We start from the raw sequence: 144,179 nt of genomic DNA, 5'->3' as shown, positions 1-144,179 counted from the left end.
TATACTTATTTATATTTATATATGAAGATGATTGAGGCAGACGGGAGTGGGGGCTGTGGATAAAAGAAATTGAATGAATGAATGAAAATGAATGGATGAATGAATGAGTGACTGAACAATAAATGAATCTAAAGAAGCCTCTTGTTTGAGCTAATTATAATATGTCTGGACCTGGAGAGAGAGGAGAAAGAACAGGAGAGAGAGAGAGACTGACACAGAGAGAGAGAATAAAACAATGTGTTAATTACAGCAAATGGTTTTCATTATGCTGAATATGTTAATAAGAGCAACTGTAATTGCCCTCAGAAGTTTTAAAATGTAAATTCATCACACTGTGTGCATTACTGAATGAATGAGGTAGGAGCCAAAGTAGAGATTTCAGCAACATTCCTGTTATTACTCACAAATGCACTTATGTTTTGCTAGGGAACTGAGAAAAGAGTTAATTTTGTCCGTTTACCATTTGCTCATTTTATTTTCCAGTTGTCTTAGTTGTCCACCACATGTTTATTTTTAAGCATTGATTCTCTTAGAATGAAAATTTCTGAAGAGTTGTTAGCTATTTAATTCACTTGATGTATATCTTCATGTATTCATTCATCAAAATTATGTCTATATCTATTTCTGTCTCCTACTATGTGCCCAAAGCTATGCTGATCTCTTTAATGAATGTAAAATACTTCTGATGATGATGAAGTATTGAAGTACTCCCCAAAACTGATTTTATTTTTTTCTTTAACCATCAAAGCTTATCATGGTTAGTACTAAATTTAGTCCTAACATCTAGAACAATCAAATCTATGGTAGGATATGCAGATTGTTTTAATTTTATAATTCCAGCCAGTCATTCCAGAAAGTGATATCAAAGAAAGATTAAACTGAAGCCCTGAATAGCAGAAAGTGATACTAGAAAGGTCCTATGTGCAAGAAATTTGATCCCTATTAAATTATTCTTCAAGATGTTTGTCAACATTTTGCTTCCCTTTGCGTTCATCTGTGTATACGTTTCTCACCAAAATGACTGGCAGAAGAAAAATATTTTAAAAGTAATGCTTAGTCCAAAAAACCCAATATTCTTTTCCTTTGTTGTTGTTGACTGACTAAATCTGGTTCTAATACCAAGTGGAATTTCAAAACATGACCTGGGTCAAGACAGAAAGCAAAAGTCAACATATTGCCCAAGGTATTAAAACTATCAGAAGGAAGTTCTAATATTTCCTGAAACACACACAATGCAAAATGAATCAAGATATGATGTCATGCTTTATTGAAATATTTATTTTCATAACAATTCGCACAGTTCTTCAAGGTCAAAATGACACTGGTCTTACTAGAAAATATGGGATTTGCGTTGCATAAATCATTCTCTACTGTTTAGAAAACAAACCATGAATTTTCATGAATTTGGGACACAACTCTAGGAACAAGATGGTATCAAACTTCAAAGATAAGTGACAGTATTTCTTTTCTAAAGGCTTTATTGGAAAAAGTTTAACTTTTGTGGTTATATCGGAAAAAAAAAAATGCAAAGACCAGTACAGCCTATCCTTTTTTCTTTTAGAAGTTGTGGAGGCCTTTTTTTCAGCAGTGTGATTCCCTGACATCCCCCTACTCTGTCATTCTACTAAATTTCCTCTCACATCTTCTATACAGCCCCCTCCCACATACACAGGACAGAAGTGGAACAAGTGGAGAAGAAAATGATGAGAGTAATGCCGAGGGAAGACAGCAGTGTGTTTAACATCACAAGATCAGAGGGAGCCCGGAAGCAGAACCTAGAAAAATTCTTTCACAGCATGCAATATAGAACAAAAATCCCCAGAAAACTCAAATACTACTATTATCATGTTTCAAAACAAGAAAGCTAAGAAAGGTGACAAAAGGACCCAAGAAAGGATAGCACATACTTTCAGCCACCTGTGTGTCAGGTGGAAAGTTTTCATCAGAACGCTTTAATTCTTCCCTTTGATGTATGAGCCCAATCAAGACAATAATATGTCCTTGAACCAAAATGAATCCTCTATGATACACTATCACTCTCCATGATAAACAAAGCTTTAAAAGACATAAACTAGCTCCGTAGCTGGCCTTCACTCACTCCAAGAAAGCTTTTGATTAAAATAAAAATGTATGTAGGAACAAAGTTGAATAAAGGCATACCAAAAGTTTTATTCCATTTGGGAGAAATAAACACAAAAATGAGACCTCTTCAATACCTCTGCAGAAGTAGGCAAATTGATCAAACCAAACAGTAAGATAAAAGGAGAAATAACAACTTCCCTTCAACTGCCTCAAGATTTTTATTTTTAGGAGAATTATCATCAAGGGTTGAACTACCCCTAAGTAGTTCTTTTCTGTACTGTTGTCTAACGTGTTCAACAACAAATATGACCATCAGCTCATGGGCTTGGTTAAGGAAGCTGAAAAGTGAACTCAAGTTAAAGGAAGCTGTGACTTCTGACCTAATGGCAATCTATTTTGAGGAAGTCTTCTCAAAAGAAGAGATGAATAATGATGCAAACAAGTAAAAGAGACCAAAAGCAAGTGAGAAATGGAAGAACAGTGGGAAACAAAGGGAAGAAATGGAGGCTGTATTTCAGCATTAAGAGAAGAAATTCAAATGGTAGATATTTCTTCTGGCTCATAGCTATAGGAAGCTACAATAGAAATGGATACCTTACTGCCCAGTAAAAATGGAAATATGGAAGAACTAGTTATTGGATAACACAACAAGAAGCAAGTATAATTATTGTAAATTTAATCACCTAAGAGAATATTCTGTTGGGTGTTGAGTGTAGCTTAAGACTTTCTAAAGACAACTCTCACAAAGGCAATTTCATGGGCATGATCACTAGAAGCTCAACTGTTTTTCAGACTTTGGAGCAGGTAAAAGAAATTCAAAATAGAGGATACTATTAGCAAACTCACCATTTAATTTCTCAAAGAATACTAGAGTACTTGAAGATGTCAGAGAATAGTGCCAAGCCATTCATTTCAAGTCCTCTGAAAGCACATTTTTAAAAACATGAACCATTTGGGGAAGAGAGAGGTTGGCTTTGGTTAAGTTTGGTTAAATTTAGTTAGTGTGTTTCAGGAGAAATAAAAAACTTAAAACTGTACGTTAACCAACATTTTTAAGCTACTACACAGAAGTTCTGCTGATGGGTTTGATGGTTTGTGGAACAAAAATGTTATAATCTCACTCCACTACAGAGAAGACATAAAATAGAATGTTTTATTTTTTTCATTTTAACTTTTAAATTTTTAATTGTTAAAAATTAAGGAAATATTAAAATGTTAAACATGTAAATAAGAAGATAAAATTTTAAGAATTCAAAATATTCTTTCTTGTAGTGAAATGAAAGTGAATGTAATGAACACAACAAACTACTCAAATTCTTCTACAATTCATATTACTGGACCAATCTTTCAAATCATATGCAACCAGATAGTAACAATTCTTGACTTGTCTTAGTAATAGGGGGCTGATAAGACAAGAAAAAATAATATCAATATTCATTACCCAAACCTATTTAAACCAATGTTTTCCATGTTTATTTTATCAAGTATATTTATTTTTTTTATATCAGAACTGCAAATAATCAATGACATTTATAAATTTTCTAACAACTGGGACTGTTTTTGAAAGTTATATATATTTCACTGTTGACAAAGTGCTAAGTGCTTGAAGGAAGCATCAAAAACATCTATAATTATTAGTGTCCATAAGGAAATCATGTACCAATGAATTTAGGCAATCTTACTGTTTTATTCAAATAATTTTAATGATTCAGGATAAGTGATGTTCGGTTTTGCATAAAGAATACCAGATAAATGAATCATCAGATTAAAAATGATTTTTAAACTATCTGGCTTCTAAACATTGTTAGCATTTTTTTTTCCGGCATTAAAAACTAGAGATTTGGGAAATACAGATTACAAAAAGAAGAAGAAAAATCATTAAAAGTATCCTAATCTCACCAATTAGAGACAACCACTCTTAAGTATATTCTCCTGACAGAGGAAAAGTGTGAGCAAGATGGGAGTAGGGAGCAAGAGAGAGAATATTTTATGAAATTGAGGATTGACTATTAAAAATGAAAAAAAGCAATGTACTCCTATATAAAGATAGTGATACCTTGCCTGTAAATATTTGTTGTAATATTCTTCCCACTTAACACATTTTGCCTAATAATTGTATATGTGTTTTTGAGTCATAGTCATTTCATTGTTTTGTGCACTCACATCAGTTGCTCTTTTTCTTAATGATTTCTCCATAGCTTTTAAGTCTAAGTCACTAAAGATTTACGTAAAAGGTATGACCTGTTCAGAGCTGTCTTTTGGAGCAAAAATTCTCTAACATTTACGTCCAAAGAATGTGTATTTCTGTTGATTATATCTGTCAATAGTTTCTAAGTTAGAAATTAAAATCAAGAAATTTAAAAAATCTGTATTTATTAATTCATCCAAAAATAGCAATAGTAAGCCTTCATACATTAACACATATAGCATGTTTTTGTGAAGTATTTTTCAAGAGAAAATTATTCAGGAAGAAAAATTTCATTGATTTACACGTTAGTAAATCTCTTTCATGCCTGACTTAATAGAAGAAAGCAAGAGTCTGATACCTGCTTTTGTATTCAGTCTGTTGCAATATGGTCTTTGGTTGAAATATAGGAAGAAAATCCAACCTCACATGAATATGTCAATGGAAAAAAGAAAGAGTATCTTATACTCTTTTATCTCTTTTATCCTCTTGTATTTTATCTTATAATAGCCTTTTCATATAATCATGGGTATTCTTTTTTTATGCCTCACGAAAAAAAAAAAAAGAAAATGACAAGTAGTAGTAATTTCTTAAAGATTAGTTGCAAAGAGAAATCTAAAGCCATATCAATAAACTTTTTGTACTGTCGCATTAAAATCCATTGACCTGTCTTACACTTTGAATGGTCTTTGACCCATACATGATTTTTAAACATCGTTCATTGGTCTTTGGAAAACTTAGCTCCCTGAGTTTATAAGATCTTCCGAATGTTGACACATTTCATTATAAAATATTTTAAAAGTCACATTCATTGCTATCTTGGCTGATTTAATTTTAAATCCTTTTAAAAAAAGATTTTGCCTATTGGATACAAGTTTTCAAAACTCTAATTTTCACTTGAAAGCTCAAACGTTGTTATTGGCAACAAATACCACCAGTTGTGTCTCTTGACGTGACAGATTTAGTTCATCAATTTTTAAGACACTGTCTGCCAGATACTCAAGTCTGGATAACAATAGTTTGTCTACTAGTAATTCTTTTATGTAAAAAATGGTGTACCATGAAAAAGTGGCTTGTTCATCTCACAATTCAATCATACAAATGTTTTTCCTCAAGACAATCATTTTACTGCAGCAGGCAGAAGTGTTCTTCTAATTTTGTCAAGCAGTATATTTTAAAAGTCTTGTGCCTAAGGGCTGAGATTTAATACTGCTAATAATTATTACTGCTTCTTCAAAGATATTCTCGAGTGAAAAGTCACCTTCTTTTAATTTATGTGGAGGTTCATTCCAGTTGAGCACACTGCAGGCAGCATCACTCTCTCTCCTTGTTTACAGCATCAGCCTCCCAACTGTCTCCTTGCATCTACTCTATTCTCAAAATAGTAATCAAAATTATCCTTTTAAAACATAAATCATGCTTCCAAAGCATGACATATAGAAAGGAAAAAATAGTAACTGTAAGTGGAGAAATGTGGCAAATACTACCATAACCAAATGATGAAGGTCAGTATCATCAATGAGGTCATGCAGATATCATAAACCCTTTGATATGACATGACAGGATGAGCACTTCACCTCTGGGAATTCTTTCCAAAAATGGGTGACTTCATTCTAATCATGAGCTAAACATCAGACAAACCCAGAATGGGGGATATTATACAGAATAATCTGGTCACTACTCCTCAAGACTGTCAAGGTCATTAAAAATAAGGATGGAGAGACTATAATGGACCAGAAAAGACCATGGGGACCTGCCAACCTAAAGCCATTCAAAGCATGGCCTGGATCATGGAACAGACAGAGGACATTAATGGAGGAACTGATGAAATCCAAATAAGTCTGGAATGTGGATAATAGTAATGCACAAATGTTGGTTATTTACCTTGACAAAGAAACCATGTAAGACGTTAACAATGGGGAAACTAGTGAGATGTACATGTATGGGAACTCCCACTGCTATCTCTGCAAATCTTGAGTAAATTTAAAATTATTTCAAAGTGAAAAGTTTATTGGGAGAGAATATTTTTAAAAAGGCGCATCATTTTACACCTCTGCTCAAAATTCTCCATTTGCTACTCATCTCACTCAAAGCTGAAGTATTTAACAATCCGTATATAATCTGGCTACCCATGAACTTTCTATTATCTTTTCCTTATAGTCTTTCCCTGGCTCACTTTGCTTCAGCCATGCAGAGCTCTCTGCCATTGTTCCTAACACATTAAGCATGTGTTTCCCTCAGGGCCTTTGCACTGTTTTTTTCTCTGCCAAGAACTTACTTCTTCCAGATAGCAGCATTATTTATTCCCTGACTTCTTCAGGCCTGTGCACAAATTTCACCCTATTAAAGAGATCTTCTTTGACCATTTTATATCAAATAGTAGCCACCTGTCCCACTCTGGCAAGGCTTATTCCATTTACTCTGCTTTATTTTTCTCCATCTGCTATAACATCAGATGGAGAAAATTTATACTTGTACATTTGTTTAATTCTTCTCCCTGGAAGTTAATCTTTTTGAAAGTAGGGACTTTGTTCACTGCTGTTCCTTAGCATTTAGAACAGAACCTAGCACACCACTCTCAGTAAATATTTTTTGAATAATAAGTCAACAGTGAAGTGTTCATGGGTTCACTTCAAAACAAGAAATGCAAGTAATATATATTTGTTTCTGCCAACCACTACTTCTTGAGAAAACTTGCAATTTATTTTGATATTATATCTCTGATTAATTTTGTTTGTTAAAATCTTTGATGATATTAACAGGGGTTTTTTTTTAGTAATGTTTTTTCTTAGCAAAATAAAATAGTTGAAAATCTTATGTTTGTTCTCACAACCATTTCTGGAAATTTTACTGATCTAAGAAATCCAAAAGTCTGATTTTAAACTTCTATATACTACAAAGTTCTAGAGAAATTCAGATAAAACATGTACCAAATATCGGTATGGGATTGCATTTCAATAAGCACCATCATTAATTTAAATATTACATGTGTGAAATAGCAACACAAGTTTTATGTCTTATAATTCTGGTCACTTCCCTCAAGAACTAGGTAAAAAACACCTCTAAATAAATCTTATCTTCTCAAAGGGCATTGTTTTCATCTATTTGTAGAACAGGGAAATTGGCTGGGGATAGATTTTAGGTTTTTTGCTAAGATAAAGATTTAGTTAAAGGATGTAATTTTTTAGGTTTATCTAATTATTTACCATATGAATATGTAGCTCTGCTATTTTTAAATATATACATTCCTTATTTTAATTCACATTGTCACTAGGTAAGTGACAATCTAAGTAAAAAGTACACAATATTAGAGAAAAAAGTCCTTCAAAATCTGATTGCATTGTCCTTCATTAATTGTGCCTAACAATTTATTGAAAGTTTGAAAGTTTTTTTAAAAAATTATGCTTCGCACCATTTATAAATAACAATAGGAAATTAAAGGCTATGTTATTCTATCTTGAGTTACCATATTTCTTAAAAGACAAATTATTTTTTTACATATTTTTCAGATTTCTAAATGGTAAAACGCTTTCACTGGATTCAGAGCTTTATTCAAAGGTAACTTCTTATTTTTTAATTGTTTTATTTGGGATCCACAGATGGTTATGGTTGGCCTGAAAAAATGTTCATTTTTAAATATTTATAGAACTGATACATGTAAAAATTAAGCATGCTGATTCCCCATCTCTCCTGCCTCCATGGTCCCCACCTCCCAGAAAACTCGGTCTAGATTCTGGGTAATTGGTAGACTTGGTAGACCTGATAATAGTATTTTATATATGGCAAGTATGTACGTATTTTAAGGTCATCAGGTTATTAGGGCATGGAAGAAAGTTCTGAGGTTGGAAGTACATTGAATAGTTGCTCTTCTAATAGAAAAATTCTATTGATTTAAACCCAGCTCAATAATAATCCTAAACTTTAGGTGTCAGTTTATAACCTTGTAAAAGGCTTATATGCATTTCCACAATTCTGTATAAATTACTTTTTTTTTTAAACTGGAAGTTTGTACCTTTTGATCACCTTTGCCCATTTTGCCCACTCTCCACCCCCTGCCTCAGGCTACCACCAATCTGTTCTGTATCTATGAATTCAAGTTTGCTTTTTTTTGTTTGTTTGTTTCGTTTTGTCAGATTCCACAAATTGGTGAGATCATACAGTATGTCTTTCTCTTTCTGGCTTATTTCACTTAGCGTAATGCCCTCAAGTTCCACCCATGTTGTTTTATGGCTAAATAATATTCCGTTTCTGTGTGTGTGTGAGATATATATTTGAAAAAAATATACATATAAATATATATGTGATATATATATATAGAGAGAGAGAGAGAGAGAGCACATTTTCTTTATCCACTTTTTCATTGATGAACACAGGTTTTTTCCATGTCTTACCTATTGTAAACAATGCTACAATGAACATGAAGGTGCGGATATCTTTTTAAGTTAGTATTTTTGTTTCCTTCAGATAAATACTAAGAATTGGAATTGCTGGATCATATACTAGTTCTATTATTAATTTTGGGGGGGAACCTCCATACTGTTTTCCATAGTGACTGAAGCAATTTACATTCACACCAAGAGTGTACAGCGTTCCCTTTTCTCCACATCCTCTCCAGCACTTGTTATTTATCTTTTTGATTATAGCCATTCTAACAGGTGTGAGGTCATATGTTATTGAAGTTTTGATTTCCCTAATGATTAGTGATATTGAGCATCTTTTCATGTACCCATTGGCCATCTGCTTGTCTTCTTCAGGAAAATGTTTATTCAGATCCTCTGCCCATGTTTTAATCAATTTCTTGGGGCTTCTTTGCATTTTGAGGTTTTTTTTTCTTTGGTTGGTTGGTTTTTTGCTTTTCAGTTGTATAAATTAGATTTTATTATGTTATAGTTGCTTCCAGTCAAGCGGTCAAGGTAGCAATGTAAGTTCATCCTTTGAGGTCCCCCATGCTCAAAATACATAGCAATGTGGAAAACAAAATATAATTTTTAGAAAAAGAAACTATATATATATATACACACATACACACACATATAGCTTCCTTTGTGTATCTGAGCTCATAGCAAGCTGAATGGCTCTGTGGAATAGACTACTGGAACAGGTACACATAGTATAAGTAAAGCTGAGGCTGTGGGCGTGCTGGGCTCTACACCCAGATCAGGTCAAGACAGCAGGAGGTTCCCTTACTGTGATGTAATGAATATTACATCAGCCTCAGTTCTTAAAACGAAGGTTTGGGATATTGTTTCCTATCCTTGCCCCCTGCTCCCACTGTGCTTTGAGAGGACAATGAAAATAGCTGCTTTGGATCACTAAGGACTGTGATTTAAAGGATGACACATACTTTGAGAGACTGGAGGGAGGGAACTCAGATTTGAAGCCAGGTCTGAACCCAAACCAGATATTGGCTCAATTAATCAATTTGAAATATCCCCAGTTGGGAGCAGCTAGTCATCAGCCTAAGACCTGATTCTGACAAGGTGGCCCTAGGGGACCAGATAGAGCAACTCAAAAATTCTTAGACAGTAGAGAGGAAGACCTGGAATTTAGAGAGAGAAAAAAATTAAAGTGCATTCAAGAAGAAGATTCAGAATGAACATTCAAAACACATGAGAAACTGCCACTAAGAAAGACAACAAACAAAATAAAAATTTAGAAAATGAATTCACATCAAATAAATATAATTGAACAACTTGACAATAACTTAAAAAGTTTGGTTCATTCAATAAGTAACCCCGGGAAAATATTCAAGAAAAAAAAACTTGTTCTACCTTTCCTGTTAATGACCATTAATAGGAAAATATCGACTGTCTATGAAATTATTTAAACTTGTTTGTTGGGAGACAGTCTTCCACAGCACCGCTCACATTTCAGCATGTCCTGCAAGAATGTTTGTGTAATGAATAGCCTTGGAAGATAGAGATCGCGTCTCCCTCTGGAGCTCAGGCCATGTTTGTTTACTCTCCAGTATAATAAACATAATATCTTCCTCCAGGGAAAAAGTATAGCTGGTTTGCTCACAGCTGATTAATAAAGATTTGGGTTCGCTAAGCTTGGGTCACTCAATCTTCTGCATATGCAGGCATTGCCTGTTCTTTTTTGTGTTACCCTGTGGAAGTTGGAGTTCAGGAAATTCGTATAAATGCTGGTACTCTGGATGTTGCTCTCGCTGTTAGTAAAAAAGTCCTTTGTTTCTAACAAAGGTGTCTGTTGTCTACCAGCATCCATGAAATTGTGGCAAGCTAGGTTTAACTTGCAAATAGACTGAAGTCTCAGACCCTTCACAGCTGCGGACATCGTTAAAAAGTTGAACTAAGTCTCTATAGAATGATGTGGAAAGATCTCTGAGACGTACTGTGAAGGACAAAACAGAACAAGAATGTATATACGAATACACACATACCACGTAGAGTATAAGCCCATATTTAAGCACAACATACACAAATAGAATGTAAATATTTAAAGAGAATTCTGGAAGAATATACAGCAAATAATTTTAAAAAGCTTACTTATCTACTGGAAGAGAAGTATGATAGGCCTTTGAGTTAAAGGTGGGTGGGGCAATGAATAGGGTGCTACGGAGAAAAGTTCAAGCAGTTGGCTTCTGAGCCATTCAGTCTCCTTCGGAGTGCGGAGCACCCCTGGGTGAAAGAAAATGAGGAAAAGTGAATTGATCTAATCTCCTTATCAGCTGGACTTACATGTAAATAGACTAATAATATTTGCTGGAAGAAAGTGACCTTATTCACAGAATTCTCTCAGCAAGCTGCCCCTGACTAAAGGATTACTATAGTAAATAAATCCAGGATCTATGTATGGATTTATAAGGCGTGACTCTTGGAGAACGTCCCATAAATTATAGAATTCTCTTGGGTGTAAAATGGAGATGTTTCATAACTTATATGTTCCTGATTGTGTCAGGTAACACTGTAAAACCTTTTCTGGAGGCCTTATGTTATTTGGGGCCGGAGATAGGATGTCTGTTGCAGGAGGAATGACTGGGAAAGCTATGTGGAAGTTCCAGACCTCTCTGTTTCATCTGTGCTTCTTTTCGAGGACATCCTTAAAATTATTTATAAAGCTTGATACTGGGTGAGAGATCAGATTTGTATGAGTCTGCTTTAATAATCCAATACTTTACTCCTCAACCCACTATTCTCCTGACCTTCTCTACCCAAGGTATTTTGATTGTTCTTAACAAAAATCATCAAAAATTCAATGAACTCTTTTCAAAGTCCTCTTATATATTTGCCTAATGAAAATTATCATTTGCTTCTTTTTCAGTGACTGTTTCTTGAATTCTATTACATAGTTTCTTCCTGGCACTTTTCTACTTTTCTAGTAACTCATCATTTAATGAGCATTTACGTTATCCTAGGTACTTTGCATATATTTATAATACTCATAACACCCCTGTGATCTAAATGTTATCTCTATTTTACAAAGGAGCTCATGAGAATCAAAGAATGCACTCATCTGCTCAAATTCAAATAGAGCGTAGATTAAACCCAAGCCTTTATGATCCCAAAGGCTGGGCACTAACACTTCTTTCCCCATCTTCTCCTCTCTAACCCTTAAATGTTATTTTCCAAAACTTCTTTTCTTGTACTTCCACTCTTGCTCCAAATTTGTGTTTCTTAAACTTTTCTGGGTCAAGGAATACTTTGAGAGTTTGATGAAAGCTTTGGGCTTATTTCTCAGAAAAGTTTATCTAAAAATAAATACAAATATATTTCATACTTTTTATAGGTTTCCTTGTGAAATCTGACCATGTCAAGAGCTGCTGGTCTGTGTGTCTACTCTAGTGATCTCATTAAGTTGAGGAGCTTCAACTAGCACCTATTTGTGGTTTTTTTTTGGTTTTTTGTGGGGTTTTTTGCGGTACGCGGGCCTCTCACCGCTGTGGCCTCTCCTGTTGCGGAGCACAGGCTCCGGACGCGCAGGCTCAGCGGCCATGGCTCACGGGCCCAGCCGCTCCGCGACATGTGGGATCTTCGCGGACTGGGGCACGAACCCGTGTCCCCTGCATCGGCAGGCAGACCCTCAACTACTGCGCCACCAGGGAAGCCCCGATTTGTGGTTATCTTTTATAGCAAATACATCTGGTGCCCTGACTCACATTTGCTAAGTGACATCTCTGTTTTTAGCTATGAATGGAGCTGATAGTTACGCGGGGCTCTACCTATCTCATGCTGACCAAATCTGGCATCAAGTAACCCCTTCCTGGCTTTCTGCACTAGAGTTTCTAGTTCAGACCTGTGAGAGTTAGGCGGGCCAGAGCAAGCACAGCTTGGAAGTGTGGGTGTCAATACCCTCGGGGAATGTCGGCCAATGGAATAGAATGTTATAGATTAATGCCCTGGCCTCTTGTCCTCAGATATAAGTTTCTGGGAAACATTCTGTGCCGTTCTTAGCTGGTACTAGCAGAATTGAGGCCCACTGCCCACAGTGACGACCTCAGTAACACCTTTAAATTGGTTTTTCCTCTTCGCCTGTGTCTCTCTCCCTGATCCCTCAATGCTGCTCTCTGGATCACCTCCCAAATAAAGTAAATACAAGTTCTTGCTTCGGACTGCTTTCAGAGCAATGCTATCCAAATTAAAATAACTCTCAAATTTACTTTTCTCGTCCTGACTTCTTTTTAGAGCTCCCGTTCCCCGTGTCAGGCTGCCTGGTTATTCCATGCGTATGCGACCCTTATTCTTAGCACATTGCATTCACCAAACTTCCTTTATATTGGTTACTGACACGATCATAAGGCGGTTCAAGATAAAACCTTGGTGTCATCCTTGACTCTTTCCTCATTCTCATATCCTGTTACTAAGTCCCATATATTCAATCATCAGTTTATCTCCTGAATGTCTCATCCCCCATCCTTTAACCCCTCTACCATAGACCTAGGAGCGTTAAGTATTGGACCATCGTTGACCTCTCTGTAACAATAGACCAGCATATCTGGTCTCACTTTCTTCCTTCTCTCTCCCTCATTTCCAGTACCTTCCCATCTATTTGCCTAAATGACCTCTCTAAAACACAAATCTGAAACTGCCTTTTCCTGCTTAAAATTATGGCAAGTAGAATAAGATCTGAATTATTTGGCATAGCATAAAAAACAATTTAACCACAGCTTATATTCTCAGTCTCATCTTCCACCCTGTCCCTCTCACGTAAGTTGTTTTTTAGCCACTTAAACATTCTCTGGTCTTACTAGGACATGCATGCTCTTCGTAGCTTCCTTTATTTGTAGATGCTGTCCCTTCTGCTTGAACTGTCCTCCCTCCTCTCCTTGTCTGCCTGGGAAATATGAAATCATCTTTCAAGAACTGGCTCAAATGATATTTCCAACCTAATTCTCATTCCTCCCAAGCCTTGGTCTTCTGCAGTCCCCAACAGTTTTCACATTTCTCTAAATCTCACAATGCATTTTCATAATTTCTTCACGTCTTTGTTTCCCTCAGTCTACCGTGTGCTCTGGAAATGCAGGAGCCAACTCTGATTTAGCTTGTCTTCCCAGTGCATAGTAGAAAGTGGCCAGTTAAAAGTGTGTGCCGAGGGACTTCCCAGGTGGCGCAGTGCTTAAGAATCCGCCTGCCAATGCAGGGGACACGGCTTAAAGCCCTGGTGGGGGAAGATCCCACATGCTGCGGAGCAACTAAGCCCGCGTGCCACAACTACTGAGCCTGCGCTCTAGAACCCGCGAGGCACAACTACTGAAACCTGTGTGCCTAGAGCCCATTCTCCGCAACAAGAGAAACCACTGCAATGAGAAGCTCGTGCACCGCAACGAAGACCCAACGCAGCTGTAAATTAATTAACTAATTAATTTAAAAAAGGGTGTGCTGAACTTAGCCGAATGGTAATAAGAATGTTGAGAGAGAATTAGACATTGAAGAGAAGCACAGGGGTAAGAGGATGATGGACTTAGGAGAGGATATTATAAACAGGCAATTTGGAGGAAGCAGTGAAGAATGATGAATGAAAATGGAACTTGAATATACAAGGAAAGTCAGAAGAAGAAAAACATCTGCAGATAGAATGCAAAGAGAGGAGAGATACAGATGATACAGACAGCTGTTCAGGGCTGTTGCTGTAGTTAAAAAAAATATCCTACAGGTTATTAGCACTAAATTTCCTAAGTACTATTATTGTTTATACAAACTGTGGTACTCTCAGGGTTAATTTAATTTCAGATTTCAATTTACTCTTTAAAAATTTTCTCTGTGAAGACAACATGTACAAAATAATGTTAAATGATTTAAGTGATCATTTCTATTTTGAAAATATTTTACATTCTGGAATTTCCCTTTTGAGAATCTCAATGGTCCAGACTTCTATATCAGAATGTTGAGCATCACTCTGAGTATCTCATATTTTTCCTGATGTAAAAGCCAGAGGTGGAGCCCAATGGGTAGTGGTATCGGGCTGCCAAAAAGACTCTGAAATTTTCACAAATGAAAAACTCGACATGCTTTCATCATACAAGTAAGTTCAGCAGAACTTGATTTGATTTATAGTGTTAATTCCCCTTGCTAGACTATATCGAGCAAGTAGAAAATATTTGAAACTTTTTTGGATTTTAATATAGAAGATATGTTGGAGAGTTACCAGACCTATTAGACTGTCCGAGATTTCTGAATTCATATGAAAAAGGATTTCTCATAGTTCTAATAAAAAGAACTTCCCCTATGAGTGCAGTGTTCTTTGTTGCTGTCTTGCAGTGACATGATATTCTTTGTGCCACGATACGACGTTCCGTGAATCCTTTTTTTTTTTTTTGATACACTGTCAATGGTCTCTGTTACTATTTTCTTAATACAGTATGATTGTATTTTTCTGTTCTCTTCCTATCCACGTCTTCTGTTTAGCTGGGCTATTTTGCCATGAGTTTTTCCTTTTAGAAGGAGACAACTAGGATTCTAATGCCTGTAATATAGTCAGATTTTGCTAGAAAAGAGTCAGCAACCCTTCTTCAAAACAGTTATTCTGGTTATTCTTCCAGGATATATAGGTGATTACATCAAACAAGGAGATACACACAGACACACACACACACACACAGACACACACACGCACATATTTTTATCAACACAACATAAAAAGCTTACTTCTGGGATTACTTTATACTTAAATCATATTTTTATACTTAGCTTATGTGACTGTGATAGAAATTTGTATTTGTAGCTGAATTGGAAGCAATCAGGAGATACAGAAGGCAAACTGAAAAATGATATAAACTGTTTCTAGACTAACTGAATACTATTGATATGTTGCACATATAAACTTAGATATTGTATGATTTTTATTTTTCCTTGATGAAGTTCAATATAGGTTATTAATATTTGCTCTGTCAGTTTTTTTTAATACATATATACCAGTTTCTCCCATTACCTTGTAGGAGTTTCTAGACCATAAACTATCCCTGCGAATTGATCCCACACTCCCTCAAATAAGACACTTCATAAGCCCGGTCCTTTAAAAATACAACATTTCATATATTTCTCAGACTACATGTCAAATCAGTATCATGCAAACATAATACTTTTACTACTTTCTTAGAGCATGGTGTTGAGAGGAAAAAATTTAATATATCTGTGCTCCATCTACATTAATGCAGTGGTGCAATATTGAAACTGCTCTTATCTGCCACATTTCTCAAATGAAAGCAGCAGCTAAATTTTATGGTAGTTAAACCGTGAACCTTGCACACAATCTTGCCTGTGTGGATGTGGCCCTTTGGTATTATTAAGGCAGTAGTCTTTATTTTGTATCTTAGTTGTTAAAATTTGCTGTGGATATAAGAAACCTATCATGTGGTCATGTCTACACTGTAAAATCTTTCCAAAGTATGCAGCAAATTTTTGATAGAATTCATAGGCCTTTCAAGAAATTAGAGCAAAATTTTGCCTGACGTTTCCGAAGCTGGCTATAGAGGAGACTGCGGTCTACCTAGGTTCCCAAAGACCATAGACATAGACTTATCAATAGTTCTTGAGTGGATTGGGAATCATCTACCAATTGTTTGCATCTCCTGCTGTCTACCTTATAATCTTATATCTCACACACAAGGAAAGTGTAAATTCCACCATTTGAACCAACAATGCCTACAATTAAGTGTTTTGAGATAAATATGGTCTCTATTAGAGTTTAGTTAAATCTTCCGGAGAAATTTACCATTAAGCTGAAAAGGGGGCTGCAGATAAACCACTTCCCATGCAAATGTGTTTAAATGGCTTAGAAAGGGATTATGTTTTAAATATTCTTATACCTTTATGTAAATTGAGTATGCTAGCATCCTTGCTGTGATGCTGATAAACTCCTCTATCATCCACAGTCAACAATATCTTTTCTTTAGCTGTCCTGATTAAATGAGAGACATTCACTATTCGCAAATCCCCCCTGGAGTAACGTGAGCTCATGTGTGCCTAGCCACAATACCAGTAATGACATGATTCTGAGGGGATTTGAAACTCTACCTCAACAAATTTATTTCTGTTTTTCAACCTATATTCAAAGCAATACTTTGGCATTGTAATGCGATTCTTGACAGGGCTAAGGTAAATTCATCATGCTAAACTGAAATGTTTCTGGCAGATGTCTACTCTGTAACAATCAACTTGTGTGTGCTGTAATATATGACAACCACAGTGCTACTTCTAGTTGTAAAACTTACAAGTATAATTCTTTATTAATGCAAACGTGGCATGTAATTATGCAGTGTATTAGCCCACCATATTTTTCATTTAGAAAAACTTTTTGAAGACGATCTGCCATCTTCCAAATGACGGGAAATTTTGAGTGAATATAGAAAGAATACAACTTTTTTGTCACAAATATATGCAGGCATTTGATACTTTTCAAAATCAGATACTTGTTGAAAATTAAGAAAGCATAAAAGTAACATGTTTTCTCTCATTAAATATGAATTTTACTCCCCATGGAAATAGTCATAGGCAGATACTCTTCTTTAAAGAAGAAATGATTAAAATGCCAATAGTATGCACTGAAATATTTTAAAAATAGATATGTTTTGAGCTAGCCTCTGACTAATTACTAGTACCACCTATATACTTCAGTACAGTTTATCATATTTAAGGTCAAAGAACCTAAACAACAAAACGTTTTGTTTAAAGGAAAATGTAATCTAAATAAATGGCAACCATTTGACTTCATAATATATGAAAAGCCTTAGCATACGACTCCTTTTATTCTATGATGTGATCTCTGAAAACAAAAACACCCAAGGAGTCAAAATAAACATTTTAAGAATCTAGCCAATTTAAGCTTTGGTTTGGATTTCCATTGCCTTGTCTTCCATACTTTCAACAATTAATAAATATTTTCATGAACAGATAAAAGCCCTCAGTTCATATTTTATGATCTAGTTGACAGATGCAAGTCAAACTTCCACCTGGGCAGCTGTATTGTGATTCCCTTCAAGTACCAGCCTCCACCACCAGGGACAAGTGACTTCCTTTTGCCCTGGTGACTCTCCTTCTCCCTTATGATCCTCAGGACACACCTATATTTTAAAGACCTCCTTGAAAATCCATTAGTATTTGCAACGTGAATTTAAGTATTTACATTTTAATGTAATTATTTTGTAAAAAAACAGAATTTAATTCTATGATCCTTTTGCAAATTTTTTGCGAAGAATAAAATAGTTAAAGCAGGTTTGGGTCACTTTATTAGGTAGAACTAAGGAAACAATGTATTAGGTAACGTATGACCTCAGACATGATGGGAACTGGACTTACTCACTAAGCCGATTAAAGAATGATTCATTTAACCAGTCAGTAATCAGTAACTGGTTAGGGATCTTTCGATTTAGTTAAAAATGACCCATCCATTGTGTGCGTAGCCCAGTGAAAATTTCCCCTCTCTTTCAGTTATTATGCTCGTAATTTTCATCCAGTGTGTTGTAGTAATACAAATCCAATTCTGCACATTGTTATTCATGATATACATATATGCTCATTTATTTACTCATTTGTTCACATATTAATTCAGTAAATATATAAATGGACACCTCTTATATGCCAGACACTCTGGAGATCCTTTGTCCATGTCCCTTTGCTTCTGTTTTTCTCTCACTTCTCCCTGTTAACCCCTGGCTTACATCCATTAGCATACATCCCTAGCGTACTAGGGAAGTGGAAAATTTTACTCTAACATTTTTCTCACTGGTTCACCCACCTGAACACTATGTATACTACCATTCCCATCATATAAACCCTAAATGGAATTCTGACAAAGTTTCCTAATATTGGTGAAACCGTTTACAAGTACTTTCAGATCCATTAACTCACTAGTGAAGACATGACACTGGTGGCCTGAAACATGTATATACTTTAAAATTTCTATGAATTTGACTTTGATTTAACATTCATACAGTTTTGTATGCAAACACAGGGCACATTTAACTCGTTATTTCACCTGGAATAGTCTTTCAATTCTCTTTCAGAAATGTGTTTAATTCTGTCCCTCCCCATGGCGCCCCCACCCCCCAATCCGTTTCTACAGTCAATGCCTTAGGTCAGGCCCTCACCATCTTTTGTGCAAATGAACCCACAATCTTTTAGCTCCCGACCCACGTTCATCCTCAGTCCCCTCTAATCCATCATTCCTCTGCTGCCCCAATAAAATTATATCAAAATATAAATTTGATCTTGCCATTTCCTTGATTTAAATCCTCAGAAGGCTTCACTTTGCCTACAGGTCAGAGTTCAGAAGACTTCAGCAAAGCAGTTAAAGTGCTGCCTTGTTGGACTCAGTTCTACCTCTTCCCATAATCACCAACTCTATCCTTTCCAACATTACTGCAACTTCAGAATGCACCAATAACTATTTACTTTCTCCAAATCCCAGTTCAAATATTACCTCTTCTAGGAAAACTTCCTGGCTCTCCTGGGGAGCATTAGTCAGCCTCCATTTCTCCCTTCTCTTAGCAATTATACTGTCTCTATTAAAACTCTTTAATTCTATCAAATTAATCTGCATTCTCTCTCTAAACTGAGAATTCGTAAATGGACATCTTGCTATCCCTATTCCCAGCACAGGGTCTGGAACAAACAGGTTATCAGTAAAGTCTCCTTGACTAACTGGGTGAATATTGAGGCATCAGTTAAAATGTTGTCAGTTTACCAACTTGGGGGTTGAACTGGAGGACCAAGGTTGATACTGGACCTACTTTAGCTTAGAACTGTTTGACTCTGAAGGCATACAGATGTCATATTCAATTGTTTTATTACCACTGGTTACATTCACGTAGAGTCCCCAGATAGGACATTTCTGGAGGGATTCATTTCCATGCTAAGGTTTCTATGGTGGGTCTGCTTATGTCAATAATGTTGAATCATTTTAGGTTGTAGGGAAACATTATCTCTAGGGATCCTAGAGCTTTATAAACTCAATAAACTTTGGACCATTCATGGTGATGATACCCTCTTTCTTTCCATCTCCCACCGTCAGCTTGTTATAGTCTCAAATATTAGCATGGAGAGGTGTGATCATTGAACCTGAAGTTGTCAAGTACATTTCTGGAGTGTCTAGTGTAGTTCTTGCGATATTAAATTAGACTGTCCATGTTAGAGACAGACATCTAAGAGACCACCAGGATTTACGTTACTTTGATAAATCTTAGAAACACATGATAACAGTATTGGATTCAGACAACATGTGCATTTGCACACACACAAACTCACTTTTACTCAGTCAGAGTACTGGCAGGAAACAGATGGCTCACTCAGAGGGCTTAATTGAAGAGCATTTAATAAAAGGGACTGTTTACAGAGGAACAATCAGTTGAAAGGTAACAAAACAGGGATTTTTGAAGTTCCAGGGACCAGCAGAGGTGGGAAATATTACTTCCCCATGCCGGAGGGGGCAAGATCATGGAGTTGAAGCTATGGGACAGGGGTCACTGCACAAGATCACCTTATATGGAGGAATGGAGTTGTTAAAAATCACTGCCTGGCAGGAAGGGGGCCTAGGAGCACAGTGGGAATTAGTACCTTGACCTCTATCTCCTCCCACCTTCTGATTTCCCATTAGTGCTTGCCATCAGCCAGAGCCAATTAGAAATCAGAAAGCAAGGGATCCTGGCACAATGCAGGCATAGACAGAGAACAGAGAACAGATCTGCAGGGACCTATGGAGAATGACCAGCAAATAGTCTTATGAAGAACATCTATCTCTTGGGGCTTCCCTGGTGGCGCAGTGGTTGAGAGTCCGCCTGCCGATGCAGGGGACACGGGTTCGTGCCCCGGTCCGGGAAGATCCCACATGCCGCAGAGCGGCTGGGCCCGTGAGCCATGGCCGCTGAGCCTGCGCGTCCGGAGCCTGTGCTCCGCAATGGGAGAGGCCACAACAGTGAGAGGCCCGCGTACCGCCAAAAAAAAAAAAAAAAAAGAATATCTAACTCCTGACTCCTCATCCATCTAGGAAAAAACAAAAAGACTCATTGATAAGTAGGAACAAGACAGTGAAATACTGTGAGTTGATTGACTTTGGGGTCAATGTGTATAATAAGAAATAAGTAGCACATATAAGTATCTTCAGATAAGTAGCTATGATTTTCAGTCTCCCTTGGAGCCCATGCCAGGACATCCACTGAAGGTAGGAAAGATGGGAAACAAGGAACAAGGCAGATAAGAATTCAGATCCCAACTTCCTCACTCCAGTTTCAATCAGAGGCGTTGCTGCTGAATCTCTTTATTATATTAAGTTGTATATAAGATTGCTTAAAAAAAAAATACCTCTCTAATGGAAAGACCTGGGAATAGAAATCAGGTTTCCTACATTCTATCAGGAACTGTGTGGCTTTAGGAAGTGAACTTAAGCAGTCTGTCACAGTGTTTTCATCTGTAAAATGGAGGTAAAAATGTATATCTTGGATAAATCATGGCATTGTGAAGATCAAATGAGAAAATGTCTATGGTTTCCTTTTGAAAAGTTAAACAAGCTCTACTAACGTCAGGCCCTATCACTTTTGGATACTATCTTATAAAGCTGGTCCCTGAGTATAAGCTTGCCAATCATCACATCCTCTCTTTTGGGCTATCTTTCCTCTACACATGGAGCACTTCACTCAACTCCAACTGAAACATCACATACAAAGAAAAGATAAGCAGTAAGAAAATCCAAATGTATTGGCAATACCACTGCATGTTAAAAAGAAAGAACTAGACTCAGGTTGAACTCCGCTTTCGTGGTGCATAACTCCCCTTTCCATGGGTCCTATTAACTTCAAAGGGAGCTCTGTGCATGTAAATGATTATATTTATTGGATGCGCCAACTCATTCCTATCCTCCGGGCACAATTAGAAATATCATAGAAAAATGAATGTAGAGACTTGGATCCATGTTTGATATTTTATGGGAAATTTCCCATAGCTACAGATGTTAAAAATCCTGCCCAATGGTCCAGTTACAAATTTGTAGTATTTCTTCTTCTGTCATCCCTAGAATTATTTTTTTCTCTGATTTTAGAATATTCTTTTTTACATTAAAGGAAAAATATTCTCTTTAGGTCCAGATAAGCTAGTGATAAAATCTGGGCTTGTTGTACAACTTGGTATTGTAATACAAATTTAGACTGCAAACCCCTCTCTCTTCCAAGGAACTATTAGCACTTCCCTGAGAGTATATCATTAATACTTACAGCAAACCTGTTCCCACTTCAAGTTCACTCTGGGAACTGCTGGTTGAGACAGTGTCTAGGAACTAAATTCCTGGGTGTCCAGTTTAATATTACATTTCACTAAACCATACTGTAATTTCAGTGTTTGTTGTAAGTTCAGGCCATTATCAATATTCTTGTTATCTAGTTGTAAACTCGGGTTTTTTTCCAGTTGAAATTGCCACAGTTAGTGGAAACAGATGGTAGGTATGTGGAGAACTGTACTTTTCATAATGATTTATTGTTTGTTCTTTTTAAGTTTTTAAATGTCTCGTGGTTCTTGGTAGAACTGTCTCTAGAACTAATTCTTACAAACAACTTAATATCTTCACCTGGTCTTATCAGTGAATATAAGGGCCTTGCAAGTGTTACAGGCATGGCTTCTCAGCCATGCTATGTATATTATACACCCAAGAGGGCAGGTCAACTCTTTAACTGTACATTTTTTTGGTAAGTGACAAAAAAGGAGAAAAATGGAAGAAGCCCCTCAAAGTGAGTATTTAGAACTATGATGAAAGAGAAAACAGATACTATTCAATGATGAAAACCTTCACTGGAAATGTACCCACATGTGATGGGTAGTGTGAAAAATACAAAGATTTTTTTAAACACTATTTTGTTAGCAATATGATTTACAAAAGATCATTCTAACTAGCCTTATAGAGAAACAAATAAAACCACATGCGCAAAGTAATTCGGATCCACTTTGAATTATTTGTAAGAAATAAGTAAGCAAAGGCAGTTTAATTTTAGTAAATATTTATAGGGCAAAACAATCCCAAGTATATATAACAATCAAATTTCTAGTGAAAATGTGTGTAAGTAGGTTTATTTTGAAAGGAGAAGTCCTACTCCCAGTGTCATAACCAATTAAATTCTCCAGGTAATGACCCCATTTGCATAGTGAGCGGAACCCACAAGTGGGAATTTTAATGGGCACACCACCTGAGTACAGTAATTGAGAGTGACACAACTTGAACTAGTTTTGTGCTTACCCCACTGAAAATTCTACTCATATTATTTTTAATGTCAAGCTACAAGTCAAATTTCAAGATGATGGATTTGTTCTTTTTTAAGCACTGAGTTTGAATAAAAGAAATGCTTTAATTCTGTTATGCATTGCATATCTTTGCTTTAACTAATCTGTAGTTCTGATTCTCACCATTGCTTCATTTTCTTCAGTGATTTGAATTTAATTTTATTCATTAATTTGTGAATAATTAGATAAAAAAATACCATGTCCTCAGCAGCCGAATTGCTTTAGGATTGCCATTTAATGTACTTTTACCAGAATATGTATTATCGTTAAGCTGGCATAATAGTTTACTAAAACGTAATTGTGTAAATATGCCCAATTATTCTTTCTGATGATCTAACAAAATCTAATATAATATGTATTCATGGGCATTTCCCTCCTCCTTCACCTCAACACCAATAAAACGCAGTTCCTGCAGAGCTGATCACAGGTGCCTTGTCATCTGAAGGTGTTACTTTTAAAAGATATTCTCCTTATCTCTCAGGCACTATTCATGTCCTTGAAAGAACTGTGCATTCTGATTGAGGGATCATATGACGTCCACAGTAAATTATATAATAAAGGTGATCTCGAGACTCTGAGAGTCAGACACATATGATGAACTGTGCTATCTAGGTTTTGAAATGACATTTTAAAACTTCTTTTGTTTCACTCTAAGATTGCTTGAGATCCTAACTATTTGTAGGTGTTTGACACCACTCCGCCACATCTGTAATTGGCATAGCATCCAGCAGACAGGCTCTGTACATCTTTACACTGCAACCTACCAAGTTAAGAAATGTATTGGTTCAATATAAAACAGCAGGCTGTTTTTAGACATAGTTACTAGTGCACAAGCTTTAATATGGCTTGGCTTCATCCTATAATGAGATCTTTTGGTTCCCTGCTCAACGGGCCTTTATTCCTTTGCAAAAGGCTATGAACTATGTCAAGTGGATCAGCTGCTTTTGTACACCCTCTTTCTTGGCTTTGGAATGTAATTCCTTTGCTTCTACCCCTTTATGCATCAGACAGAACTTAAGAACCTTTTCAGTTTTTCAAGCTAAACTTAGAATTTGTTTGAATTTGCTTTTCACTATTTTCCTGATAATTACATTCTCCACTGAACCTCAAAGACCTGCCTGAAAATGAACACTTAATTGCAGAGCTATACTTTGTCTTTAACACATATAGCTATACTCGATGTTGGTAATATGTCCAGGCATGGGTATCTAAAGTGATTTCTTCATGGTCCCCTCACAAATAAATTCAAGAGTCTCTTTTAGCAAGGGCTGAGGCGAGGCATCAAGGGCATACATAATGGACAAACAACAGAACTGGAACTAGTGGCCGCGGTTCAGTCGGAAGGGAGGGAACTACTCAGGTTGACATTTGGCAGCTTGGGGCTATAGTTGTTACCCTAGTGGGAGACGTCACACTGTTGTCCCAGTCTGATAAAGAATGAGGTGCTGCAGATTTCTGCTTGCCTAGATAGAGATCCTGCTTTCCAGGTGAGGCTCAGATGTGGCTTTGCTTAGAATCCTTTCCACGTACAGATTGCCGGTTGACTTTATTAAAATTTGATCATTCGGATGATACTGATTCATAGTCCTTTAAAGTACAGGGAGCAGCCATTGTTCACTGGGAATTTTGCAGTGTGAAAACACATGGTGGATTTGGTCACCAATGACAGTTTTTGCAAAAACCACCCTCTACGTTAGGGCTGCATCATAACGGTATTCCCTCTCCACAACCCCTTCCATTTTAACCAGAATCTCTAAAAGTAATCTGAAATGAGCAAGTATATATCAGTAGCCTCACTGTTGGAACTAACAGTTTTCTCACGGGAAGCGCCAAACTTCTTCCCTAGGATGAAACATCCTGAGGGTTTTTTGACTCCCTTGAGGGGCTTAGAGAAAATAGTCACTATAAATTTATTGGTTATAGGGGACATGGAGATGAAGGGTTAAAAAGACTGCCTTGTAGTACCTAATCCTCGATTATAAAATATAAATAGTGTAGAATAAACCCTATCCCTGTATTAACTGCTGTTTAAAACAAAAATGGTATGATTTCCTATATTAGTATTAAAATAAGAGAAAAATGGATATTATAGTATCTGATTAAATTTTATCTTGCTTGTCAGATTAGATGTAATAAACCTACAGGCCTACAAATCACAAGTAATTGGAAAGGGCATAAAGGTCTTGAATAATTTGAAAAATAATCTTATTAATAAATAAACTTATTCATTAGGTGGTTGGGTAAATCTAGGCATTTAAACTGGAATTCAAGAAGGCAAGCCACAGAGACTCTGGACTCAAGTCTTATTTATGTTAGGCAGTGAGTTTGACGTTTATAACATTAGAATCTAGGGCACTGATAGAGTTTGTATGGATAAAGAATGAAAAGTTATTACATAAGGTTGCCCTGGTTACTCCTTGAACTGTTCAGAGAAGCACTGACTGCTTCAGGTGAGGAAAATGGATATAGTCGATATACTATACAAACACAAAAATAAAATTACTATATTCCTAAGTAAAAAGGCTTCTCCTAAATAAAGTGATTTTGGGGGTTAAATACTAACAGTAAAACATTTCCTGTTACTTAAAAATTGTGACACTAAAGATCCTAGTTGAAAGTACTTCTGCTGATTTACTCTTGGGTGAAATTCATTAAATTTAATACCCAATTGCACAGCTATTTTGTGTTTAATTTCAGTACACATATTTAAAATAACCTACCACAGTTTTTATAAGTTGGGAGATAATTCCAAAGCAAATGAGTAAAAGCAATTTACTAAAAAAATGTACAAAACATGCATTTTGCTCTATTGTGAATTTTTAAAAGAAAACTATGTTTTGAAATCATTTGTCAACTATGATTTGCAGTATAAACCGATCTGAATCTTTCATAGTTCATTTATGGACATGAGTCATGTGATTTACATAATAAGACTAGGAAATCTTTAGAGAGGGATGTAAGGAGAAAAGAAAAGCTTAAGGTTTTAAATTATAGTTGAATTCGTTTAAATATCAATATATCAATTAGATTGAAAATAGGCTAAAGAACAAGAGAGAAGTCATTTTTTAAATTTCATAATAATATATTTGGGATAATACAGATCCAGTTGAAAAATATTTAAGATTAAATTTCCACATTTAAAAAGAGACCAAATCTATAACTGTAAACTAGAGCACTTAGTCATGATGACCATATAATTCAACAAAACATTTTACATACAGAAATTCTAAAATACACATTGAAACTATTTTCACATTTGCCTACTTTTGTTTTTTTCATTTATTTTTTAAAAATCATACATGGTACTTTATGGAGTGACTGCAGGATAGACAATAGAGCAAAAGTACTGTGAATATAAATATGAGAATAAAATTCTGCTATCAACTAATGCTCTCTGTTACAGAGAAACATTATTTTAAAAGTGCTAATATCATCATCGCAAATAGTAGCAGAATACACTTAAACATTAGTCAAACCATTTGGCTGAAAATTTCTGCAGGACAAAAAGTATAATATTTTAATGATTTCAGGTCATTAGGAGGTTTTATATGTCAGTATAAAGTTGATACTCTCACATCCTAATATATATGCATAAGTTAACTCTGGGTATATGTAAATACTCAGACTCTGGTTACTATGAAATAGTAGAAAGATGTTCTTATATTTCATTTGTTACATCAAAGATGCTCTTTAGACAAGGAACAGAAAGACAGCTGTTTACTAGAACTCTATTTAAAACGGACAATTTAACTGTGTGTGTGTGTGTGTGTGTGTGTGTGTATGCGTGTGTGCGTGTGTAAACAGTACTGAAAGGGGGATTCAAGAGTCTGCTAACTTTTTTTTCTTTTTTAAGCCTTTTAAGTAATGATACAAGTAGAAACTAAGTTTCATCTCAAAGGAAAAACCGTGGGTCTCATACCCATGCTTTATGTTTAAAATCTTTCTTAAAAGACTAAATTTACTAAAAGGCTTCCTAAAAGTATGCATTTGTTTTTACTATCAATTTGATATTCAACTGGAAGAATCAAAAATAACTATTCATCCAAAGGTATACTTTCAAAATTTCTACAAGGAATTACATTAAATCAAACCAAACTACAATTTGGGGACATCAAACTTAGTAGGAGAGCAGGTAGTATGAAAATTTATCCTCCCTTTCATCTGCATCACACAAAGTCTCTATGTATTAGTAACTTTGTAACTTACTAAGTCGCTAACACTTAGTAAGTCTTGTAACTGACTAATTTCTTTATACTTAAGGATATTTATAACCTGCCATAATGGTTTCATTTAATATAAAGTTGCAGTACTGAAATTCGGTCATAGTAGTGGATGTCAGGATTCCTACTGAATTGGAAGGAATGGTTTGCATTTAAGATTAACTGTGTTTATAAATATTGGGGGGTTGTTGGTTTGTTTCTTAACAACCCCCCCAGCAAAAGACCTAAAGCTCTCAAAAAGAAAAGCTTTTGAATAAATCAAAATGAGAATGCTGAGATTTTAATATTAAAAATCTCCTAATTTAAGTGTAACTTTTCAGAAGTATTCCACATTCTTTAAAAAACATAGCTTTTTAAATAAAGCATTGTTTTTATCAAAACTTTATCATAACATCTAAATTATGTAAAAAATGCATATTATTAGTTAATTTTATAGTTTAAAAAAAGAAAATACATACTTAAGGCGTTTTTCTTCTAACTGCTCAAGGGCACACACAGCTCAGGCTAGTCAACTAAAACTTGGTCCTAAATATAATTCATTCAAGCAGCAGATGAATCACTCATCCTAAGAGGCCTCCTTCAAATGCCACATTCTCCTTGAAGCCTTCTGAATATTCCAGTAGACATTAGCTTTCCTTTCTGTGTATTCCTATAGCCTTTTGAGTTTCTCTCTCTCATAATCCTCACTTCAATATGCCCTGTGGGCTGGTTTATTCTTTACTGGTCTCTTTCCTCTTCTAAACTTTCCTATGCTCCTCTGGATTGGAGCTGAACGACATCCATCTCTGTGTTGCAGCAGGAGATTACACACAGTAGGCACTCAGCGTTTGCTGAGCGAGTGGCGAACACAGCATGGAGATGAACACTGGGTCCCCGACAACTGTGTGGGTTTGTTTCCCAAAGTTTAAAGAATACTTACTTTTAACCATTAATAAACATCACAAGTAAATTGTCTGATTTAAATAACCACTGAGAAATAATACATTTGGAGCAAGGGGCTCCTAAGAATGGTTAAAAGAAATAGAAATAAGTAAATAAAGGAGGAGACATTTTGTCTTTTTCTTTCTCCCTCCCTCTCTCCCTTCCTTCCTCCCTCCCTCTCTCCCTTCCTTCCTCCCTCCCTCTCTCCCTTCCTTCCTCCCTCCCTCCCTCCCTTCCTTTCTTTCTGTTTTGTCAAAATGTCCCTCAGTCGTTGTAACCTATTAAGTCTAAAAGTAGTTAAAATTTCACATATTAAACCATGTAGATTTGGTTAGAGGAAGAAAAAGGCTCTCAGAGATTTCCTAAAATAATGAGTTAACAGTGCAAATACTGGATTGTTTGATGAGAATCTTACCACGTGCTTTTCTTTCCCCCTTAAAAGAAAAATTTTAAAACACTCTCCAGTTTTAATGCAAACAGAAGATAAATATTTACGAAGGAAAACAAATTCCACAGCATTCCATACAGATTTCCAAACAGTCTGATGATTCACAACAGGCATCCATGATGCCACAATCCATGTCACAGGGGCAGTTACAGTCATCTCCCATTTCATCTCCGCAGCAACAGCAGCAGGCTTCAGAGGTGCAGATGCCACACGAAGCTTGTCCCAGGACAATATTGCAGAGGGTCAGGAATTCACAGAACAGGCAGGCCAGGATACAGTGGACACAGCAATCTTCATTTTCAGTTGGGAGGAGGCCACATAGTCAGAAAAAGGAGGAACACAAAATATATAAATCATCAATATACTGAATAATAAGAATGGATGAAAATAATTAAGTAATCCAGAACCTAATGACATGCAGTCCTAGTAGTCTTTTGTGGGCTGGAAGCATAAAAAGAAACAAGTTAAATTCTAGATGAGCAATCTTTAGAAGTAGATACTGGATCCGGGGAAAAAAAAAAAAAAAAGATTGTACTTGTGTACATGTGTGTGTGCATGTGGGTTAGAGTATTACTCACACACTGTGCACTGGTCCTGCACTTTTCTATGCCTCTCATCCGTCTTCGCTATCTACTGCTCTCTGCTAAATGACTCCATGACATTATAGTCCTTCAGAAAATAGAAATTGCTTTTCCACTTCCTGTGTGGCAAAGTACTTTACATTTCTATTATTTCCCGAGACATCTCTAGTGATGCCTCTCTAAACAATAAATTTCATGAACTGATATAAAAAAGTGAGAAATCAAATGGATTACAATCTAATAAATTTAGTACACCATGTTCTAAACTTTCCTGTAGAATTTTGGGGCAAGTAAGTAAAAGGAACAACTGAAGAAAATTTCTATTTCTGGAGGACTTTAACACATGCAATAAAAATAATTTAAGACCAATGTTACAAGACATTTGTCTATTTTCAGAAATATTTGTGAATTTTTAGCAGGATTATTTCTGGGTTTGTATTTGTGTTCCTTTCCTTCTTTTTCTTTTCTTTTTTAAATTTCATACAATGCAAGCTTTAATGAGGGGATTCTGCTTCCAACAACAACAACGGTACAGAACAATCCCCACCCGCATCCCACTGTCACATGACTTGTGTATTTCTGTATTTGGCTTTACGACTGAGTGCCTTTGATGGAGTTTCATCAAATTGTGTATTCCATCATAAACTCCCCAACTCCTTGAACACTGCCATTTCTCTGTAGTCTCTAACTTTGTAGAGAGTCTGTAACTTTGTAAAAGGGGGAAATGTGGGAAATGCATACTCTACATGCCAGATGGCAAAAAGGGGAGAGCGTCAGAAAAAACTCAAAAAGGAAAACTCCAGAGTTGGCTGCAGAAATAAAGTCTAGGAGTTCTCTGGTAGCCTAGTGGTTAGGATTCCCGGCTTTCACTGCCGTGGTCCGGGTTCAATCCCTGGTCAGGGAACTGAGATCCCGTAAGACATGCAGTGTGGAAAAAAAAAAAAAAGCTAAAAAACACACCAGTGTTCCCTCCCAATCTTCTCAGTGCCAAGCCCACTCTCACGTAAAATTGTCTATGGAGCAACTGGAAAAAGATCACAGAACTGTAAGACTGTGAGCTTCTCTCCATCTTCCCCTAATGTGTTTAGTAGTACAGTAGTCCTCCTTTATTACTGGGGGATACATTCCAAGACCCCCAGTGGATGCATGAAATCACGGATAATACTGAGCTCTATATATACTATTTATTTCCCATGTATACACACCAATGATGAAGTTTAACTTATAAATTAGGCAAAGAGATTAACAATAATAACTGCTAGTAAAAGAGAACAATTATAACAATATTCTGTAATAAAATTTATGTGAATGTAGTCTCTCTTGAAATATCTTGTACAAATTTAATGCTTTTTCTATCTTAACTACAAACTTATTAGGTACTGTGGCCATAAGTTTTTACAGTTTGAGGTACGACAGCAAAATTATCACAAATTTCTTTCTCCTTCTTCACAATTTCATGGATAGAAGAGTCATTCTTACCATAGACTTTAGCAACCTCAGCATTAATTTTTTTTCTTTCCTTACTGAGAACTTTCACCTTTTCACTTAAAGAATTACTTTACAGCATCTCTTTGGCATATCTGAGTTGCCAGCATCACTACTCTTGTGCTTTGGAGCCATTATTATGTAAAATAAAAATTACTTGAACGCAAGCACTGCAATATTGCCACAGTCGGTCTGATGACCAAGAGGGCTGCTAAGTGATGGTCAGGTGAAACATGCTGGACAAAGGGATAATTCATGTTTCGCGTGGGATGGAGTGGGAAGGCATGAGATTTCATCATGCTACTCAGGGCAACATGCAATTTAAAACTTATGAATTGTTTATTTCTAAAGTATTCCATTTAATACTTTGGTGTTGCAATTGACTGTGGGAAAATGAAACCATGGAAAGCAAAACCACAGATAAGTGGGGATTACTATATCCAATCATATTAGGAGAACAGTAAAATCAACTTCATGGATCCAAGTCCACAGGCTTGGAAAGTTCTTTGTTTCTAGAGAGTCTATAGTTTCCCTCTTTCTACAGTCTTTCTATAAATTTTTATCCTAATATCTTATATGTATCTGTTCAGTAGAGTTTTTCCAGGATTATGTTCTCGTGATTTGTAAAATATCTGAAATGTTATGAAGAGCTAGCTTTATTATTATTACTCCTATTAAGAAACTAGTGTTTAACTGGAAAGCAACCCAGTTCTATTCAATATGCCTTCAAACAAACATCCATATTCACTAATTCTAAGGACACTTCTAACCTTAACTTTGTATTCTACTGTGGAATGCTTATAGTTCAAGACTAAGAGGAGGAATCCACAAAAACTCACTTGATACTGAAAAACATTAAGTATAGTTATTGAGCATTAGATTCTTTATGTATTAATCATAAAATATACATTGAACTGTATGTAGTGAATCTATCAGTCTTAAAGGGGAAAGAATGGCCTTCCCACCCAGCCTTAGAAATAGAGGGTAATGATACCTTTGAAGCCTCCTTTGGTCCCTTCCTAAATCATCTTCCTCTTCCCTTGCTTTTCATTGTACTTTATACAACAGTGAATGTGTAAATATCCCTACATCATCTATCAGAAAGGAAACGATCCCATATAAATTCCCATAAGTAGCATTTCTCCTCAATATTATGTGTTTCAGACTTACCCTTCTTGATTCATGTAGCTAAAGTTCACTTGTTTTCTAGATGTACAGTATTCCATTGATTTAACACACTGTAATTTATTTATTCATCCTACTTAGGAGTATTTTGGTCATTTCCAGTGTTTTGCTATTCCAAACATTAATGTTTGAAACAGTTTTGTGCGGGTCTCCTAGAGTACACATGCCAAATAACTAGCAGTAGAATTGTTGGGCCACAGGATACGCATACGTTTAATCAAGTTAGGTAATACCACATTTGCTTGCAAAGTGATTGCTCCAAAAATGTATTCCCACCAACCAAGTATGAGAATGCTCATTGTTCCACATCTTCACCAATCTATGAAACTGGCATATTTTCATATATGCCAATTCACTGAGTGTGAAATGGCATCTCATGGTGGTTTTATTTTGCATTTACTTGTTTACTAATAAGTTTGAACATCTTATCATGTTTTTGGCCATTCATGTTTCACCTTTGAAACAGATGTTCATGTATTCCCCTCACTTTTCTATTGAACTGCCTTTTTCTCTTATTGATTTGTAGAAGTTCTTGATATAGTCAAGACATCAGTCTTTTGTCAAGTATGATTGTCCTCTCTCAGTATGTGGCTTTTTGTAGTTAAAAGAGATAAGATACAGGTGAGTTATCGTTTAGACCTTGAGAGTTTGAACTGATGAAGAGAAATTCAAATCTTGTTTTTAGCTGAAGATATGGGATAATAAGGCTGAGGAAGTAAAGTGGCAGATAGCCAAGTTTGGCAAATGAGTCAGTGAAAAGGAGAGGAGGCATTAACAAGATTCAGTAGCAGAATGAAATAAAGAGTTTTAGCGTTTGATTCAAAACAAGGGAGTCCAGCCATTCCGATATACAGAAAGGGAGGGGAAAACAATAAGTAATCAGGAGGGAGGGACTGAATGTAACATGTGAAATCAGCTGCCCTCAGGATGACAAGGAATGGGAGTGACATTCCCAACTAAACAACTCATTGGTGCTCATAGAACATATTAATTTGAGAATCAAAGTCCCTTCCAGATCTTAGACAATAATGATGGTTGTTATACAAAAATCAGAAGCCCTAAGCCAAGAATAGAATCTCTCCAAACTCCTACTTTTAGCCAACAAGATCTACAAAGTAACTGAAGTCTGTTAAACTTTGCATTTTTAGTAAACAAGGAACATGAAAAAATAAATTCTTAGCGCAAATAGATCGAACACTCGTTTTCTAGACTGTCTTCAACAACATAGTGTAATTTCTCTTTTTTTGAATTTTATTTTATTTATTTTTTATACAGCAAGTTCTTATTATCTATTTTATACATATTAGTGTATATATGTCAATCCCAATCTCCCAATTCATCCCACTCTCCACCCCACCCCCATCCCCCAGCGTTCCCCCCTTGGTGTCGATAGGTTTGTTCTCTACATCTGTGTCTCTATCTCTGCCTTGCAAACCAGTTCATCTGTACCATTTTTCTAGATTCCACATGTATGCGTTAATATACGATATTGTTTTTCTCTTTCTCACTTACTTCACTCCGTATGACAGTCTCTAGGTCCATCCACGTCTCTACAAATGACCCAACTTCATTCCTTTTTATGGCTGAGTGATATTCCATTGAATATATGTACCACATCTTCTTTATCCACTCGCCTGTCAATGGGCATTTAGGTTGCTTCCATGACCTGGCTATTGTAAATAGTGCTGCAATGAACATTGGGGTACATGTGTCTTTTGGAATTATGGTTTTCTCTGGGTATATGCCCTGTAGTGGGATTGCTGGGTCATATAGTGTAATTTGTACAATAGATACAAGCAGTGGTTTTACATAGAATCAGAAGCCTGGCATTAATGAAGAAAAAAGCATTTATTAATTAAGAATGTGTAATCTTAGGAGAAGAGATATTTTCATCACTCTTTCAATTTTTTTAACTATTTAAGAAACTCGGCAATTCTGTTAAATTCTGGTTTAAGCTCTTTACAAATACTAATTCATTTGATTCAAATAACATCCCTAAGAAGCAGTAATGGTATTATCCCCATTTTACCACAGACAGATTACAGAAAACTTAGGAAATCTTCTCAAAGTCACAGAGTCAGGAAGTAGTAGGCAGGGTCAGAACCCACACAACCTGCCTGTGTAATCCATGGTCTAATCCAGCATGCTATGCTGCCAATACAGGGATGGGTCACGTCTAACAGTTCATCTTCCTGGCGGGAAAAAGATCAGTTATAAATCCAACTGATTTCTGCTGATATGTCTTGCTGATCTGTTTTCAGCCTCGATTCACATTTCCTTTCTAAAGATGATTCTGAATTTTAGTTTTAATGAAGACTTGATAGTAAGTATTATCCTTCAACATGTTAAGAGCAAAGCTGATGAGTTGGAGAACTCATAAACTTCCAGTTACATTGTTGAAACAGACATAAGACGTAGGCAGCCAAGAGAGAGACGATGTGTCAATCAAAAGAAATCTAAATTTAAAACTTAAAAATTAAGGTTCATATTTATATGAGCAGAAGCATTGTAGAGATTATATAGGAACTCTACTGGTAAAATATACGGTTATGACAGAGTTCTCAAAAGAATAAGCCCTTTATGTAAATACTAAAACTTACAAAAATAGTCATCCTCTTAAAACATAGGTCCTACATAATTTACTAGACAAGCACTTTGGGCTGCCCTGAAAAATCAAATCTATGAATAGGGCACGTAAAGAAGCCACAAACCAAAATTCATTTTAGATATTAAAGTGATATTAAGCAAGGTGCATTTACAGAAACATCTACCAGAAACACATTCATTTTCTGTAGGTTATAAGTAGAGAAATACTTAAGACATGACAACAAAAAAAGAAACCAAAAAATGAATCCCTAAATCCTATCAAATCAATTTAATAATCTGGTTTGTATTCCTTTCCAAAAGCATTTTTCTTTTCAGTTGTGTTCTAGAAAGTAGTTTGATTGTGATTGGGGTAACGAAAAGGTTAAAATAAACCAAGAAGAAACAGCTGTTACAGTTTCTGTCACTGCCACCCCTCCCACTCCCAGGGGGATGGAGAATCATAAAAGGCATTATGTTGTTGGTTTTATTTGAAGCAAAGAGAGGATCATAAGAATTAACAAACTAAGAAGACCTAAATGGAGAAACAAACTTTAAAAGAGACGAGTCCTCTGCATCCATGTAGTTCACTGTCAGAAATAATTGTTTTTCCTGCTGTTCTTGTGGTTTTTCGTTTTCATGGTTTTATTCGGTCATATTTGCAGTTTTTTGCCAAAAGTGTTTAACCTTTGAGAAGCCAACTAGGTTCTGGGAAGAATGCCTGTTCCAAACTAGGCCCAAAAGAATTGCACAATTCAGTGTATTACTGAGAGGAGAACTCAGCACAAGACTGACAGCTACTGTAAATTTAGGAAAACAGAGAAACACACCAGCAGCCAAGGAACTAAAAAGAAAGCATAAAAGGAAATCTTTAGCACAACATTTGACTCTTAAAAAAACTGTTATGAATTACTTGCAGACACAAACCCAAACAAAATCTCTGAGTCCTCTGAAAGGTCATCAATGTTAAATCCATGCAGCTGGCATATCTGGCAAGTGTCTAGCTTCCCAACACCCTGAAGGTAACAACTGAAACTTACTTAAACAGCATCTTTGATGACTGGTGAAACTATCTGTGACTGATCTGAGGGCCTTTGTTCTCTTGAAATGAGATGGAAGACTTCTTTTTATAAGAATACACGAATTTAATAATAAAATCCCAAATTGTTTTACCCAATCATAGGTGGCTCAAAATACTAGGCAAATGTGAGGAGAGCAGTTATAGTGAAAGGAACCCTAAGAACCATCAGAAAACTCTTTGCACAGGAAACTCAGCTGTATTCTAAATGTCTATTTTTTTTAGTTTCCTTCTTTTAAGATGTGGTATGACAGGTGCTTTGAGTCTCTTGAAACAAAGACACTGTACAGCAGAGTACAGGGAAGGGCAAAGAACAGTGAATTCTGAGAATAACCCACAACCCATTTTTAAGCGAAGGTAGATTTGTATGTGTCTTATCTTGACTGATCTCTAATAACATTTCCTATGACTGAAAATGCTTGAAAATACTTTCTTAATCAGGTCCCCATCATGTAGACTATATACTAAGAAACAGGGGTTCATTATTTTTTTCAACAGGTCAACAGTATGCCAAAGAGCAAATGCAGGTTAAAGCATGAACAGTCAGTTATGTGTAATTAGTAATTTGGGAGATTGTATTGCGATCAAACCTGACTCTAGCTTTATAATCAAAGCCACAGAGAACCCACAGGTGTCCCCATGTCTTTAGCTGCTAAGGCTCACATCCGCCCTGGGAGGGCACAGGGGGACTCACCACGCAGAGCAAGAGGCATTCCACTTCCCAGATATTGCTTTGCTGCAACTGTTTCTCAATACAAAATCAAAAAGCAGGCTGAAAGTGGGTTTTGGTCATCCTGAATTGCAGCCAGGATGGCTAAGTCAGTATCTGGCCTCTGTGAAAAGCCAGCTGTGAGGGACGAGACACAGACATCTCCAGGGAGTTCTGCTCCTCAAGTCACGGGGGCAGGAAATATTTACTAAGACGGCACGATAGCTTAGCTCCAAGTAGCTGCATGTCTCCAAGCCAGAGGACGCACAGCATTCTGGCCTACAGCCCTAGAATGACCTGCTGCTTGCATAAATTGGCCTGAAGTATGCCTCCCACACAGAGCCCTCTGGCACACTGCTGTCCCCTCGAGGCCATGCATCTTAGCCAAAACACAGTCAACATTTTCCTAGTAGGGAAGAAAGTGAGATAGGTCAGGAGGTAAAAGAAAGAGAGGAGCTACATTTTCCACTGCAGCACGAAGAGGACCCCACACTTACAGAAACTGAACAATGACCTTTACTATTACCTTTCCTCTCAATAAACTCAAAAGAACTATAGAAAAAAACAGTACCATTCTCCCACACCCCACAAAAGGACTCCTCAATCATATACCTAACACGTGTCCAAATCCTAGAATCCATCCTCCTCCTGTGGGAAGTGCATTCGTATTTTAAATTACAGTAAGTGGATAGCACAGATTTTTTTTTTTGATTCTCTTATTTGTTTGCCCTGCTGCCTCCTCTGTTGCTGATTCATTAAATATTCCAAACTCTCAAGAGAGATTTGATCCAGTAATTGTTGGTCATGACTTAACTATAGCACTGATTCAAGTATTCCTTTCTAAAGAGTCACACTTTATAAAGTCTAGGAAGATAACATATATATCAGGTCACCTTTTGTTTCCCAGGAGCTTAACACAGAAATCTGCCAGGGAGTAAACACTCAGTTAGTAGAGGTGTTTATTTAAAACACTTAAAATGCAAAGTTAGTATGTGGACAGAGAGGCAGGGAAAGAAGAGTGAAAAAAGAGCAATGGTGCAAGTATTATGCATATGAGTTTACTGAATCTCTACAGCACTTTAAGATCACACATTTGATAGCTGGTAATCACAGTACTGTCCTCATAGGGTTAAGGTAAGTATTAAAAGAGACAACGTATATAAAGTACTCAGTAAAGAATTCATGTACATACTTATTAATATTACTGTGATAGCAACAAAGATAATGGCAAAATATTTATTCTAGAGAGGGTACAACTCTCTACCTTTCGATGTTTCATTCGCTCTGATTACCACAACAGAATAGGGCCATTCAATTTTAACCTAAGGAGGTTTATAAAAGGCTGTTCATAGTTCAAATACTTAAAAAGAGAGAATCAAGAAGGTAGTTCTAAGAGACAGAATCTGCAGAAGAGTGGAGCAGAAATCTGCCCAGAAAGATTTAGTCAATCTTATGTTTGGCTATGACAGGAGATTTAAAAATAATAATCATTTTCCATATTTAAACTATTATCCATTTATTTTCTCAGGAAGCTAGAAAGCAAAAACAGAGGAAAACCATACTTGAACCTACTCAATGGTAATTTTATTAAGTTGGCCAGTTGAAATATCTCTAATCCAAAAAGTTTAATTAATAGGAAGGTTGAATATAACTTTTGGATAACAAAATCTACTTTAGATCTTAAAAGCATTTTCCTAGAAAGAGTCACTGTATAAACAGTCTGCTAAAGTTGGTCACAATATCATCTATGGTTAGGACAAAAAATAAGTAAATCCTCTAGGTTTAAGGAAAATATATATTTGTATAAAATGATGTAAGAAATCTCTCCCAAAAGCCTAACTTAATATTTTCCTGTTTTCACTTTTGTAACTGTGTTTATTTAACAATTCACCTTTCAATTTCATTTCTGATTCGTGCTTGTTTAAATATTGTGCGAGGTATATTATGAGAAAAATCAGCCTTTTTTTTTTTTTTTTTAAAGCCATGTAGTACTGCAGTTGGGTGATCATGTAAAAGGTGATGATGGTAAAATAATACCTTTGCCATACGGGATGCTATTTATTCATTTTTATTGAGGTATAGTTGACATACAACATTGGTTTCAGGTGTACAATGTAATGATTCCATATATGTATATAATGCAAAATGATCAAAATATGTCTCAGTAACATCCGTCACTGCACATAGTTACAACTTTTTTTTCTTGTGATGAAAACTTTAAAGATCTAATGTCTATCAGAAAAATTTCAAATATGTAATGCAGTATTACTAACTATAGTCAATCCATATGACTTATTTATTTTATAACTGGAAATTTGTAGCTTTTGACCCCCTGCAACCATTTTGCCCACCCCCACCCCTAGCCTCCAGCCACCAGCAACCTGGTCCTTGTGTCTATAGCTCCTAGCTGCTGTTGTTTGTAAGAGGCCACATATAAGATCATAATGATATTTGTCTTTGATTTATTTCACTCAGCATAATGCTCTGAAGGTCCATCCATGTTGTCGCAAATGGCAAGGTTTCCTTCTTTTTAATGGCTGAATAATATTCCATGGCATAAATTTCCACATTTTCTTTAATCATTCATTGATTCATGGACACTTAGATTGTTTCCACATCTTGGCTATTGTAAATAATGCTGCAATGAACACTGGGTTGCATATGCCTTTTCGACTTAGTGTTTTTATTTCCTTCAGATAATACCCAGAAGTGGAATTGCTGGATCACATGGTAGTTCTTTTTTTTTTTTTAATATTACTTATCTTTTTTTTTTTTTTAATTTATTTTTGGCTGCCTTGGGTCTTCATTGCTGTGCACGGGCTTTCTCTAGTTGCGATGAGCGGGTGCTACTCTTTGTTGCCATGCGTGGGCTTCTCAGGGCTTCCCATTGCGGTGGCTTCTCTTGTTGTGGAGCATGGGCTCTAGGTGCATGGGCTTCAATAGTTGTGGCACGTGGGCTCAGTAGCTGTGGCACACGGGCTTAGATGCTCCACGGCATGTGGGATCTTCCCAGACCAGGGCTCGAACCCGTGTCCCCTGCATTGGCAGGTGGATTCTTAACCACTGTGCCACCAGGGAAGCCCACACATGGTGGTTCTATTTTAATTTTTTAAGAAACCTCCATAGTGTTTTCCATAGTGACTACCAATTTACATTCCCATCAACAGTGCACAAGTTTTCCCTTTTCTCCACGATCTCACCAACACTTCTTATTTCTTTTTTTCTTTTTTTTGGCTGTGTTGGGTCTTCATTGCTGCACGTGGGCTTTTCTCTAGTTGCAGAGAGCGGGGGCTACTCTTCACTGCGGTGCACGGGCTTCTCATTGCGGTGGCTTCTCTTGCTGCGGAGCGCAGGCTCTACGCGCATGGGCTTCAGTAGTTGTGGCTTGCAGGCTTAGTTGCTCTGTGGCATGTGGGATCCTCCTGGACCAGGGATCAAACCCATGTCCCCTGCATTGGCAGGTGGACTTCCAACCACTGAGCCACCAGGGAAGTCCCAACACTTCTTATTTCTTGTCTTTTTGACAACAGCCATTCTAACAGGTGCGAGGTGATATCTCATTGTGGTTTTTTTAATCATATTGTTTGTTTCTTTGCTATTGAGCTATATGAATTCTTTATATATTTTGGATATTAATCCCAATTTGCATATACTTTCTCCCATTTAGTAGGCTGCCTTTTCATTTTGTCGATGGTTTCCTTTGCTTCGAATAAGCTTTTTAGTCTGAAGTAGTCTCACTTGTTTATTTTTGCTTTAAAGGCAATGCCTTCGATTTTTGGATCAAATCTAAAAAATCATCACCAAGACCTATATCAAGGATCTTACTACCTATGTTTTCTGCTAGGAGTTTTATAGTTTCAGGTCTTACATTCAAGTCTTCAATCTATATTAATTTTTGTGTATGGTGTAAGATAGTGGTCCAGTCTCATTCTTTTGAATGAGAAAACTATCCAGTTTTCCCAGCATCATTTATAAAGTGTCTGTCCTTTCCCCATTGTATATTCTTGGCTCCTTTGCATAAATTAATCGACCAATATCCGTGGGCTCATTTCTGAGCCCTCTATTCTGTTCCATTGGTCAATGTGTCTGTTTGTTATGCCAATACCATACTGCTTTGATTACTACAGTTTTGATATAGTCAAAATCAGAGCACATAATTTCTGAAGTTTTGTTCCTTTCTCAAGATTGCTTCGACTATTCTAGGTCTTTTGTAGTTCCATACAAATTTTAGGATTGTTTGTTCTATTTCTGTGAAAAATGCCATTGGAATTTTGATAGGGATTGCATTGAATCTGTATATTGCTTTCGAGGGTATGGACGTTTTAATAATATTAATTCTTCCAATCCATGAGCACAAGTATCTTCCCATTTATTTATTTTCTTCAATTTCTTTCAACAATGTCTTATAGTGTTCAGTGTAGAGGTCTTTCATCTCCTTGGTTAAATTTATTCCTGGGTATTTTATTCATTTTCATGCAGTTATAAATGGGATTATTTTCTTAAGTTTGATAGTTTATTATTAGTGTATAGAAATGGAACAGATTTTTTTATACTAATATTGGATACGGCAACTTTACTGACTTCATTGATTAGATCTAACAGTTATTGGAAGTGTCTTTACACGGTTTTCTACAAGATCATGTCATCTGCAAACAGAGACAGTTTTACTTCTTCTTTTTAAATTGGATGTCTACTTCTTTTTCTTGCCTAAATGCTCTGTCTAGGGCTTCCAGTACTATGCTGAATAAAAGTGGTGAGAATAGGCATCCTTGTTTTGTTCCTGATCCTAGAAGAAAATCTTTCAGCTTTTACTGTTGAGTATGTTAGCTGTGCGCATGTCATATATGGCCTTTATTGTGCTGAGGTATGCTCCCTCTCTGCCCACTTTGAGGGTTTTTATCACAAATGGATGTTGCATTTTGTAAAATGCTTTTTCTACATCTGTTGAGATGATCATGATTTTTATCCTCCATTTTGTTAATGTGGTGTATCACACTGACTGATTTGTGGGTGTGGAACCATACTTGCATCCCTGGAATAAACCCCAGTTGATCATGGTGTAAGATACTTTTAATGTATTGTTGAATTCAGTTAGCTGATATTTTGTTAAGGATTTTTGCATCTCTGTTCATCAAGGATATTGTCCAGTAATTTCTTTTCTTGTGGTGTCTTTGTTTATTTTTGGTATCAGAGTAATGCTGGCCTCACAAAAATTTGGAAGTTTTCCGTCCTCTTCTAGTTTTCGGAAGAGTTTGAGAAGGATTGGTATTAATTCTTCTTTAAAGGTTTGGCAGAATTCACCAATAAAGCTATCTGGTCCTGACTTTTGTTTATTAGAAGGTTTTGGGTTTTTCCGGGGTTTTTTTTTGTTTTGTTTTTTATTACTGATTCAATCTCCTTCTTAAAAATGGGTCTTTTTGGATTTTTATTTCTTCCTGATTCAATCTTAGTAGGTTGCATATTTCTAGAAATGTATCCATTTCTTTTAAGTTGTCCAATTTGTTGGTGTATAATTGCTCATAGTAGTAGTCCCTTATGTTCCCTTGTATTTCTATGGTATCAGTTATAATGTCCCCTCTTTCATTTCTGATTTTATTTGAGTCACCTCTCTTTTTCTTGGTGAGTCTAGCTAAAGGTTTAGCTAAAGGTCTATCAATTTTGTTTATCTATTTCACTTATTTCCACTCTGATTTTTGTTATTTCCTTCCTTCTACTAACTTAGGGCTTTGTTTGTTTTTCTTTTTCTAGTTCCTTGAGGTATAAGTTAGGCTGTTAGAGATTTTTCTTGTTTCTTGAGGTAGGCATTTATTACTGTAAATTTTCCACATAGAACTGCTTTTGCTTTGTCCCATAAGTTTTGATATGTTGTATTTCCATTTCATTTGTCTCAAGGTATTTTATTTCTCTTTTGACTTCTTCTTTGACCCACTGGTATTTGATAGCATGTTGTCTAATCACTACACATTTGTGAATATTCCAGTTTTATATATACATATAGTTGATTTACAATGTTGTGTTAATTTCTTGTGTACAGCAAAGTGACTCAGTTATGCAAATGACATTTTTTCATGCTTTTCATTATGGTTTGTCACAGGATATTGAATATAGTTCCCTGTGCTCTACAGCAGGACCTTGTTGTGTATCTAACCTATAGGTAATAGTTTGCCTCTGCTAACCCCAAACTCCCATTCCTTCCCTCTCCTAACCCCCCCACCCCCACCCCTTGGCAACCATCAGTCTGTTCTCTATGTCTGTGAGTCTGTTTTTGTTTCATAGGTATATGTGGAATCAAAAGTATGACACAAATCAACATAAGTTATATCATATAGTATCTGTCTTCCTCTTTCTGACTTACTTCACTTAGTATGATAATCTCTAGGTCCATCCATGTTGCTGCAAATGGCATTATTTCATTCCTTTTTTATGGCTGAGTAGTATTCCATTGTATATATGTACCACATCTTCTTTATTCATTCATCTGTTGATAGACATTTAGGTTGTTTCCATGTCTTGGCTATTGTAAATAGTGCTGCTGTGAACATAGGGGTGCATGTATCTTTTCAAACTATAGTTTTGTCTGGGTATATGCCCAGCAGTGAGATTGCTGGATCATATGGCAACTCTATTTTTAGTTTTTTGAGGAACCTCTATACTGTTTTCCATAGTGGCTGCACCAATTTACACTCCCACCAACAGTATAGGAGGGTTCCCTTTTCTCCACACCCTCTCCAGCATTTGTTATTTGTAGACATTTTAATGATGGCCATTCTGACTGGTGTGAGGTGGTACCTCATTGTAGTTTTGATTTGCATTTCTCTAATAATTAGTGATGCTGAGCATCTTTTCATGCATCTATTGGCCGTCTGTATGTCTTCTTTGGAGAAATGTCTATTTAGGTCTTCTGCCCATTTTTTGGTTTAGGTTTTTTTTTTTTTGTTATTGTTGAGTTGCATGAGCTGTTTGTATATTTTCGAAATTAAGCCCTTGTTGCTTGCATTGTTTGCAAATATTTTCTCCCATTCTGTAGGCTGTCTTTCTGTTTTGTTTATGGTATCCTTTGATGTGCAAAAGCTTGTAAGTTTGTTTAGGTCTCATTTGTTTATTTCTGTTTTTATTTCTATTGCCTTGAGAGACTGACCTAAGAAAACACTGGTATGATTTACATCAAAGAATGTTTTGCCTATGATCTCTTCCAGGAGTTTTATGGTGTCATGTTTTATGTTTAAGTCTTTAAGCCATTTTGAGTTTATTTATGTGCATGATGTGAGGGTGTGTTCTAACTTCATTGATTTACATGCAGCTGTCCAACTTTCCCAGCACCACTTGCTGAAGAGTCTGTCTTTTTCCCATTTTATATTCTTGCCTCCTCTGTCGAAGATTAATTGACCATAGGTGTATGGGTTTATTTCTGGGCTCTCTATTCCATTCAATTGATCTGTATGTCTGTTTTTGTGCCAATGTCACACTGTTTTGATTATTGTAGCTTTGTAGTATTGTCTGAAGTCTGGGTGGGTTATGCCTCCTCCTTTGTTCTTTTTCCTCAGGATTGCTTTGGCAATTCTGGGTCTTTTATGGTTCCATATACATTTTAGGATTATTTGTTCTAGTTCTGTGAAAAATGTCATGAGTAATTTGATAGGGATCCCATTAAGTCTGTAGATTACTCTGGGTAGTAGTGCCAATTTAACAATATTAATTCTGTGAGTCTGTTTCTGTTTTATAAAGAAGTACATTTGTATCCATTTTTTTAGATTCCATATCTAAGTGATATCATATGATATTTGTCTTTCTCTGTCTGATTTACTTCACTTAGTATGATAATCTCTAGGTCTAATCCATGTTGCTGCAAATGTCATTAAGTCATTCTTTTTTATGGCTGATTGCAGGATCATACGGTAGATCTATTTTTAGTTTTTTAAGGAGCCTCCATACTGTTCTTGGATGGATGTTTTGAATATATCTGTTAAGTTCATCATGTTGTTTAAGCTATCCATTGATGAAAGTGGAATATCAAAGTCCCCTACCATCTATTGTACAGCTATTTCTCCCTTTAGATCTGCTAATATTTGCTTTATATATTTAGGTGCTCCAATGTTGGGTGCATAAATATATATAAATGTCATATCCTCTTGTTGGGTTGACTACTTATTGTAGTTAAAGTTATTTTTACTACTTTTGTCTTTTAACCTCGTAATTGCTTTATAAGTGATTAATCTACCACATTTACAATGTTAGATTATTCTGAATTTTACTATATATTGACCGTTACCACTGTGATTTATACTTTCATGTTTTCCTGTTACTAATCAGTGCCCTTTCTCTTCAGCTTAAAGAAGTCCCTTTAATGTTTCTTATAAGGCCAGTCTAATGAGGATGAACTTGTTTTGCTTTAGCTTTTTTGGAAAACTCTTTATCTCACCTTCAATTCTGAAGGACAACTTTGCTGGGTAAAGTAGTCCTGGTTGGAAGTTTTCTTTCTGCATTTTGAATACATTGTGCCACTCCCTTCTGGCCTGCAAAGTTTCTGCTGAAAAATCTGCTTATTGTCTTATGGGTGTTCCCTTATGAGTAACAGTTGTTCTTCTCTTGCTACTTTTAAGATTCTCTCTCTGTCTTTAAATTTTGACATTTTCATGATAATGTGTCTTGTGGGTCTCTTTGGGTTCTCTTATTTGGAAATTTTGGGGCTTCCTGAATCTGGATATCTGTTTTGTTCTCCAGGTAAGGGGAGTTTTCAGCCATTATTTCTCAAAATAATTTTCCACGCTTTTCCCTCTCTCTTCTCCTCCCGGGACCCCTATAATATCTTCACCCTTTTTTTTTTTTTTCATTCTGCTGCTCTGATTAAAGAGTTCCACTGCCTGTTTTTGAGTTCACTGACCCTTCTACTTCATCTAGTCTGCTGTTGAATCCCTCTAGTGTATTTTTCAGTTCAGTTTTGTGTTCTTCAGCTCTGTGAGTTCTATTTGGTACTGTCTCATATTTCCATCTCTTTGTTGAAGTTCTCACTATGTTCATCCATTCTTCTCCTGAGTTTGGTGAGCATCTTTATGACCATTATTTTGAACTGTTATCAGGTAATCATTCATCTCTTCTTCATTAAGAGCTTTTTTTGAGAGTTTTTTCTTTCTCGTTTTGCCACTTGAAACATATTTCCGTTTCTTCAATTTCTTTGACACCCTGTGTTGACTTCTATGTATTAGAGAAAACAGCCACCTCTCCCAGTCTTGAAGGAGTAGCCTCACATAGGAGATAAACCTTACTGTTCAATCCTGCCCTAGCCTTTTGTTGTCTCTCAAACCTTTGTGATTGTTGAAGCTGCCTATTTTATTTTTAGCAGCTCCCAGTATTTGAGGGTGTGCCAAGACCTAACAGTGTCCCTAAGAGGAGAATTTCAGTCAGCACCTAGGTCCAGGATGATTAGAAGCTAGACCTTAGTTAGCAGCTTTTAAATATATTACACTTCTGTGGGACCACGAGCATAAGTTCACTGGCCACCAATCTAGAGGTGTCCCCTGGGTAGCAGTCACAAAATCAGGGCAGACGAGTCTACAAGTTCCTTTCCAGGAGATACTGGTGATCTGCAGCAAGGAAGAGAGGCAGCGCAAAGATGGCATCCATTGACCTCCATCCCCAAGTGTAGCTCTGCAGCCCCCTAGATAAGTGCCAGATCAGAAGCCTGCCCCTCCGGCCAAAGCTCAGTTCAAGCAAACAGGCATCTTTCACAAAAACACTGGGGATGTGTTTTAGTCTTCTGTCTGTGAAGTGCCCTGGGAGTGATAGCTAGCCAAGAACTGTCTCTCCATTGGTTACGTACCGTGGCATCTAGGAACGCAAGACCTGCCGGCCTCCTGAGCTAGGCGATCAGGGAGCGTTCCCTGGCCCCTGGGTGGCAACCATAAAAACTGGCCACCAGATGTGTATAAAAGCTCCCCTGGTGGATACATGGGTGCTCCAGAGCAGAGCGGAGGAAGAGCACACAGACAGCGCCTGCCCTCAGGTTTACATTGCAGGCCCTTAGAGGTGTGTTTAATTGGAAGCCTGCCCCTCAGGCCATAGCTATGAAGATAAGCTAATAGGCTTCTTTCACAGAAAGAGTTTCTTAAGACTATTGCCTCTTGATGTGTGTGGGTAGGTGGGGGGGGTGTGTGTGTGTGTGGCCATTTAAGAACTCTTTGTCCTTTGGTGATGGTCTTCTGGGACCCTTGAGCATAAGCCCCAGTGGCCACCAGAGCTAGGTGATCTAGAGATATCCCTGGGCAGCAGCCATAAGAATCAGGGTGCTAGAGGAGGGTACAGGTTCCTTTCTGGGAGATACCCAGTGAACTGGAGGGAGGCGGGGTGGGGGCACAGAGATGCAGCCTGCCCACCTCTGTCCCCAGAAAGAACTTCAGTAGGCCCTTAGATGTGTGTTAAATTAGATGCCTGCGCCTCAGGTTGATACTTTAAGTTAAGCAAATAAGTCTCTTTCACATAATGTTTGGTACCTCTCGATTGGTTGTCTTTGCACTGGTCCCAGGTGACAGGTGAGTCACAGCAAACAAGCCCTTTAAGACTTGTTTCTCAGTCACTGTAGCCTTGTTGGTCTCACGGAAACGAGTCCCACTGGTAATTAAATCTAGATGTTTTGGGAGCTCATCTCTCCGTTGCAGGTCTTAAAAGTTGGTGTCTCTGATGTGAGGTTTAAACCCCTCACCCTCAGGGAGAAACTCCAGGTTTTGAGTTCTCTCCTGATTGTGCGTCACTGCACCAGGGGTGGGGTTTACGGTGAGATCGTGTCTCAGCCTCTCTTATCTTCTTTGATGTGGGTTTTTTTTCTCATTTGCCTGATGTGTAGGAGTTGCTCAGCTAGTTTTTAGGGTTCTTTTTAAAGAGGAACTTGTCCACTATGTAGATTTGGTGTGTCTTTGGGAGGAGGTGAGTTCAGGATCTTCCTATATCACCTTCTCCCTGTGTAGAATGTTCTTAGGCTAATATCAGTGACTATTACAGAGCACCCAGGGTTGGCCATGTGACACGAAGTTTTTGTGGCAGTGTGGGAGTAAACAAACACACTAAGAGGAAGCTGACAGTACACACAAGGCTGGGGTCAGGCACAACAACGCTCCAGGCACTTGAGCGTTCCTTAGCAAGAGTCCAAAGGGCTGAGCGGCCCCAGCAGTGACTGTTCCTGCAGGCCCCCATGGAGGCAGGGCAGCACCCCCAGCAGGACGCACAGGCCTCACGCAGGCAGGAGGAGCCTCACTTGAGAAGGCCCAGGATGTGCTCCCTGGCCCTGACAGAAAAGCCGGGCCCCAACCAAAGAGGCACAGCAGTCAACAGACACTGCAGGAAAGATGAAGGGAAACAAGCCGAGTAAAACGTTAGGGCGAAATGAGATACCAAAGCACATTTCAAAGCTGTGCACAGGAGGTAAATCCTGTTATTTATGGGATTAATTTGTGAATCAATGATGCCATTGTTCCTCTTTCCACATCGCTCTCTCTCCACCCCTGTTATCTGTTAATACCATCTGATTTTTTTTTTAAGGCACCATTACAAGTCTTAGATGAACAGGACATTGAAATTATAAGATATAAATACCTCCACCTTAATTTAGCGTACAAAAAACTCCAGAGCCAAGAAAAATGTATGATCTTGTTGTTTGCAATACTCTAGAATCGACAACAGCATATAAACCTGGTCTTCTCATACAAAAAAAAATTGTGTAGCCTTGTTAGTTATAATACTGTAAATTGTGTAAAAGAAGATAAAAACCCTCTTACTTAGCTGCTTCCCAATCCTCTGCACTTCATCAGGGCCACCGCCCCCCCCCAACCCCCGGCTGAGGTTTCCCTGAGTCACAGCTCATTACCTACTATGACAATTCAGGCAGCAAATGGCAGAACTACCAAGAGAAATGCTGTAAGTGGTGGCGGTTGCTGTTTGTACGTCTGGTTTTGTGCCCCCAAGAACGTTATTTCCCTGTTGCTGGAAGCCTCATCGAAACCAAAGATGTTTCCATTTATGATCACCCTGCCATCTTCATGAGTGGCACAGACAGCCAAGTATTATCCTATGTATTAGGATCTGGAAAATTAAACCCTGTTTTCTAGTCTTGACTCTGTCACTAGTAGGCTCAGTGACCTTGAGCAAGTCATTTCACTCAGTGTCCATATGCATAGAATGTGGGGGAAAATGATCTCCAAGTTCTTTTCAAGCACTCCGTTTCTATGATGATACAACCTACTATTATCTATAAACAAACAGTAGATTTTAAAGCTCAGGGTCTTTTCTTGGCCCTGAAGAGAGCCATTGCTTGATTAACACAAAGGTCAAAGCACAGTGGAAAGTTAATTAATGCTGAACAGGAGTTGACTCCAAGCCAGCTAAGTCCCAGGAGCAGATGGTCAGATAGCATGTGTTTGTTTGTTAGGTGAAGAGAAAGCAAAGATGGATACAGGTAGTGGAGAGGCTATGCAAAGGCACACAGACAAGAATATGATAGTTTTAGAGATAAGAGTGGCTCGGTATTGTTGGAGCAGGAAACCCAGGTAGAAAGCCTTAAATTTTCTATTTCAGAAATGAGGAGGTAGGGACAGCATCAGTGGTAATAATATGGTATCAGTGTGGGTCAGGCAGGATGACTCTGAGGAATATTAAAGAAGGTGGGATTAGTAAGAGTTGATAAGACCCTGGAGAAGCAGTGATGGGAAGAGAAGAGTCAAGTGTGACTTCCTGGAGCTATTGACCAAGAAAGAAATAGAGGAAGAAAAATAGTCTTGTTAAAAATATTTTGAATGTAAGACAGGTTAAGCCTGAGAAGACTCAAATAGAGATGTCCAAGAGGTGGCTGGAGACACTAGTTTGGAGATTGCGCGATAGAGCTGGGCTAGGGAGTAAGGCGTGCCTGAAACTCTTAAGAGTGAGTAAAATCAAGTAGCCCAGGGAGAATGTCCCGAATGAAAAGAGAAGAGCTGCAAGGGAACAACAGCATTTAAGGAAAGGACTGAGCACTTAACAAGGGAGCAGAAACTCCAGGAAAGGGATGTGCGTTGGAAGCAAGAGAGAAAAATATTTCCGGTGTCAGCTCTGTTTAGCCAGAGAACTTTCAAGGATGGAAATGAATAGCAGTGAGATAAGGAGTGACGACTGAATAGAGAAGTAGGGACTACAAATGCAGATAGCTTTTCAGGAAATCTGTGAAGGGAAAGAAAAACCTGAGGAAGCACTACAAAGGGACGCAGAATTGAGAAAGAGACATACACAAACACTTGGATAAGCTCACAACATATATGCTGTGAGACAGGGAAGACTTGCGTAATTGCAAGAGTTAAAACAATATGGGAAGGGGTACTCAGAGGACTAAGTGGATGGCAGGACCTGCAGTAACAGGATGTGCTGCAGCAGAAGGGAGCCATCTGTTCCTTTGAGATGGGAGGTAAAAACAGGTTCAGATTATTTAGGTAAGTTTGCGGGAGAGGCTCGAGGTGGAGAGACACTGAGGAAATGCTGGATGGCCTCCTCTCCCCAGGCAGAGTGAGGGCAAGTTTCAGAGAGCTTTGTTGAAAGAGTAGCAACAAAATGAAGCAGTCATTGTGGAAAACGGGAGAGGGCAGGTCTGCACAGTTTGCAGCCGTATCCTGGTACCTGAGGGTCTGTGAGAATCCAGTTGAGACCCAATACCACACGTGGGTAGTGACAGTGCTTTTTATGGATATCAAGCCTTCTTCACTATTGTTCAGCTCCTTGGTATAGAGAGAAGGTGAAAAGACAGTGTAGATTTGGGGTTCTGAAAGACAAGTATGTCAGAATGACAGGGTCTCAAGCAAGTTACGAGACTCGTCAAGAGATCCAAATATATATATATATACATATATTCCAAATACATATAAAAAGAATATATTAGAATATATTTAAATGTATATTGTTTGCATATATATTAAATGCCATCATATAGATACTATTATGTGTATGTATATATATATATATATATATATATATAATAAAATGGTCAACTGGGGTTCAAGAGCCAGTATGTTCATATTTATTTCTGACTAAAACTATAGTTTTTTTAAAAAGTAACAACAGTAATCAAAGGCACTAGGTTAAAGAATAAAATTGCACTGCTGTGCAGAATTTAGTGCACAAGCCTGGGCACATGGCAGACCCTTAGTAAATACCTGTTGACTTGAAGAAATTCGTTTGTAGGGCCTGAGGCAAAGATTCCTTTTGGGTTTACTTTCACTTCTCCTACCACTCTACAGAACACATTTTCTAGGAGATAGCTACCACAGACGTTAAAAAGTTCTTTCTAAAGTAAAGTAACTACTCTTCTGTCATTCCAAAATACAATTTCTGCATCCCTCACTGAGCATAATTATTAGGAAAAAAAATAAACTTCAACTTCTAGTGTCAACTTTAAATTATGTTATGTTATGGGATGTTATTCCCCAAGAGGGCCGGTTCCTCCAGTTTGATTTCCCAAGAGAAGTCAGAGTAGAAATTTAGGCAGGTTTAATACATGGTTGGAAAAGTAGGATATTAATCCATTTTGCTCTTTTCTTTCAATTATCTTCACATTTCCCCCAAACTCCTGGATTTCTCAGTCTTTAGGAGACAACTACTATTTATTTGTATGAATATTCTTCCCTTCAAAATAGGAAATGATTAATTTCCCTGAGCAAACTTTTATAATTTTTCGATTTTTTTTTCTTCTAATTGCTTCCTATATCCACTTGAGAGAGGTCTACCACCTTCCATTTTCCCTTCTGTCAAGTGTACAAGAAGTAGGGAAGCCCGTACAACTTACAAAGGCCCTGTGCTGGGAAGGGGCCTGAGGCCACACTCTGCTGTATATCAATTAAAATCCCTTCGGAAGATTGATTAGTCTGAAACATTTTTCACCAGGTTGTTGACTTTGATTCTTTCCTCTGTTTTCTCCCATACTTATTTATGGAGAGTTACATTAAGATTATTCAAATGGTGGCAGGCAAAACCATGAAGTTAATTTTCTCCATGCCTCTGTGTCCTGGTATTGCTGATAATGCCTTGGTAAAAGAATATCATTAAAATGTAAAAATAAGTACAACAGTAACTTAGGGATTTACTATTTAATATAATTTTTAAGGTAGAAATTTGAATACGTCCTCAATTTAATATGAGCAAAAATTAAAAAGCTATTTACGAAAATGTGTCCTCTGCATTATGAAAACTGCACACAGACATGTAAGTAAGTTTACAAGACAAGTATGTTACAAAAGAAATTTATACTACGAAGAATGTTATACTACAAAGAATGCTTAGGATGCAAAGGGAGCTAGAGCAGGGATCCTTGTTTATTTCCAAGTGCCATGACACGAACTAATATTTTTAAATGTGTAAAATGAAATATAAAAGATTTCAATGGAAACCAATTATGCTGGAATAGTTATCATAGTATTAAAAGTTGAGATAAATATGTGCTTTTTTTAACACATTAAAAACAAGATCTAGAGATGATCTCATAACTACTATAATTTTAAAGTAGTGACTAACATAAATAATATTTCATGATTTCTGAAATAACTGTAATGTAATGTAAAAATATCAGTCCCAGGTACTACTAACGCTACTTAAGTTTATTGCTTTCATTTATAATTAAGGAAAATTTAGCATTTCCTTCAAAGTTTAGAGGTTACTGACATTAAGTGGACTTTTTTTTTCCCCCATCAAAGTCATGGGCTCCCCTCAAAGCTAAGAACTCCTGAACTGGAGGATTGTAAGTGGATCTTTCAAATAGCTTCCTTGTGTATTCAACTGAACCCTTCTATATAAAACATTTTTCATCTTACAGGAGTTTTTCAGAAATATGGCAACTTTATACCACGAGCTCCCCTCTATCCTATTTCATACTATACTAGTTGAGAGTTATATAAATTAACTATAAAAGGTCCTCAAAACTGTCATAGTTTAACACTATATGTAAGTATTAAAATTAATGAGAAAGAAAACTTCTAAGAGAAGCTAGTGTTTTTGTGTTACCTCAATTAGTTTTAGGACTCAGGCAGGGTCATTTAAGAATGCGGTTTTTTTAAAAAAAACAAAGTAACTAACTATGTATTCTGAAAGAAAAGAAATCAACTCAAATATCATGAGAATCTAATTCAACCTAGAAAAGAATCACCGTTAAAGTCTTGGGTCTTAGAGAATTTGGGAGTTGCTTCTTTTAAGCTATATACCGATACAAACATACAAACTAAGAATAGTTTCAGATAGTTTTGTCTGAAAAGAGTATTAAAACATTTTTATTGAAAATGTCATGAATCACTGCCATTTGAGTTCCTCTAAATTGCGTAAATTGTTGAGTGAAATCAGGCAAAAGTTCTAACTGAAATGAGTCAGGAGGGAGGAAAGACAGAAAGTAAGAAAAAGAAATGAGGAGGCAGGGTGTTGAAAGACTGACAGACAGGTGGACAAAGATACAGAAGGTATGCTTTAGAATAACAACCAAAATAAGATAACCAAAATTCTGGGCTCGCAGGCCAGATCTTTAAAGATGGAAGCTTCTCTGATGAGTGTACAAAGCAGACGTATTTCTAGACGTGTTCCTGTTCCTTAAGAATCTTCTTTTTCAAAAATTCTTTGTTCAAAGTTGTTTATTTCCCTCCAATATTACAGTTCTCTATTCATAAACATTTTAGTGTCTATTTAGCCAATAAAACACTAGATCCTTTAAGTGTATAGAGAGAGCGGTGGCAGGCACACCAAGGAAGGAATTGGGAAAAAAAAATCTAATAATAAAACACTGGGGAAAAAGAAGGAAATTTACAACAGCACCAAAGATAACAATAAAAAAATATAGTATTACTGAAACAGTTTTAGTTAAAGACAAAGGTATGTGAATAATCTATTTAGGTTTAAAATTCTGAATTTTCTCTTTCCTCCAGATTGTCAACGGGCAGACCACATGGCATTTAGGCGTGAACTGAGGTACAAATGATACATCAGTATTTTCTTCAGTTCATCAGCTGAGGTAAATATTTTTATTCTTCTATCCTTAAAAATGAAACTAATTTTTAAAAAGTGAAAAACACTTTAGCTAAAGTAAAAATTTAGGCTAAGGTGAAACACAAAATGTAACGAAAATGTTTTGATTTGTCATGAGCATCTAAGATAAAGTTTTGCCCTAGGTGGTCACCTCTAATATTTGACGACAAATTATATTAAGTGAACAATGCTCTCTGATACTATTTTTCTTCATAAACTACAAGAGACTAATGAGTCACCAGTCAGTTTTCGTCAGAAGATTCAAAACATCCTGCATCTCTTCCCAAAAACTTCTTCCTTTGGGAATTGTAGTATTATGCAGTGTCTAGTGCTATTATTATAACTAGGAAATAATATTTTGAAATCCTTCTAAAATGAATGGAAACTTCTAGCATACTTTACATCATTACAAATGATAATTATAATTACAAGTGATAAAATAGTTTCTTAGATAGATAGAAGGTTTGCAAAACTGTAAATCCACAATGTCAACTCCTACTGGTCATTTGAAAGATCACCGGTTAAATAAATACAAAGTGCCTCATATGTGTAAGCCTCCTACAGAAGGCACTGGAAAAGATAATGGCAAAATGCAGGGGACACGGGTTCGAGCCCCGGTCCGGGGGGGGGGGGGGTCCCGCGGGCCGTGGCCGCTGCGCCTGCGTGTCCAGGGCCTGTGCTCTGCGGCGGGAGAGGCCACAGCGGTGAGAGGCCCGCGTACCGCACGTACACACAAAAAAATGTGGCCACTTTTTGCTAATGATCTAAAATCTGAGAGGGGTGATAAGAAATAGATACAGAAATCAATAACTACAAAATAGGCACCTTCTAATGGATCTCTTCTGCTTCACCTACTCAAGGACATCCTTGTCCTGCAGAATCTACCAACTTCTTCTCCTCTACTAGCTCATTACCAATAACACTCGACCAATACATCCCATTTCTAAAAATATTCCCCTTTAGCTCACAGCCCTTTTACTATTCTCCTCTAGGAAAACTCCTTGAACAGAGTAGCCTAGACTTGCAATCTTTAATTTTTCTCTTTTCATTCTCTCTAGAACCCACTTCAATCAGACTTTTGTCCCCCTCACAACACCAAAAGTATGATGGTTCCCAATGACCTTCACAGGACAATGTCAATGGTCACTTCTTATTCATCTTACTGGTCTTCTCAGTTGCCATTTGACACATGATCACTCCCTCCATCTTGAAATACATTCTTCATTTGGTTTCCAAGTGGCCCCCTCTTTACTGGTTTCTTCTCCATTGCTGACTATTTATCCCATTTTTTTCAGTTCCTCTTCATTTTCTGATGCCTACACATTGGACTGGTCCATAGCTCAGTTCTTGGAATACTAATCAACTTCCTGGGCAGTAGTTCGCAACCCTACATGTATATTAGAATCACGTGGGGAGCTTCTAAAGGATGCTGATGCCTTGGCCCCACTCCACTCCAAATGAATTAGATCCTCTGGGGTCTATACCCAGAGTCATATTGCACATCCTACTCCCTTTGCCCAGAAATTCTTACTCCAGGTACCCAGGTGCTAGAATTGAGAACCAAAATCCTAGGGGATCCCATCCACTGAACATTCTGTACCCTGATGACTCACAAAACATCTCAGGATGCAGAGCTTTCCTCTCACCTCCAAACTCCTCTATCCAACCACTTATTTCACATCACCACTTAGAACGACCATGGGCATCTCAAGTCAAGTCCAACATGTTCAAACCGAACCCTGTTCTTCCCATCTCTGTTAATGGTAAATCCATACTTTCAACCGCTCAGGCCAAATAACCTGGAGTCATCCTTAATCCCTGTCTTTCTCTCACAGTGAAATATCATCCTTCAAGAAATCTTACTCTGCCTTCAAAATACATCCGTATACAACAATATCTCACCACTTCCACCACTGCCACCCTGATCCAACCCCATCATCTCCCATCTGAATTACTGCAAGAGTCACATGGCAGGCCCCCCCTTCTTTGGCCACTGGGTACCTGGAGTCTACTCTCAGCACAGAAGGCAGGTGATACTTAAAAATGGTAAGTCAGGTCAGGTCAGTCATCTGCTCAAACCTGTCACTGGCTTCCCACCTCGCTCAAATCAAAATCCTTACAGTGGCTCATTAGGTCCCCCACACTCTGCTCCTCACTTTACCGTTTAGTTCTTAGAGATACTTGATTTTAGAGTAAGACAGCCGAAGGTATCCAGGGTCTTTTGTTACCTTCAGGAATAACACAAGCTCTAACAGGATTTTGATAGTACCTTAAGGATTTTGTTACTACCTTAGAAACCTGAGGGAAAGAATCATAACTGTTGCTGGATTTTCAAAGAAGCCCACGAACCAAATATAATCAGAATCTCTAAGAGACTATCACAATTAAATTAATTGGAATTTTGATTGTCTTAACCTTTTAAAGCCTTTGCTGGTGATAGTAATTCAGCGAAGAGTAGACCACATTAAAACACAAATATACTTTTTCAAAACATTTTAAAATTAAGCTACTGGATTCTGCAGTAGTTTCCTTACTCATGTTTCCTACACTTTTCTTCTAACTCTTTAACTGCGTGTTTACGTTCTATTTCCTGTCTTATACTATACTGTGTGTCAAAGCTATGGTTAAATTCAATCGAGGGCCTTAGCAATCTAAAGTATAAGAAGCTATCAACTTCCATCAACTTATGGTCCCAAACACAAGTCAGGAATTTGGAACTCAGAATCATAAATGTCTGCCCTGTCAGTGTCTTCCATTCAAATGCAAGTAACGCTCCTGGAATGAGGTACGAGTGGGGACTTGATAGGCTTTTTAATCATTTCTTCATACCAACGTATTCCATAGAAGTTACTCAAAAAGCTTCTAAGATTAATCAATCAACCGTAGAACCCATAAAGAGTGGAGTTACCTAGGTTAACAATTCAGTAAATGCTTCTCTGATTACTCAGTTCTCATGCTTTGATAATGGATGTGCACTTACATAATTCAGTATACTGAACTCTAGATCTAAACGCTAAAGAAATGACATGCTGGCTTGTCAATAAGGGTATCATTATTGCCTTCTTAAATCTTCAACCTTTCCCCCTCTCCAGGATCTTTTCCATCCAAACCTTTCCCATCTTAGAACAAAACAACCCTCCGTGGACTCTGGCCTTTCTAGAGCTATTGTCGTCAGTGTGTTTCAACCACAACCCCCATCATTCTGGCTTCTCCATAAAAATGGCTCTTAATTAGGTCACCAAATGACATCCACATTGTTAAATCCAACAGAATTATTTCAGTTCTCATCCCACTGAGTCTGTCAGCAATAACTGGGGCAATATTGGGTGCAGGCCTCTTCCTCGAGTTAAAACATTTCTTCTCTGGCCTCCATGACACCACCCTCTCCAGTTTGTTTCTTCTCTCACCTTTCTTACTGATTCCTCTGGGCCAGATCATCTTCCTCTTCTCTTCTTTCTGACCTCTCCCCTAGGCTATCTTATCAGTGCCACGGCCTCACTCTGACGTCACCGCTGGAGAAAAGTTTGAACTTTCCATGGGACTGTCTCCCAAGTGCTCAAGCTGGATCCACGCTCCCATCCCACCAAGCTGGCTACCTGCCAGTGATCCCTGAGTCACTCAGTTCTCAGCCATGCAACCTTTGCTCTTAAATCTCTATTTGAGAACTCTCATCCAGATGCATCGTTTCAAATATCCCCTCTATGAGAACAAATATAAACTTAGTATGCTTGCCCCTAACTCCTTCGCTGAAGCTCCAGTGGTATACTTCCAAATGTTCTTGGATTGCATAGCATTATTTGAAATTGAACAGGTCTAAAACTCAACTCATGGTCAGCCTCAAACTATATTCAGCTATTCTTCATGATTTCCTAATTTCTATTCGTTTTCCCAACTAGTTGAACGAGACGATGAATGGCAGTCCTGCTTAGAACGCATATCTGACTGCTGCTTCAGTTCTATTCAGCTTTAGTCCTGGGCCAGAACCCTTAAACTCAATCCTGAAACCCTAAAGAAAACCTTCATTGCCCACACCTGGTACACCTCTTGGGGTTGAAAACAAACTGTAATCTGAGTAATCTGGGACAAGCCTGGCTGCTGCACCTACCTGTTACTGTTTCACCTAATAAAACATCACCTAAACTTACCATCACCAGATAAAGAAAAAATTAAAACCTGGATATATTAATAGGGTCATTAGATTTATGCAATTCTTCTTTCCACTTAGCCTATTATTCTGAAGCTGGGTTTCTAAACAGTCTCTTCACTCAGCTACCCCACACCCCAGTGCTTCCTGGCCAATCTATCTGTATCTCCATTGTTTTGTTTCCTCCCCACCCATCTCCTGAGTGAATGCTAAGCTAATTTAAATTGTTAGAGCAGTGGGCTAAGCGTGCCTACAAAACCAAAACACCATAGGTGGAGTCCACATCCAGTGGCTAGCTGTGTCTATCTCTTCTTTAACATGGCCCACAAAGCTGTCAGTTATTAGAAAAGAAGCACTCCAAGATTTGAGGCGTTTCTATGTTTCAAATGTCAAATATATATATATATATATATATATATATATATATATATATATATATCAGAACCTTGTAAAATCTTTGCTTTTCATCAAATGCATGGATATGAGAATAATTTACTGTAGATCATAAATTACAAAGTTAACCTATTTTCCTAAACTCAAAAGGAAGTGTACTTAAATACTTACTTTTGGTCCTAAAGTAACACTTAGCACTTATAAATACTTTGATAGATAATTGTTTTAAGGACAGCTGAGTCAATCCTTCAAGTAAATAAGAAGCAATGATTATATGTGCAGAGTAACATAGTCAAGTTTGGTCATGCCTGCTCTCCACACACACATTCAAACACCCTTCTCTTTGTGTTACTGTTGTTCCAGTTAGCTTGCTGGCTGAGCAATGAAATTTATTAAAATCCTGTTTTCCACTGGACTGGCAAATATTGCATCAGCAAGCAGAATTCTAAACCTTTCTCCCACACAATTATTCTGACATGGAATGGAAGGCACTGTGCCTGAGAAAACAGAACAAAACAAAACACAACATCATCCAAGCAAGTTAAGTATTTTGAGGGATGCAGCAATATATCTTGCCAAAGTTGCAGGAAACTTGTTTCTGAAATCTCAGATTATAATACTATGGTCACATCATGAAGTCCTATTATTATCATTCCACTAAAATACTAGTACTTCTACAAGAGAATTTTTTATGGGGGAAAAAGTGAATAAGGTTTTATAATACTATTAAAACTAAGAATGAACCATTCAATTCCAAGTTTACCTTTCTAATTTTTTTTTTATGGTTTTAGGATTTGGGCACGTATAGTTGACTGAAAAACCATACGGAATAATGAGAAAACCTGATGGGGCTGGAAGACAGGAGTTCTGAGTTCCAAGTCTGCCCTGCCTCAGCTGAGTTTCTTTTTTACCTTTCTTTTAGCTCAAATATCTGCTCTCCCTTTTATCTCCCCTAAGGCTTTCAGCAGTTCCTGAGGTTTCAACCATAATGTCTGTGAAATGTTAAAGAATAAGTATCTATGTTCTCCAATTTATGTTCCTTACCTGGAAAATGTTATGTTTCAACATTTATGATAAGTCAGGCACTAGGCTGTGTGCTCGAAGCTAAAAGATGACTAGAACAGAATCTTTGCCTTCAATGAGATTACATTTTAGTGCCGAAGACAGAGAGTAAAAGAAACAAACTCCAGTATCATTTTGTATTTGGAGGATACTATGGGGACCCAAAAGAAGAGCAATTAGCCCAAAACTGGGGCATCAGGAGATGATGCTCGAGTTCTGAAAAAAATGTGTAGAGGTCAAGAAGGCAAAGTAAGTTATAAGAACATTCCAGGATGAGGGAAGATGAGCAGCAAAGGCATTCAGCTGTGTCATTAACCATGTGTGCAGGGAACTTCAAGCATGCAGAGAAGGCACAATTTCAAGTGCAAGGAGTTAAGTCAGGGTTTGCAGATGATGAGGAGAGAAGGGGAAATGGTGAGGTCAAGGAAGGAGGGGGAGGGATCTATCTGAATCACCTAGTGGGCTTTTCAAACTGTCCTGCTCAGTTGTGCTATATCTCCTTTGAAGGCTGTGTGCCCCACCCAGACTGCCTCCCGGTCATGGCTGTACTCCTTCTACTGGTGACATGATGCCTGTCCCTATGGTAGTTGCGAAATACGGCTACACTATGAATGCAAGGGGAAATGCACTGAAAAGAAGAGGAACAGAGGAACAGGAGTCTAAAAACAAGACCGAGGAAAGGTAAGAAGCCAAGAGACTAGTTTAAAGAAAGGGAAGCAGAGAGAGCGAGTAAAATGGGAGGACTGGGCTTAAGTCCCTCTCTATAGGTCCAAAGCTTTCCTAAAGAACTTGTTAGCATCCCCAGCTCAACAAGTCTAAAACCAATTCATCGTTTTATCTATGGTAATAGTTCATTACTAAAATACAAAAAGATTATAAAGGCAATCAGAGTACAGATGCTTAACACATCGCAGTATTCTGGGTTTACATAATTGCAACCATAGAATTTCTGCATCATGGAGAAAAAAGAAATACGTTTCGTGATATAAAATGATGTCCTTCAGAGAAGTTGTAAGTATCTGGCTACATAGTTTTGGAAGAACAGGGCATCCCAGGCTGCCTGTGGACTGGGCCTCTCCAGTCTCATCTTTGCTACTTTGACTCCTCAGCAAAATACTATTTGTGGTTCTCTGAACAAAATACATTATTTCACAAGCCCCCTTCAGCCTTGAATGCCTCTTTCAACTCCCTAACCTTGTCTTATCCTTCAGGTCTCCATCCAGGCATTGCCCTGTCCAGAGAGCTGACATTCCTGACCCTTCCTTCCCTGTGTGCTCCTTCATGATGATGATGATAACAGCAGAGCCTGGCCCGGATGAAGTATATGCTAACTCAACGGAATGCAACATCAACTCAACTCCTCTTCACAACCGTCCTATGATACAGGTAACTAATTCTATCCCCATTTTACAGATAAGACACCGAGGCACAAAGAGATTAAGTAACCTACCCGAGGATACAACATGGGCCACTGGTAAAGCCAATATCTGAACCCAAGAAGACTGGTTCTAGAGTCTGTGCTCTAATCACCAGGCTATGCTGCCTCTAGGATTTAAAACGAGACTGTTCTTAGATATTGCCATGTATGCAATGCTCCTGACACTTTTCTGCAGCATTTATGTTCAATGAGCTGCTGGGATGGGATATGCAATTTCTCTGTAAGTACTAAATCTATATTTTAATATGAAGTATGTTAACTATCAAATATTCCTAAAAAGTATAAAAATCTCTTTCCAAAAATATCTTCGTTGAAACTTAATTTTTACAAAAACATACAGCTATAACTGGCACACCTAAGATGTGTTAGGATTTACTATTCCCATAAGAAAAATCATCTTAGCGTCTAATGAAAACCCTTGGTAATTTGAATATTATAAGATACTAAATTATACTATAATTATTTCAAAGGTCAAGAATCTTAAGCATTTAGTCTTAAAACTTTCTACCTGGGTGATGCAATCAGGAAATTGAAGTATGTATGAAAATATTTAATTATATAAAACAAGTAGAAATCTACTAATTTAATAATCTTTAAATAAAATGTACAATATTTTCCCACATGGGTTTTTTCCCCTCTATTTCATAAAAGGAACTTTTTTAAAGAACATTTTTTTTAATGAATATGAGTACATATTTTAACTTTCCAGTGCTAGTTTCAAGGAAGTAGTTTGGAATAAAACATAGTACTGAACACCACTGTAAATTTTTAAAAACTGGACTCAGACCCAATCCAGTCTCTTCAGAAATTTATGATCTAGTAGGGAAGGAAAATGGACACAGAACACAGGTATGAGAACTGTTTTTAAAATTTTAGAAGAATTTAAAGAAGGCAAATGTTTACTAATCAATCAGAAGATCCCTGCCTGACCCACAGCTGCAATGATATCAATGTCCCATGTGATGTTAGAATGGCCACTAAATTACCTTTTCCTCAGAGAACTTTAAGGCAAAATGCCATAGTGGTTTCGAGCATAGACTATAGAGCCAGAAGGATCTGGGGTTGAGTCTCATTTCTATCAATTTCTATCATGTACTAATTTGACTTTGGCGGGTTCACTTAACCTTTCTGTGCCTCAGTTCTCTCATTTATAATTAAACAATTATATACAGTTCATAGAGTTATAGTGCTATTAGGAGGATTAAATGAGTTCATGTGAGTGAAGTAGGTGGAACAGTACCTGGTATACAGAATGAAGCTACATAACTAACTATGAATCAACATAGCTTAAAAAGAGAACCTGATGAAACACATGTCTATTTGTACTGAGGCCTTAAATAACCCACAGTTCAAGACATATGAAAAGATGCCACCAGCCCACTGACCCAGTTATGTGGCTGGGTCCATCCTTACCTCTGTATAAGCAATGGACCCACATCATAGCAGTGTTTTCCAAACTTGGTCAGCAAAGCAGCCCTTAGTGCCCTTAATGAAAGACTGTGAAAGAGTTAGTTATACATTTAATTCCACCATCTGAACCAGAACAATGTCCCTCTGGTTGTCAATATTGTAAATCATAACCGCAAGCACCATTTATCCAGAAAAAAACACACATTGCCAATCTGGGCAAGGTTAACTGTTTTCAGCGAATATTGTTTTGCTAGCATTTGCTCACTTTGCTATAAGAACAGGCATAGACGACGAAGATTTAAGAAAAATGTGAAACAAAAGGAAAAACATAAAATGAGAAAAGTCTAGTAATTAAATCCCCTGTTGATTTTTAAAAAATAATTTCTATCCATTTTTAATAGTATCACAAATCAAGCCTGTTCAAGACCTACTGTTCTGACATACAGGCCTCCTGAAATCCAGATATTATCTCTGTTTATCGAAACTATTTACAATAGCCAAGACATGGAAGCAACCTGTGTGTCCATCGACAGATGTATGCATAAAGAAGATGTAGAATATATACACAATGGAATATTACTCAGCCATAAAAAGGAATGAAATAATGCCACTTGCAGCAACATAGTATGATAATCTCTAGGTTCACCTAAGTGAAATAAGCCAAAGACAAATATCGTATGTATAGATGACAAATATACGATATTGCTTATATGTGGAATCTGAAAAAATGATACAAATGAACACACTTATGGTTACCACAGGGGAAAGTGTGGGGGGGAATAAATTAGGAGTTTGCAGTTAAAATATAAACAAACACTACTACATATTAGATAAACACAAAGGACCTACTGTATAGCGCAGAGAACTGTACTCAAGATCTTGTAATAACCTATAATGGAAGAGAATGTAAAAATATATATATATATGTGTGTATATGTACATATATGTGTGTGTATATATATATATATATATATACACACACACACACATATATATATATATAAAAATCTCTTTGCTGTGCACCTGAAACTAACACAACATTGTAAATCAACTATATTTCAATAAAAAGAAATAATTAAAAAAGAATTTCTCCCGTTGCCCTGTTCTATCAGCAGTTATTAGATTTCTACTTGCCCAGAATTCACATATTCTATACAGCAAGAGACCTGTTCTGAGAGTCAAGCAGCTTTGCTATAAAGAAAGCACCACAGAATCCTGGAATCGAACCTAACCTTTTAGATATCTAATCCAAGGCATTTTCTAGAAAAAAGCAGCCCCAGACCCAAGTGCCCCAGCTAGTTGGTGGCAGAGCTGAGGTCCTTTTCCTTTTAATTTGCCATCTACCAGTTCTGTGCTTTTTGTTTGTTTAAACTTTCCTTCAAAACTGAAAGTCAGAAGAAACAATAAAATTTGAAGGCACAACCTTAAATAGCAGCAAAAAGCAGGAAGATGTCTATGTAGTAGGACAATGGAATTTTCATCTAAGTTCAAGTAATCAATCACAATAAAAGGAACCTACCATCAGGCTAAATTGAATAGCGTAAGAGTGAAGTAAATGGGTAGGACATTGTACAGTATGTTTAGACAACTCCACTGGCATTTCCTACTCCTCATACCCCCGATCCAATCTGGAACAGATTTTGTAATAAGAGAAGGATTACAAGGGACTTCCCTTATCCACACCTTTGTAGTGTGGGGAAGAGGAGGATAGTAGAGAAAAAGCAAGGAAGAGGAGAGAGGAAGGGAGAGTAGAATTATATTTCATTTATATTACTTCATTTATATAACTACTGGTTTTCCTCTTCCTTCATATGTTACTTACAAAGCTGCATTCTTCCATTAGAAATCAATTCAGACATGGTATTAAAAATAAGTGAATAATAACAAATTTTATAAAAATTCCATAAGCTATTTCAAGTTGGATATGCAAATGTTACCATTATTTAAAATCAGTAAATATCAAATGGCAAATTAGAGGTTAGGGGCACAATAAGAAAAGTCAAATGTATAAAACAAGAAGATTTCAATTGCATTCAATTATTTCACCCAATCACCTAGAAGCAAAGATTCTCTCTCAAAAATTGCATTGCCTTCCCAACTCCTTGGAGAGCCAGTTTAGTTAACAGCCTACCTATGCTTCAGAGATGACCATGCAGCTTACATGTCAAACTCATTTTAAAGTGTCAATCATGTCCCTTTCAATCTAATTAGTTTGGAAAGTAGTGTCACTGACCTGGAACTATGCAGACCATTTATTATCATATCATTTGATCAACCTAACACTTTACCTCAGTTGAGTTTGAGACACCTGTAGCCAAAAATGTAATATCCTTTCTCCCACTCATTACTGGTAACTCTCAATACAATTTCCTATTTACAACTCAATTTCTCTCTCTATGAATAAGCACGGCCAACTTCACAGAAGCATCCCCAGAATTTCCCTTCTTTAAGATTTCATGATAATTAAAATAGAAAGGTAAGGGGAATAAGAAAAATAGTTTCTATTTTATCTATATGAATGTATATATATATACACACACAAACACAATACCTGAACCAGAAAAAATACATATATATATTTAAAAAAAAAAAGATTCGAGTTTTTGATATCCACGAACTGCTGAAAGGAGGGAAGAGGTAGAGCAGAGGAACATGCATATATGCTGGGAGAAATCTGGGACCTTAAACTTGAGGGAAAGCTAGCTATTCTTTTTTTTGACACAACACCACCGCCATTTTTATAAAAGGAATCTGTAGGTTATAAACCCAACATCACCAGATGGGTTTGTGTTATAATAAACAAAAGCTTTTCCAGCTTCATAGTATTTAATTAACAAGGTAATCACTAATTCCTGAGAGGTCAGAGAACGTAGCCTAGTGCCTCTAGGGAAGGAGCTAGAGGCCAGACCACAGTGAGCTTGGAACGAGGCAGGGCTGGGGGAGGGGAGCTGTCCAGGGCAGCACTGGTAGCTGGAAGATACCGGTCCATCAAGCAACAGAGATTACCTAGCCCACTCCCTGGCAAAAGCATGAAAATGACCAAATCTTTGCTTTAGTTTTGCATATTTAAAAACTGATTTGCAAGACAAAAATACAAGCGGGTATCTCTGAACCACAGCATAACATATTGAATCAGGGATGAAAAAAATACATACATTCATAGGCCACCAAAACGTTGTATTTGTATTTTTAAAGGTGGTATTAAAAAAAGAAGTATAGCAGTCATATTTAAAGTAATGACTGTTCACTCTAGAAGACAATCTAAAGGCAGGATGTCAGCGGCCAACGCTTCCGTTCCCGGCCTGTGCTTTCCTTTGGGGAAGCTGCATTTTACCAAAATTCCTGTTTGGAGGATAAGCAAGATTCTGCATTTACGTTTGCTTGATCAAATAATTATTCGTGAATATGATTTTACATCTGGTCAAATAAAATATGCATATATTTCACACGTACCTTCAGGTGAAGAGCCTGTCTTTTGAGAAAAGACAGCATTTACTTTACTCTTCTTACTGATGTCACTGCTTACAGACAAGCTGGATTGAATTTTTCTATGCACTTTTTGAGAAACGGGTGCTGAAAGTCTTCGATTCTCTGCAGATACATGTTTGGCCCCGTGGTGGATTCCATTTCCATTGCTCAGACTTGGGTGGCCATTCTTTATCTTGCTTATTTCCTCCTCACTTTCCTGTGCTGCAGTTTGAAGCTGAGGCAAGCGCTGAGGTTGGGCTAAGTGAAAAAAACAGGCAAAGTTTATCCAGTTAAAAAAATGACTATTTGAAAATAATCAAAATAGACTCAGTAACAGACTTTCTTGGATTTTACCCATGATCCTAAAAGTGAAGAGGAAAAAAAATAAAATAAAAGGAAAACATGAATAAACATGAACATAGAGAAAGCATAATTACTAAAAGGGAAAATGGGAAGGGGGTCATCCAGGGTGACTTTCCACAAAGGACATAAAAAGAGGAGAAAAAAAGGTATTTTTTTTCTTTAAAAAATTTAAGTTGCAAATCTGAAAAACGTTAATTCAAAACTCATTCAACAGCTAATGTGGATTGTTTTCTAAGTCCCAGGTCCTTTTTTAGGTGCCATAGACTAACAGTATTATAGCAATATCCCTGAAAATGATAAACTGCTCAATTACCTTTTGAGATAAGAGGCAAGGAACAATGAGGTCAGGTATCAAAGCTGGATAAGAGAGAACTAGATAGTTGTTTTTCTTTTTAATTCCACTTTAAATTCTGAAGAAGAAAACCTTTTCCATATTCTTTGATTTTAAAATAAACCATTTATGGAAAGATAGGAATAGAAAAGAACTTCCTTAATCTGGCAAAAACGCATCTAGCAAAATTAAATTCAACACTGGAGAAGTGCTCCTGTTTCGTCAGGACCAAGAAGACAATGCCCACCTTCACCCTCTTACGCAACATTACACTGGCAAAAACAATAAACACCGAAAAGAAAAAAAAACAGGGGTGAGTCCTGGAAAGGAAGAAACAAAATTTCTGAGATGGGTACATAATTGAATATTCCAGGGGAAATCTAAGAGACTGTACATTCTGAAAAACTAAGAATTTAGCAAGACTTACACACGATGAACCATATTCAAACCAACCAAATTCTACAAGCCAACAGTAAGCAACTAGTAAATATGCAAGAAAAATTGAACTCTTCATAGCAACAAAAGAAGAAAAACAAGCCAACAAACAAAAAACCCTATAAGTATCTAGGAATTAAGCTAGAAAAAAGGCTGCAGAGATTTCGTGGCAAAAATTACAAAATATTACTGAAAGACATAAAAGAAAACCCTAATAAATGGAGAGAGTATAAATGTTAATTCTGATAATATGTTAATTCTCCCCAATTTATTTAATGTAATTCCCATAAAATTTCCAAAAGGCTTATTTGTGGAACTTGAGCTGATCCCAAAATTTATAAGTAAGAGTACAAGAATCACTAAGGAAATTTTAAGGAAGAAAAAGACAAATGTGGGACTTGACTTACCAGATATAAAGTCTTATTTTAAAACTACAGTAACTGAGACAGTATGGTGGTGGTCCAGGCATAGACATAAACCAATGGAACAGCAGAGAAAGTCCCCAAAATGTGTATGTGTGCCCATGCAAATGCACGTGTATCTCATACAAAGAAATTTCAGATGGATTAAATGTCTATATATGAAGAGCTTAAAAGAAAATTATAAAAGAACATTTTATTAGCACGACACTAAAAAGGGCGAACTACTTTGATTCTTTGGACAACAAATCACAAAACAAGCGGGTGACTAGTGATCATCTGTCTGCCCAGCATTTCTGAATACGCCCATAGCTTTTGATAACGTGCTCTATCTCTTCCCTACATTCCTCTTGAGCTAGAGGGCACATACGTGACTTACATTCTACCAAGGAGAAGTATGCAGAAGTGCAGAAGGTGCAGAAGTACCAATGCAAGATGGCAGCCACGGCTGGGTCGTGGAGCCTCTCGCACAGACAGCGAAGAAGGCATTTGTTGGTCTTGGCAGTGGGTGCGGTGGCTGGTGTCCACTTCCCAGCAGACCAGTGGGCCTAGGGTGCAGCATTAGTGGGGTTTTCATTAGGGAAGCCCCGTTGAATGGATGGGCATGATCCTTGGCTGTGTAACTCTTGGGAGAATCTATTGCTACTAATACATTTATTTTCTATAAATTAGCTAAAATGGATTCTGGTTTTTGCAGCTAAGAGCCCTGATCTCAACCCAAAGTGTTATCTGTTTACATTGGTTAGGTAATGAGGTTCCTAAAATCAACATTTACCTTGCTTGTGTAGCTCCTAAGCAGAGTGACCAATCATAGCATTTCATCAAAACAACAGCAACAACAAAAAACGTTCGGTGTCAAATTTTACTATTATATAATTTCCTGGAATTTTAAAATCTGAAGCTGCTGTTTTAGTCTTTTCTGTTTGTGATTATGAATAGTTAGGAAATGTAAATTAAATCTGAATACTAAGAGGTCTTTGACTTAGAAAAAGTATTGCATGCAAAACTGTAACAGTTATACATGGCACTGATAAGTCTAAAATGGACTAATTATCTGTCATCTGGGGACTACCTAAGACTTGGTATATATTTTTGACAAACAAGACAGCTTGCATTTGAGTGACTCTTTAGCACAAATTGTTTACTTCCATTCTTGTTCACATATCCTATGTCTCTTAAGGAAAAACATCTTAACATACCAGAATATTTTACTCATGAATGTGCATATTGTAAGAAAAAAAGTTTGGTGTTTTTCTGCTTAATGAAAGCATCCTTTCATACCAAGGCTATTAACAATGATACCCAATTTACAAAACTAATATATGAACTCCTCTTAGAGTTATTCAGTTTTTTAGTGATAAAGGAGAATAGTTTTCTAAACATTTTATTATTTGGGAATAACACAAAGTAACAGCTATAAAATTTATCAAAATGTTCTGTTTTTCTCCTAACTTCTGCTGAAAAGAAAAAAGAAGGTTACTTCTCTGTTTACTAGCTATATGTGCCCCTCTCAAAACTGAAATCAACAATCAAGGCTTGTGCAGAAGATCTATTTCTTATGGGTGTGCAATCACTTAATCCAGAGATTAATTTGCTGCTCCTGTAGCTTCTTGTATCAACTAGAATGACATCCTAATGACTGCTATTGAACATAAAGCTAGTTATGCATATGTATTTAACGGGATGCCAAAGAAGACAGTTAAACCTAATTTGGTGTTCTTTTCAGAGCTCCTTCCAATAATCGCACCAAATAAATGGAATGTTTTGGGCCACTTCTTCTCTGCAAAGAATAATTCAAGCAATCTGAGAGCTGGGTTAAGTTGAAATGTTACTGACCGATGCTGGGGAGACTTATCAATCAAAAAGGCGCTGTCATATTCCATAATCCAAGATCAATTTAAAATTATTATGTAATAAACATTCTCCATAAGTAAAAATAAAGGTGGCAAAAGACATCAGATCTTGCCACCAAATTCTAAAACCGACAGGTCTGACCTTTTCCTACTATCAAAATTGACTTTTTGCAAATTACTGGGTATGGCCAGAGTGATATTCAAACATATCCTTAATGATTTATCTACATTTCAATCTTCAAAATGATATCTATTTCTGTTGGCAGATAAATGATAGTACATTCATTTTTGTTTCACTGCCACCTAATTATTTTTAGTGTAGTTTGTATTATGGGTCAAGTAACCAAGTATTATCTCTTCGTTCCAGTTTCTTAACATTATGATTTTGTCAGATACATGCAATATATAAGTCAAATCAAAACTGGATAAACCCTAGATATATGAATTATCTTAAGACATTTAACTTCATTGATCATTTTTCATAGATGTGAATTAAATCTTACAGTAAAAGTACAACTAAAACCAAATCAGGAATGTGATTTTATTCTTGAATAAAGAACAGAAACATCTGACTGATTAAACCATAACTACTTGGTTTTAAACAGATTTCTTTTCCTTATTGTGTAAAAGTTGTGTATGGCTTAAAAAAAAAGCAAACTAATATGGAAACGACACAATGCTTCTTAAAACACAAGTGATGCCTAGGGACCCTCACTCTCCCTTTAATGATCCACTGCTCTCATTCAGCTGTCTTTCTTTTTTCAAATCTTTACATATGTGACAGCTCTCAAAAGTAGACCATAGACCATCTGGCATTTTCAGAGGTGTAACTTGTGCAAATTCAGCTCTATTGGGAGTGCACTGCTATCTTCTGCCTGCGTTATAAAGGGACAATAGAATGTAGAACTTATGAGTTGTTTTGAATTATTCATTTTTTTGCCTGTATATTCAAGAAATTTTACAAACTCTGCATTTTGTACTACATAATCACATGCGTTAAAGGTACAAAGAAACTTTTTGACACCTCTTTTCTACAGAAGCCTGGCATTTTGTTTGATATGTGAACATTCAGCATCTGTTATATCATTCTAAACAGGATGGGTGCTTCTACAAAAGACCCCATTTTAAACTTACTCTATATGAGCAAAAAAATGTATTCTTGATATTCAGTAACAAATGCAATACACATCAAAATTTCAAATACCAGTTATATGAACATTCAGCATCTCCAAACCTGGATAGCATTGGTCACCCGCTTACCATATGTGTAAAGAATTTTTTTTTTTAATCATTGTTCACACAATGCACCATGATTGTAATTTTAATATCCATGATGAATAGTTACAAATGTCTTAAGAAATACTGTGCTTTCTAGGTTCAAATGTTTTCAATCAGGAAGGAAACCAATAGAATTAGATCTAGTGATTTTCAATAATAATAAATATGGGAGTAATGAGTCAATAGCATGAACTTCTTTTGATAAATTTTTTTTTTAAAAAAACTGGGTGATATTGGAGCTAGTAATAACTATACTTGAAACTGCAGCTGCTGGAGTAGCAATATAAAGCAACATTCTGCTATAGCGTATAATCTATTAGCATGTGCAAATCGTCTTCAGTCGCTGGTCTCTTTACACAAGTCAGATTTAATAAAATTACAAAAGAATTCTCATGCCGTTTAGTCAGTTTAAATGGTTGTTGTACACATACAAAAAAATCTAAATTAAATGCTTAGGATTTAAAACCGAATTTACTCTTCCTAGGGTTAGTCACAAAGCTTTTATTCGGTACCAAGTACTATGCTACTCCACGGTCACTATGAGACAGACAGACACACACACACACACACACACACACACACGCAGACTTTATTTATACATATCTATAACAAAATAGTGTTTTATTATATATACATAAAATATGCATCTACACACAATAATAGCTTTAAAAGTTTCTTACTTCAATATGCACTAATATGACAAAACTATACTACTTTATTGTTATAATCTAAATTTAGGCTAAAATCAACTAAAACAAATGTGCTGTTAGACAACCAGGTATCAGCTTGATGCAAGCCTTTCCCAGTGTGCAGACCCTGGGTGGACCCAGCATCCTAACACACACTCTGGAAGCTCCTGGCATTTTCTATTTCTGTGTCCTTAGTTCCCCTCCAAGGGCCTTCTGATTTTCCATCTTCATTTTATTTAATGTGTATACTAACATACTGAGATATATTTTGGAACTGTAATTTTTTTGGAACCTTGATCATTTGAGAATCCCAGTTAAATTCTGATTACATGACTGAGGCCTCACAGGATGGAGGGGATTGTCTTATGATGCTATCACAATGGTTAGCATTTTTAACAGTAATTCCTTTTTAAGTATTGCAAAATAAATCACCAGATGTCAGGGCTTAGATGTACTTCTTCCCAAAACAACACAGTACAACTTTTAGAAGTTTGGAGAATTGAGCACTTTCCTCCATTTCATAAAGAACATTTAGGAAGTACTTAAACATCTTTAAGTAGAGCCTGGAAGAGGGTGATTGCTAGCTGTTCACCAGATCCATCCTCCCCATTGTCTCGGGCGTGGGGATAACCCATTTCCCAGCCTCCCTTGCAGTTCAGTTCAGCCACGTGTCCATGTTCGCTCTGAAGGACTGGGAGAAGAAATTATTCTTGCCACTTCTAGGCCAGGGCCTTAAGACTTGGGTGTGTCCTCCTTATACTATTTTTCTTGCACTTGGGCAACGCAGCTTTGACCACAGCTGAGGGAAATATCTTAAGGGATATTGGAGAAACCGAACAGAAGGAATCTGCATGGCAGCAGGGAACAGAGCCTCTCAGCGACCTGGAATACTCATCTCATACTGTTACATAAGAAATAAACCTTGAGGCGAGCACTGTGCTCCGGGCGCCACAATCCTGAGGACACGGCCTCTCCGACACCTCCGGCCCAGGGGAATCGGCAGCATCCGCAGCGGGAGCGGCCATAGCCACCTCACTCGGGTCCTTCCCATCCGCCTATACTGAGAGCCTGTCCCGGCCACGGGGACACCTCTTTTGTCCTCCCTCCGAGGCTCACGGGACCGACAGACAGCCGTGGCAACCAAGGGCCGGACTGCGGGCAGCAGCAAGCTGGCTTGCTCTATGCCAACCTGCTTCTCCACCTGTCTCAACAAAACCTGTTCCTACACCTGTAATTTGAAAACGAGACCTTCAAGATGGCAGAGGAGTAAGATGTGGAGATCACTTTCCTCCCCACAAATACATCAGAAATACATCTACATGTGGAACAACTCCTACAGAACACCTACTGAACGCTGGCAGAAGACCTCAGACTTCCCAAAATATATAGATTCTTTTCCTTTTTCTCTTTTCGTAGTGTGTATGTATATGTATGCTTCTTTGTGTGATTTTGTCTAGCTTTGCTTTTACCATTTGTCTTGTCTTGGGTTCTGTCTGTCCATTTTGTTTGTTTCTTTGTTCTCTTTTTTGTATAGTTTTTAGCGCTTGTTATCATTGGTGGATTTGTTTTTTGGTTTGGTTGCTGTCTTCTTTCCTTGTTCCCTTTTAATATTTTTATTACTTTTTAATAATTTTTTAATTTTAATAACTTTATTTTATTTTTATTTCTTCCTTTTTTTCTCTCTTTTCTTCTGGGGTGTGTGGCTGGCAGGGTCTTGGTGCTCCGGCCAGGTGTCAGGCCTGTGCCTCTGAGGTGGGAGAGCCGAGTTCAGAACATTGGCCCACTAGAGACCTCCCGGCTCCAGGTAATATCAAATGGTGAAAGCTCTCCCAGAGATCTCCACCTCAATGCTAAGACCCAGCTACACTCAACGATGAGCAAGCTACAGTGCTGGACATCCTATGCCAAACAACTAGCAAGACAGGAACACAACCCCAACCATTAGCAGAGAGGCTGCCTAAAATCATAATAAGTCAACAGACACACCAAAACATACCTCCGGACGTGGTCCTGCCCACGAGAAAGACATGATCCAGCCTCATCCACCAGAACACAGGCACCAGACCCCTCCACCAGGAAGCCAACACAACCCACTGAACCAACCTTAGCCACTGCGGGCAGACACCAAAAACAACAGGAACTACGAACCTGCCGCCTGCGAAAAGGAGACCCCAAACAAAGTAAGTTAAGCAAAATGAGAAGACAGAGAAACACACAGCAGATGAAGGAGCAAGGTAAAAACCCACCAGACCAAACAAATGAAGAGGAAATAGGCAGTCTACCTGAAAAAGAATTCAGAGTAATGACAGTAAAGATGATCCAAAATCTTGGAAGAAGAATGGAGAAAATACAAGAAATGTTTAACAAGGATCTAGAAGAACTAAAGAGCAAACAAACAATGATGAAAAACATAATAAGTGAAATTAAAAATTCTCTACAAGGAATCAATAGCAGAATAACTGAGGCAGAAAAATGGATAAGTGGCCCAGAAGATAAAAGAGTGGAAGTAACTACAGCAGAGCAGAATAAAGAAAAGAGAATGAAAAGAATTGAGGACAGTCTCAGAGACCTCTGGGACAACACTGAACACACCAACATTCCAATTATAGGGGAACCAGAAGAAGAAGAGAAAAAGAAAGGGACTGAGAAAATATTTGAAGAGATTATAGTTGAAAACTTCCCTAATATGGGAAAGGAAATAGTTAATCAAGTCCAGGAAGCACAGAGAGTCCCATACAGGATAAATCCAAGGAGAAACATGCCAAGAAACATATTAATCAAACTATCAAAAATTAAATACAAAGAAAACATATTAAAAGCAGCAAGGGAAACACAACAAATAACACACAAGGGAATCCCCATAAGGTTAACAGCTGATCTTTCAGCAGAAACTCTGCAAGCCAGAAGGGACTGGCAGGACATATTTAAAGTGATGAAAGGGAAAAACCTACAACCAAGATTACTCTACCCAACAAGGATCTCACTCAGATTCGATGGAGAAATTAAAACCTTTACAGACAAGCAAAAGCTAAGAGAATTCAGTACCACCAAACCAGCTTTACAACAAATGTTAAAGGAACTTCTCTAGGCAGGAAACACAGGAGAAGGAAAAGACCTACAATAACAAACCCAAAACAATTAAGAAAATGGTAATAGGAACATGCATATCGATAACTACCTTAAATGTAACTGGATTAAATGCTCCAACCAAAAGACACAGACTGGCTGAATGGATACAAAAACAAGAGCCATATATATGCTGTCTACAAGAGACCCACTTCAGACCTAGGGACACATACAGACTGAAAGTGAGGGGATAGAAAAAGATATTCCATGCAAATGGAAATCAAAAAAAAGCTGGAGTAGGAATTCTCATATCAGACAAAACAGACTTTAAAATAAAGACTATTACAAGAGATAAAGAAGGACACTACATAATGATCAACGGATCAATCCAAGAAGAAGATATAACAATTGTAAATATTTATGCACCCAACACAAACATAGGTGCACCTCAATACATAAGGCAAATGCTAACAGCCAAAAAAGGGGAAACTGACAGTAACAAAATCATAGTAGGGAACTTTAACACCCCACTTTCACCAATGGAGAGACCATCCAAAATGAAAATAAGTAAGGAAACACAAGCTTTAAATGATACATTAAACCACATGGACTTGATACTTATAGGACATTCCATCCAAAACCAACAGAATACACTTTCTTATCAAGTGCTCATGGAACATTCTCCAGGATAGATCATATCTTGGATCACAAATCAAGCCTTGGTAAATTTAAGAAAATTGAAATCATAGAAAATATCTTTTCCAACCACAATGCTATGAGACTAGATATCAATTACAGGAAAAAAATCTGTAAAACACTACAAACACATGGAGGCTAAACAATACACTACTAAAGAGATCACTAAAGAAGTCAAAGAGGAAATCAAAAAACGCCTAGAAACAAATGACAATGAAAACACAATGACCCAAAAACTACGGGATGCAGCAAAAGCAGTTCAAAGAGGGAAGTTTATAGCAATACAAGCCTACCTCAAGAAACAAAAAACATCTCAAATAAACAACCTAACCTTACACCTAAAGCAATTAGAGAAAGAAGAACAAAAAAATCCAAAGTTAGCAAAAGGAATGAAATCATAAAGATCAGATCAGAAACAAACAAAAAGGAAATGAAGGAAAAGATAGCAATGATCAATAAAAGTAAAAGCTGGTTCTTTGAGAAGGTAAACAAAATTGATAAACCATTAGCCACACTAATCAAGAAAAAAAGGGAAAAGACTCAAATCAACAGAATTAGAAATGAAAAAGGAGAAGTAACAACTGACACTGCAGAAATACAAAGGATCATGAGAGATGACTACAAGCAACTATATGCCAATACAGTGGACAACCTGGAAGAAATGAACAAATTCTTAGGAAAGCACAACCTTCCAAGACTGAACCAGGAAGAAATAGAAAATATGAACAGATCAATCACAAGCACTGAAATTGAAACTGTGATTAAAAATCTTCCAACAAACAAAAGCCTAGGATCAGACAGATTCACAGTCGAATTCTATCAAACATTTAGAGAAGAGCTAACACCTATCCTTCTCAGTCTCTTCCAAAATACAGTAGTGGGAGGACCCCTCCCATTCCAAGAGGCCACCATCACCCTGATACCAAAACCAGACAAAGATGTCACAAAGAAAGAAAACTATAGGCCAATATCACTGATGAACATAGATGCAGAAATCCTCAACAAAATACTAGCAAACAGATTCCAACAGCACATTAAAAGAATCATACACCATGATCAAGTGGGGTTTATCCCAGGAATGCAAGGATTCTTCAATATACGCAAATCAATCAATGTGATACAGCATATTACAAACTGAAGGAGAAAAACCATATGATCATCTCAATAGATGCAGAAAAAGCTTTTGATGAAAGTCAACACCTATATATGAAAAAAACCCTCCAGAAAGTAGGCATGGAGGGAACTTACCTCAACATAATAAAGGCCATATATGACAAACCCACAGCCAACATCGTTCTCAATGGGGAAAAACTGAAACCATTTCTTCTAAGATCAGGAACAAGACAAGGTTGCCCACTCTCACCACTATTATTCAACACAGTTTTGGAAGTTTTAGCCACAGCAATCAGAGAAGAAAAAGAAATAAAAGGAATCCAAATCGGAAAAGAAGAAGTAAAGCTGTCACTGTTTGCAGATGACATGATACTATACATAGAGAATCCTAAAGATGCTACCAGAAAACTACTAGAGCTAATCAATGAATTTGGTAAAGTAGCAGGATACAAAATTAATGCACAGAAATCTCTTGCATTCCTATACACTAATGATGAAAAATCTGAAAGAGAAATTAAGGAAACACTCCCATTTACCATTGCAACAAAAAGAGTAAAATACCTAGGAATAAACCTACCTAAGGAGACAAAAGACCTGTATACAGATAACTATAAGACACTGATGAAAGAAATTAAAGAGGATACAAACAGATGGAGAGATATACCATGTTCTTGGATTGGAAGAATCAGCATTGTGAAAATGACTATACTACCCAAAGGAATCTACAGATTCAATGCAATCCCTATCAAACTACCACTGGCATTTTTCACAGAACTAGAACAAAAAATTGCACAATTTGTATGGAAAACACAAAAGACCCCAAAAAGCCAAAGCAATCTTGAGAAAGAAAAACAGAGCTGGAAGAAACAGGCTCTTGGACTTCACACTATACTACAAAGCTACAGTAATCAATACAGCATGGTACAGGCACAAAAACAGATATATGACCCAGCAATCCCACTACTGGGCATATACCCTGAGAAAACCATAATTCAAAAAGAGTCATGTACCAGAGTGTTCACTGCAGCTCTATTTACAATAGCCAGGACATGGAAGCAACCTAAGTGTTCATCATTGGATGAATGGATAAAGAAGATGTGGCACATACATACAATGGAATATTACTCAGCCATAAAAAGGAACGAAATCAAGTTATTTGTAGTGAGGTGGATGGACCTAGAGTCTGTCATACAGAGTGAAGTAAGTCAGAAAGAGAAAAACACATACCGTATGCTAACACATATATATGGAATCTAAGAAAAAAAAATGTCATGAAGAACCTAGGGGTAAGACAGAAATAAAGACACAGACCTAATAGAGAATGGACTTGAGGATATGGGGAAGGGGAAGGGTAAGCTGTGACAAAGTGAGAGAGTGGCATGGACATATATACACTACCAAACATAAAATAGATAGCTAGTGGGAAGCAGCCACATAGCACAAGGAGAACAGCTTGGTGCTTTTTGACCACCTAGAGGGGTCGGATAGGGAGGGAGACGCAAGAGGGAAATGATATCGGAACATATGTATATGTATAACTGATTCACTTTGTTATAAAGCAGAAACTAACACACCATTGTAAAGCAATTATACTCCAATAAAGATGTTAAAAAAAAAGAAAAAAAAAGAAATATAGATCAATGGAACAGAATAGAAAGCCCAGAGATAAACCCACACACATATGGTCACCTTATTTTTGATAAAGTAGGCAAGAATATACAGTGGAGAAAAGACAACCTCTTCAGTAAGTGGTGTTGGGAAAACTGGACAGCTACTTGTAAAAGAATGAAATTAGAACACTCCCTAACCATACACACAAAAAAACTCAAAACGGATTAAAGACCTACATGTAAGGCCAGACACTATAAAACTCTTAGAGGAAAACATAGGCAGAACACTCTATGACATAAATCACAGCAAGATCCTTTTGGGCCCACCTCCTAGAGAAATGGAAATCACAGCAAGATCCTTTTGACCCACCTCCTAGAGAAATGGAAATAAAAACAAAAATAAACAAATGGGACCTAATGAAACTTAAAAGCTTTTGCACAGCAAAGGAAAACATAAACAAGACGAAAAGACGGCCCTCAGAATGGGAGAAAATATTTGCAAACGAAGCAACTGACAAAGAATTAATCTCCAAAATTTACAAGCAGCTCATGCAGGTCAATATAAAAAAAAAACAAACAGCCCCATCCAAAAATGGGCAGAAGGCCTAAATAGACATTTCTCCAAAGAAGATATACAGACTGCCAACAAACACATGAAAGAATGCTCAACATCACTAATCACTAAACTACAGTGAGGTATCACCTGACACCAGTCAAATGGCCATCATCAAAAAAATCCAAAAACAATAAATGCTGGAGAGGGGTGGAGAAAAGGGAACCCTCTTGCACTGTTGGTGGGAATGTAAATTGATACAGCCACTATGGAGAACAGTATGGAGGTTCCTTAAAAAACTAAAAATAGAACTACCATATGACCCCGAAATCCCACTACTGGGCATATACCCTGAGAAAACCATAATTCAAAAAGAGTCATGTACCACAATGTTCATTGCAGCTCTATTTACAATAGCCAGGACGTATAAGCAACCTAAGTGTCCATCGACTACTAGAGAATGGACTTGAGGACACGGGGGAGGGGAAGGGTAAGCTGGGACAAAGTGAAAGAGTGGCATGGGCATATGTACACTACCAAATGTAAAATAGCTAGCTAGTGGGAAGCAGCCGCATAGCACAGGGAGATCAGCTGGTGCTTTGTGACCACCTAGAGGGGTGGGATAGGGAGGGCGGGAGGGAGATGCAAGAGAGAGGGCATATGAAGATATATGTATATGTATAGCTGATTCCCTTTGTTATAAAGCAGAAACTGACACACCACTGTAAAGCAATTATACTCCAATAAAGATGTTAAAAAAATAAACTTTGAGTTAGCCATGGAATTAATGCTGGGACTCATTTTAAAACATTCATAGCTTCTATCAAAGCCTATGAACAACTATGTATAGTATATCAACATATGATATATGTAAATTGTCCCTAGCCCAAATGAGCCAAAAGACACCACTCTTCCCTAGCAAGCAAGCAAGAAAACAATATATTAGTAGCAGTGGAAAGACCACTGCCAAATCCACAGCCTCTGGTGGACCTTAGAAAGCAGCAGCTCAGCTTTATAACACAGGATCCGAATCTCACTGAGGGATAGTCATGCATCACGCAGTTCTGTAGGAAAAGTACCCCAGCCTTCAGCTGCCATTCGAGGACAGTGATACCACTCTGTCAAATTTCTTCCTTTACGGTGGCTGGAAGGAGAGCCAGCAGGGTGACCATCCACCACAGTTTACTCAGGACTGAGGGAGGTGCTGAGAGGTAGAACAGTGGTTTTAAAACCAGGACAGTCCCAGGCAAGCTAGGACCAGTCGGTCTCCTTTATATCAGGAGCAATCGGTACACAAGTGTCTTCTTCAACAAGATACTGCCAACAACAGATGGTGGGACGCGCGCAGGCTTTGACAAACAAGACCCACTAGGGTTTGAATTCTGGAGTGAGTATTTCCTGGTTCTGTGAGCTTGAGAAAGGTATTACATCTCCCTGGGCAGTAGGACCTTCACTGGCAAAATGATAGATCTTCATGGGCCTGGGGAGGTTTATCTTCCCAGTTCCACCCCATTGATTTCTCCCTCTTCACTTTCCCCTACTTAATCCCCTCCCCCGCCATTTCTTTCTGATTTATTACTTGCCTTTTATTTTTTATTCTGTTACCAGGTGCTCTATTTCCCCCCTATAAATCAACCCCAAACCTTCTTGTAAATAAACAGGCTTCAAATAAATATACAAACAGAAGAATAAATTCAACAATAAAGATCATTAAAGAAAGCGAGCTACACTTTCTTTTAATATTTGCATGTATTACTGAAAAGTCCCCAGACAGTACATCGATGAATAACACAAATTTTATTATATCCCATCCAAGTGGAGCTTTTCTCTCATGCTTGTTTTTATCCTCGAATGGATGACAAATTTGGCCTTACTTTACACCAGCTATTGAATATCAGTTTCTAGTTAACGTATCTGGATAATAGAAGCTCACCACCCATATATTCGAAAATAGAATATTTTCAGTTTAAGTTAGCAGCTTTCATTATGGATTGCTGTCTACAAGCTTCATTTATATATTAAAAGAGCATATCATCCTCCCATCTAATCCCATAGTGAAGATGAGACCTCTGGTTGCTGTGGTCTCCTTCGTTCACTGACTCAATAGGTATTTCCCTCATTTGATTCAACTGATAAAGTGACCTCTGCACAATTATTTATCATTGTATAATAAATATCTAAATAAATGTATATGTGCTTATATTTTGCAGAAAATCAATAGCTTAAATGGTGTTTTTTGTATGACTGAAAATACATTAATAAAAAATAGCACAAAGACACAATCTTCCGAAAACCTATTTTACATACTGCAATATTTTTTAATATGGTAACTTTAAAAGGGATGTAATGCCTTCATGTTCTTTTGAAGAATGACTCCTGAGTTTTCTAATAGGTAATAATGGGCATATATATAGGTAATAATGGGCATATTCATATTCAGGACATATATATATATATATATCTCACATATACTATTTTTAGGTATAAAAAGGCATTTCCTTTGTTGTCATTGTTGTTTTTAAGATCGATAGTGGGCAAGCAGAAGTTTGAAAAGTCCTACTGTTCCTGTGTTATGTTTCAACAAATAGAAGTTTTCCTCCGAATTCTCAAAACAATAGCAAGTCAGGAAGTATTAAGTAGCTACACCTCACTTCAATTTTCAGACCATTAGTTAAACATTTCTTTGACCTTGCTAGTGTTTCACCATGAGGTTTATAGAAAAAGATTTTTTAAACTATTATTATTTGTTTTTAGAAGTAATCACTTTAAAAGCACCTGATCTATCACAATGGGATAGAACATATTCAAGTATTACCTTTTTAAATAACGCATCAGAAATGCTTAACCAAGTCACCATTTACAAACATTAAGCGACGTATACTATAGTAAAATGAGGGTAGTTGGCAACTAAAAAAGCAAATACTGAAAATCCCAAACACTTGAAACTTCAGAATTCACCCAGACTCTTTACACACTGATTACAGCTTTCAAGGACCACAAAGCATGTAAGAAGACATCCCGTTAAGAAGCATGCAGCACTCTTAGGTTTTAACTTAATATACACATTGACACGCTTGGATAGGTGCAGACTGCTCTCTGACGTAGGTCCTCGACCCAGCCTGCCTCTGGGTGCCTTCAGCCCTTCTCTATATGATAAGGCTCTCTGGTAAGGCAAGGTACAAGTCAAAAACCTTGAAACGAAGGTCTGTGATATAATATAAAAACCTGCATCAGGAGTAGGTTATTAAAATGGGAAACTAAGTAAAGCCAAAACTAAGTTTGGGGAAAATGAGGATCACTCCATTCTAGCTGGAAAATAAGCTGTCAGTATGAAACAGTAGCAAAGTAGCTAGTTAAAATAAGCAGTCATCAGTCCTTGGGACACAGATTGCATGCACAGGAAGGCTGGAGCTTTACGGGACTTTGCAGAAATCTGCCCGTATATTGGTATACTGGATTTCTCATGGCTTTCAGTAGCTGCTACAATAAAACAACAAACTCGATTCTAACTGGCCAACATAAAAGCTGACTAGAAAATGCGGACAGTTTTATTAAAGAAAGATTTTTTTACCTGCAAGCAACACGGGCAAAGACAGCATCACACAAATAATTTGCTACTCTGTAAACCGAAAAAGGTACTGCCCTCTGTAGAGATAAATTTCAAAAAGGCTTCCTTGCCTGAGCGCAAACCTTAGTGAGTAGAGCAAGGGCTAGATTTTGGCCCCCACTTGCCTTTGTGCAACTCACAGATATAAACCCGTAAGAAATAGCCCTGGTAGCCAGTAATGTCGGACCACTAAAGTTCATATATGTTACCTGAATTTCAGCAGCCAAATTATTTGTTACAGTCTGAATGCAGTGTGCTGACTGGGTAAACGTGAAGTGCTGGAAAATGGAATAAGGGGATATTAAGGAGGCGCAAGAGCTGCGGAAGCCTGAAACTCCAGGCTCTCTCAAGTGCCTTTCCTACTAAGTAGTTCATGCAACTCATTCACAAGGGATACAGCCTGGGGAAGGAGCCTGGGGAAGCATACAGCCTGGGTCAAGCTTCACCACCCACGTAAGTAGAGCTAGTGACAGGAAGCCATTAGATCAAGACTAAAGGAGACAGAGGGATCCCTGAACTCTGAAACTAAGGTGGCAAGGCAAGGGACCAGAGTCAGAGATCATTATTTGACACACAACTTTTGTGCCAGAAAATGAAGTATGCCACCCCTACCTCCAAAAAAAGGATATTGATAAGCACCTAACAAATATGTTAAAGAATTTATATTGCTAGAAAAAAAAAAAAATCCCTAGCCTAGCAAATAAAGACCTGTAACTTGTTCTACCCTAAGGCAATCCCTGAATCTAAGTCCTTGTTACCAACAAGAAAAAAACTGCTAAGGCCCCTGCTAGGGAATTCTCCCCAAAGCCCTTCTCAGAGATGGCCATGAAGGTGACCCAACAAGGGAAAACTTCTTAGCAGATAATCCTCGGGTAATCCTCGGGAATCCATCCACTGGCCACAAAACCCAAGGTTAGGGAAGAAACTGAATAGAGATGCTTAGATGACAGTCCCCGACCACAGCATCTTCTGGACTATCCTGAATCAGGGAAATACGGATATTCCTTAGACCAGGGCTGTAACTGAGTTTACATGGCAGCTATCCTATACTTCCTTCACCCTTATACAATCAGATACGTTTTAAGCCATAATTTCCAAGATCATGAGTCACTACGTCCAAATTTGATTGAGACCAGATTTCTGGGTCATTCCAGAGGAATAAAGGTCACCCAGAGATCTGTGGAACAGCCATATGACAATAGCTCTAGATATATCATCGGGATGTAACTTTGATTTGTCTCTCATTAGGCAGAGGCAGAGTACATAATGTTTGTTCAAAAGATAACTGGATTTCATTAGGTAGGAGTATTTTGAAATGATATGTAGGGAAAAAAACTATATCTGTGTAGACACACACAGAAATGTGTGCCAGTCAAACGGGGACTGGACCATAGTAGACACCTATTCTTGGTCCACCCAATGCCCCCTTTCTTCTGGTGGCTGTACAGATATTAATGAGAGTGGGACCTCCATTTGCTGACAAGAACCCTAATATTTTCTGTTACATAGGTTCTGTACACAGAGCTTGACAACTCTAGGCATTTGCTGACTTGCCCTTGATTATACAGCAAGTGCCTTAAGGGCAAGATTCCGTCTTCTCAGAGTTCCATCAACCTTATCAGGCACATACCTGCTGACAAAACGCCTTGTACGATGTTCAGCACCCAGTGGACACCCAGTGAAAATTAACTGATGATGATAAATTATACTAGCTTTTAAGCTGTCACTTGATCCCAGTATATAACAACCTTCCTGAATAAATCAAGCAACAGTTTGGTATTCAATATCATTATAAACTTCATCCTTCCCCTTCACGAGTCTAGGGAATTGCTGTAAAAGCATAATATAAGGATGGTGAAGCTACAGCAAGGATTCAAGAAACTCTGTTATAACAAGGGAATTAAAGATTCAGTTAGAGATATCAAACTATGTGTAGGGAAATGCATCAAAAATACTAGTTAAGTGACCTTTTTGAAAACAGCCTAGGAAAAGTCAGTACCAAATTATAGAGCGAAAAGTTTTTCCCCCTCCCTATAATAAAAGTAAATCCAACTTAATGTACAAGTAAAACTGGTATCTCCTTCAGATTACAGGAGTGGCAATGCAAATGAAGTTCCAGTTAGGAGATATGAAATTAGGGAGAGGAAACTATGAATTGCTAACTGAACGTTTAAAAAGTCCATTTATTTCCAATAGCTTATACAAGTGAATCAGAAAAAAAAGTAAATTCTGTTACTATGAATTCCTCAGAGCTTTAATAGAGCACATAACCGTTAAAGTTCATTGGTATTTGTTATTAGTATGGCTTTTCACTCTTCAACAAATTCTTTTAAGATATGGCCCAAGACAAGGAAACCTTTGTACTTAACTTTTTTTTTTTTTTTTTTTTTTTTTGTGGTACGCGGGCCTCTCACTGTTGTGGCCTCTCCCGTTGCGGAGCACAGGCTCCGGACGCGCAGGCTCAGCGGCCATGGCTCACGGGCCCAGCCGCTCCGTGGCATGTGGGATCTTCCCGGAACCGGGGCACGAACCCGTGTTCCCTGCGTCGGCAGGCAGACTCTCAACCACTGCACCACCAGGGAAGCCCTGTACTTAACTTTTAATAGCAGTTCTCATTATAGATGATGCTGTCTCTGACATAATTTGAAAATAGGTCTCCAAGCAAAGTTTTCAGAATTGACAGGAAGACTGGGATGGTCCTAACTGTCATGTCCAACCCTAATAGGAGATCCTGTGAGTTTCCTCCATAAGGAAGTAATAAATAAGCTGCTTATCCCAGAAACTAACTAACAACAATATTCAGAATAATGGTGCAATACAGTTTTCTAAACCTGTAGAGGTAGATTCACATATATGAATTTAAAATTCTTTCTTATATGTGAACAATATATTATAAACTTAAACATATTGGAAAGGTTTCAATATGCAAGTGAATAAGTGAAAATAACACTATTTTCTCATTATCTTGTCTCCTCCTGAGATAAAAGCTCTCCCCGCACCTCCTTACAGGGCTGCTTTAAATCTTTGGAGACTGATTGGAGGAATGTGAATTTTAGATTCTTGTCCTCACCAATGTATCAAGACAATTTTAGCCTCTGTGAGAATAAAATGTTTCCCAAACATAAGCACCAGGAAATGACTAAACACAGAGGAAGAAACTCATTAACCACATTTAAAGATGAATATGATTGAGACCATTTATACAAACATTTCTTCCTCTGATTTTGCCATTACAACATACAAAATCCATCAAGGTACCTTTGGCTGCATACTATTGATAAATTAAATAGGTTATTATAAAATATTTGTTGAGTATATACTCTAGTCCCAGCCTTTGTTCTAGGCATAAGGGATTTACAATGAACAAAATGTACAAAGACCTTGCCCTCACAGAGCTTTTGGATACCCATTATCTTGCATAAAAAGAAATCCAAACACGGTAGCTCTAGTATTATTAATTTCACAGGTTCTTTCGATATATTTTCACCACCATCCTTGGCATGTCAACTTTCCCATCTGACTGTTCCCTTCATAGTTACAAGACTCCCTGACACTGGTCCAGGCACCATATCCAGAGATGATGACAGTCCTTGAAAAAAAGAGGGAGCTCCTTCCAGCTGTCCCTTTTAAGAATATAAAAATACCATTCCCAGAAACCCTCCAGGAGACATCCCTCAAGGTTCATTTGTTAGCACTGCATAACATGCTGACCCCAAATCTCCTTCCTCTCTACCCCTAGAGCAAAATTTGTTTAAAGGTCTGCCCTCTCGACCAGACTGCAGGCTCCTCTGTAGCAAGAAACATGTCATTCATGCACTTGTATAGTCACTCAATGAGCATTTATTAAGTGCTGAAGTGCCCATCACTTCAGAATATCTGCTCCAGCACTTTGAACAGTGGTCACTTAGAAAAAATGAAGGAATGACACAAGAAAAAAATAATGCTCATTTTACAGCTCCCAATTTCAGCCATTTAAATAAAATCTTAATAAGTACATACTGTATACCTAGAAAAGTAAACAAGGGAAACATAAGCACAATTGCCTTCTCCCATACCTCCCTGATATAATGACTTCTTCTACTTAGTGATTTTTAGAACCTGTAGCAACTACCTTCATCCTCCAAAGCTCCACAACTATTCCACACATTTAAACGGCCAATTATTATTTGTAATTCAAAAGGATTGGAAAAATGAGAATGTCAAGTTTATTCATCACCACTGACCTCATATTATTTACTCAAAAGAACAATGCTCTGTTTTCCAATAGTAGACAAAAACACACAAATAATAACTGGAGCCAGTAGAAAAAAACTAAGATTGTTATCTTAGCACTTGAAGATAAAAGAGTGGGTGGAAGTGCTCATTATCTATGAAATTATGTCTTCTTTATGTGTTATGCCTGCTTTTGCCAAGTATTTATTGAACATCTACTATGTATCAGACAGAGTACCGAGACTAAATAGAGGTGAAAAAAGGACTTTAAACATTAAAAAAAATAAATAGAATATGCAATTTAAAATGATGGTAAGTACTACAAAGGAAAAGTACTGCTACCAGAGAGAATAACAAGGGAAACTATTTTGGTCTGGATAGCTAGGAATGGCATTTCTACAGAGATCTGAAGGGGAAGGGGCCTTGCAAAGAGGAGTAACAGGGTTTCAGGCCAGGTTAACAACTCATGACAAGCCCTGAAGCAGAAGAGGGCTCAGCACATTTGCTAAACTGATGGGAAGCCAGTTTGGCTGGAGAATATTCCACAGTCCTTTGGACCACATATTTATTGCCTAATTCAACTTATAAACAAATATAGTAGAAAAATGATAGACTGTGCTTCCATAAACAATTCCTGACAATATTTTTCAGATATTATGCTTCTTTACTATATAAGCCGTTATTATAATAAATTATTCACTTATAAGACCACTCTCGGTATAACTGACCAGAAATTGGCTTAAATACTTACTGTGAATAAAGACAGTCTCAATAAAAGGGTTCTTAGGAAGTTACATAAAGGGGCCATCAACTGTATATAAATGTAAAATACAATCACAATTTGGAATATTAGGAAACATTTATAGAAATCTTATCCTTTAATTACCTTCCAAGAAAGAAACACATACATCCATTTCCCTGAAATGCACAAATCTGTTTATATTGAAATTGGGTGAAAATTGTTCTGAGGCTAAAGAGAATTGCATGAATTATTTGATGTTCTTTAATAGTAAAATGAATGGTTGTGAGGGAATCTTGCTACTATTCTTATGAATCTGCACAGATTTTAGAAATAACACTATCACTCTGATTTGTCCTAATCTTCATATTTTATTCCAATTTCCTAAATCAGATTCCATTACTCAGTTAAAACACAATTCTCTAGCAGTAAGTCTCAACCTTTTTCCAACTCCACAGGGTTTATTTGAGCAACACACATGCTTTAGTAACATCTTGGTGAGGTTCCAAAAAACATACTCTCCCTCCAGGGATTCTCCTTGTCTCTTGCCTCGTGCACTCCACTGGAGAAAGAATCAGAATTCTAATACCAGAACCACAGGTGGGTAGAATGCTGACCAAAGCAATTTTTATCATGAAGATAAACTCTTAAGGGAGAACAAAATGGGCAACTGGACAGTGAATTGAATAAATGTATCTACCTGGGGACTTTAAAATTCCTATTAATTTCTAGTAATTATTTTCTATTAATATGGCCTTTCAAATCCCACACTGTGGTTTACAAATTGCAAGGGGTAACTAGATATTCTCATTGATAATCAAAGACCATTTTCAAAAATTATAGCCTTGCTCCTGCCACTAACTACCTGATTATCTTTGGACAAACTGTTTATTTCTTTCTGCTTACTGAAAAAATAGAGGTTGAATGCACTGATCTCTAAGGCACCTTCCTTAATTTTAATATTACAAGAGTATAGCTCCATGATTCACTGTCAACATGTAGAAAAACAATGTATATATGACATGATATCTAGAAAACAATCCAAAAAGAATCAGTTTAAGTACCCACCTCATTAGGACCTTGTCATTTAAAATCTAAGCCACCTGGATAATATCTATTAACACAGTTGTTAAAATTTTCTTCTTTCTCTAGAGAAAGAAGTATGAGGCGGGGAGAAGGTGTGACACCTTAAATAGAGGGACCTTCATTGGGAGCCAGACTAACCTGAAGGAGTCGTAGTAGCGATTGAGCACTTTTCTGTCCACCTACAGCCAACAATGACTAACTGAACTAGCTTCATTAGCCCCTCTGCTCTCAGCCAGTTGTTGGGAGCTCAGGAATGCTACTAGGGACTATGGTAGCCGACAGGAGGTAAGATGAAATCTCTTCCATTTGTTTTTTTCCAAAACTGGAAAACTAATGAGCAAGAAAAATATAAAAGTAAGTACTTTTCTCTGGTTTGTGATATTTGGTTCATGACCATCAATGATTAAGGGGAAAGGAGGTTGGGACTGCGTCTGTGTCTTGTCATGCAGGGAGTTAACTGTCACCAAGCACCCTGTGGTCAGTATGTCACTTGCTCCCATGCTCTGCCATTCCAGGTGTCCGAGGTCTGGAGCCTCCCTGGTTTAAATTCTCTAGAGCATCTCTCTTTTGTGTCTTGTGAGGGTTGGAGTGGGAGTAGCACAGCTGCTCAGATTCAGTGGGTGGAAGGGACCTGATGGTCTAAGCCTTGTGTATGCAAACTTTCCACCTTCCCTCTTCTTCTCAGTCCAAATTTCACCCCAGATTCCAAGATCCCAGGTGTCTCCAAATCTTGAACTTTTAGGGGGTATTAAGTACCGTATTGCATTATACTGACACTTCAGTTCTGGCTTTCAGTGCTACAAACTCAGTTATTATTTTTCCATCTACTTTCCATCATTCAGAAAGCTCTTAACATTTCTGATCCACTGTTGTGTCCTTGTCTGTTCTCTATTTAAATGTGTCTTTTTTAATATTATTAATTTACTATCATTTAAGGGAGATTTCTAAAGAGAAAGGAATATGTATGTTCAATCTGCCATGTTGAACAAAACATGTTTTATTTTTTTTTTTAAACAAACTGAGAAAACAAGAAAATTTGGTAAAATGTTGACACTTGTTAAGTCTGAGCATGGTTGGTATATTGGTATTTGCATATTCCTTTTTTTCCCATTTTTAAAGTAGTTAATTTAGTGTTAAGAAAAGTCAGAATTCCATTTATTAAGCACATAAATCCACACAGAAGTAAATTCCTATTGATTAGTAACTTAGGTAGAAGCATCATTTTATACTGAGAACACTAATACAGTGGGATATTACCAGAAATCAAGGACAAAAAGAGTATTCTTTTTGTAGAAGAATATTCTGTTGTATATTTTTATCTGACTGAGAGACTTCATTTATTTTAAAATTAATTTTCAGCTTTAAATATAAGAGGGGCCTATTCAGTGCACATTTTCTGATGATCTGTTTTGGGTGGTTGTTTTTAAGATCATATGAAAGAGGCCATGCTATGTGTACTTGACTCTTCCCCCAACGCTGGATAACCAGTGAGAGCATTCAGAGAATCACACCCCATTTTCTTCCCTGGTTCTCTGCTTAGTATCTCTGGATCAGCCTAAAAATGCAATTATGGAAGAGATTCCATTCTTTTCAAGGCATAACTCATAGTGGTCCTGCACTTCGACCTTTAAACCAGGTACTAGTTATTCTCATCATTATATATAACTAATATCCATCTATAAACTTAGATTTAAAATATTTCCATTTAGATTTCCATGTTTGACCCTTCACCAACCTCAGGAGGTAGTGAGGGAAGGTACTCCTCCCATCTATATTCTAAAGATGCAGAAGTTGAAGCTGGATGACAAGTGACTTACCCAATGCCCCACAGCTAATGGGTTTTAGGCAGGATTAGAATCCAAATCATAGGACTCCACCCCTTACCTTCTCTACATACACACAGCCTTTCTCTAAGCACCAGTGTTACATGCTGCTGCTTTACTATGTCTGACCAGAAGGCTCACTCCTGTCAAAATGGAGCTGGGAGACAAGTCAGTCAAGCTTTTGGCCATTATTCCATTTTCCTCCAAATGCTTTGTCTATTTAGAATTTGGGAGTCAAGTTAATTGGCTTGCCACATGTATACCTTCCCCTACTTTAAAAAAGCACTATGCTATGTCTGTATCCATCGCCAGTGACACCTCCAGTTCTTCCAGAGTCTTCATACATAATCATGAACAGTATGTGAGATTTCAGCAGTTAGTTTGCAAGGCATACTAGAGTGGACTGCATCAGGCCCAACTGACTGGAAACTCTCTAAGTTGAGGCAGCCCTTATGAAGACTTATAAAAATTAAGTTCTCTGAATTATGACATTTTCCAAAGGACTAAGTTTTAATACTGTATGCCAAAAAAAAAATCATAAGGATACAATGAGGGTGAAGATGTACATAGTAATAAGCCTCTTTTCCAAATAGACCATCAACAAATATTTTCATATTTGTATTAATATGCAAAGAAGTGAAAACAACACTGTACCTGCAATTAAAAGGGAAAAAAAGAAAACCACCCTGAAATGATGTAATGTCATCCACAGCCTCCAAGAAATGCTATTCTAGGACTATAAACTACCTGTTTTTCAACTCATAATTTAGTGGTTCATACACTAAAATGGACACTAAAATCTGTCATTATTACTGACCAAGCTATAATCGCAGCTATTCAGCCTCCTAGAATGGTAGATCCTGACTCTGTAAGCTGAGTTATCCTATTTTGTTTTTTAGATCCAAGAAGTAGTGGTTGGGCTTTTGTTTGTTTGTTTTTAGTAAAAAAAAAAAAAAAAAAAGAAAAAGAAAAAAAAGAAAGAAAATGAATACTCCCACACATTTGTGCTTCTAACACATTTAAGTATGCACTCTGTGAACGGTTTCGTTTAAATATTTTTGCTTTAACACTGTAGATGTCATCAGAAAAACAAGCCAAATGGAAGAGTTCTTCCCAGTGAGTGTTGTAACAAACCCCTGATTTTCTGTAGGCTTAATGGAGACGAGGAGCTGATCATGAATCCAGTGTTTATCAAACTAAGCAAACCTGAAAAAGGCAATGAGGAGCGAGCGATGAATCCTTGGCTAAGTAATGGGCTCCATTTCTCAGGAAGACTCTTCAACATGTTTCAAATAAGGATGATAACCTGTGCTAATTTCCCAGAGTGCAAATTTCACAGAGTTGTGCAAAAAATGAGACGGTATAGTCTTTTGTTTATGTCTCAAAAAATTAAGAGTCGATGGAAAATTGCTTGCATAGGGTCTTATACTACACATACTATATATATATATCATAGCCTGATTAATTTCCATGATAAAACGGAAACCTTTGAAAGAAGTCCCTCAAGGTTAGAATGATTAGATTTTCTACTGTGCAAGTTTGGAATATTTATTCCTGGTAGCAAAATAGTTCCTTCCATAGAGGTAGTTTCTTCATTTTTACTTAATAAAGTCAATTTATTCCAAACTCTATTCCTCCTTTCCTCCCTCAGAATATACTTATTGCACAAATCTAAGTCTTCTTACTCTGTTAAGTGCTGATTTTTCTGGAGTAGGTCCATTATTCAGTGTTTTGTAAAGGAGTAACTCATAATAACTATATAATCAAGCCCTTTTGAATATTTACATATTGTGATACTGATTATTCTTATACAAGCAAGTGATTAGTATTTGGTTTATTGGCTACAAACAATGGTGCCAGAAGTTGTATAGAATTAATGCTTTCCAAGCAGGCCTATACATTTTTGCTATTATTCTTCTTTTCGGTATCCAGTTCTAAGTAACAAACTATGAACTTCTACATAGTAAGAATGGTTTAAAACCGCCCCTAATAAATCTTCTCAGTCTTAGGCTATACTTCCATACCACTGAAAGAAATAGTTGATATTGCACAAAGTTTTGAAATGCACTGTTCTCCAAAGTATATGCTTTATCAGCAATTTATTGTAACATCCACATCTTCCTCTCAAAGGGAATTGAAACTAATTATGTTTTGTCCCAAGTGCCTAGATACCACTGATACCATATGAATTCATATATTATTCAAAAAGCTGATTTTTTTTTTTTTTTTTTTACTTATTAATATGACGCTTAGGTAAACTGTATCTCTATTATAAGAGACTTTGCTTTACTCTAAGAACAAACTCTAGCTTTAATAGTTAGGGAGATATTCTTTCCAATATATCTATAAGACACTTAGATACAGTGTTTGGAAGGCTGCTTATTCCAGAAATTTTTAACTGAAAGAGACAGCTTACTCTGGTTTGGAACATAGTGTCTAAAGCAGATGAAAGAAGCAAGCATTTGTAATTCTTCAGAAAAAGAACAGGCAAAAGCGTTTTCATACTTGAAACATTTGACTTACGTAACAAACTTCGATTTTGACTTCATAAATGTCAAGATCCTAAGATACACCGTAATTCCTTATAGTCACATCAAATTTTAGATTTTCAAGTCTTTTCATTGAACAAGGCTAGGGGTACAAATTATAATCGTTCTTTACCAGTGTAATAAAACTTAAAGTGCTACATAGCAAAATTAAAAGAAACGCACATTCTGAACAATGTAAACATCTCTTGAGAAAACAACTTCCCCAAAGGGCTAAGACAGGTAGCCAGCACCTGGGCTCTCCCCAGTAGGCAGCCCTATCCATCAGTTCCTCTGGGTCTTATGGTCACAGCTATTGAGGAACCACTTTAAAAAAAAAAAAAGTCTTTAAATGTTCAAATAAAAAACTAGTTTTCAGCTTATCATACAAGCTTATTTGTTGTAGGGCAACATATTTGATTAAAAACTTTATGAGTTCTAAGTCTGAGCTGTACCTCAGAACTAACTGGGGAGCTTTTAATAATTAAGATTGCCTAGACTTTTTTTCTGACCTAAGACAAAGGCAGGATGCAGTCATATCACTCATAGTGGTAGAACGGCAATAAATCCCAACTAGGAAATGGATTAGAACTTTCAGCTTGGAATATGCTTATAATTTGGGAAAACTGTCATCTCCGCCTGTGATTTTAATGCATTCTCTAGGGGACCACAAACAGCACAAAGTCCTTACCCTTTCCTCTGCTCCACCCCCCACGTGAGAATCACCGCTAGGTAATCGGGATATTAGCTGTGCAGCCCTAGGCACACTGCTTGACTTTTCTGAGCTCAGTCGCATCTATGGATAATAATATTTATCCCACCTGCCTGATAAAGTTGCTGGTAGGCCAAGTTAGATCATCAATATGAAAAATTTCATTAGCTATAAAAAGCTCTAAGTAATAACATTGTTAATATAACTAATAAAAAGCATTCTTTGATATGCATGAACTGTAGACGGGAAATTAGCTCCTTAAGAGAAGCAAAGAAAGTCAGTCCACATTTTAAGACGAATTACTACAGCTTAACCAATTCAAAGCCGTCAGACTCCTACAGAGAAGCTAAGTGCAGTCAAAAGGTACTGATTTTCATTTATTCAACAATTAACATGTACGTATTGGGAACAAACTCTCACGCATGGCCCTGGGCTAGACACTGTGAGGGATGCAAAACTGAATGAGATGCCGATACTGCCTTTAAGGAGCCTTCAGCTCGTGACAGGGAAGAGGGCCATCCACACGTGCACTACAACTTTGAAATTAATGAGTCCTTTAGGAGAGATGAAGATAAATACTCTGCAAGTCCAAATGAGGGAGAAATCACAGATGTCTGGCTGGAGATGTGGAAAGACAGGTAACACAAGTGAAGCTTGGGAGAAGGAAAATACAGGTAGAGGGAAGAGCAAGGAACATATTTTAACTAAGGGAAAAGTTCATGAAAGGAAGTAGTGGAGGACAAAGTAAAATTTATTTTATTCCCACAGTCATTCATCCAATATAGTTTACTGAAAGTTTCTTGTGGTCCTAGAGTAATGCTGATTGCTAGGACTGCAAAGGAAAGCCAGCAGATATCAGACATGTAATAGCAAAAATCAATTACAAACTGTGACAAGGGCTAGGAAGGAAAAGGTGCTATGAGAAATAGGGAAACCCATTTTAGATTGAGAGGTCTGGGAAAGCCTCCCTTTGGAAGCGACAATTAAGCCTGGGGTGAGATCTGGAATGCAAAAGCCCAGAGACAGAAAGGGACTCAGGGCATCCGAGGGACTGAAAGGGAGCCAGTTATAGCTACAGAGGCAGAAAGAGGGGCAAGAGTAGCAGGAGGAGAAAGAATTTCAAGAAGGAAACGTCCTATCAAATTTTACAGAAAAAGTGAGGACTGAGAAGAGGCCACTGGACTGAGAAAAGTGACCTATAAGAAGCCTATTTTAGTTGTATTTAACCCTTCCATAACATAGATCAAGAAAGGATAAGGTATCAGCTATACAGACCAGAACAGGCTTTGAATACCAGGAGGTGGTGTTTAAATAGGACATAACATGTCTCCGTGATGAAGGAATTAGAACATAATCTGAGTCCCTATTAAAAAATGTCATAAAATAAAAAGGCAAGAATGGACCACAAGTGGAAATCAACCAGAAACTGTACCTCTAGTACTAGCAGAGATGCCTTAATTGAGATTAGAGACCACGTATTTATACCAGAGCTGCTCCGTCTGCTACACAACATTTTTGGTCTATGATCCACAGCCCTTGGGATGTGAAGTGAAAAGCCTGATGGTATGGTCGGCTACCTTAGTTTCAGTGTAAGCTTGGCAGATACAGCATAAGGTTGTAAAATTTAGGGGATAATGAAGGATCATTTGCAGGTCCCAGATGGCCATGAAAAAATGGTAGGTGAAGTGAAGGAGGAGATGAGATACTATGGGGGAAAAGAACATAGTTAGCAGATTAGGCATAATTATTATTAAGGTAAAGTGCAGGAAGATATGAGAAAGTTAATTTCTGATTTCAAAATCTTAGAATAGAGCAGATCTCATTGATAGCAAGGTCCAAGGTGTGTCCATATTTGTAAGGTGGCTAAAGTGAAAGAGACATAAATTCTTTAGAGTTAAAGGAGGCAAGAATTGATGTGATTTCAAAGAAATTAAAAGAAGCTCTATGTCAGTCAAACACTGGGAAGCCTTGACTTAGAGGACACACAAGATACTAGTTAAGCATAAAATTGATTATGCTAGAAGGTGGAGCTGACGGCATGAATAAGGAGTCACAGCTATATTACACCCAACACCGGTTCACACAACGACTGACTATGGTTCTGCCATTTCATTGGCAATGTTAACAGGAAATTAATGTACTACCCACACCCCTTCACATCAACTTTCCAGGTACCAGATTGGCAACTGGGATCAAATTTAAAGTAGAAATGATGAGAAGATTTTGTAGCCTGAAATTAATTGTTCGCCCTGCCTTGAATTAGTCCAAACAGATTTGGACTTCATGGCAAAAGTATTATTCAACCCTCTATAAAAACAGACTTATATGTATATTTATATATACATTATATGTATAATCTTTGAAATTTAATTAATTAAAAAGGAATATTTTGTTTAAAAAATTAAAAGGCAAGTCATGCGTATCTAAATAAAAAATACCGAATGGCTTTTGTTCTGTTTCCTGCAAAAAAAAGCCAGACCTAAAGTCGACCCTCTTAAATTGGCTAAAGTGAAAAATATTGAAGTCCTAAATATGTAAGAATATGGGTTTAATTTTACATTCCCAGTAGTAAATTTTCATATTCTTAGCTATTTGGTAAGACTTTAAAAAGTGTACTGGATATGGGAGAAGTGCAATGAGAAAAGCCTAACTCAGAGGACTAGTAAGACAATGTTAATTACACACGATCACACTGTTTACTAGGCGTGTTGTTGTCACCGCTGAAACCTACGTTATCACTCACCTTTGTGATTAGGACAGCACCTTGGTAATGTTGAAGGAATATGGAGAAGATAACCAGCAAAGACAGGTCTCTACATAGAAGACAGGTGAGTATCTTTTTCATAAAGACAAGTAATGTATGGGCAGCATCCAAAGATGAGACGTACGGTCTTATTACGATCACACCAGCATGAATCAATATTTGTGACAATTCGAGACTGTGGGAATCTTAAATCTCCCAATCCAAGTTCTCAAGAACCATGGAAAATGTATTTAATTAAATATAATATGCCAAAGCAGAACAAATTTCTCCACCCACTCTCTTCTCTGGTTCACTTAATGCAATTTCACCCTCTAAACCAGCATCTGAGGGTTTTAAAAGAGATTTCCCTGACTTTTGTGTCTCTTGCTACAGAACCCAGGGACTTGGGAAGAATCCAGCTTCCGGTGGAGAACGATGGAGCTCGGATTTACCACCAAGTCCTGAAGGACTCCTTGAAAGCAGCACGGGACAAGTCACAGTATTGACTCCCAGCTGTGCTAAGCTGAAGGGCAATGGGACTCCTGAAAGGAGTGGAGAGGGAATTCCACCAATGCGCCTCAATCCGATGCAGCCCCTCCCTCTCAGTACTGAGCCTAGGTAAAGCTGGAAGCAGATCTCGCCCCTTCTGTGGCTGGATAAGAGCTGGGAGCCACTGTCTCCCTTTGAGAGCTTGCCGCCTGGCAGCTGTTTCACGTAGCTAACGTCACAAGTCACTCATGCTTGTGACTAACAGCATAGCAACTGATTTGACAAGCCCAGAAAAACTCCTTCATTCTTGAATTTCAGGAACATACTAAAAAAAAATTATAAAATGTGTACAAGGTATACCTTTTTTGCTTACCAGAACTAAATCCCTGCTCTCTCAAGGCTCCAGCCAGGCCCAGCTTCATAGGCATGTGACCCGTGCAAGACCACTTGAGCCCCAAGTTTAAAAGGAGCAGTGAACTTGGTTTAACGCTCTGCTGTTGCCACGGTGAAATTCATACGTTTTCAACAAGGGGCCCCGCATTCTCATCTTACACTGCTCTCCACCTCCAAAATGATATAGCTGGTCCTGTCTTCTGCAGAACCTGAAGGAAGTGGAATCTCCTGGCTTACCTGTGACCTGAGCATTTCCTACAGGTAACTGGGCTCTAATGCAGCTTTGGGAAGCTAGGCCCTCACCCTGATCAATTTTCACTATATGGGAGAATTTTCTTTTTCAAATATTATTGCTTTTAATACAACAAAACAATTCACCTCATGGGGGAAAAATACAATGCAGAAGATAGCATACAGAATATTAAATGGAAGTCTTCTTCACCAGTATGTCCTCACTCAATTTCACATTACTCCCTAGAGCTAACTATTGTGAGGAGATATCTTCCATTAAGAAAAAAATAAATACACACATATACTTTGATATGCACACACTGATCGATATTAATCTGTTTTTTAAGTCCCAATTTTGTATGTCTACTGGACTAGTTAGAGAAGATCCTTTAGAATCTTCCAGTAAAGAAAACCAGCAGCTTCAAATCATGTGTATTATTCTTTACTCATTTCAGGGTCCTCAGCTTAGAGGATATCAAACTACTATCTCTCTGATCTACAGCAGGTGACTGACCTTAGCACAAAGCAGCAAAGACCCAGAGACAAGTTCTCAAGAACCATGGAAACTGGCTGCCTTCTTCTTAGCCACCAAGGTTTGGTGAGGAATTCAAGAGATTGAGATGCAAGAAAAACGTAGATGAAGCCCCAGCTTTGCCATGTTGCTTGGAGGAAACATCCGCATTTCTGTTTCCCCACCTGCCAAATACGGCCATTTTTTGTTTTTGTTTTTGTTTTTTTGCGGTACGCGGGCCTCTCACTGTTGCGGCCTCTCCCGTTGCTGAGCACAGGCTCCGGACGCGGAGGCTCAGCGGCCATGGCTCACGGGCCCAGCCGCTCCGCGGCATGTGGGATCTTCCCGGACCGGGGCACGAACCCGTGTCCCCTGCATCGGCAGGCGGACTCTCAACCACTGCACCACCAGGGAAGCCCCCAAATACGGCAATTTTTATGAAGCTTCCAAAACCTCTTCCCAATCAAGTACTCTGGGTTTAGGGAAAGCTATTTCCATCGCATCCTCAGGGCCACACTTCGGTCCTCGTCCTCACCTGGGATTGTTCCACCTCAGAAGTCTTAAATTCCTATTTCCCATTCTCATAATCCATCTTCTCTTTCCACTTATCCCATTCACCTACTGCATCTATACCTCTTTTGTTTAGTTTCTTAAAAAAAAAGAGAAATCTTTAGGGATTCATTAGTATCACTGGTTTTTCTTTCTTATCTGTAAGATCCTTCCTGTCTTCACTTCTTTCCCAACCCATCTGCCATTCACAGCCCATCACTTCAAGCTCTAGTTGGACAATGTCCTTAACTCCTTCGCCCCACTGTCCTTTCATCACAACTATCATTTGTCCAAACTAAAAACCTTGGCCTCCTTCCCAGCACCTGACATTCCCTTTCCCCAGAGGTCTTACTGATTGATTGTACCCTATAAAAAGCTGAATCCATCTACTTCTTGCAAACCCACCTGCCACTACCCCAGTCCAAGCCACCTTCTTTTCTCAGTTGGATTAACACAACAGGCTCAGTTGATCTCCTAATGCCTTCAGTCCTTCCCATTCTTATTTATTTTCTAACTATTGCAAAAGCAATCATCCTAAAATATAGCCAAACTAAAATATAAATTGAAGTCACTTCTCCCTTCAATACCTTCCATCTCCCCTCAACGCTTATTAACAGATTCTTTCCCTCCATCTTTCCACCCCTCATCTCACATCTTACATCCCAGCTTACACAAAACTTCTCCAGCTCTCCTCAAGCTGGCCACGTTCTCTCTTGCCTCTAGACCTGTGGGTGTACTGTTCTTTGGGCCTGGAACACTCTGGCTCCACTCCCTCCCCTGCTCTGCTTGAGTTGGCCAACTCCTTCAGGTGTCAAAACAGACACCACTTCCTCTGGAAAGCCCTCTTGGACTCTCCCCTACCTGAGTATTTGTGTTTCTGAAATGTGAACACACAGCTGCCTGCACTTCCCCATCACAGCATTCAAAACACACACTATCATTTCAAGATGAACTGTATGTCTCTTCCACCAGACTGTAAATTCTGAATGTGGAGACCGCACCTGTATTATTCATCACTGTATCCAACACAACACAGTGTCGGCACACTATTAGCACTCCATCGTAATGTAACTGATTTTTTATTCAGTTTTCAAAGTTATATTTTGATTCCTAATCCTGAAAGTTCATTATAGTAACATGTTCTACAAATAATAATCTATGAGTAAATTCACAGTGTTCAGATCCAGGAAGTTTGATCCAGGAAGTTTGAGGTTTGAGAACTAAAATTATCTAGACCGCAGTATTTATGGTCTTGATCATTAAAGGTTATTTATTTCTTCAGTGGTTAGCATTTTCAGGGTGGTCTCTAAGCTAGTTCCCAGGCCTCAGCTCCTCCCTGAGGCTCAAAGAACTCCCAAATGGGAAAGGAATAAATCTGGCTCCCTCACTGAGCCCTCATCCACCACTTGTACTTCAATACCATCTCATCTCCCCCAGTAAAGAGCAAAAGATTTTAGGAATATCTGAAAATCTTTAACGAAAGTGTAGTAGGATATAGATTGGAAATTGAATGAGTCATGGTATTTGATAAAGATGAAAGGTAAAGTAATAGACTAAATGATAATATTAATAGGAATAATAAGAACAATAATAAAAATATTGTATTTTATAGAATACAAAACATAAAAACTAACTTAGAAAGGCAGCGAAAGATATAAGAAGAAAGGAGGGAGAGAAGGGAGGAGAGTGGGGAGGTAGGGAGAAGCAGGGGAAGGAAGGATAAAGAAGGAAGGAAGGGAACTGAAGTAGTCTCAAAAGTTTTTCTTGTTGGTAGGCAAGAAAAATAAGGAATAGGAGACCACAAAAGGCCCTACATAAAGCGTCATCCCTACCCACCTCGGCAGACAGTAAACGTTATCCAGAGCACTGCCACAGTTCACTGAAAACACTTCAGAAGAGCCTTATCAGTGAACAGCAGTCAAACTTAGGACTTGATAGCTTCACATCATTAGAGTATCTATGGAACTTGGAAGTTCCATATGGAACCTGACATGAAGGAACCAGGAATCTCTGCCCTCCTCTCATTAATTCAATACACTTAAGTAATCAAGCATTTATTAATCATAAACCACGTAGCAGCCACTATGCTGGCTACTGTTATGGACGTAAATATCAATGGTCTCAGAAAGACCTGAAATATACCCAGGATGTACCCAGGATGTCTGGGCGTATAACCCATTGGAACCACAGAGAGAGAGAGAAAAAAAAAAAAAAGCCTTATAACTGATACTTGGGCCCAAGAATAATCATAATAAAAAATGGTAAATTCACTTGAGTGTTTACCCACTTAGCTCTGTGCTAATTAGGCATACAGTGCGTTTTCCTGTATGACCTTTAAAATAACACAATGAGGTATACAGAATTAGTACCTCCATTCTAAAAATGAGCAATTTGATCTCATAGAGTTTAGGGAACTTGCTCAACACCAGTACTAATAATGCATCCAAGGTCTGAACCCTGGCAGTCAGCTTTCATTGGTCTCCAGGTCCCTGAATCTAAGATGCTGAAAACAAAACATGGACAATTGTTCTCCCCAGCTTTTTGGGCAGAACCCAGATGAGCAGGGGGTAACGCACGCACCACGAGGAAAAAGTGTGTCAGGGAACTTGAGCTCCATTCTAGAACACAGCCTAATGGCTATCATCGACCAATGTGTTAAATATGGGTGACCATCAGAAATGGCTACTGATTTTCCACCCAACCCTAAAATCAAACCATGAGTTGGGTTTTGCATTGATTGATGGTTCATTCCTGTCTACAGCAACAAGTAAAGCACCCGAACTGTAGCTACATCACCACTTGGTCAGCATATTAAAAAAGAGAATTTTTCTGAGAGACAAATAGAGGACTAGACACTAAGCAAGATAGACGTCACCATGACTTACTCCCAAATGAATGAGCATGAAGTACTGATATCAGGGAAAGACTACCAGATTACCTAAGAAACACAGCAGGAAAGCCACATCTCCCAGTCCTACTGGGTGGTACTTACCTGGGGGGAGGGGGGGTGGGGTGCTTGTTTATGGCCTCTTTTATATAAAGTGAATTCTAAAGAAAACCAAATAATACTTACTGAGATGAGCATTAAAACATGAGAGCCGCTGAAAACATTTAAATCCTGACCTCTCAGTGTTCTCTCCCTATAGTCAAAGTGAGAAATGCTCTAAGTATGTAAATAGTGCACCTGAGTAGTCTCTGCCTCTCTTTCAGTATTTTAGATAGAGGAAGCATTCCCTAATGTGATGAAATGGTATTCATTGAGGGGTGATCAGCAATAAGTTGGCAAAGGCGAGTAAAAGAAATGATAGAGCTCCTAACAACAGAGCCTGTTGAGAGGAAACTCAGAGGACGCCAAGAGGGTTTCAAGTAGAAGCATGAGTGAAAAAGCATGAGGCACCAGCTCCATCAAGAAGAGGTGAGTGTGAATTAGAGAACAAGGGCTTGCGTTCTACTACCAATTAAGTGCTTACTATTATGAGAGCTAAAACCTCTTCAAAATGAATAAATGGGTTAAATAGAATGGGGATTACCATTTAAGTAGAGCATTCTAACTTTGCTTCAGATCATGGGAATTCTACAAAATCACAAAGGAGAGAACTGGCTGAACAAAATAGTTTCATTTAATGGGAAATTTATTTCAGAAGAGAAGCTAAGGAAAATTTCTAGGGTGAAGTAATGACATTTAGAATTAGGAGGCGTTTATGTAAAAAACAATGTCCAAGGATAAAGTTAAGTAGTAAGAATTTTCAGAAAGACCTAGAAAAAACTGAGAGAGACCTGAGGCATTTTAGAAAGAAGAACAAAGAAAAATGTAAGCTCTCTCTCCATAGGAAATAATTAGAATAGTAGAATTTGACCTAAATTAAAGGAAAATTTACTCATGCCTATGAGTATGAGCACAGTAACACACACACACACACACACACACACACACAGACACACTCCTTCCTACCTTAGAAATCCCCCCAAAGACTGAGATGAAATGTTACTTCTGTTCCTTTTCTAGCCTAATTAAAACATGAAATGTTGCCTATTGCCTGTTATCAGTTTATGCACATTATGGGTTAAATAGAAAAATTAATATTAATTGAGGAAGTCACTTCACTGCAACATTTATTCCACTAAGTCAGAGGACTAATGATTAGTAAAGCAAGGCATAGCTCCAAATTCTATACTGTCCCATATATGCTAATCTGAGGGGAAAAGCCAGTCTTAACCATAGAAAGATACCCTTACAAATTCTAAAATGTAAGCCCCATTCCAGAAATTAAATTATACACCAAAATATTTTCTCCAAATACGAATGACTTTTAAACTGTATAAAGGATAAAAATTTATACAGTAAAAAAAAACCCTTTCCAATTATAAAATTTCCTCACAAAACCTCCTTATGTTTTTAATTCTTTACTGATTTGATTTAGATTTTTTTAAAAACAAATTTAAGTGGTTGGAATCATCTTTTTCATTTAAATTTCCTAAGAAAGAGAAGCACAGTGCACATTCCCTGACCAGATTGTGTATGGCCTATTTATTTGAAATGTTCGATTCCATATGGATTTCTTCTCCTTTATTTATAACTTCCAGAAAGGATTCTAATAAGTCAGCAACTCAAGGGCAACCAATTTGAAATCTAGGCCCTGAGAGCATAATACCTCAGGTCTGCCACCTGTGATGTTTTCTAGAAGGACCAGAGAAGGCACACGAAGCTGGAAGGCCTGTGTAGAGCCTGCACCAACTTTGAGCCACAAGTGGGTGGTCCACTGAGGTCAGGGTTAAAGTTCACAGAATAATTTGGAAATTATTCTCAGCTTGGATCTCGTTTATGAGGTCTGAGAATACACCCTTTAATTAGAATACAATTTCCAAAGCAGCCACTCCCTTGACTTTCCAGAGCCCGGTTATTCTCAGAAAAGTAAAAACAGCCTCATCACACTGACAGCTAACAGTCCCCTATAAATTATGCCTTAAACATCTAACAAAGAAGGCAGCAGGCATCTGGGACAACAGAGACATTAGCGGCCAGCCCTCACTCACCACTCTCAAGAATAGATAAGAAAAAAGTCTCATTAAACAGTCACTCCCCTTCACTTCTTGCTTATGCAGCTGAACTGTCCCATGGAAGCTTGGAAAAAGAGTGGGTTGCACATTTGAAAATGTTCCCACACCCTAGCCGGCCTCATTTTTCTGATGATGCCTCCATCCAGCCAACCTCGCACTACAGTGGGAAACTAAAATCAATTCCATGAGAGCAAGCTGTCCGCCTCTTCCACGGTGCTCAGGGAGCCACACAGGACTCTGGCACAGGAGCCAGCCCAGTCCTGACTCACCACAGATGTTCCCCTCCTCCCCCATGCAGCTCTGAGCCACCGCCTTCTTTCCAGGGCCTATTGTTATTACAAAAGACTCACTGGGCCCCCAAAATGGGCTAGATGCTGAAGCATCTCCCTAACTGCAGGGTTAAGAGAGACAGATGTTAAATGACACAGAGATGGCCAGCGACTCAACGGGGAAAGCCAAAGATGGAAAGTCAGGCTAGGTTTGTAGAGTTCAGTATCTGGGAGTTGGAACAGCAGAAGCTATTAGATTATCAAACTTGCAAATGCTATCCAGACTTAAATCGGTTTTAAAGATGACATAAAATGCTCCATCCCAGCGAATCGAGATATCAAACTTTTCTGTAGACCCAACAGAGTAGCCTTTGTCTAGAAAAGTATGACCAGGAAAATAACAAAAATGTAGTTTTTGAACTCTGTCATCAGAATTCACAGTCCAAAGTCACCCACAAATATCTGGAAATTCTTGGCAACATGTTTTGGGCCAGAGAACAATACTGTCTTTGGCCATTATCTTTCAATATCCATTCATCTGTCAGTTTTCCCAGCAGCCCTCTCAGAGGGGGCCATAAAGCTCTCTCTCTGCATTCCTTCAGTGCATTCCTTCTAGTAGGCAACTAGACAGTTGTTCCCAAATACTCCACTGCCCCGTGATACAGGCTGCATCGTCATCTCAATAAAGAATTTCATGCAGTTTACAATATTTTCTTTTTATCATTGTCCATGTAACCAGTATAGACAATAGAGAGAGGAGTTCATTTTAAATCCATTCCCTTTAACGGTATGAATTCTGCAACTAAAATGAGCTTCATCAAATAGCACAAAAAAAATTTTAACATGTTAATATGACTTGCCACATCCTTAAACAACAGTACTTATGTTTTGGGTTTTGTCCTAAGAGTTCTTACTCACGTTTTCCTAGTGTGGGCCCTGGGAAGGGAGATTAGGGAAATAAATCAATTAAATGAAACACACACACTTAAAATTCTGTGACTGTGGGAAAGAAAAATGAGCAAACAATTTTGTCTCCCAAAAGGTGAAGTTAAAATTGTCTGTAAGACCCCTTCTCGCTCTAACTCTCTGGTTGTTTGGAAAATCATAGATAAAATATGCCAGTATCTCACAAAACCTTAAGTTTCACAACAGTAGAGTCAATATTTAGATAGAAGACAACCAATATATGTTTCAGCGATAAATGTTTACTTGAAATAATGTTTATTTGATTCTTTGGAGAAAGCTATATAAATCTCGCTCCTCACAAATTTCTGAGTTTCATTTCCTTTCTATTCCCTTCCCAAATAGAAAGGTGTAAAAAAACAAAATGGTTCTAAAATTAAACTAAAACACACTCACTTTTAGAACTTTTGTTTGAAAACTTGAAGTCTCCTTCAGTACTGTTTCTATTGTTATTTTTTGTTTTCTACAAAGTTGGCTTTTTCCTTCTATCTGCTTTTTTTCTGTTTGGTTTCAGTTAAGGACAGATACTGGGCATTCTAGAGAGGAAAGGCAATATTCCAAGATTCAAAGTAAATGTAATATGTAACACGAAAAAGGGTCTGTATTATGAAGTTGTCTGAAGTGAAGAATTAAATTTAAAAAAATAAAGTAAAACAACGCTTGATTCCCAGAATAAAACTTCTCCTCTGTCTACTCTGGAAAACTGAGAAGTGACACGATAATTCTGTTACCATGAATGAGAATTTCAAAAGATGTAGTACTCCTATGCCCTTCCAGGTGTGGCATAGTAGTGTTCTTTCTACTTACACATTCACTACAGAAAATTGTTCATTATATGGCAAATTCATCTTGAATCCACCTGGGGGAATTTAGCGACCAGAACAAGTAAAACCTGACATTGACAGGCATTCTGAATAGCACTCAAAAGATACTGACATTTCAGTGTATTCCCAGAGTAAAACAAAACTAAACCAAAGCTTCTTATATATTCTACAGAGCAATTTTAAGAAGAGAAAGAGAATAAAAAGAAGCCAAGTAGTGATAAAAGTGTTAACTGTAAAAAACAGGTTGGAATCATTTGGCCAGAAGAACAAGGACCGCACGGCATTACCAAAGCACTACTCGTCGTCCTTTACCTCCGTCTTTATCTTTTTAGTTTCACAGTCTGTTTATACCTCGAACTGTCTGACTTCTACTTAGTCACTGCTCAAGAAGGTATCAAGTTTTGTTTAAGTCTCTCTGAGGATGGAGTCCAGAATGTATAGGTCAATTCTTCCTTTTTAAAGATGGGATGAAAGCTGACAGATAGTATTATTTATACCCTACTTTTAGCGCTGCATTTTAAAAGACTCATGAAAAACACTTTCAGATGAACTCTGGTGATTTACAGATTTCTAGCAGAATTATATCAGACGATTAACTGAGAGCATATTATCATAGTCAAGTCCCCAAAGCACTCCAGTTTTCTCCAAAAATACTTACTTCTGATGAGTTTGTCATCCGAACAATTTCCCCAAATGGACTGGTCTTGCATCTCTCCATGTGTGAAGCAGCTATCAGTGGCTTGAGTTATATCTCTCTCAGTATTTTCTTTATCACATTTTTCTAAATAAAAAAAAATATATAAATTATCATTAAATGTTACATATTTTTCTCTATTTTTTCATTTTATAGATTTTTTAAAAATGCTTCTAAATCTGCCATAATTTAAAGAAATGGGAGCAGTATCTCTAGTAACTGTTGCATATGTTATTGACTCAATAGCAGAGCTTTATTGAGCACCTACTATATGACTAGCAGTGAAGATTTTACTGTAAAAATTACGTTAAGATTGTTGTAAAGAAGTCGTTGAAACAGCACATGACCTGCCATAATAGAAAAATGTGGTACGGTTACATCAAGGATGGAAGTGAGTCCATACATGCAGAGGGAAGGGGTGGCAGGGAAAGCATCAAAAAAGATGAGAGATTTATATGTGGGTTTATGGGTTCTCAAGGGGGAAGCCAAGAAGTAAGGAAAAGTAATGTCTTATTAGGAACATAACTCAGGCAAAAAGCAGGCTGTAACATAAGGTACAATTAACATTATAAGAGGTCTAGAGCACTAAAAAAAAGGTTCAAAGGAAGAAAAAGAAACTCATCAGTATTGAGAGCTCAAGAAAGGTGCTATAGAAAATGGTGCATGTTGGATGGTCTTTAAGATCAGCAGGAATTCTCAAAGTAGAGATGGGAGAAAGGCCATTCCAGGTGGAAAAACAGCACGGGTGAACTCAAAAAGCAGACACCTGGGCAAAAGTTCCAACTTTCTGCACTGTGAAGTACTTAAAGAGGGATATTAGGAAATAAGATGGTAAAAGTTTGAAGAGGGACATGCTATGGATAACTGAATACCAAGGTGAAAAATCTGGACCTTATTTCAAAGTGAAATAAATAAGTGATAGTAGCCACTGAATCTTTATGAATTGTCTAATCAAAGCCACACATAAGAAAGATTAATGAACTTGTACACACCAGTGGTTCTCTATCCTGACTGTACTTTAACTCACTCAGGGGACTTTTTAAAAAAGATTCCTGGGCCCCATGACCTAAAATTCTAATTTAATTTGGGGGAAGGGGGCTTAGGTGATTCTACTATACTTACATCCTTGAGATCCTTGAGATTCTACTATACTTGATTCTACTCTACTTGATCCTTGAGATTCTACTATACTACTATAGGGATCCTTGAGATTCTACTGTACTTACATCCTTACATCCATCCTTAGATGGATGCATCTAAGAGGGAGGGCAGAGTAAGGGAAACTAAAAGGGAAACTTAGCACAGTCCAGGTAGAAGTTGATGAGAGTTTCGACAACTGGATAAAAAATGGGAAAGGAGGTAATTGGGAGAAAATAACTAGAGGATTCACAGATTATCAGAGAAGATGGGATTGGAGCTGACTGAGTTCTCTTAGTCTGGAGTTGACTGGAAAAACCTAGAGACCGGGAGAACAATTTTTAAAATATATATTTGTACATGGTAGATGTCTGGGCATCGTACTATGCAGTGGGGATACAATCAGTTACGTGACACAGCCCAGGCCTTCATGGAGTTTACAGTCTAGTGGATGAGTTTAGTGTTGAACATTTGAATCTGCAAGACACAAATAACATATAGCGAGAAACAGTCATCTTCCTAAATCTGATTGCTGAAGCCATTCAAATGAATACACTCACCAAAGGAGTGAGTATATTAAAAGAAGACTATCAAGGGGGGTCTGTACAATTAGAAAGGAGTCAGAGAAGGAAGAAAAACTAGATAATGTCAAGCCATGGAAGCAAGGAAAGGAAAGAGATTCAAACAGAAGTTGTTAGTCAACTGTAGTAACGTTTCCAGTGGAAGGAAAAATTTCTGCATATGCAGAAATTTCTCATGTACCATGGGGATTTCACAATTGAAAAGTTCTGCAATAAAACACATTTCAACACATGAAAATGCACGGACACTCAGGAATAAGTCCAGAGGCTAAGATTTCTGAAAAAAAGAGGGTCTTCAATGCTAAGTATTTTTAGAAAGCAAAACCATATTCAGATAGCAGTAAAATATAAATTAGAAGCATGCTAAACCAATATGTTCTAGATTTATGTAACATTTACTCAGCATTATCCTAGAGAAAATGTAATCTTCCTGAGATGTGTTACTTTCAATTAAAATCTTGACTTTTTTAAACAACTCTAGAAATCTTTCCACTGCTACAGTCAACCCAAGGCCTTTCTGAGATGATCAACAGAAAAGATTTTTCTACCAACTCACTAGTGCACAGGAACTCTCTCACCGCAGTCCTACATACTTGCTGCTCCTGTCATGTAGCTGACTGCCGCCAGGTGTCATGCTAGTAGGCTTGATTCAACTAGTCACTCTAATTGTAGCTGAATGAAATTAATTATATAATTTTGAGCTGTTCAAGTTTAATTCCATTAAAATTAATTCATGAAACCAGGGCATTATGAAGCATTGCTGACTAAAAGAAAATAGGTATGAATAAAGCCTCTAGACACACTTGACTCACATTTGAATCGTGTCCAATATTCAAGTGCTAAAACACAGACCCTCTCAACTCTCCATTGACTAAATGAAAATGCCATGTGATCTGTACACACATAACTTAGTAGTGACCCAGTACTAAGAGGAAAATAAAGTTCTTCCTGTTCTGAATACTTATTAAGAGACAGTTATCACATTTTTTTGAAGTTTCCTTATCTGTGAAATTCTAGAATTAGATGATCCCAGGAGTCCTCAAGTTGAAAAAGAAAAGAAAACTTATCATCCTCTGTCTCATTATATTCAAGAAATTATAAATATATAACAACTACAAAATCACAATCATCAGTCTATCCAACTTTGCCTCCTTTGAAAACTAAATGTCTTGGCTCAAAAGTTAGTCTCACCAATCACAAGAAATTGAAACTGTGATTAAAAATCTTCCAACAAACAAAAGTCCAAGACCAGATGGCTTCACAGGTGAATTCTATCAAACATTTAGAGAAGAGCTAACACCCATCCTTCTCAACCTCTTCCAAAAAACTGCAGAGGAAGGAACACTCCCAAACTCATTCTACGAGGCCACCATCACCCTGATACCAAAACCAGACAAAGATACTACAAAAAAAGTAAAGTACAGACCAATATCACTGATGAATATAGATGCAAAAATCCTCAACAAAATAATAGCAAACAGAATCCAACAACACATTAAAAGGATCATACACCATGATCAAGTGGAATTTATCCCAGGGATGCAAGGATTCTTCAATATATGCAAATCAATCAATGTGATACACCATATTAACAAATTGAAGAAGAAAAACCATATGACCATCTCAATATATGCAGAAAAAGCTTTTGACAATATTCAACACCCATTGATGATAAAAACTCTCCAGAAAGTGGGCATAGAGGGAAACTACCTCAACATAATAATGGCCAAATATGACAAACCCACAGGCAACATCATTCTCAATGGTGAAAAACTGAAACCATTTCCTTTAAGATCAGGAAAAAGACAAGGATGTCCACTCTCATCACTATTATTCAACATAGTTTTGGAAGTCCTAGCCATGGCAGTCAGAGAAGAAAAAGAAATAAAAGGAATCCAAATCAGAAAAGAAGTAGTAAAATTGTCACTGCTTGCAGATGACATGATACTATACATAGAGAATCCTAAAGATGCCACCAGAAAACTACTAGAGCTAATCAATGAATTTGCTAAAGTTGCAGGATACAAAATTAATGCACAGAAATCTCTTGCATTCCTATACACTAAGGATGAAAAATCTGAAAGAGAAACTAAGGAAACACTCCCATTTACCACTGCAACAAAAAGAATAAAACACCTAGGAATAAACCTACCTAGGGAGACAAAGACCTGTATGCAGAAAACTATAAGACACTGATGAAAGGAATTAAAGATGATACCAACAGATGGAGAGATATACCATGTTCTTGGATTGGAAGAGTCAATATTGTGAAAATGCCTATACTACCCAAAGGAATCTACAGGTTCAATGCAATCCCTATCAAGTTACCAATGGCATTTTTCACAGAACTAGAAAAAAAAATCTTAAAATTTGTAAGGAGACACAAAAGACCCTGAATAACCAAAGCAGTCTTGAGGGGAAAAAACGGAGCTGGAAGAATCAGACTCCCTGACTTCAGACTATACTACAAAGCTAATCAAGACAATATGGTACCGGCACAAAAACAGAAATATAGATCAATGGAACAGGATAGAAAGCCCAGAGATAAACCCACGCACCTATGGTCAACTAATCTATGACAACAGAGGCAAGGATACACAAAGGAGAAAAGACAGTCTCTTTAATAAGTGGTGCTGGGAAACCTGGACAGCTATATGTAAAAGAATGAAATTAGGGCTTCCCTGGTGGCGCAGTGGTTGAGAATCCACCTGCCAATGCAGGGGACACGGGTTCGAGCCCTTGTCCGGGAAGATCCCACATGCCACGGAGCAACTAAGCCCGTGCACCACAACTTCTGAGCCTGCGCTCTAGAGCCCGTGAGCCACAACTACTGAAGCCCACGCGCCTAGAGCCCATGCTCCGCAGCAAGAGAAGCCACCGCAATGAGAAGCCCTGGCTCAGCAACGAAGAGTAGCCCCCGCTCGCTGCAACTAGAGAAAGCCCGCATGCAGCAACAAAGACCCAACTCAGCCAAAAATAAATAAAATAAATCTTTAAAAAAAAAAAAAAGAATGAAATTAGAACACTCCCTGACACCATAAATAAAAATAAACTCAAAATGGATTAAAGACCTAAATGTAAGACTGGACACAATAAAACTCTTAGAGGAAAACATAGGAAGGACACTCTTTGACATAAATCACAGCAAGATCTTTTTTGATCCACCTATTAGAGTAATGGAAATAAAAACAAAAATAAACAAATGGGACCTAATAAAGCTTAAAAGCTTTTGCAAAGCAAAGGAAACTACAAACAAGACAAAAAGACAACCCTCAGAATGGGAGAAAATATTTGCAAACGAATCAACGGACAAAGGATTAATCTCCAAAATATATAAACAGCTCATGCAGCTCAATATTAAAGAAAGAAACAACCCAATCCAAAAATGGGCAGAAGACCTAAATAGGCATTTCTCCAAAGAAGACATACAGATGGTGAAGAGTCACATGAAAAGCTACTCAACATCCCTAACTATTAGAGAAATGCAAATCAAAACTACAATGAGGTATCACCTCACACCAGTTAGAATGGGCATCATCAGAAAATCTACAAACAACAAATGCTGGAGAGGGTGTGGAGAAAAGGGAACCCTCTTGCACTGTTGGTGGGAATGTAAATTGATACAGCCACTATGGAGAACAATATGGAGGTTCCTTAAAAAAACTAAAAAATAGAATTACCATATGATCCAGCAATCCCACTACTGGGCATATACCCAGAGAAAACCATAATTCAAAAAGACACATGCACCCCAATGTTCATTGCAGCACTATTTACAATAGTCAGGTCATGGAAGCAACCTAAATGCCCATCGACAGATGAATGCATAAAGAAGATGTGGTACATATATACAATGGAATATTACTCAGCCATAAAAAGGAATGAAATTGGGTCATCTGTAGAGACGTGGATGGATCTAGAGACTGTCATACAGAGTGCAGTAAGTCAGAAAGAGAAAAACACATGTCGTATATTAACACATATATGTGGAACCTAGAAAAATGGTACAGATGAACCAGTTTACAGGGCAGAAATAGCAACACAGATGCAGAGAACAAACGTATGGACATCACGGGGGGAAAGTGGTGGTGGGATGAATTGGGAGACTGGGATTGACATATATACACTAAATGTATAAAATGGATAACTAATAAGAACCTGCTGTACAAAAAAATAAATAAAATTAAAAAAAAAAAAAAAGTTGGTCTCAGGCTTTTGCTATAATCCACAGAACCCAGCCCAAAGCAAGGCTCAGAAAAAACTCCAAGTCTAAATTGGCTTGCTAATTCGCCACTTTTATAAGTGGTCACTTCTGTGACCACTTGACTGTTCTGTGATTTCCCAACATATCTATTTTTATTTTATTAACATCTCTTTAATATTTAATGGGATACCAATATGGAAGCCTCATAAATGGTGTGCAGTTATATCTAATATTGAATAAATGCAATGAGAGTGAGATTTAATTGATAGATAACTGTAAAATGGGCCCCATGATGTCCAGCCACAGAACCAATCTAACTACAACCTTCAATAGGTTTGGGTTAGCCACTACTCATTAAGATGACAAAATAGCAGTTTCTAATAACAGATTTCTGTTATCAGTGTAGACTGTCTATCACTTCTGAATTGCAGCAGCAGAAGTCATAGTCCTTATTTAGTTAATTCCTTTCTGGCTTTATGAAGGTTTGTAGTTGCAATTCAGCTGCTATGTGGGCCCAAAAGACATATCCCAAAAGCAATCAAGTAATTTCAATGATGCAAAAAATCAACCTGTATCTTTCTACTAGGTTTCTATATACACATCCATTCTTCCCCAACTATATATATACAAGCACTCCTTCCCAACTTAGCAACTTTCTCTTAACAGGGGACCTTATCTCAATGATGCTGTTCTTCCACGCCAATGGTTCTCTACCACAGAGCACTTTAAACATAAAGATACACAAGTCCCAACCTCAGGGGTCCCAATTCAGGTGGTATGCAGGGAGGGGGGTGTCATCATCATATATGGCCAGGTTTGAGGGGCACTGTGCTAGGTAAGCTCTTCTGTACTATACAACTTACAGAAAACTTAGAAGAACCCATCGAACACTGAGACACAGACCTTGCTTCTCATCCCCTTTGTCACAGTATTCCAAGTTATCAGAAAGTACAATTTTATCTAATCAGTAATTAATACAGAGGTATTTAGTTCTGTCTCTGTGTCAGGACAACTCTGAGAATACAAAACCTGAATTACATATAACATTAAACAGTCCCACTAATAGATAAACATATAAGAAATATGTTTTCAATATTAATACAAAAATTGCAGACAGCTTAAAAATAGCACTAGAGCAAAGGATAGTCATATACCACTGGCATCTGCTACCAAAAGGCTAGCTTCCCAGCATTCTCTTGTGCCTCCACTGAATAGGGACAATGCAGAAGAATCTTTGGATGAGGGGAAAAAAGCTTGGTCCCTGACAACGAATCCTCTAGCTGGGGAGACCAAACATACACACAAAACAATCAAGCAACTACAAAACAGAAGGGAATGAAAACTGCCCTGGGTCATAATTCTGGCTCAAAAACTGACCAGCTTTGTAACTGGGGCTGGGTCTCATTCTCTTTATCCAGAAATGAAGGCACTGAGCTGGATGGTTGCAGAGAACTGTTTTGGCTCTAAAAATCTGTAAATCTGAGTCTGCGCAAGTCTAAACAACAGAGCCAAAACTTCATATACACACTGTAGGGTGTTTAGAATGAAGTGGAGAAAAACCTAGAAAACCCTCTGTAACGCACTGGATTTGAGTTAATTTTCAAAGAAAATGATGAGCATGAATTATGCCAAAGAGTCAAAGGAAAAAAGTAATAGTTCTAAAGGATCAATTTAACTATAATATGTCCTACTCAGAAATGACTGTCTATCTTACAGGATCAATACTCTTTATTTTTTTCTATTTTTCTAAAGAAGGGCATGGTGGTGAGAAGCAATCTGTCTCCAATCTTGATTTTTCTTGCTAAAGGATAATGAGACAGATTCAGGTAAACAGAATTTCCATTTGATTTAAAATTGTATAATATTTTACCTAGTTGGCGTTATCTACATTTAAAACTTTGAGAGTTTTACTTATCTCAGGCAGTTGGGGAATAAAATAAGTGAATGGTGATTAAAAAGAGAGAAAAATCTAAATGTATTAAAAATAAGTCAATTGGATAATAATACATGTAAAATATATGTGCCATATAACAGCCACTCAGCTGGTATGTAGTTATTAAATAAGAAAAAAAGAAAAGAAAAAATGCTTCCTTTTGTTGAAAGAATTAATGAATTATTATAATTACAGTATTAGCAATTTTCAAAGGACTTTAATATATAATATTTATTTGATCTTCAGAACCCATCAACCATACAATAAAGAAAATGTTAGCTCAATTTTACTGATGAGACTACAGAGTAAGTCTCAGAAACAGATATTCAATTGGAAATAGAATGATGAAATGCCGAGTTGGAAAGGATCTTGCAGCTCAGCTAATTTCATATCCCTCCCAGGATAGAAAGCCCCCTGCAATACTCAGCCTTTCTCCAAAATTCCAAGGAATGATATCCCATAAAGGAATATATTCTATTCTTCATCAGTTTGATTCACTAGTAAGTTGTTCTTTATTTTGAGCATAAATACACCGACAGGTGATCTTTAACTAGTTCTAGTTCTGCTCACTGTAGGTAGAAATAATAAACTTAAACTTACTTCTATAAGACAATCATTCAAACTATTGACGAGGGATTTTTTCCAACAGTAGTCAAGCACATTTATTATCTCAATAGTTAAATGGTTTTAACAAATAAGAGTAACAGAAGAATTTAGTAATGTCGTATGAGGATGAAATGAGCTTGTCAAAGTTACAAATGAACTTTTAAAACATGTACAGTACTGTTCATGCCATGGTTTTCCAAGAAATAGAGAAAATATTGTCACCTATAAGTCCAGATATTTGAATCTTTCCTGATAAATAAAGACTCTTGTTAGGTTCTCTGGGACAGAAATACTATCCTTAAACTGTACTTCTTACTGGAGAAATGGTTAAGAGCACAGGATCTGAAATCAGAGTGCCTGGGTCCACCACTAACTATGTGAATCCTGAGCAAATTATGTAACCTTTGTCAGATTCTTAATCTTTAAAATGGGAATAACACCAGTACCTACATCAGAAGGTGGATGCGGAAATAAACGGAACCATGCCTGGAAAGCAGAGTGTCTGGTATACAACAAGGGCTCATTCACACTTGCTATTAGTATTACATCAAGCACCTTTACAATAAGCACCTTTTTAAAACCTTAGGGATACTGCTGAGGACAGTATCTATCTATTCAGTAATCCCTATGTAAGAAACTGTGCTAGAAATCTGTGTCCAGACTGAATATAAGGAAAACTATTCCTTCCTCTGAGAAGCTATATGTTATTTTTTTTTTCCTTATGGACAATGAAAATCATATGAGGGACAAATGTTCTCTTTTTGCCTCAAATTTGCAGACAAAATTGAGTAACCGGGTTGGACCCTACAGTTATACCTGTACATTTCTACTTTCCCTCAGGTTTGGATCTCCTGGGCTACCATACTTCCTATTATTCCGTTTGAATCCCTTTTTTAAAAATGTACTCTTATGGGCTTCCCTGGTGGCGCAGTGGTTGAGAGTCCGCCTACAGATGCAGGGGACGCAGGTTCGTGCCCCGGTCCGGGAGGATCCCGCATGCCGCGGAGCGGCTGGGCCCGTGGGCCATGGCCGCTGAGCCTGCGCGTCCGGAGCCTGTGCTCCGCAGCGGGAGAGGCCACAGCAGTGAGAGGCCCGCGTACCGCAAAAAAAAAAAAAAAAAATGTACTCTTGTAAGTTACCTCAAATGTTCTTTTGAACTAGGCAGAGGTAGGTGTAAATGCACGAGCCAATCATCAAGTACTTCGGTCTACTTGTTATCCGTACTTTATATGCTTACTTTGCGAAGAACTAATATAAATGCTGGTCCTTGGCAGATATCCTTATAAAACCTCATAAAACTTAATCAGTACATAATTCACTTAGTTCTTATAGAAAGGAGCATTAGCAGCTTTCTTCATGCTTAAAATTTGGGACTGTTGCATGTTAGATCTACTTCAATTAAATATTTGATTTTAATCTATGATAAATCATTTATAATCTACATAATATGTATATTCTTACTGCTATGCAATCTATATTCATACCTCCTTTATCTGTAAACGTTAAACCATTTCATTTTTACTCTTCCATTCAAATACCAGCATTATTTCAGATCATCTATGTGTATTCCAGATTATGAAATCTCAAGGAATCTGAGACTAAAATGTCTGGGAAAAGTAAAAAAAAAAAAAAAAAAAAATCTGGGTCTCTATTTCCCAGAGGCTAAGAACAATGTGGAAATCTACAAATGTTTCCCAAATGTAACCTTTAAAAACCAAAGATAAGGCAGCTTTCAGGAAGACCTGAGGCTCTGGAATTCTACTTCTTCAAAAAAAAAAAAAAAAAAAAGCTTAATGACCTTTAAGAAACACTGCAAAGCCTACCTGCTTAGCCTAATGTTCTAACACAGATTAAAATCTCATTGTCCAAATCAACATTTTAAGATAACCAAAGCATTTTTAACAGATGAATGAGCATATGCAGAAAATTTTGTAATTTTATAAGTTATTGTATAATCAGATATACTATGTTTGTTGAATGAATTAAATGCTTAAATCAATTTAATCAACTAATCGTTATTACCATTACTTTGAAAAATAATAAGATTCTGAGCAAAATCTAAATTCACTCCTTCAAAGGGCTTCTTATGCATTTAGCAGCTTATGGTGTGTTTCGATTCAAAAGAATGAGAAAAATGACATTGACTCAACTAGTTTACAGGTTGGGGGTGGGTAGAGAACAGCAGGTTTTATACACAGCAAAGGGGAAAACAATTACCAAAAAATTACATGAATATGCAATTGACTACAGACACGCAAATGAATAGGTGCAAAATGCAGCAGTATTGCAAATAATCTCAATAATCTGGGCTCTAAATAAATGGGGGGAGAAAGAAGTAGACACTTTCCATTATAAAAGAAGTAGTGGGGAGGTTAGATAAAGGCAGGGTGGTGCAGGGGACCAGGACACATTATCTCAGTCATCTTAATCTCCTGCAACTCTTACATCTAAATCTAAAGTTCCTCATCCTAAAAATGTATTTTCAGGATAACTGAACCCTGACTCCTGCCTCCTCAGATACAAGTTCAATTGTGTTCTTTCTACCAGCAAATATACTCATATTAAAGCCAAACTCTCATAGGCTCATGGAATTTGGAGTGACATGGGCTCATAAAGCTCTCTTAGCCCAACCTGAAAACATGAACTCAGTTAAAAACAATCAACATTCAGCATTGCCAGGAATAAGCCGAGGAGAGTAGGCATGAATACTTCCAGGGATAGGGAAACAGCCTCAGGAGACAGCCTACTTCAACTTAGGATACCTTAATTATTCAAAGACTTGTCCACAATTGTCTAAAATCTACTTACAGTTTTCACTGATTCATCATATTTTGCTCTTTGCAATCAAAACCTAATCTTCCCTCTTCCATATTCTATCCAATTTTATAAGCACGATAGTCTTCTTACTCTTATCTAAAAAGCTATCATGAAAGAATTTGCCTTACTGACTGTTGAAATCCAGAGATACCATATCTATAGCAGTTCCCCTACTCAGCAGTCAATTAACCCTGCTACAATATAAAAAGGAATTGAGGATATTACCTTCTTCCCCTTTTTTAAAACAAGGGTACACACCCATCTTTAGTTTTTTTAGCATCATCATTATTCTAAGTGCCACAATTTTCAAAACTTTTCTGTTACCTCTCAGTTAAACTGAGTGATTTTATCAAGAACACTTTCTGCCCCAATCTCTCTGGTTAAGGAATAAACCCTTATTTGGCACTGTTACAAGAAGGAAGGCCAATGGAAGTCAAAAGTGAACCAAAGGAAGTTGTTTAATTTGTCAAGGCATTTGAAAGCTATGATTTGAGCCTGATCTTGAAATAAATGAGAGAGGATGGAGAAGAGCATTTCAAATAGTGGTGAAGCCACAAATAATAAGAGAATTTGCAGTATATTGAAATTGATTTCTTGGACTTCAGAATGACGGATATGAAGTAGAAGTCAGGGGATGCTTCCTCTCTGGTGATTCTCCTACAGGACAAAACCTGGAGCCTCTCATTTAATTCACCAACACAGCCTCTGACCTTCTGGACCATCTCTTTGGGACACTGCCTACTTTAAATTCTCCTTTAAGACCACCAACCCATTTTGGCTTTACAACCTCTGCAATCTCATTAACTATCGCAGTTCCAGTCACCTCCAGGAGGATAACTTGTAGATCCATTACCTTCACCCTGATTCCTGCCCTGACCTGTAGATTTGGAGTTTCAACTCTACACGACTATATCTTTAGCAATTAACTTAATATTTCCCAAAATTCATCACCACTTCTCTTCAGTCCCCGCCTATTTCTCCAACTGTAGTCTGTATATTGGTCGATGGTATCCACGGAATCACTTTTAGCTCTCTATTTTCCCCTTATTTCCCCGGCCCCAACAATCAGTTACCAGACCCTGCTACTTACAGCACCCCAATTTCTCTTAAATCTATACTTTCTCGCCCATACCCACTACCAGGGCCTCCCACCTTTTTCTGCTCCAACTGGAAATATTTTTCTAACACAAAGATTGAACGTGCTACTCCTTGGCTCAGTAAGAATTAAATTCATTTTGCATATGGAGGAAAAATTGTTATTTTAACATTGTACATATTTTAAGTTTGTAAACTCCTACACCTTTCCCATGCTCCATAATTTCACCTTGTATCTCAGTAAGAAATAAAGAGTAAAACCCCTCAGAAGATTTTCCTAAAATCCTGCATGTTGCTTGGATGATGTGATGGAAAAAATAAGAACAGGACAGGTCTATATTCATAGAGACCCAGAAGATTAAAGACTGATCCCCTATGAAAAAGAGTAGGAGAACCATTTCTTGGAGTACAGAAAGTGAGGAGAGGAAGCTTGTTCCCCTGCACTCTGCCACCTGCCTTCAGAGGGCCTGTCACCTGCTCAACCACAAGGTGCCTTATTTTTGGTGCTCAACACTGCATAATCCAAACCAAGAAGACCTACAAACTGTGCCTTCTTCAGCTGGGGTCACTCACAGCCCAACCCAGACAGAACTGACTCGTTATTCTGAGATTCGCTCTCAACCTCCAGAAGCCAGAACTGTGCCAGTAAGCTGGCAACTGCCCATAAACTCAACTGTCACATGGTACTTGTCGTAATCTTGAATTGATATTTAGACAAGGGATTACAATTTAATTTGACACACATGTAAACATCATCCTCTCACCTAGTTTACAAATTCCTTCTGGGCAGAACTATGTGTTATACATTTTCAACCATCACGGGATTTTCTACATAGTAGGAGCACAAGAAATATTTGTTGACAGGGTTTCCTGTTCAAATATGTCGATATATTTGATAAAATATATGTGCTAGCATGAAAATGTATTTCAGACTTTATTCCTGAAACTACTTAAAAATCGGGCATAGGGCTTCCCTGGTGGCGCAGTGGTTGAGAGCCTGCCTGCCGATGCAGGGGACACGGGTTCATGCTCCGGTCCGGGAGGATCCCACATGCCGCGGAGCGGCTGGGCCCGTGAGCCATGGCCGCTGAGCCTGCGCGTCCGGAGCCTGTGCTCCGCAACGGGAGAGGCCACAACAGTGAGAGGCCCGCGTACTCCCCCCCGCCCCGCGAAAAAAATCGGGCATAAAAGCACATGCATATGAATCATCTTACTTCAGATCATGTGGGTGTGAATCTGAAAACAGAAGTGGACTGCAAGTCGAAACCACAAACGAAATTAATGTTAAAATAACTCTCCATAGTTCCTACTTAGTGAACTCGAAGCGACCAGAACCTGTAAAATACAACTCAGTTTCAAAACCTTACAGTAAAAGAGCTCACCTCCTTCAGGATGTGTATGCTAATGTCAAAAGAAAATATGAAAAGTTTAAGTAACTTCAGTAAAGTGTTAATGGCAAGAGGGAGAGGAGGGGGAAAAAGAGAGACGCAGAGCATAAAAGGTAAAGACAGAGAGAGAAAATCATCTAAAACCCAGGACTGATTAAGATAGCAGGGAGGGCTGCAGCATCTTTTATCTGCTCCAGTGAATCACCAAAGTTCAACTATCCAAACATCCAGACTCTAGCCAGTGCAGAATCAATCCCCCCTTAATAAAAACTGAGTAAAGATTTTTTGGAATAGAAACATAAAAATCACATCCCATGCCTTTATACAGTAGAATAATTACATTGACTCAGAAAAACAATTTGGTTGAATTGTTTCCCTCCTCTGTTTGTTGTTGTTCTAACTAATTTTCCATTTGCAAATGGCCTAACTTTAGACTGTGACAATTTATGTGTTTCCTTTTCCCCAAAATCTTTTATTATAAAAATATAATGCTAGTAAAATAATTGCACACTTTTATTAGAACTTTCCATGAAATCACCTCACCAAGATCCAGGAAATGAGGTTCAAAGAAACAGGAAAGGCTCTTACACACCCAAAAATTCCACAGCTCCCCCAGTAGCCCTGTAAAGATCACTCAGTTATGTATATTAAATCCTTGTATGTGAACTGACCAAACAAGGCCAACAGGCATGATTCTTGCTGGCCAGAAATCATAGCCTTCTAACTGCACTGCTGGTCTCTCCAGCTCCCCATACAGCCTGGAACACGAGATCAGTTGGTACAAAGACACTCTTCCCACACATGCTTAATCCTCCTCCCTTGCCCCAGCCCCTCCACTGCTTCCATTCTGCCAACTTCCAACCCTGTGCTAATACAAAAACTCCATTCTATCTGCTTCTATTCCCAAGGTCCCGAACGCTTCTTGCTGAGAAAGGCAATCAACCATGCTGACCGTGTCCACTAAAAATTCATGCTGTTCATTCTTTGTTAAGCCCTCAGTGTTACTGAGCAGTGCTTTTGTTTGCCCCGGATTGACTCCCTCTTGAATTCTTCATTCTTCCCAATCTTTTCTACACATCTCAAATTTCTTGACTCATCCTAACACGCCCCCTTGCTCTCAGCAAATGTTACATCTATTTTGCTGAGAACATCTAGGCCTTCAATAATCTCTTTCTCACATGAAATTTTCTCTAGATGATCACTCAGCCTTTTCTCCCACCCCCATCTCAAAGGGGAACATTCCCCACTTTCCTAAGACTGATCGCATCATCTCCTTCCTTCCTACAATTTTACTCTTTCAATTACAAACACCCACTGCAGCACGGTCCACCCCCATGCTCTTTCATCTTTTCTCTCTCTATCCCCTGGCTTTCTTTCCATTAGTGTGTGGTGGACATGCTCAAAATCCGCCCATCCAAAAGGAGCCTTCTATACCCCCTGCTTCTCCCTTAACAAACCAGAACTCTCTCATCTTCCATGACCTCTAACACCTAACACTTCTGTGACCAATCCTTACGGACTCTGTATTCTTTTCCTTCTCCTCCCAAAAGGGCAGCCATTCTCCCAAGTCTGTCTTCAGTCCTCTCTCTCTCACTCTTGTGCCCATCCATCAGCTACTTGGTGGTGAACTCGTAGTCTGTGCGCCTGACCCTCACCACTCTCCTAGTAACAAATTCTCTTTTTCAGTGGCCTACTGGCTATCCTGGCTTAAGGATAAGTTCCATGGAACCAACATGATCAAAAGAAGACTCAACGGCTCCTCCCATGTTTCCACTCAGGCTAAAAAGCAAACCTGTGGATTACCTTACATTTCTACCTTTCCACCTTCTCCCATATTAAATATTTTGCCCAACCACATCAATTCCATTGAACAAAATTTAGACACTGTGCCTGGCTTTAGGAGATTCAAAAATGAATAAGTAAAAATCAATGCCCTGAACAATTTCTCACAGCAAGATAGAGCTCTATCCTACTTTTGCTATCATTCTTAAATCCATATTCTCAATTCTACTCCCACTGGTACTGCCCTAGGTCCTTTTATCTTTTGCCAGGCTATTATAATAGCCTCCTGGAAAATCACTGCCTTCACTCTTGCCTCTCCCTCCAAAATCATCCTTTGAACTGTCACCAGATTTATTTTCCTAAAAACACCAATTTGGTCCTATCCTTACCCTATCAAGAACTTTCAATGGCTCTATTGCCTACAGAAAGGACATACAAATTCCTCAGCAGGAAAATCAGGGCCCTCCTCACAATTACTTTAGCTTATCTTTACAACTTTACCTTTTTCTCAGCTCCTTTAACGCAGCTCACACAATGGTCTTAGTGAAGTCCTCCACACTCTGTAACAGTCCCTTCCAAGTCTTGCTTTCCACATCCATGTCCACAGAGGAGAGTTTGACTATGCTTCTTAGTCGAACTCAAATCAAAAGTTTTCTCTGAGGTCTTTCCAAATGCCCCAGCTAGAGATGCTTTCTCCCTCCCATGTTCTGCCATCATTTTCTTTGTGCCTCTGTTATAACCTTTCCATCTACCTTATATTATAGGTATGTGTAAACTTATTTATTTCTCCCATCACTCTGCAAGTCCCAGATTTCATTCATCAATCTATTTCTCTCTATATCTGTCATACAGCTCATATCTATCTATCTATAGATAGATATGATGGAACATTCACAGAGCACCTGAGTAAGGCAGAAATAAACGATGTGAAGACAAACAAAAAGGCTATAGTAGAGATGAAAATCGGTATTAAAAATTTATCCTCTGTACAAGTATCCTGAATTATAAACACAAACATATAAATGCTTTCCCTAGTCCCATCCTCCACCCTGACCCCCAAACCGATGCTGTTCATCGCCTTTTGCTGCCATGACTCACACTTGCTCTGGACAGCAATCAAGCCCTCCGTTTACCCAATCATTTATTCCACAAACATATACTAGGGCCTACTTCAAGGTAAGCTGTGCTCCTCCCTCTCTCAAGATTTTGTGTCATCATCTTGTTTCTTAACATGGTCCCCTCCAGCTCAGTTCATACCATGCTATCCCTTAGAACTTTATTCGCAGTTCTCAACTCAAACACTTCAACCTCTCCAAACACTTTTTAGTCGTACCTTTTTTAACCACTTCCTTCCCCCCTCCCCTCTTAGTTTTTTCCCAGTTACATCCTCCTCTTACGCATTTGATTCTTTTACTTAGCAGAAGGAAAATGACTATGCCTAGCTGATAAGGCTTGCACTTCTCTAACTAAACGTGTAAAATGAGCGTTAGTTCCTTTAGGCATACAGAGAATTGGGAATATAAAGTCCAAGGTGCTTGAAAATGCCCCCAAATCCTCTTCCAAATCTAGACAAGTTTCCTTATCGTTTTCCAGTTAAGCCTGTTCTTTCTCAAGCATCTGTATTCAAAATGTTTCACTCAGTTTTGTTCGTGGTTATTTGTATGTGGTTGCCAGAAACATAAGAGTATGTTCTCTATAATTTATCATTGTAAATATACAAAATTTTCAACAATCTTTTGAGATTATGGAGGTAAACATAAGTTATCATTCTGTTTCTATGAGAAAAGATAATCCAGATTCCAAAAGTCCAATTTACAGGTGAATACAGCTCACATGCAAATTAGGGACTTCTTTCCTTATTATTGCATAATGCTGGGATCCTCAGAGAGAAGTGTAGGGTGGTGGGACAAAAATATCTACTGAGGTAGGCAGAAGAAAGTATTAAAAGATCTATTTATTTACTTATTTTTATCTCATCCTTTTAAATTTTTATTCATATATTTCTTTTCTAATATTCACAATATATTTGTACTATAGTACATATGATCTTGACAGGAACTTTTTTGAGGATGAATACTCAGGCCTAGTTTTATTAATTGGGATATGGGATAAAAATGCTGGCGAGCTCTAAGAGACGGTACACGTGGAGTGATATGATTTAAAGTCTGGAATTTGAAAAAGGGACTTTTCTCAAGATTTTATTAAGGCTTTCTACCATATATATATATATATATATATATGGCATGTCTTTCTACAGATAAAAGCCTCTAAAAACAATGATTCTCAACTAGAGATAAAGAGCACCTGGAGCTTGTTAAAAATGCAGATTCTTGAGTCTTACTCTCAAGATGCTGATTCTGTAACTCTGGAGTGGAGCCAAAGATGTCAGTAGCCTTGAAAGACTAGGATAGCAAGTCAACACCATCGACGTTCTGGGCCAGATAATTCTTTGTTGCGAGGCGCCGCCCTGTCCTGTGCATTGTCAGTTGTTTCGCGTTATCCCTGGCCTCCACCCACTACATCCCCGGAGCAGTCACCCCCACGCCTGTTACGACCACCAAACATGTCTTGAGAGGTTGCCAAATGTCTCCTGAAAGGCACTATCGTCCCCGATTGAGGACCAGAGATAGAAGCTGCCCAAAGATGACATACTTTGAGAAATGCCACTCTTAATCAAAAGGATAAAACGATATGATAAAAGTTGAAGAACATGGATATTACGAGCATACGTGGTATAATAGAAATAAACAGGCTTCCCATACAGGAAACCTGATTAGCCACTATAAATTCCTGACAAATCAGCTAAGCTTCTAAGTCAAAGCTCTTCTTGTGTAATTTCAACTTGAACATCTTCTCCCTAGCTTCTATTTTAAATTATTTTTAATTAACTTTACTGGCATTTTGCATCCTGCTATGAAAAGTCCGCCTAATAGTCTCAGAGGACTCTCCCAAGAGAGAAGAGTGCATTAAATCACACATTATCACATTAAAGAATATTCCAGCACACAGTCCAACAGTCTAAATCTTGGCAAATGCAATGGGGGAGGGAGGGCGGCTGCAGGGGCCGGAACAGGCTCAAGCGATTCTCAGTATCCAAAGCTGATTATCTTCAGTTCATCCATCCACAGGAAAAAAAAGCTGTATTCATTCTCTACTTCAACCGCATTTACCACAAAACACCCTGATTTCTACTGTGTATGAGACCTTGGGCAAGTCACTTAAAGTCTCTGGACATCTCTTCTAGAAAGTGAGCCAGTTAGACTAAGTTATTTCTAAAGATCCTTCTAGTTACAAGTCACAAATATGGAAGCACTTAATCGAAAGGCTCTTTCAACCACATGGATTCTAAGAACTTTTGCACAAAAAAGCAAATACCCATCAGGATTGATAACACAATGAATTTTAAGATGCTTGATCCAAAAAAGAAAAAAAATGAGAATTAGGTGAACCCCCTATACAAGAGCCATTCTCTCTTAAAACAAAAATAAGTTTGGCCCAAACTGTCCTTCACTTATCGAGACACTTATACACGTACTTTGCTTGAGAAGGCAAATCAAGTCAATCTTTCAGAAGTTCGTCATAAACAGGGAAATGGTTTTAAATCACAGGTTTACTTCCTATTTTCTATAATAGAGATCACAAATCAGCTGTATACAGGCCATTTCCAGCCTGCAGGTGTGGTTGTTTTGTTTGGCCTGGATAAAAATTGAATTTCATTAGTTGCCAACTTTTAAAAAGGGCGCAATGATACATAAAACTCCCTATTTCCAGTATCTCTTGAAATACCGGAAGATATTAACCCAAATGGCAACAATGAGCTGGACCTGAGAAGTACCGTCTCCTGGGCCTGCGCTCTACAGTAGTCCCCAGTCCCCACTGCTCCCTACCTTCCCACACCCATTCTGGTTCCCTCTGACAGCCTGGGGCATATGAGCTTAAGTCCTTGATCTGTAACAATTTTCAGAATGCACAAATAAGATTTTTCATGCTTTCAGAGCAATAGAATTGTGCTTGCAGAATCACAGCCAAAGGGGAGAAGCTCTAAAGAGAGAGAGCTACGCTCTCAATACGAAAAACTTCCACAACTATGAATGCTGTTAAGGAGAACGCACTACACTGTAGGTGTCTAACTAACCATCTGAAAGAATGTAGAAAGAAATTCTAGATTTGATGGGGAGTTCAGACTAGAGACCCCTAAAATTACTTTCATCTTTAATTGTCTATGCCTTTGGTTAGTAGTACAGATAGTGCATCACAACACAGTAATATCTGTATAGATTATATCGTGTGTCTTTATGTGATATAATATGTATATGTATGCACATACGTATTAATACACATATATATTGTACTTTGTTCGCAGGGGAAGACTTGATCTTATCCTCCCCCTTCATGAAAAGACATTTTCTGTTAACTTTCATAGAACATTCCATTTTTCTCACTGATTTTAATATATAAAATTGTAAAATTAGGTTTCTATTAACTAAGCAGCCTTATCTTACCAGAGTACTATTCAACTATTATTCTGAAAAGATGATCAATAACCCAAGGACAGAAGGATGAAGATGAAAGAACTCGAGCAAGAGCTTAAGAGAAGAGTGGCTCCCGGGCAAAGGTTCTTCACTAACGTCTTTACCAATAAAACCACCCTAACCATGGCGGCTACGTCTTGAAGCTTTCTCCCTACCCACTTGCTCCAAAACTTTTTTTTCTTTCAGCTTATGAAATCTGCTTGTTTGAGACACAATCTTTTAACAAGATTCTGAGGATTTTCTTTTTTAAAAACTCAACTTTATATTACATTTACAATTAAATTGATGCCTACTTAGAGGATGTGGTGAGTCAAAGTTAAACTACTAAAAAAAAAAATGTTGCTGAGGTTAAGTCAATTTTCAGGTAAAACATAACCCGAGAGTTTCCACAGTGATAATGTGTTGTATGCAGTCCACATTCTCCTTCAGACCATTCTAGATGCTGGCTTCTTAAAGTCAGATCATGTGATACCTTACAGCATTACATCTGTACACTGCATTATCGCTGCAACTTCTACTGACTTAAAAAATGTGTATTATTAAAGTTGGACATTGTAGATATCACTAGTTCTAAATCAATTGTTTTTCTAGTGTGTTTGAGGTTGATTTTGACATAAGCATTTGTTAACAATAGTGATGAACACCTCAAGTGTGAACCTAAACATCCCATCAAGGAGTTGATATGACTACTGAGGGCATGCCTAATGACAAGAAAATGATTGCCTTGGCAATACAGTGTGAGGAACATGGGCTGCTTCTGGGAAAACGTGTTTATCGTTCTAGTTCTGATTTTCTCTGTTTAGAAAAAAATGACTCACTGTTTAGGAGCAAAAAAAAAAAACAATGATAAACATAATTCAATTTCACAGCCCTTGAATTCCACATTTTAATTTAGCCATGCATGTTTTCTGCTCTTACCTATTGTGGGTTCGACACTCACTTCTCCTTTTCCACTTTTTACTGCCTTAACAAAAAGAATCCCAAAAAAGCTCATTACGTTATTGCTAAAGGGGGTGGGGGCGGGGGGCATGGATCAGATAGGCTTAAAATCAAGAGAAAAAGTAAAATAGGTTTTGGAGCCCTGGAAAATTATTTCGTTTGTATCAGTGTCAGAACTCTTTAAATCAGAACCACCCTAAGAGGAAAATACATCAGGAGATTAAGATCCTTGTTCTCTGTCACCAATGAAAACCTGAAGTATGTTACCTTCAAGAGAAAAAAGATACTGTTTGACTTGTTAATAAGCTTATTGTGGAATTTTCCCAGAAACAGAAGTATTTTCTTTACAGGCTGAATGTGTTTACGCTTTGGAGGAACACAAAGAGCTAATTCATTCTTGAAAAGCATTTCTTTTGAAGCCTGTGTATTTCAAAACAAAAATAGTTATTGAAAACGTATGCATGAGCCATCCCAAAGCAATTGGTCACAGAAACCTGGATTATCAGAGTTGCAGACGAGTCCACAAGAAACAGGAAGATGAAGGGAGAGTGCAGGCTTGTTCAGAACGCAGTGGCAGTCCTTGATCTGATGAACGCACAGAACTGAAGAGAAGTAGTGGGGAAGCGCTTCAGAGCCCACACTGACGGGTCTTAGGCCCTGAAATGCATATGCTTAAGAAAGAAGCGATCCTGTTTCTCCGCAGCCTAAAGGAAGGGGGGAGCGGAGGGACCAACGGATCCCGCCCTCTTATCCGGTTGTTGATCTAGCGCTGCAGTGCTGGAGAACTTGCTTGAGTAATGCTAACTATGCAAAAGTTCACAAGGACGAGGTTGGCTCGGTCCTCGCACCAATTCCCCCCACACAGACCCCAAGCAGTAAATGTGCGAACACATTTTAAAATGCAACAATGACAAAGGAGCTTGCAACTTGCAAGCGACACTCACCCTGGGCCGCGTCGCCCAGCCGGCCACCACCCGCCTCGGCCCCGAGCTGGGGCCCGGGAGCGGGGTCTTCACCCGCCCCGGACATGGGCCGCTTCACGGAACCCTCGCCGCGCCTCCGCCTAGCTCGCCGCCCTGCGGGGCGGACACACTAAGGGCTCGGAGATGTTGGGTGCAGGCAACTGACCGCTTCTGGCGGGGATTAAAAAAAAAAGTGTTTTGAGAGAAGAGCACACCACCCCTGCAGGACATTCCCTCCCCCTCTGCTTCCCTTCCCCAAACCCCACCCCGGGGAAGTTTTGACTTGAAACCCGGGAGGAAAACTGTTACCCAGCAAGTTGACAGCAGTGAGTCCTAGGGGGTCGAAGGGGGGCGGGGGTACCCAAGGGGGAGAGGCTGGGAGATCGGATTTGGGATCAGAACCCATCCTCCTCCCGCCCGGGGGACCGCCACCTACCTCGGCATCCCCCCCAACTCACTCAAAGCCCCTTCCTCCTCCTCCTCTTCCGCCTCGGAAAGTTAGCGAGGCTCCGGCAGGGGCCGTGGGTCGCGCTGGCCCGACGGCGGCCACCCCTGGGTGTCCCTCCCCTCCTCCCTCCCGCTCAGCGCACACCGCAGTGGCGGCAACGGCGGCAACAGCCGCTCCTCTGCTCGGCGCTCTCCGCCTCCTCTTTCCAGCTAGCTCAGCCCCGCTGGCTCCCCTCCGAGCGGGGCTCTCTCCCCTCTACCTCTCTTTCCCCCTTACAGCGCGCCTGTACTCCAGAAACACTTCTCCCTCTGTGGCTCCTTTTCAGCATATCCGGGTCGGGGAGGCCTCGAACTCTTGGCTCTCGGCCCCGAGGCTGGGGGCGGCGCGACCCGGGCTCGGCCGCAGGCTCCCTAGCGCCCAGCTCTGTCTGGGTCAGGAGGCCAAAGCCCTACAGGGCTGGCGCTGGGGAAGATGGGGGGCAGGGGGGACGCCGGTGGGGGTGGGGGGGAAAGGAGGGAGCAGGCTCTTCCCAGGCTGCCCCAGAGTGCCCCCCACCCAGAGAGTCACCGCATTCCCTCTCCCTACTCCTCTTCCCAGCCCTGCCTCAGACCCACTGACATTCAGGGGATGCCCTGAGGAAAGTAGAAGCCTTTAGGGTGAACAATGCAAAACGAAAAAAGTATCAGACTTTCCCGGTGGAATACAGTAAGGGTGGTTTTGAAACCTTGACCCCTAGCTGAGTGTTTAATCTCTGACCCTAAAGTAACCTTTATTCTGTTTTTCAGTTCTTTCTTTCTTTGTATTGGTCAAACACGATCCTGGATAAGGAAAAACCTTTTGCAGTTGCATGAAGACCCTGGAGGTGTCCGGGCAGGCAAGGGTGACACCCTTGAGGATGCACTGGCCCAGGGCCTCAGGCCCAGTCTATTACAGGAGGAATGCCTCCCCCACAGATGACTTCTATGGTGAGATAAACTTGTGGTTGGAAGTAAAAAGCTGATCAACTCTCCATTTATAAAGGAGATGTTCCAGTTGCAATTTAATCTGATGAGCCAAGAATAACAAGTATAAAATAATTTGCAGATGTAAAGTATTTCTGATAACTTTTGCTCTTTATTTCATTGTGAATGAAATGCAAAATTTGTAGAAAGCTAGAACAAACTCATTCTCTGACTTTCTAGGACAAGAGTAATGACAATAATGTTCTCAAAATTGGAGAAAATGTACATTGGATACATCTTCCTTCTAGGGGTATCAATAATATCCCAGGAATTTCATATCTTCAAAAAAACCAACTGGAATTGATTCCGATTGACTGAGAAGTCCTATTTCTTACCCTTAAAGAATTGGTGCAACCAAATTTACTTTCAATTAAACCTGAAAAACACAGCCTTTGAAGTTTCTGCTGACAGTCATTCAGACCATATTCTGCCCCAAAAGACGAATGACATTTTGCCCAACGACCTGTGACTAACAAATGCCTTTTTTTTTTTTTTTTTTAATTTAGAGATTTCAGGAATGGTATGTATAAAAGTGCCTTAACTCTCTGAAAACTTGTCTGGGGGCCTGGACTATTTGGAATCTGCTTGATGAAAACAGATCAATTCTGATCTGCATTACATTAGAGAGCAAACATTTGAGGAAGCTTCACGCCTAGATACTATTTTATCCCTATTTTATATATTGCCTTGCCTTTTTAAAAAATGTACCCTCACTAAGATGTTAAACTCCACGAATAGTTAAGAAATTACAGCACTCTTCTAGAAAGTCATAGTCAGCGGTAAATATTTGTTAATTAAATTTCACACAGTACTTAATGTTGCACACATGGTAGGTGATTCAATAAATACTCCTTGAATTAAATTTAAATATCTTACTCTTTAACAGTGAAGAAATAAGATTCAAATAAAAATATTAGGAACAGGGGTGGGATAGGGAGGGTGGGAGGGAGGGAGACGCAAGAGGGAAGAGATATGGGAACATATGTATATGTATAACTGATTCACTTTGTTATAAAGCAGAAACTAATACCCATTGTAAAGCAATTATACCCCAATAAAGATGTTAAAAATATATATATTAGGAACAAATGAGAGGCTGTGTGGTAGAATCACCAAGACACTCAAATGCTATATCTTGCTCAGCAAAACTCTGAGCAAGTTAGTCAATCTCTCTATGCCTTGGTTGCTTCATAAGTGAGAATGATAAAAGAAACTCTTCACAGGGTCCCATAAGGACTAAATAAGATAATTTTCAGAAGGACATCAGCTATGAGGAAAGGTACTCAAAACTGTTAACTATTATTATTATTCAGCAGAAGCATTTTGATGGGTAGTGTTGAACATGGCATAATGACTATATCACAAGGGCCACATCAAAATACCAGGTAACCATGCCTGGTATACGTGTGCAGTCTATGCTTTACACAAATTATCTCAAAGACTTCTGACATCAGCCCTACCAGTACCTTGCCAGGATTACACTGCTAGGATTTATAGCGCAAGTCTGTCTGACTGAAAGCCTATCTTGTGTCTTTAGGTAAACTCAGGTCTTCCTTCTAGGAGCACCTAGAAGTCCATAAGCTTAGTATTTGATAAACCAGCAATTAAGTGTGGGCTCCTAAGTGTTCCCCAGGCTGTCCATTTACCCCATCCTTTGCTGTATTTCTGTCTTTCTGACTCATCGCTTAGCCTGGTTCCTGAAGTGCACTCCAGTGACCTCATCCTCTCATTCTTTTTATTCAACAAATATGTATGGAATTGGGAGGCACTGTCATGGGGGCTGGGGATGCAGCAGTGAAGATGATCAACATGGCCACTGCCTTCATGGAACTCAGTCTAGAAGGAGATATGGACACACAACCACTTAACAACAGTCGCTGAACGGGATGGCAGGGAAAGTTCTGGAATGCCATGGTAATTCTTTTTTGCAGGGAGATACAGTCTGGTCTAGGAATCAGGGAAAAGTTTCTGGAAAAAGTTATGTCTCTCCTGGAAGCAGAAGAAGAAACTGATAAGAGAAAAGACCGGTCTAGGCAGTGTGGGTGGAAGTGCAGAGGTTTGAGGGCAGCCTAGCATCAATGAAGAACTGAAAGAAGTCCAGTATCAGAGGAGAACCCAATGTGAGGGGGAGAGAGATGGAAGCCGGAGAGAAGAGTAGAGGTCTTAGCAACTTTGAACAAGGAGGATATATTTTCCAAATTTCTATTTATAAAAGGAACTCTGGTATAATATGTAAAATGATTTGGAGGCACTGAGATTGGAGCTCGGAAGTCCAATTAGGAGGCAAGGGATGATGATAGAAGTGGGAATGGAGCCAAATAGGCTGAGATAAAGGATAAGGAAGCTAGAGGAATCAAGGATGACTTCCAGTTTTCTGCATCTTGATGAATGGGGGTAATACTACCTACAGAGATGGAAACATTCAGGAGAAGCAGGTTTGGGGAAAAGCTGCTGAGTTAGTCATGTGGATGATGTAGTGTCTGAGAAACCTGTGAAATGGCTCATTGGAACCATGCAGTAGGCTGCTGGAGAGGTGTCTGGAATACAAGCACATAGATGGTATTTACTGGCAAGGAGGTCATGAGTACCCAAGGTGGGCATGCTGTGTAAGAACAGAAGGCCTAAAACACAGCTATGCCCTGACACTCAATCCAAATGTGTGCTTACTGGCCCCTCTCCGTTTCTCCACACCGTTCTCAATGCGATAATACTTTTATCTGACTAGTTTCGAGAGTCACCGTTATTTAGTACTACTACTGCCTGTGCCCCTCCACCAGCCCAGATGCCCCAGGTGTATCACCTGATGGTCCTGATTAAACCAGATGTGATCATGTCCCAAACTCTAGTCATCTTGATAGATGGAAACCTTCCCTGGGGACCAGCCCTCCTTTAGAATTAAATACCCTAGCCCTGGCTCAAAGCCCTCTACCACTGAAATCCCAATGTGCCTTACAACCATTCCTGCCTAGTGATGTACACACTGATGATGATGTAATAATACGTAAACACGTTGTGAAAGAGATCTGACATGAGCTAAGCAAATGAAATGAACTAATTAAAAGGATTTATAAAGCATCTTTGTGGACTACCACATCTTCATCACTCAGTCAACATTCAAACATTTATTGTGCACCTATTATATTCTAGGCCACATGTTAGCTTCTGAGATTTTTTTTTTTTTAGTTTGATTAAATGTCTTGAAAAGCAGCTAAATTACTTTTCAGTTGGGTAGAGGCCTATATGCCTAGCAAATGTCGAAGTTACTATCTTTGCATAGTTATCTAAGCCAGAGGTCTACAACTGGGGTGTGCTATTGTGCATACTTCCCAGGGGGTAGACAAGACAATTCTCTGGAATGTGAGGAGGAAACAGTAGAATGAGTATTTATATTTGTTTTGTTGTCATCATTTGTCATTTCAATTCTCAAGTATGTTTTAAAACTTATACAAAGTATTAGTACAAAAGTATGTATAATTTATAAATAAATATAAATTAGGGGTTCACACTTAAAAGTATTTTACTGCTTACTTGGTTAAAAAATGATTTAAATGCTTTATATCATTTAAGGTACATTCAGTCAATACATTCACCCCGATTGTACCAAGGTTAGTTTTTCTACAAAACATATATACCTACCTCATTTAGGTAGAAGCATGACTTTAGCAATCCCCAAACCCAAGGACATATAAACATACAAACTGAGTCTCTTAGTACCCTCAGGTAACCTCCATAACCTTCACATAATGCCAACACAACTGCCATCGACTTTCTCAAATTCTACTCATTTTTTTTGGTGGACATATACTTTTCAACAAACTTTATTTTCTATTGTTCTACCTCACAGAAGATTTAGGGCACAGGGGCTTTGAGGAAAAGAGATTAGCTCAGGGAGCTATTAGGTCAGAAAAAAGTGACACCAGAAGAAATGACAGCTGACAGACAGGGAAGATACAGGGAAATAAACACGTCATAACAATGCCTTTGTGAATTCAACTCAGTGAAACGGACTGTTCCTAATGAGGGCCTGAGTCATTAAGGAAGGACTCAGTTATGTTAGTGCTGCATTCTGTTTTTTAAGGAGGCACGTGAGTATTTTTACATTTAAGGAAAAATGCCACCAAAAAAAAAAAGTTCACAGAAGAAAATGTTGCTACTTGAAAGAATAACTTTCACAGGATTACATTTTTATAGCTGCCAGGGAAATGAGCAATCATGATTCTAGGCCAACTTGCTGTGACTGTATTTCTCCACCTCCTGGTGCCCTGTGTGAAGAGGAGAGGTCAAGTGGACAGATTTCTGGAATTCCATCCTTACTTCAAATAGAGCACTTTGTTCTTTTTCTCCATAATGCATAGGTCCTTCCCTTAAATTTAACTGAGAAAACTGGTTCTTCCACTTTTTGAACATTTGAAAACTGCCGAAAGGCCCAACTCCTTCATTCAACATATAAAGAAATATAAAGACATAAAGTTCATTCATTAGGTTCAACAAACATACACTTAGAATCTACTGTATGCCAAACCATATGCTGGGCACCAGAAGTTCAAAGATAGAGGAAAACTGGCAGCTCAGAGTGTGTGAGGGAAGAGATGGGCAGAGAGCAGAGTGCGAGAGGGCCATTCACGTCAATAATGAGTGTACAGCAGGAACTTGAAGGCAGCAGCACCTAACTGCTCGAGCGTGGGCGGGGAGAGCCAGGGGATGTTTCAGAAAGAAGAAGATACCAAGCTGAGTACTGCTGATGAGTAAAAGTTTGCCTGTCAAAATGCTTAGGGAATTCCAGACTGAAGAGATACTGCCTACAAAGCACAGAAGTGTGAAAGCCCCAGAGAAGTTAAATGACTCGGCAAAGGTCCTTTTGTAGGTTTGCTATAGAGCTAAGTTTCTAAACATCCAGGCTTCTTGCTCTGATGGATTATCTGGATAAGCCACGTAAATGAGTCCATCACTTCTAAGTGATGGTGAAGCTAGGGCATATCTGATCTTCCATTCAGGAGTTCCAACGATCTTCTGTTGTAAATGTGTGACCAAAGAATGCAGCATAGAATCTGCTGTTGCTGAATTAGCTTGACTTGTCCTTCCTACCAAGCTCTCAGTTAGTGTCCCTTTCGGTTGTCTGACTCCTCTGGCCTGGGGCACTGGCCTTCAGGTATTTCCTTGCTGTCACTGTACTTTCCTGCTTGTGTTTTGAAGGAATGGAGGGAGAGGTTAAGGCAGACTGTGGCACATGTCAGAGAACAAGTGGAGTGAAGGTAGAAATGGAAATGTGCTTCTATCATATGCAGCCAACAAGAAGGTAGGTAGGCAGTGAACCTGGATATATAAGGTATTGTGGAAAAGGAGTAAGTACAAGAGGTCTTTGAAAATGATGACTGATGTGCTAAACTCACAATTGGAAATACTTTTAGCATGATGATCCAGACAAAGATATTTGAAATAATGTAGAAGATGAGGATTCTTTTGTCACCATGGTCCCTAAACTCGTTTATAGTCTCAGGTAAAGAGAGGAACTTTCAACTCTGGGATTTAAACCAATGCCTCTATTTCTCCAAATTTTCTGTTAAGAGATAGGTGCTAAATAAAAAATGCAGGATTACAGATTGATTATATTGTTCATTCAATCCTGAGACCTATAATCTACTCTGGGAAAAAGGCAAAGCCTTCTCGAATATTCTCCCACCTCCCATTAGTCTCCTCTCTCCTACTTTGAACAGTCTCTCCTCCCCAGGCACCTGGATCCCCATTCTGTTCTCTTGCTGACCCAGGTTTCCGACCTCAAACACAAAGATATTCTAGGAGCAACAAACCTGTTCCCATGTTCATAGTCCCCCTAAAATGTATCCAGGCCCAGAAAGGGACCTAGGTTATTTGCTGCCACGTTGTTTTGGTGGCAGGGAGCTGGAGTCAACCTGGGCCGCCACCCCTGGGGGAGCAAGCAGTTGATGGCGTGGCTGCAGAGCATGTGCATTGTGTAGCTACTAGAAGAAACAGATTATACGCCCATGTCAGCCACAGAATGGATCTTTAAACATTGTACTTAGTGAAAGGAGCAAGGGACAATGTGATTTTAGCGCAGCACCAATTAATAATCAAAATTATATACACACAAAACAACAGAGCACAGTTTATAAGAACACACACAAGAAAAAGGACTTACATACACATCTTAGAATGGTAATGGGAGGAAGGAAAAGAGCGAAGAATAGGAATCAGGGGTTATGGGGATATAAGTATACGTATAGCTGATTCACTTTGTTGTACAGCAGGAAATAACACCATGTAAAGCAATTATACTCCAATAAAGATGTTAAAAAAAAAAGAATAGGAATCAGAGAGAACATATAGAGGCAGATAAGCATACATACAAGAAAAGGGACTTGGACAGACCATGATAATGTGCCTGTACCAAGGGGCTGATAAACTCAATTCTTTGCTCTAGAGGTCCAAAACCATGACACCCATTACTGCCAATAATAAATAAATAATAAAGTAATAATAATCTACCAAACAAAAATTCAAGCAAGTCTTATTACCAGGCAATGCAATAAAATGACAAGAAATGAAGATGTTATAGGATATGTATTGAAAGAGGCGTATCTTACATATATCTCTAAAATCACTACAGAGGTGATTACCTAATTTATCTGTGTTAAAGATAACACAGCAACACCAGAACACTTTGGTTACTACAGCCCATCTATACAAAGCCGTATTTTCTTACTCACTCTCATATAGACTGTTGTAGTCTGCTGGTATTGGCCCCTAAAAAGATATGCCCACATCCTAATCCCCAGAACCTGTGAATGTTACATTACTTGGTTAACTTGGTTAAAGGGCCTTTGCAGACATAATTATTTTGAAATGAAGAGATCATTCTGGATCATCCAGGTAGGCCCTCATGTCAACAGCAGGTGTGATGGTTAATTTTAGGTGTCAACTTGACTAAGTCAGGGAATGCCCACATAGATGGTTAAATATTACTTCTGGGTGTGTCTATGAGGGTGTTTCTGGAAGAGATAAGCATTTGAATTAGTGGACTGATTCAAGCAGATGAGCCTTCCCAATGTGGATGGACATGATCCAAAACTTTCAAGGCCTGAAAAGGACAAAAAGATAGAGGAAGATGGGATTCACGCTCTGCCTGACTGTTTGAGCTCGAATATCAATCTTCTGTCACCTTTGGCACTCTTAGTTCTCAAGATTTCAGTCTCAAACTAGAATCTGTGCTCGTGGCTCTCTGGCTCTCAACCTTCAAACCACTCCACATGCTTTCCTGGGTCTCCAGCATGCAGATGGCAGATCCCGGGACTTCTCAGCCTCTATTTGATACTTTACTATAAGTCATATATATCTCCTATTGGTTCTGTTTTTTCTGGAGAATCCTAATACAGCAAGTGCCCTTATAACAGACACACAGACAAGAGAAGGCACTATGAAGATGGATGCAGGGATTGGAGTTAGGTGGCCACAAGCTAAGGAAGGTGGTAATTATCAGATACTAAAAGAGTCATGGCTCAGATCCTCGCCCTGAGCCTCCAGAAGAAATACAGCCCTGTAAACACCTTGATTTCAGACTTCTGAAACTGTGCGAATACATTTTTGTTGTTTTAAGTCACCAAGTTTGGGGTAATTTGTTACAGTAGCCACAGAAAACTAATACAACTGTCTTTAGAAAAAGTGAAATTGAAGCTCTTTAGGCCCAGTGAACTATTAATTATTTGATGTTTGCTATTCGCTCACTATCAAAGGGAAAAGCAATCTACTCTGAATCCCTGAAGGGACTCAACTCTTTTATCAAAAGCCCTTTCCAGGTTGACATAGGTCCAATACCTCCAGAGGTATAGCCCATCTCTTATAATTAATTATAACGACTACCATATACCAAGTCCTTTAAAATTTACACATTCTTTACCATGCATCCTCAATTTTATCTTAGGGATAACCCTTTCTGATATGTATTAAATGTACAATATTATAATCCCCATTCTATAAAAATAAGGAAACAACGTTTGAGAGAGTTTCAACGGAGAACAATTAAGTAGTAAGTTGAAAAGCTCAGACTGTAACTGAAATCTTCATGTAATTATTCATCAGATATTTATTGAATATAAGCTCTACCCCAGGTCTCCAGTTAGGTCCTGGCAGCATTTTTTTTTTTTTAAATCAACTACAAGATGTCAAATACTCTGCTAAACACTGGAATAAAATGAAAAGTGAAACACGTGTCCTGGTCTTCACAAAGTTTTAGTCTTAGGACAGGTAGACTTTAGTCAAATAATCACACATATAAGTATCTAAGTACAAATAGTGGTTAGTAAAGTACAATGGCATGCTGTGAGTGTGTGTAAGAGCGGCATAGAATTAGAGACAAAGTCTCTGCTCTAAAAGAACTTAAAAGTAGAGTAAGGGAAAGGATCAAGTAAAGAGAAGAATAAAATATAATGAGATTCATACTTTGAAGTAGGAATTGGGCCCTATGATGGGACACAAGAGGCAGCAACAAACCCAATCCTAAGAGAGAGGAGTCTGAAGAATGAAATGGGTTTGGAGAAGAGCCTGGATGAGAAGGACTTAACCATAGATAGGAAGGTGAGGACGAAAGAGAAAGGAAGTAGCAAGTGCAAAGTTACAGGAGAAGGTGAAGTGGGCATTCAGAGAACTCCAAACTTTATACCTGTTCTACCGCATTTCTTACAACATGTATGCCTATATCAAATTAGGATCTCAGTTATATATTCCAGAAGTTTTTAATTCTTCTCAGAATTCTATTAGAGGGATTTCTAGACTAAGTTTTCTCCTCTCTAACAATGAGACTGTTTATTAAATTTCCCCCAGGTGATCAAACAAAAACCCATTTGAAGTATGCTGAAGATGCTATTGGCTATGTGGTGCTGGCAAAAATTCACATGACATGTACAGCACTGGGAACTCTACTCAATGCTCTGTAATGGCTTACATGGGAAAAGAATCTAAAAAAGAGTGGATGTATGTATATATATAACAGGTTCACTTTGCTGTACACCTGAAACTTACACAACACTGTAAATCAACTATACCTCAATAAAAATTTTAAAAGAAATCCACCTGACAGCCACAAAAAAAAAAAAAGAAGAGTATGCTTAGAAGGCTCACTTGTATTTACACCATAAACTGCACCACCAATACTACCAATAGTAGAATAATCTTGCCCTACAGTGTTGCTGGAATATGACATTGGCTGGAGTCCTTCAGAGTCTTCGGCAAGACAGAGGGTGCTAGCAAGATAGAAGACATGGTCTTTTGTCACCTAGTACTATTGATTAAAAGCAAGTTACTAGGTCCAGACCACACTAAATGGAAGTTGATTACATGAGGGAGTGAATACCAAGAGATAGAGCTCATTGTGAACCATGTCAAAAGCTTCCTACCACAGTGTGTTTAGGCATAATAACATTTCTCTAGTGTTTTCCCTATGCACATATTCAAAGACTCTAAAGCACTATAGTTAGAAAATACAATGCCAAGTATCTATTTCCCAAACCTGTATTTTATTTAACAACCTTCCTGAAGTATAATTGTGTGTGTGTGTATGTGTGTGTTCTAAGAAATCTTTGCCTGTACTGAGGTTACAGATTTTCTGTTTTACCTTATGTCAATTTTGGTAATTTGTATTTATGGTAGTTAATTTTGTTGGCAAAAAGTCATACTTAACATTCTTCTGTTATCCTTTTAATATCTGTAGGAGATGCCATGACCATCCATTACTCAGTCTTGATCTGTGTCTCCATCCCTCCCCACCTCCCCTTTATTTCCTTGATATACTATCTAGTAGATGACCAATTTTGTTGATTGTGTCAAAGAACCAGCTTTTGGCTTTTAGATTTTCCCCATTGCTTGTTTGTTTCATTGAATTCTACTCTTATCTTTTTCTTTTTTTCTATACGCGTTATATGCTGGATATTGTGAGTGTTATGTTGTGGAGACTAGATACCTTTATATTCCTTTAAAGAGTGTTGTTATTTTTGTCTTGGCAGGTAATTAACTTGATTTGATTTTCAAACTGAAAACTCTGCTTCATCTATGGCATCTCAAATTTCAGTTTAATTTTTGGTCCTTATGTATTCTTCAGGGACTGGGGCAGAATTTATACATAGAACCTGAGATTACACTTCTCTGGCTATTTTCAGGGCTACTTGTGATTTTCATATGGCAGTGGCCACCTTGAGCTGTCTCCTGATTCCTTAGACCAAAAATAGCATGGGTTTTCTATTGGAGATTCAACGTTTTGCCCTTAATCCAAACCTTGCAAAACCCAGAAACTCAAACCATGCCATTTCTTTCATTCAAGTTTTGACTCCCCCCTAAAATTTCTTAGCTTTTGTCCTTTGCCTTTATCCATAGTCTTCAAGTAGTTGGTTGTTTTTTTTTTTTTTTTTTTTTGTATTTTCTCCAAAACTGATAGCTCTACTCTGTGGGAGGATCAGCTTCCCAGGAGTTTATTCCCCCATAAGGGTAGCAAAACCACCAAACCTATACTTTGATCAATGGAACACAGGTGCAAATATCTTCTAAGCATTTAATCTTATTAAAATGTGAGTTGTATTGTCCAATCTAAATCATTTTCTTTGTTTATGGATGAGCTAATGTTTTGTAAAAAAAAAAAAATATCAACATCACATTGTGTAGAATCAATGGACTCATAAAGGCTTGCTAAGTTTGTGGTACACATTTAATATGTATTCAGACTTTACTGTAATGTGTCTTTTTTTGTTTCTTCAGTATTTTCAGTGAATGAGTATTAATACAACCATATATTCCACCTTTTGGACCCTTACTATAGGACCCTTTTGAACTTATACATGTGTCTATTTTTCTTCATATATATTCAGAGCATATCTTATAACATTTCCTTGGGAACCATTATCCATGTACACTGTGAATGCATATTAACAGTAGAATATATTTGCACAATATGAATTTATCATATTGAATGCATAGCAAATTTTTAAAAATAGTTATAATATTCAAAGCTATTGATTTACTTAAACACAATACTTGCTATTCTACCATTCCTTAAATGTTATTTCTAAGTTTTGTAGCAGAAAATAATAGAAAACCTAGGTTTTCAAAGGACTACATAACCAAATCAAAAAGTTTTAAACAAAATTCTTTCTGATATCGTCAACAGAACACAGTCTATATAGGTCAAAGAATTGGCAATTATAGTTATAATGAACATATTTTCATTGTGCCCATTGCTTAGCTCTTTTCCTTTTCTTTTTTTCTTTTTTTGCAGCACACGGGCCTCTCACTGCTGTGGCCTCTCCCATTGCGGAGCACAGGCTCCGGACGCGCAGGCTCAGCGGCCATGGCTCACGGGCCTAGCTGCTCTGCGGCATGTGGGATCTTCCCGGACCGGGGCACGAACCCGTGTCCCCTGCATCAGCAGGCGGACTCTCAACCACTGCGCCACCAGGGAAGCCCACTTAGCTCTTATTTTTAAAGGCCTGTAATAGATGCAAAATTTGAATAAACTACTGAAATTCCCCCAACTCTGCAAGATGTAAATAAAATTAAACTTACAGCCTTTTAACAAATCATATGGTATGATAATTTCTGGATTCTTTTAGTTGATGAAAAACTACCTAGCCTCATAATATAAACCCAATATGTCATTTACTTTCCTGATGAATCTTTGAAGGTCAGCTAGTCACCAAGTAAATAAAAGCAATATGATCTGTGAGTTTTTGTGTGATTTTAAATACCTTGGATAGTGTTGCAGGGCCATAAGCTAAATGACTTTATGTAGCTGAGAAATTCAAGAGCTCTCTAGAAAAGAATATTTTAGGTCCCATTAGAAAAATGGAATCAATTTTCACAATAGCACAAAACGAAGGAGAGAGACCTCTCCACTCAGGAAGTGTGTTAATAAGAGCATGAATTCTAAGACATCTTGTCAGGAGACTCCAATTATGTACAGTGTGCCAAAGTAACTTCATAATCTAAATAATGTTGCTTCAGCCAGTAATCAACATGTTCAGTAATATGCACTCATGTAATTAACACCAAAGGCCTAAATAGCAAATGCCTAATTCTTTAACACTTTATCAACTGCAAAATAAAAGTGTCATGTCATTCAAAAAGAAGGCATTCTCTTAAATGCAAAACTTTACATTTATATTTATAGAGAATTAGCTTTTTCTTCAACATGGTGATCAGATGAGTATAAAAATTATTAAAATTATAAAAGTATCTGTGGGGCTTCCCTGGTGGCGCAGTGGTTGAGAGTCTGCCTGCCGATGCAGGGGACACGGGTTCGTGCCCCGGTCCAGGAAGATCCCACACGCTGCAGAGCGGCTAGGCCCGTGAGCCACGGCCACTGAGCCTGCGCGTCCGGAGCCTGCGCTCCGCAATGGGAGAAGCCACAACAGTGAAAGGCCTGCGTACCGCAAAAAAAAAAAAAGAAAAAAAAAAGCATCTGTGGAAATAAATAGTGAAAATATTTAGAAAGTGGTGCCCACTCTCACCATGTTTATTCAACATTAATATTAGAACTCCTAGCCAGAGCAATTAGGCAAGAAAGAAATAAAAGGCACTCAAGTTAGAAAGGAAGAAGTCAAAATGTCACTACTTGCAGATGACGTGATAGTATATATAGAAAACGCTAAAGACTATCAAAAAATGTTAGAATAAATCAATGAATTTGGTAAAATTCAACTTTGGTAAAGTTGCAGGATACAAATTCCACATACAAATATCCATTGTGTGTCTATTCACTAATAATGACCAGAAAGAGATATTAAGAAAAAAATCCCATTTATAATTACATCAAAAATAATAAAATACCTAGGAATAAGTTTAAGAGGTGAAACACCTATACACTGAAAACTATAAGACACTGATAAGGCATTGAAACACAAAAATTTATTCCATGCTCATGGATTGAAAGAATTGATATTGTAAAACATCCATACTACCCAAAGTAATCTACAGATTCAAGGCGATCCCTATCAAAATGCCAATAGTATTTTTCACAGAAATAGAACAATCGTAAAATTTGTATGGAACCACAAAAGACCCAAAATAGCCAATACAATCTTGAGAAAGAACAAAGGTGGAGGCATCAAGCTTTCTGATTTCAAATGATATTACAAAGCTATAGTAATCAAAACAGGATGACATTGGTATAAAAATACTCATATCAAAGGAACAGAAGACAGAGCCCAGAAATAACCCATGCATATGTAGTCAATCAATTAACAATAACAGAACCAAGAATATACAATGGAGAAAGGACAGTCTCTTCATAAATACTGCTGGGAAAACTGGACAGCCAAATGCAAAAGAATGAAAATGGACCACTATCTTACACCATACACAAAAATCAACTCAACATGGATAAAGAATATGTGGTATGCACACAATGGAATACTACTCATCCATAAAAAAGAATGAAATAATGCCATTTGCAGCAACATGGATGGACCTAGAGATTATCATACTAAGTGAAGCAAGTCAGACAGAGAAAGACAAATATCATATCATGTCACTTATATGTGAAATCTAAAATATGAAATGAACAAATGAGCAAATGAACTTATTTACAAAACAGAAACAGACTCGCAGACATCAAAAACAAGTTTATGGTTACCAAAGGGGAAAGGAGGTGGTGGAGGGATAAATTAGGAGGTTGGGATTAACAGATACACACTACTATGTATAAGATAGATAACCAACAATGTCCTACCATATAGTACAGGGAACTATATTCAATATCCTGTAATAAACTATAATCGAAAAAATATGAAAAATTCAAAGAAAATATTTGCAAATCATATATCTGACAAGGAGTTAATATCCAAAATATATATAGAAAACATGTAACTCAATAGCAAAAAAAAAAAAATCTGATCTTAAAATTAGGCAGAGGACCTAAATAGACATTTTTCAAAAGAAGACATACAGAAGGCCACCCCATCCATGAAAAGATGCTCAACATCACTAATCATCAGGGAAATGCAAATCAAAACCTCAATGAGATACCATTTCACACCTGTCAGAATGGAATGGCTATTATCTAAAGGATAAGAAATAGCAAATGGTGATGAGGATGCGGAGAAAAGGGAACACTTGTGCACTGTTGGTGGGATTGTGAATTGGGGCAGCCACTATGGAGAACAATCTGGAGCTTCCTCAAAAAGTTAAAAATAGAACTACCAGGGCTTCCCTGGTGGCGCAGTGGTTGAGAGTCCGCCTGCCGATGCAGGGGACTCGGGTTCGTGCCCCGGTCCGGGAGGATCCTACGTGCCGCGGAGCGGCTGGGCCCGTGAGCCATGGCCGCTGAGCCTGCACGTCCGGAGCCTGTGCTCCGCAACGGGACAGGCCACCACAGTGAGAGGCCCGCGTACTGCAAAAAAAAAAAAAATAGAACTACCATATGATCTAGCAGTTCCACTTCTGGATATGTATCCAAAGAAAATGAAAACACAAACTGGAAAATACATGTGCACCCCCATGTTCATTGCAGCATTAGTTACAATAGCCAAGATAGGCAACAGTTTAAGTGTCCATCAATGAATGAATTTATAAAAGAGTTGTCACTCACACACACATAGGAATATTATTTGGCCACAAAAGAGGAAATCCTGCCATTAGTGACACCATGAATGGACCCTGAGGGCATTATGCTAAGTGAAATAAGTCAGACAGTGAAAAACAAACACCATATAATCTCAACTGTATATAGAAATGTAAGAAAACAAACCAACAAAAAAACTGAACTCATAGATACAGGGAACAGATTGGTGGTTGCTAGATCCAGGAAGTAAGGAGCGGGCAAAATGTGTGGTGGTCAAAAGGTACAAACTTCCAATTATAAAATAATCATGGGATGTAATATCAGCATGGTGACTATAGTTAACAATACTGTATTGCATATTTGAAATTTGCTTAGAGAATAGCTCTTAAAGTTCTAATTACAAGAAAAAATATTTGTAACTATGTACGGTGACAGATGTGAACTACACTTATTATGGTGACTATTTCACAATATGTATAAATATAGAATTATTATGTTGTACACCTGAAACTAATGTTATATGTTAATTATACTTCAATTTACAAAAACAGAAAATAGGGACATATATAGAGTGAAATCAGAAATCTGTTTATAATACATTGCCTATTATTATGGAAGCATGGTGACATACTCTTCTTTTATCCAAAATAGAGCTTCTTCTGTCTTCTATAAGCTACTTGATTCTGCTGGTTTAGATTTAGAATTCTTCGTTCAAATAAAATCCTCCCATACACCATGTGCAAAATAGATAAGTATCAACGAATAGTTCACTTTAAAAATTTTTATTGACTGGTGGAAACCTCTGTTTTTACCTAATCCTTGATATACTTTCATGGAGCTACAGGTTTTTAAGAATCAGTTTGAGAAACAGTACAAGAACCCCTCAGAGGTCAGTGGCTATGTCTACCTTAGAGCTCCAGGTTCCTATAACTTGAAGGTGCCTGGCCCATAGTAGGCACTCTGAATATTTCTGAATGAATGAATGAATGAATGAAATAGATACTTTAAAATGTTGTTCCTTTCCGTAAGCTCATCTAGTGTCATGTGGACAAAGCCTTATGTATCCAATTGTGTTAGAATTGCTATGACAGTAAGATGTATGTGGCATAAATGGTAAAATATATCACATGGTATTTTTCAGAAACATAGTTTAAAACAAAGATCCCCAGATTGAATGAGTCATGGATTTGGGGTTCTGTGCAAATTCTGCCTTTACCTTGCAAGTTTGTCACTGGGACTTGTGCAGAT

The 144,179-nt window shown here is 37.9% G+C and overlaps 1 protein-coding gene across 3 annotated transcripts; it reads right to left on the bottom strand.

Annotated features, from left to right (window-relative positions):
* Nucleotides 1-27,467: 27,467 nt before the first annotated feature.
* Nucleotides 27,468-127,800, bottom strand: MDFIC (MyoD family inhibitor domain containing). Of its 3 annotated transcripts, none has more exons than XM_067746791.1 (5): nucleotides 127,650-127,800; nucleotides 126,908-127,096; nucleotides 104,914-105,036; nucleotides 65,101-65,373; nucleotides 27,468-28,863 (listed from the first exon to the last, which is right to left on the bottom strand). In XM_067746791.1, the coding sequence occupies exons 2-5, from the start codon at nucleotides 126,990-126,992 to the stop codon at nucleotides 28,616-28,618; spliced, it is 729 nt and encodes a 242-aa protein (XP_067602892.1). In that variant the 5' UTR covers nucleotides 126,993-127,096; nucleotides 127,650-127,800; the 3' UTR covers nucleotides 27,468-28,615. The 3 variants fall into 3 exon arrangements, with proteins under 3 accessions (XP_067602892.1, XP_067602890.1, XP_067602891.1); XM_067746789.1 differs by having other exon boundaries at nucleotides 127,362-127,717; XM_067746790.1 differs by having other exon boundaries at nucleotides 127,384-127,717.
* Nucleotides 127,801-144,179: the final 16,379 nt, after the last annotated feature.

The sequence above is a fragment of the Pseudorca crassidens genome, chromosome 8 (genome assembly GCF_039906515.1).
Source record: "Pseudorca crassidens isolate mPseCra1 chromosome 8, mPseCra1.hap1, whole genome shotgun sequence".
NCBI lineage: Eukaryota > Metazoa > Chordata > Mammalia > Artiodactyla > Delphinidae > Pseudorca > Pseudorca crassidens.
Note: the sequence above shows the minus strand (reverse complement) of the source record. Positions and strands in the feature narration are given on the sequence as shown.

Coding starts and splice junctions, on each gene's coding strand:
- MDFIC (XM_067746791.1), bottom strand. CDS start 126,992: ATGTCCGGGGCGGGTGAAGACCCCGCTCCCGGGCCCCAGCTCGGGGCC. Junction 65,374..104,913: donor GGATGACAAACTCATCAGAA/GTAAGTATTTTT, acceptor TTTTTCACTTAG/CCCAACCTCAGCGCTTGCCT. Junction 28,864..65,100: donor GACAGGCTCTTCACCTGAAG/GTACGTGTGAAA, acceptor CTGAAAATGAAG/ATTGCTGTGTCCACTGTATC.